At 39.7% G+C, this 121,466-nt stretch overlaps 8 protein-coding genes and 1 long non-coding RNA gene across 11 annotated transcripts in view; 3 read left to right on the forward strand and 6 right to left on the reverse strand.

The window, feature by feature from the left end:
- alkbh3 (alkB homolog 3, alpha-ketoglutarate dependent dioxygenase) overlaps window positions 1–529 on the reverse strand; it is a 7,005-nt gene extending 6,476 nt beyond the window's left edge. For both annotated transcript variants that reach the window (XM_055155986.1, XM_055155987.1), the window contains exon 1: window positions 438–529. The gene's annotated coding sequence lies outside the window, so the exon portion shown is untranslated. The remainder of the gene's footprint in view (window positions 1–437) is intronic.
- A 752-nt stretch (window positions 530–1,281) lies between these two features.
- Window positions 1,282–24,260, reverse strand: hsd17b12a (hydroxysteroid (17-beta) dehydrogenase 12a). The gene is made up of 11 exons (XM_055155788.1): window positions 24,035–24,260; window positions 10,531–10,577; window positions 9,773–9,848; window positions 9,366–9,473; window positions 8,160–8,224; window positions 8,017–8,061; window positions 7,840–7,874; window positions 5,488–5,569; window positions 5,067–5,132; window positions 3,215–3,364; window positions 1,282–2,774 (listed from the first exon to the last, which is right to left on the reverse strand). Exons 1-11 carry the CDS (start codon window positions 24,213–24,215, stop codon window positions 2,631–2,633), a joined length of 999 nt encoding a protein of 332 aa, XP_055011763.1. The 5' UTR covers window positions 24,216–24,260; the 3' UTR covers window positions 1,282–2,630.
- Window positions 24,261–26,551: 2,291 nt separating this feature from the next.
- Window positions 26,552–48,579, reverse strand: LOC129409502 (uncharacterized). Its single transcript, XR_008632441.1, has 3 exons — window positions 48,428–48,579; window positions 32,946–33,069; window positions 26,552–27,542 (listed from the first exon to the last, which is right to left on the reverse strand). It is a non-coding gene; the product is annotated as an uncharacterized LOC129409502 (long non-coding RNA).
- Window positions 48,580–58,857: 10,278 nt separating this feature from the next.
- api5 (apoptosis inhibitor 5) lies at window positions 58,858–70,760 on the reverse strand. The gene is made up of 14 exons (XM_020924947.2): window positions 70,458–70,760; window positions 68,807–68,968; window positions 67,966–68,059; window positions 66,558–66,623; window positions 66,166–66,317; window positions 65,015–65,221; window positions 64,778–64,882; window positions 62,209–62,298; window positions 61,672–61,856; window positions 61,151–61,244; window positions 61,017–61,073; window positions 60,662–60,750; window positions 60,253–60,392; window positions 58,858–59,251 (listed from the first exon to the last, which is right to left on the reverse strand). The coding sequence occupies exons 1-14, from the start codon at window positions 70,527–70,529 to the stop codon at window positions 59,172–59,174; spliced, it is 1,593 nt and encodes a 530-aa protein (XP_020780606.1). The 5' UTR covers window positions 70,530–70,760; the 3' UTR covers window positions 58,858–59,171.
- A 447-nt stretch (window positions 70,761–71,207) lies between these two features.
- Window positions 71,208–81,348, reverse strand: LOC110160321 (sorting and assembly machinery component 50 homolog A-like). Its single transcript, XM_055155421.1, has 15 exons — window positions 81,185–81,348; window positions 78,140–78,250; window positions 77,504–77,605; window positions 76,991–77,078; window positions 76,345–76,451; window positions 75,714–75,844; window positions 75,088–75,175; window positions 74,553–74,681; window positions 74,037–74,108; window positions 73,656–73,742; window positions 73,349–73,419; window positions 73,133–73,200; window positions 72,769–72,915; window positions 71,768–71,909; window positions 71,208–71,375 (listed from the first exon to the last, which is right to left on the reverse strand). The coding sequence occupies exons 1-15, from the start codon at window positions 81,203–81,205 to the stop codon at window positions 71,330–71,332; spliced, it is 1,410 nt and encodes a 469-aa protein (XP_055011396.1). The 5' UTR covers window positions 81,206–81,348; the 3' UTR covers window positions 71,208–71,329.
- An 895-nt stretch (window positions 81,349–82,243) lies between these two features.
- si:dkey-42p14.3 (EF-hand calcium-binding domain-containing protein 10) lies at window positions 82,244–88,341 on the reverse strand. The gene is made up of 5 exons (XM_020924975.2): window positions 88,283–88,341; window positions 86,823–86,929; window positions 86,374–86,538; window positions 85,884–85,974; window positions 82,244–82,301 (listed from the first exon to the last, which is right to left on the reverse strand). The coding sequence occupies exons 1-5, from the start codon at window positions 88,339–88,341 to the stop codon at window positions 82,244–82,246; spliced, it is 480 nt and encodes a 159-aa protein (XP_020780634.2).
- Window positions 88,342–88,695: 354 nt separating this feature from the next.
- tdg.2 (thymine DNA glycosylase, tandem duplicate 2) lies at window positions 88,696–95,082 on the forward strand. The gene is made up of 11 exons (XM_020924983.2): window positions 88,696–88,814; window positions 89,095–89,265; window positions 90,406–90,838; window positions 91,529–91,713; window positions 92,105–92,174; window positions 92,454–92,589; window positions 92,712–92,794; window positions 93,257–93,351; window positions 93,624–93,795; window positions 94,041–94,176; window positions 94,695–95,082. Exons 3-10 carry the CDS (start codon window positions 90,703–90,705, stop codon window positions 94,139–94,141), a joined length of 978 nt encoding a protein of 325 aa, XP_020780642.2. The 5' UTR covers window positions 88,696–88,814; window positions 89,095–89,265; window positions 90,406–90,702; the 3' UTR covers window positions 94,142–94,176; window positions 94,695–95,082.
- Window positions 95,083–95,224: 142 nt separating this feature from the next.
- On the forward strand, window positions 95,225–107,297 carry LOC110160314 (G/T mismatch-specific thymine DNA glycosylase-like). Of its 2 annotated transcripts, XM_020924944.2 has the most exons (11): window positions 95,315–95,580; window positions 97,461–97,527; window positions 98,633–98,832; window positions 99,000–99,313; window positions 100,481–100,550; window positions 100,657–100,792; window positions 103,628–103,710; window positions 103,937–104,031; window positions 104,435–104,606; window positions 104,770–104,919; window positions 105,887–107,297. In XM_020924944.2, the coding sequence occupies exons 2-11, from the start codon at window positions 97,472–97,474 to the stop codon at window positions 106,009–106,011; spliced, it is 1,401 nt and encodes a 466-aa protein (XP_020780603.2). In that variant the 5' UTR covers window positions 95,315–95,580; window positions 97,461–97,471; the 3' UTR covers window positions 106,012–107,297. The 2 variants fall into 2 exon arrangements, with proteins under 2 accessions (XP_020780605.2, XP_020780603.2); XM_020924946.2 differs by lacking the exon at window positions 97,461–97,527 and having other exon boundaries at window positions 95,225–95,580.
- A 3,046-nt stretch (window positions 107,298–110,343) lies between these two features.
- LOC110160305 (creatine kinase U-type, mitochondrial-like) lies at window positions 110,344–118,615 on the forward strand. Its single transcript, XM_020924934.2, has 9 exons — window positions 110,344–110,615; window positions 113,168–113,366; window positions 113,461–113,556; window positions 113,726–113,947; window positions 114,379–114,464; window positions 115,674–115,797; window positions 116,036–116,170; window positions 116,576–116,701; window positions 117,129–118,615. Exons 1-9 carry the CDS (start codon window positions 110,461–110,463, stop codon window positions 117,240–117,242), a joined length of 1,257 nt encoding a protein of 418 aa, XP_020780593.1. The 5' UTR covers window positions 110,344–110,460; the 3' UTR covers window positions 117,243–118,615.
- The last annotated feature ends 2,851 nt before the right edge of the window (window positions 118,616–121,466 follow it).

The following is a 121,466-nucleotide window of genomic DNA, read 5'->3' on the forward strand; positions in this document are numbered from 1 at the left end:
GCATGTCCAAAATCATTCATATATATATATATATATATATATATATATATATATATATATATATATATATATATATATATATATATATATATATATATATGTATGTATATATATAGTTTTGCTGGTTGAATAAAAGTAACCAAGTCAAAATTTGTCAGGGGTATGAATAATTTTGAGTATGTATGTATGTATATATGTATGTATGTATGTATGTATAAAATACACAATAACTAAACTAAAAACGAACTACGTTGTCACCACAAATATAGATTAGTGTAGGTAGTTACCATTTTCCCTGCCAGTAGGACAACCTGCACCGTTTTATTTTGAGAAAAGCTCGTCAAATGTGACATTGACAAAGGAGATTTAAAGTAAAAGACATTTACTTAGTTTACGTGCATTTAAAAAATGAATTTGAGGCTTAAATTTATACTTACATGAAACACGAAAATCAGAACGAGCAGCCCGACGCCATCTTGAAGCTACTCCAAAATAAACCCTACCGGAGGTGCAACAAACAACTGAAGACTAACGGTTCCGACGTATATTTTACCATTTAGCATTTTGAAGTTAAAGATAAACTAAATAGATCTAGAGGTAAATTGTATTATTCTTCTGTTACTTTTTCTGTTAGTTTTACTGCATCAAAATCAAATCAATATTTATCTCTTAAAGGAAATTATTTTAAGAAGTGGTTATCAATCAGAGGTGGTAGAGTAACCAAAAACTTTACTCAGGTAAAAGTAAAGTTGCTTCAGAATAATATTACTCAGGAAAGCAACAAAAAGACATTCTGCAAAACGGTCACTTAAACCCCCACGGTCAGACAATGTAGTTGTTTCCTTCTCATTTACACTGTGAAGTTGTATTTACAGTGATTCATACATGTTTCAACAATCTTTATTCTTGATTACAGATTCAAGACATTGTTCCAATCTACCCCAGTTTTTACCATCACCAGTATGCGTCCACTGTAATGTACACACAGTGTATACCGTGTAGTCATTTTGGTACAAATGAAAAAAAATCTGTAGCTATGCATATAAGGGGCCAGCAGCATGTGCCACTTTGTGATGTTCACGCTGACGTCAGCTCTCATTGGGCACCAGAGTCAATGCATGTCATCTTATTAAATACTTTAAGAATATTGTGATATAAAATGTGCATTTAACAATGATGCACAGGTGTCATAGAATACAACTATATAGCAAACATAAGCACAATAGGTCTGCTTTAACTAAATGATTAAAAAAAAAAAAAAGGCAGATTCATAAACACACACATATTCTGCCCATTTTATTTTTTTATTTACAAAACGTAGAAAATACAAAGTGTGCATTTGAACTTTTCACAGAAGCACCTTTAAAAACACTTTGGTCTGACAATTCATCAGGAATCATCTACTCAATTTAAATTACATTAAATTAAATTGGTATATTCACTCTGCACATTCCCACTCATCGTTTTTGACCATTTATTTTAAAGCAGATTTTGTGACTTTGGTTCTAATAAAAATAAGGCACATTTGGTGAAAAACATCCCAAAAAAATAATTATAATTTTGTATTTTATGTGTTTTAACAGTAGGTAAATTTCACAAACACATTTATTGCTTCACTTTTTGGTTTAAGTATTTTGGTGCATTTTAATAATACATTAACAGTGATATCCCAAAAAAAAGTTGACACATTTTTTTTCGTTCTGTATCTACTGATTTTTTAAACAAAATTTCAAATAAATATTAAAAAACAAACAAAAAAACAAAACAAAACTTCTGAATCCCTCCACCGCAATGCTCCGACAAATTTATTATTTCCAAGATGAAAATGATTCGTTCTCTCAAATCCAAATCAGCGAAATCTACAAAAGTAAATGTCAAACTTTTGCAGAATTTAACACTGTTTAAGATTACCCTTTTGAGATCAGCATTTTAAAAACCATGAGGTCAACAGGAGTGATGATCTGAAATCTGAGAAATTATCAATTCCTCCAAAAAGGAGCACACACTTTATATCACAAACTGGATCAAGGAACATTTAACGTTCAAAATGTGTCATATTTAAGTTAAAAAAATATCAATACAATACAGACATTAGGTGGTCTTTGAGACCATTCAAATTTCTCATTACAGATTTGTCATTCTGTTTGGGTCTAAGGCATGTTGGCAAGTGCACAGATGAGTGAATGACAGGTGCATAGGCTGGTGTGTAGACAAGTGGAGCCATATAAGATGGAGTTTAGGCTTTAGATTTTAATTTTTAAGGTCACTTTTCAACATCTCATAACTGTTTCCTTTTAGATCTTATACACAGTAACAGGTGCACAAACAGGTGAAGATTTCTAAGGAATCATTTAGTTTGCTTGGTCCAGGTAACAGAGGTGACCAGGTAGAGAACTGGTTGTGGGTTCGATTTCTAGTCTGTCTTGAGGCTAGCTCTGTTCTTTTGTCACTAACAGGTGTGGACAGGTGGATAAGTTATGGTTTGTGGTTGTTGGTTTGATTTCTAGTCTGTCTTGAGGCTGGCTCCGTTCCTTCATTCTTAAAAGATGTTAGACAGGAGGAGATGGGTGGAGACAGGTGCAGACAAGTGCAGATAGGTGGATGGGTTGTGGTTTGGAGTTGTTTCATTTCTAGTCGGTCTTGAGACTAACTCCGTTCTGTTTCTGCTCCCTCTGCCTTTTTCTCTGGAGATACCCGGTCCTCTGCAGACGGTTCATCCTCGCACCCAGAAAAATCACAATGGAGCTGGGCACAAGTTTAGTGGTCACCCAGCCCTGAAACAAATGAATGAATAAATGCAACATGAAAGAGGGTGACAAGGAGCTTTACAGAGAGGGGAGTGTATTGTAGTATTTGCCTTGTATAAACAACATGCTTGTTGTTGTTACGGTACATAATAAAGTACAAGTAGAAGGTACTAGTAGACAGGGTGGGGAAATACCCATTGGTCTGGCTCTGCAGTGTGCAGTAGTATTTGGAGTAGCAGTAGTAATATTGTTGTTGCTGTGATTGTATGATGGAAGTAACAGGTGGTCTGACTCTGCAGTATGTGTGTGTATGGTAGTAGTAGCGTTTGCAGTAGCACTGTCACCATTTCCAATTGTACTTGTTGCAGCATTGTTACCATGACACCATGAGAGAAGTACCCATTGGTCTGGCTCTGCAGTATGTGCAGTAGTAGTAATATTTGCAGTATTTGTAGTAGTAGTATTACCATGACAGCATGGGGGAAGTATCCGTTGGTCTGGCTTTGTAGTCCCACTGTAGTGACCTCTGCCTGGACGTAGCGGTCAGGAGTAGGTTTGTCCAGAGTAGGCTTCCTGATGCGTGTCATTTTAGTTGCCACAAAGAATGGAAGCACACTCTACAAAAGAAAAACAAAAAATATTTAATAGATACCCATTTGAGCAGATATCAAATCTGCCAATGTTATGAACACTCAAAACTCCATCCAAAATGCAGAGACAATTTATGCAAAAGATCATTTAAACCTTCATTAAACTGCCGGCCTCATCATTTATTTTTACTAGTCTTATCACAAGTGTAATTCTGACACATTTTGGTCCTTGTTTATATTATGGCTGCTAGGTAATGTACCTCTGTGCATGTCACATCTGCTGCCAGTGCCCAATCAGGAAGTAAAATTTTATCATTTCCTACTCTTTTCTAGTTTTGTCAATTTGGTGAAGTTTTAGTAAAATCTTAAATGTAATTATCTTAACTTGTTTTATTGAGATGAGTTGTCTAACCTGTCATATGCACTTTAAGTATTTCATTTAGACAAGAAGTGCCCAATACACTTCAAGGTTAACAAACTTCTGATATTCTCTTCACGGATGTATAGTGAAAGTTTGTAGAGTGCATAAAACCAGTGAGAATCTGTCGCAGTCTGAACAAAAACACCGTTCTAAAAATAACCTCTTTGTTCTAACTTTAACCTGCAGTTCTGCTCTCAGCCACACGAGGACGCCCCAGACCGTCACATTACAGACTCACTGCAGCTCAGACAGGTGCAGCCTGCGGCTGCTGCTGTGTCATTAGGCAAGACACTTCACCTCTACTTCATGTCTATGTGTGAATGTGTGAGTGGCTGGTTCTCTTATTCAGAATCATGTTTTAAGATAAGTGACAGAAAACAACTTAGACCAATATTTTTTTCCCCATCTTGGCAGTAATGAACCTAATTTTTTTTAAACCTAATTTATATTGTTACAATAGTAAAATTTCAAGTGTAGGCAATAGACTTGACATGCTATCAGATGCAATACTATGGAAACTAGATACTCATTTGAGCAGGTATCGATACTAAAAAAGTCACATTTACAGGACAGCAATTAACTTTCAGCTTTAGAATAATCTTGTGCTGTATTAGAACAAGTATAAGAGGGCATAGACCAGTATATGCCCATAGACCACTGTGGAACCTACATGGACCACTGAGGGATTAGATCAGATATAAGGCCACATGGGAATATAAGAGGAAGTAATACATATTAATGTTGAAAATCACATTCTATCACCCTAAGTATTTTTATTATCATGGTATCAGATACAAAAATATAGACTATAAAGACTAAAAACATTTCATTTTGAAGTAATTCCTGCTTTGTCATAACTTCTCAGCTCTTGCATGTTTGGGGCCCGTGTTATTCAATTAGCTGCTAAATTAGTCAGTGATCATCTCAGTGGATTAATTATGATTAATTGGTTGAGGTCAATCAGCCTTTAAAACTGCACACATTAAAAACAACTTCACCTAAATCAAAAAGGTGCACTGTGTAACTTCTCTGGTGGAGCTGCTTTTCCCTGATTTCACAATATGGAAATAAACTTGGGTCTGACCATTAACATCTCTATTGTCATAACAAAGGAGAAGCAAGCCTGCACTGCTATAAAACACCTGAAATTTAATAAATGAAAGACAGATGTGTTCAATGTCCCACTGTGGAACATTCCATGCAAAAAAAAATAACCTCCATGGAGACAAGCAAGTAGCTTCACCACCTCAGGCGTTACATAGTGCAGCTTTAAGTATTAGTAACATTATATTTGAGTTTTGTTCAAACCTGGATGATGATTCCCTGACGTCTATACTCCTCCTGAAGCCCGCGAGAGAAAAAGTCCACAAACGCCTGACAACACAAAAACACAATTATGAGATTAAATACAAAAGAGTTTAAATGGTTCAAAAGTTTGCATTTTGTGTTGACAATGACACATTTGAGTTTCAGTGTCATGTGCATTATACATCAATTTGTACCCTATAGTCAACTACATGTATGGCTTTGCACCCTTGTCATTTGACTAGAACTAGACCTAAACCAGGATTTGGACCAGGACTAGGAATAAACCAGAACTAAACCAGGACTAGAACAAGAACTGGGACTAAATCAAGACCAAGATTTTGCACTTTATAACTACTATACAATTTAGAAGCTTAGTTCTGTGCATGTATGAGTTGTACAAAAGTTTATGATGGTATGGTACCTTGGTAGCAGAGTAGACGGTGAGGAGAGGTAGTGGGTACATGCCACTGGCCGAGGAGATGTTCAGAATCACTCCTCTGGACCTAAAACACAGAAAATAACACTTAATAATGTAAAAATATAAAATACACGGTTATAAACAGCAGAGGGAACACTTAAAACTTGCATGAAAATAAGTTTAATGTCCCTCTACGAGTCAGATCTGTGAAGAGGCAAACCCATAAATACTTTTGTCTAATAAAACAAATGAAATAAACCTTTGGTCTTATTTTGGGGCTGTAATGTTCCACAGTAGTGCTGTAAACAGGCTAGAACAAAGCCAGAAGTTGCAGGTTTAATTCCCAGCGCAAGAAGGGCCTTTGAGTGGAGTTTGCAGTCTCAGTGAGAATTGGTGGTTTGCAGACTGTAAAATGTGATGATGTCATACTCCCAGATAGAGGCAAAGCCAGTTTTCCCTATTGATCATATTGTACTTTACTATGAAATATCCAGAATATAAATGCATAAATGCTGAACCAGATCATTTCTATTGGTGACCAGACTCACTGTAACAACAAAAATCTGCCTTTGAATAATATTCATTTAGCAGTCCCATCTGTATTAAATATGATTGGCCTATTGATACTTTGCAGCTGATGTCATCAACATTCCCTGGGGATGTGATGCTACCTGTAGGCACTGCTCTGTCTGAAGCTGTTACTCAAGTTACTTTAATCTGAGCTTCATTTACAGACTCTCACCTTTATGTTGAAAATCAAACTCCTAAACAGGACCATGAACACTTGTACTGATCATAGGCTCCTAAAAGTGTCTGAAAAGTGTCTAAATCCAATCTTTTAACTTTTTGGCAGTGTTTGCTAATGTGTGCATTGTGTCCGCCATAGACATACATGAAGAACACCCCCGGCGTGATGCCACTGTGAAGTATCAATAAAATGGGGGTGATGTCATCAGAAACGCTGCAATCTCAAAAAACCCAAACAAAAAAAAACTAAAACTGATAATACCTGCTGTCAATTTGATGAAATGATTAAATTGAAGAAACTGACTCAAATTTGACAGAAACTTTGATTTTTATCCAGATTTTGTGGCATTTCTAGTTTGTGTCTCTGGTCTCTCATCCAGCTCTGGATCGTGATGTTCTAAAAATAGATTTTTTTTTTTTTTGGGGGAAATTCCTCGGTGCTGAGGCTGAGGCCCATCTCCATGGAAACGCCTGCATCACACGGCCCGCCATGTGCAGCCCTCCCATTGGTCCAGACAGTGATGGAGGGGGAGGGGCCACAGCAGGGAGGAGCCAATCAGAGATTAGAACGCACACCAGCATTTTCAGATGGACGTCAGGAACAAAAGAGCCTGGACCAGAGCCTGGTCCAGGACCTGGTCCAGGACCTGGTCCAGGACCTGGTCCAGGACCTGGTCCAGGACCTGGTCCAGGACCTGATCCAGGACCTGATCCAGGACCTGATCCAGGACCTGATCCAGACCTGATCCAGACCTGATCCAGGACCTGATCCAGGACCTGATCCAGGACTGGACCAAGAACTAGTTGTAGGACTAAACCAGGACTGGAACCTGAAGGACTAGTACTAAACCTGGTCTAGTACTAAACCTGGTCTAGGACTAAACCTGGTCTAGGACTAAACCAGGACTAAACAAGGACTAGAAAAGGACCAAGTCTAGGACTAAACCAGGACTAAACGCAATAATAGAATAGAGACCCAAGACTAGAGAGTGAGAAACAAAAAAGTAACTGCTAAATAAAAATATTGCAGTTACTGTCAGATACTTGCAAAGATTCTGACCTTATTCAAGACTACAACCTTCCAGGTCCTTTAGAATTTAGAATAGTCTCCTTCCATTCAAACATTTACCTCAAGAAACAACTCCCCCATTCACAAACACATTCTTAGCACAGACACTGCAGACAAGGGAGAGGAAAGTGTCTTGCTCGGGGACACAAGGTAAGGTGGTAAGGGACACTTTATTGTCCATGTAGGGAGATGTGTCCTCTGCATTTGACCCATCCTTCAGTGTGTCTGGGGTAAACTTGAACTACCCTTGGGCAGGACTAGTGAAGCTGGACCTATTCTGTATGTTTTGGGTTGATAGGGGAAACCTGGGCACCCAGAAGAAATCTACCTAGACACAGGAAGAATATGCAAACTCCACGCAAAGACCCAGGAGTCTAGCTGGGAGGTGAGCAGCCATTGTGTAAAACTGCGGGAGAAGAAATCGAATTAGCAACCTCCCTCAAGTTAACAACTCTACCTCTGTAGCTTGTGACAACTTTGTTGCCTCAAGTTTAAACAACTCAGCATTTAAGTTTCTTTTTAAGAATTGAACTACAGACCTGACGACCATCCGGGGCAAGACCAGGCGCGTCATCTGAAAAACAAAAAAAACAAATTCAAGTTTCAAATCAGGAGTGAGCAGTTTTTGTTTGATTATTTTGACATTGCCAGTATTTCCAGGATAAATTACGTTGAGGAAAAAAAATAAAATAAAATAAATAAATAAAGAGTCTCACCTGACAGACTGAGGTCATGTTCACATTGATCATGTTTGTGATGAACTGGGGGGGGGGTAAATAAATAAATAAAAATTTAAAATCAAATTAGTCTAATTTTTGTTCGTTTCTGACTAATGAACAGATTTTAAAAAGGCACTCACATTATCCAGGTCTGGAATGTGCAGGTAGTACTCGGGATATGGGTACGACACACCCACGTTATTCACTGAGGAACAAAACAAACACTTTATGGTTCACATCACTACATTTAAAAAGGTTCACCAAGTCACATTTCTGGTTGAGGGTGCACCATCGTCTTGCATTTATGTAAACCTTACTGCTTTGCCCAAGAATGACATGACAAGCAGGTGGCGAACTTTTAAATTTGGAATACATTTTAATTCTGGTGAGTTGAAGACAGTAGTGCTTCATAATGTTTACCAAGGCAAGTTTATTTGAGTAGCTTCTAAATAACATTGTACTTTTTGAGACCCCATATGTTTACTCAAGTAATAAATTGTACAGTATATCAGTAGTTTTATATTTGCAGTAGAGAAACAAGAGGCCAGGAGGGGGCAGCAGAGACACAGGACTCCACTTGTTTTTGTCTCTAAACTTTAAACTGATCAGAACATTTTGTACTTTTCACTTTGGACCCAGTCACTGCGAGGGGAGTTTAAGCTCCTCAGAGTGATCCCCTCAGTCTGGATGATTTCATTTGATCAGTTTTCACCTTAAATATGCGCTTTGCTCAAAGACACGTCAGCAGTGACATCAGCACAGTGTACAGATCAGGATTCTATGGTGGAATTTTCTGGTCAAGTTTCAGTCTGCAGATTGGCTGACTTGGTTTATGGTTTAAATCTCTATCCTATCTACATGAAACAAAAACTGGCACAAAGTTCAAAGTCTTCTGTCACTATACATCACTATGACATTTAAAGATGCACTATGTAACTTTTCTAGTAAAGGTCTGTCCTCTACTTGTCCAAATGGTTATGGGATTGCTTTACTTATATCTATGAAGACAAATAGATATCATCAAGTTAAAAGTCAGTTCTATGGAGAGGCAATTCCACATACAGTAAAAATATGTCATTTAGAATTTTAAGTTATTAATTTGATCAGGGCCAAAACACATTAACCTTATAATAAATAAATGTCATGTGTCTGGTTTTAGGAAATATACTGTGAAACATTCCAAGCCATCTCTATGGAAACAAGCAGAAACATGCATAAAAAGGTTCAGCATTTGTAGATCATGTGTTAGATTTTTTTCAAGAACGGTGAATCTTCCAGAGTTATATGGCCTCCATGCTCCACCTAAAAACGATTACATCATTATGACATCATCGTCCTCAACTCACCCAGAACTCCAATCTCCAGTCCTGAAAGTCCTGCCTCGATTTTGGGATAAATGTCTGTTTTTCCAAAGTCCACAGCTATGGTTTTTGTCTCCACTTTGTACTGCTCCTCTGGGGATAAAACACCACACTGTTAGAATAAGACTGCATATGTGTGTGAAATCTGTCTAGGAGCATTCACATCTGAGACTGAAATCTGAACCTGAAACTAAGCCAAGAATGCCTTACATTTCAGAACATGCTTGTTTAAAAAAAAAAAAAAAAAAAAAAAAAAAAAAAAAAAAGTGCCAATCCTGTAGTTTAGACCTCTACACAGCGTAAGATCCCATAGAGACACAGGAAGGGCACCTCAGAACATTGTTGCAGAGGTCTAAACTATAGGTACAGAGGGAGAGGGGCATCTGACTCACCAAGTAACTTGGCGACGTCGTCCAGTTTTTCCTGAGAGCGGCTGATTAGCATCATAGCAAAACCTCGACGCGCCAACTGAGAAAGACAAAAATGAAGTATGAAGTTCACACCAACCCAATAAACTCACATTCTAATCTGGACATCGTTTAAAGCTACACTGAGACTTTTCTGCTGAACTGTCTATCACCTGCTTCTCCATGGTAATGTTACTTTGCATGTAATGTTCCACAATATGGTATTAATCAGAGTTTTATTGCCAGTCAGTGAACAGAATTCAGTTTATTTACAATTTCCATCTCCACCAAGACAAATAGACAAACAGATGACCCCCACCAGGCTAGCTATACGTCAGATCTGTGAAGAGGTGAGCGCACTGACAGCAAGAATGCATGTTATAAGTACTTTTGAGCAGTAAAAATGTGTGCAATTGAATATATACTAGAAAAGTTTAAAGCTATACTATGGAACATTCCAGGCATAGCAATAACATCTCCATGGAGACAAGCTGGTGGTGGACAGTCCAGAAGAAAAGCTACATAGAGACATTCTGACCTGCCCTTTGGCTTAACTTAAAGCTGCTCTAATGTCTGGGTCCATCACATACAAACCGCCACTACTTCAACTTTGAAAGAACAAATATTTCACCTTTAAAAAAAAATTGTGACAGTGTTAAGCAAATTTTGTATTGTCAAAACTATAAAACCCGAGTCTGTAGAATGATGTCGTCTGAAAACAGGTAAATGTAAAAGCTCCTCACCTCTTCAGCGTAGGACTTCCCAATTCCATCCGTCGCCCCAGTAACAACTGAAACACAAGAAGAAAACACAGATCAGAAATTAGTAATTTAATAATCTAAATGTTTGATATTTAAAGTTGAAATATAATGATTTGACTGAGCAAGTACCCACACGTTTCTGTAAACAGGACCTTTTCGTAACCGCACTCAAAAAATGTTACAAAAAAACCTAAAAAACTAGGCTGCATTGGCTTGATGGTAAAGCATTCACTCACAAACCAAGAGGCTGAAGGTTCAATTCCAGCTCTAGACAGTACATTCTGTATTCTATATTAATGTGAAGGTGATGGTCAGAGGGATCAACATTAACATCACTACTAGCTAAAATCTAACTACTATTTTGATTTTCCAATTCATGATTTAAAATGAAGCCAAAATACACATACCTGGAGTTGTTTTGTTTCATTCACAGATGTTTGAGTTATCATTTATTATTAGTCTGTCTACATCTCCAAAGATCAAAATGTTCTGTTCCACCTTGTGATGTCATGAAGTGGTAGTTTAAGTTAACAGCTCCTTTTACTTTTAGTTCAGCAGAGACAGACAACTCTAGAACTAAAATTCATTCAAATGACTATAGTGAAGGTGTATGGAGTTTAAAAACACAGTTGAGCACTTCGTGTATGACATCACAAGGTGGAACAGGGGGTTTTCAGATTGAGAGAAGAATTCAGCCTAAATACACACAATGTGTGTGTTACATGTGTAAATTAAACAAAACAGCTCCAGGTATGTTTATGATGAGGAAACAACATTATAACAGATCAGAAAATAATACAATACTTTGTATAAATCCTGCATCTATAAAAATGCATTCTTTAAAAAAGTATATAGAGGAGAGGAGGAGAAAGATGGAGAGAAGAGGAAGAGGAGCAGAGTGATGAAGAGCTATGACGCGTTCGAGGGAAAGTGGGGCCGAGTTAAAAATAGCTCTGACCAAAAACTGCAGCAGAGACTGACACGAACAGAATACTAAATACGTGATCTACAATATCCATCAACAAAAAGATGTGAACTAAAAACCAAATATTAAAACTAACAAACCACAGGGTTGGCAGTTTTTACACAGAATAAAGACCTCATGGACACACAGGGAGGGCATCTGACACACACACGGAAGAAGGGAGGGCATCTGACACACAAAGAGGAAGGATGGCGCACACACACACACACAGAGGGAGGACATCTAACACATGAGGAAGGAGTCTTGACACACACAGGGAGGAAGGGCATCTGACACACATTTCAGAACACGTTTATAAAAGGTCAGGGTACAGGGTTAGCAGCTTTTACACAGAACAAGACCCCATGGAGACACAGGGAGGGTATCTGAAAACAGGAAGGGCACAGAATAAGACCAGATATTTTCCATAAATAGTTTTTGAAGTGATGACTGCATTATACATGTGATAACTGTGATATTGTGCATTTTAAATACACTTCTCAGACAGCTGGAGTCTCGTACCAGAGAGACTTTCAGAGCAGCTCCTTCGAGGAAGATCCGACCTGCCTGGACCACATTCCAGCACAGGGTTAAGCCAATATAAACATGCTAAGATAACACGCCAACATGCTAGGGACAAAGCATTCCTCACACCTCACATTGGAATTAGTGACGCAGATCATGCCAGAACATACAAACATGCTAACAAAATACTAATACACCGCCATTTTGAACTCTAGTGAACAGGACATGTACACACATACACAGATCCAATGACCTTTCTGTGTGGAGATTGAATATTCTCCCCGAGTCTAGATGGGTTTCCTCTGGGTTCGCCGGTACCAAGAGGTGCTGAATAATGAGTCAAATGCAGGTTTAAGCCAGAAACTTTAAAATTTCTAAAATATTTTGATACTAAGGAATAAACAATAACAGGGGTTTCCAACCTTTATCTTTTCTTATTTTTTTTTCTTCTATGAAATACAAAAATCCTTAGATGGGGAATAGATAGATGCTTATAAAACCATTACCCATTTATCAATGCACCAGCTTAGTTTGTGCTCTTATACTTGTTCTGATACAGCTCAAGATCATTCAGGAAAGGTAAATTTCTGTCCTGTGAACAGGGACAATACAAGTGCACCTTGTGTAATCTAGGGACTTCAAGAACTATTCAAATTAAAGATTACCGTGACAAGAAAAAATGAACATAACACTTGGCGAGGTTGTCAAAAGTATGGAAAAATCAGGTGCTAATCAATACTAAAACTAGTATCAAAACTAGACAGGCCTACTCATTTTAAATGCTAGTATCATGTCAACACTGGGACAAGGAGAGCAAGACGTGAGAATCTGAACATTTTCCAGACAAGTGAAGTGCAGACGTGACTAAACCTCGCGGAGAATCCAGAGTGACACCACTTAAGTGACAAATGTGAAAAATCTTTGAAACAAATGAACCAGAACTGAACCCGTCAAGAGTTCATCAAAAACATACCTGGCTTTTTTTTTTTTTTTTTTTATTATAACAAATGATCAATGATCTGAAGTGAGTGCACGTTAATCCAGAAGTCTTTATACTAAATATCTTGCAGCTGTCATCAACATTCCCTGCTAAGTGAAGGCACTCTTCGGTCAGAAGCTCTAAACTTTAATCTGAGCTTTATTTTAAACATCATCTGACCATAAAGAATTGACTTAGCTGGAAGTACAGGTGAGTTGATTTGTGCTGTCAAGTCTCACACATAAAATTACTCAGAAGCTAGCTAGTGTTATCCAACAGTTTTCCATTTAGTCAGTCTGTGTTGAAAATTAAACACCTAAACAGGACCATAAACACTCATATTCATCACAGGCTCCTGAGTGTTTAAATCTTTTTTTTTTTTTTTTTTTTTTTTTTGGACAATCAAAATTTTAAGACAATCTTAAAATGTATGTATGCATTGTGTAACCATGATAACTGTTGAACATTTCACCATACACACTGTATACTCCATCAGTCTGGTATTCAGTCTATGTGACAATGCATGCGAGACACTAAAAAGTCTGATTTTATCAAACATGTCGTGAGGGCTTTAGGTGCACCTTTGGAATTCAGAGAATCCACTTTGTAGTGTCACAGTACTGTGAACTTTGGCCTAAAACAGCAGATGCACAACAGTTCAGATAACCAATATAAGGACAGCTCTGAGCTATTAAACTGTCAGTTAATATCTCCAAAACTGCCACAAACTTCAGTGCATTCTCTGTCAGCATTCGGGTCATCAAAAGTACCCAAAATCAAATAACATCGATACCAAAACTAGTGTCAGAACTCTGTCCTTGATTTATTTATTTTTTGTTCAAATGAGCACTAAGTCTGATCTTCTGATAAAGCTCTCATAAAAAAAAAAAAAATGTTTGAGAACTTTATCAGAACACATAGTAACAAAGAAAGTACCATTTTGTGTTGAAAATTATACCCATTAAAATTGGTACAATATAGATCCTATTCCTTTCCAAAATAAAGTTTTTCCCCTATACTAAAGTATTTCCCTTCACACAGTCCTAATCTACTTTGACTGTGAAGAGTAAATGTAGATTTTAGATTAGCATCATAATCCCTCTGAGTTTCTTATGAATTAAAAATGTGATTCCTCAGTTTCTATTTTAATCCTGTTCATTCTTCATAAACCTCCACAGCCTCATCCAATCACATGACAGGATTATTCAAACGCTAGCATTCTGGGGTGCGCTGGTGTTATGTAACAAATGCGCCCCTCTGTGTTTAGGTCCAGGTTAAAAATAGAACAGCTCTACTGAGTGCACTCACAACCACACGTTTAGATACACTTATTTATAGAGCCAATGAGATAGTTAGATAGAAGTTAGATTTTTACTATAAAGTTTAAAGATCCATTGTGCTTTTTTCCATGTTATAATCTGACACCCGTGGATCACTGTCTTACAATTTGGACATTTTTAAATCACAATATCAATGCAAAACAACTTAAACACGTCTGCTGACTTTCAAGAGCAAAGAGCCGCATGCAGTGGGCCCCTCCTATGGATAGCTGCACATCATTAGCGAGCAGATTTTTATTCATTTGTACCAAAATGACAATGCAACGCTGCCAAATCCAATGCATATCAATTAAGAAAATAAAATTGGATAATCAAGTAAGTACATCACAGTGGGCATGCACCCGTGGTGGTGAAAATGCAGGTAAAATGGAGCATCAATCTTGAATAGAGAATAATAAAGATTACTCATGAACATGCGTGAATCACTCTACTTCAAAGGGTAAATGGGTAGGTCTGATTTACATGACCTACGTAAAATATACAACATTAAGCTCTTTTTTTCCTGCACCTTTTGAGCTCAATATCAAAGAGGCGATGGCTTAGAAAAATACTCAGATTGGGCTTTCAAAAAATAAATAAATAAAAATAAAAAATCAATCTGACTAAAACTGGTATAAAAACCCTTATTTTCATTTTATTGTATGCATCAATACCTGCTGAAATAAGGCACATTAACAGGACAAACTAGACATTTCCTTAACAGTTTAAATCAGGACGCGTTTTTGTGAGGCTGATACAGCTCAAGATTCTAAAGTCTGGAGCTGTCCGTGGTCCTGAAACTGGCGTAACTGCATCTTGTGTGACAGTGTTTGAAACTATGGACAAACTATAGTAACTAAAATAAGTTAAGGTACTAAAAAAAATGTGGTTATGATGCCAGGTTTATATTTGATAGAAATGGCCACTAAACAGTTAATTCTCAATGGGACGTTCAAACTCATGTCTTTGCAAACTTCACTATATCCGGTACAAGAGTCGACTGTTTCAGTGTTTGGGCTAAAAATACATCAGGTTATTTGTAGATTTTGTTTGATTCTCCGGCGTTCCCTCGCTCTCCTCCTCCTCCACCTCCTCCTCATTCTATAAAAAGCCCTGGATTTCTGAACGGAGATATGAATTATGAATGTTTGTGTAAAAATAGTGTCACGTGAGCACAAAACGTGTCTGAGCCAAACTAAAAACAGAACACTGATATTTTTAGACCCGCTCTAGGAATAGAACCGTCAACCTCACGTGGCTTAGAGGACAAGGCGGAGGAGGAGGTGATGAGGAGCAGAGGAAGGTGAATGAACAAGAATCAAGTTATATTTATGTTACATATTTGAATAAATGTTAAAGAGGGAGTATTATGCACAATGGACTCAAGATGTTTTAACCTCATCAGAAACATGCCTGAAGAGGTTTGAGATGTCATCCATGCATGTTTAAGTCAGTCAGTGATCTCTCTCAGGCTTGTGGGACAAATCTTACAGCTAACTGTAAGGAGGGTTCGAACAGGGCCTATGTCACCCATGCTCCACACGACAACTGGCCATAAATGTACAAAAACATGATACAAAACTGCACTACAGCTTAACAAACCTGATTGTGGCTCCTCTCCCATAATTTCCTCTACAAACAGCCAAATCTCCAATCATTGTGCATAACAACTGTTAACCGAGTAGCCTGTACAAACGTGTTCTGAAATGTGATTCTTGCATTAGTTTGTCAATTCATATTCCAGTCTTTTTTGCCAATTCTTCTATAGACTTTTAAAAATACAAGAGCACTTCTGGAGTACCACCTGATGATGTCACAAGATGGAACAGTGTGAACCAGACTAAACTTGCAGGTTTACTGAAACAGGTGTGAATGAAATAAAACATTTGATCAGCCATCTCTGTTACACATAAGAGGGATACAAGAGGATGGGAGGGCATCTGGATGTTGTTGTTCATAAGTTTTGGGGGATTCCTTTAAACAACGATGATCTGGTCTCTCCCCTCTCCTCATTCCCTCTCGCCCCCTGCTGATGCTCGGTGTGGTTGGCCCATGCCCACTGCTCAGATCTCTGATTGGTAGTTGGCCTTGGTGCAGATGTGCCATGTGAATGAGGATTACCCAGAACCCCCCTGTGCAGCCGCGGCAACACGTGTGAGAGCGCGTGCAGTGCACGCCTCCGCGCTTGGCTCAGAGGAGGGAGGGGCTAGGGGGAGGGGGTGCATACAGCAGGGGGCGCTCTGGGCCTGGGCTCATACACAAACTACCCCGTCTCTCTCTCTCTCTCAATGACAAACTGCAGCAGCGATTCACAAAAGCACTGTTATTTAACAAGGTATTTAAATGTTTTTCACAGACGAGCCATCAGTCGACCACCAGAGGAGGCACAGGAAACATTTTAAAAAGAGGCAAAACTGATGTCAATGTGAATCTTCGGATTTCCTCTGAGAAAAGGTTTGAGACTTTGAAAAATATTGGAGCTGAAAAAGCTGAATTGGTGCATCCTTGATAGCAATATCAATACTTTTACTTCAAGTATTTGCTAATACCTGATATTAAATAGCTCCCAATTACATATTATTACAAAATGAATCCAAGTGTAAATTATTTATCAGGCCATACCAGCTTGTCAAAGCCTGATCCCGTCAGATCTCAGAAGCTACGCAGGCTGGGCCCGGGTAGTACTTGGATGGGAGACCGCTAGGAATTCCAGGTGCCACAGTGGGGCGCCAGTGGCAGTGGTCGTTGTGTCCTTAGGCAAGACACTTCACCCACATTGCCTAGTATGAAAGCAGTGTGTGCATGAGTGATGGTGGTGGTCGGAGGGGCCGATGGCGCAGATTGGCAGCCTCACTTCCATTGGTCTGCCCCAGGGCAGCTGTGGCTACAATAGTAGCTTACCACCACGGGGTATGGAGTGAATAATGCTTTGTAAATACATCTTTGCAATAAACTGTATGTCTATGAAAATGTATAAATAAAAACTTGCTTTATCATGCAAGCAACAGCTTCGTATAAACCCTCAGACATTATGCGACTGTCAGTCTGTAAATAGTCCAAAGAGAACCCATATCTGATCCAATTGTCTACCAGTATCGGTGCATCCCTAGTTCTGGTAAGATCAATATCATTTTAAAAACTATTCAGGAAAGGTACAACTTTGTCACACGATATGATCCTGGTATGAGATATCTTCTTCCAAGGTATCAGTTCAGCCAAAATCAGATTTTGGTCTATAAATTGGTGGAGGCCAATACTGGCCAATGTTGGCCAAAAGCATCAACATCGGTATTGGAACTGAAAAACCTATAAAAATTTACATTACTAGTTTTAGTTTATTGATTAGAAGCATAAGGTTTTTAGTTAACGACGTGAGAGTGCACATTTTAAATCTGTCCAGGGGCATTCACATCAGAGAGCCTGAAATCTGAACTTTAAAATAATCCATGAATCTTGCATTAATGTACCCACTGACAGACAATGGAGGAAAGGGAGAAATCACTATATATATATATTTAGTTACTACACTTTGTTGCTGTTGGGAAGTTTACTTAGTGACACAAATGTTGAAAGTGAAATGTGCAAAACTTAGAGTTCTAGAAGCAGCAAAAAAAGGCTAAATATAACTTCAGCTCCCCCCTCCGAGTCCACATCTCTCCCCTCATCCTCCTCTCCTCTTATATAACCATTTTCTGAATTAAACTGTCAGAGGTTCATTCATTGAACATTATGTAATATTTTGTGCAAAAGGAAGGGAAGGGGCCAGAGGGGGAGGAGCATGATACGTCATTGGTCGCTCACCATGTCAGGTTTAACAGAGGAACTAAAGAGAATATTCAACCAATAAGAAAACCTCCACAATCTCCACTCTGAAGAAACCAAAAGGATCTGAGCCAAATGTGCGCTGCATCCACAAGGTTCAAGCAGGTCTGAGGAAACCCACCCAGGCAAAGAGAGAACATGCAAACTCCACACCTGCAGACCTGATTTTCCGACTTAACTTTTCTCCCATATATTTGTATTCACAGTAAAAAGAATCAAAGTATTACTCACAATGTGCTTATCAAACATGTAGATTTCTGTGACAATGGGATTTCTGCCTGATGCAGTTACCAGTGTTCAGATGAAAGGAGGAAGAGGATGAGGAACAGAGGAGCTGCAGTTCACAGGAGCAGCAGCGGGCGGCGCCCTCACTGAGCTCAGGAGACTGCAGAGTCTTCAGAGAAAAAAACAACAAAAAAAACAACAACCATCTTCTCATACTCCGGAGTACCACCACAACTACACAACCAAACACACAATACAACACAACCCTAAAATAAAATCTGTCCACACAACTGAACTTAGACTCATGTGAAAGAGGTGCTGTTAATCTGTATGTAAATGTCTGTAGATGTGTACATGTAATAATGGTTTAAGTTTGTATGTCTGTGTTCTACAGTGTATGTGTCAGATGCCCTGTATCTGGGGTCTTGGTCTGCTGCTGACCCCGTATGAACATGTTCTGAAATGCATGGGATTCTTGACTTAGTTTAAATTTCAGACTCACAAATCTAATTGCAATCGCAATGTTCAGGTGAGACTGAACAATTTTGGCAGAACATCTGATTTTTCTGGCAAAAAGTATTATACTTTGTATGTATCTAAACTGCAGAGTTAGCAGTTTTGATGCAGAACAAGGCAGGAGATGTTGTTGAATGTGGACGAAATTTGCAATATTTGTGATTTGTTTTGATAAATCATCAGATCGATTTTATTACAATTTATCTTGCAGTGCTTTAGTAGCTCTGTGCTGCACAGACCTGGTTCTTTATCAAATCTGATTAAGTACTAAGCCACAGGTGAGTGAAAAAACCAGATTGGCCAGTTCTTTTGACAAACTGGAATCAGATCAAAGGTCACAGGAATCCAGGAAAAGGGCACTAGGGTCAATGCCATTCCCCAAATACAAGTCATCTGCCGAAATTGTGTCAAGCATGCTAGTTGTTAGACTATTTCATTTTACTCACCAGAAACACTCATTTATAAAATATTCTGTCAGTTGAAACCTTAATTCACCATTAATTTAAGTTAAATGGATTATGCAAAGAAAGTTTCATAGGGTTTATTTTTATAAAAACACTGGTAAAATCCTGTATCAGTGTAGTCACAAAAAATATGCAATACAACACTCAGTTGGCCTCCATGTTTCTCTGGACTAATTTGTTTGCTCGGGCTTTTTAGCAGTTAAGTGTGGGTAAATTTGAGCCCAACATTTGTGTTCAAATAAACCTATTTAAAAACACAATAAAAATAAATAGCATAGTATGTTACGTAGTTTGTGTGTGTATGTGTTGCCGTAATATGTGACAAGTGTTTGTGCAGAACCTATTTTGACTCAAATTTGGCTCCAACTCATACTGGGGAATGACGGTCACCTTCAACACAGGAACTGTGAGGTGAGATTCCAGGTTGAGTCAGAACAATGTTTGCATCTAAATAAATTTTCCACATGATCAGAACACACACTTGTCACTTACTATGGCAAGACATATGGACAAACTAGATATAATCAGTAGCAATGAGTTTTATTCTTTAAATGTTTAAGTTAAATTGAAGCCCAATGTCCATGTAAACCGCACATGTAACAAAAAACAAAACCTGAGCAGACAAAGTGCAGAGAAACTTGGAATGAACATTGAATATTTTATGCATTTTGCCATTATTACAAATGTATTATATAAGTGTCTTTCTAAAAATAAATGTCAATCTTTCTTTGCAAACGTCATTAACTGAATGGTGAACAAAGGCTTGAACTGACAAAATATTTTAAAACTTAAACTCTGGAGTAAAATAATGAAACCAACGTCACACCAACAACTAGCATGACTCCAGTTGGAGAATGAAGAGGCACTATTCCGATGGCTTCAAAAATATGGAAACTTCCTGGTTCTGATCTGTGGTCTGGAGCTCTGATCTGGAGGGTTACTGCACATGGTAAAACCACTATAACTTTTCTGAACAAAGGCCCACCATCTGCTCTTCTGCTTTATCGCCTGGTCAGAAATGTTCCACAGCATGGCACTGAACTTCTACATCTCCATGGAGACCAGCAGGTACAGGTACAAGTCTGATCTATGGAGAGGTGACCCCCACTCACTGTATGAACACATATCTCGCAAGGCATTTTAAGCATTCAAAAACCAAATGCAAGTTATACAAGTTGATATCACACAGCATAAATTGGAACAATGGAAATTAGCTGTGGTTACCTATAAATAGGCAGGATTGTAAAGTTTTTACTTCATTATCTTGTTTTTAACAAAATACTTTCTAGGCAAAGCAATCACACAGCACGGGTGGAAAAGACCTCTTTGCTGTGACATAACAGGTTTAATGACCACTGATTATTCTTTTAAAGGGAGTTTTGTCTCTTCCTGCCAAACTCATAACAGACAGGATTCTGGGGGAGCAGGTTGTTCCAGAGCTTGAGGAGCGCCGCAGCTGTGGAGAGGCGAGGCACAAGTGGCACCATCCGACGTGGAGCCAAAACTGGAAAAACCTGAAAGTCTGAGACCAGTTTACAAGGTACTACCGTTAACAAGGATTTAGTGTGAACTATGCAGAGGGAAACACTTTGTGCCTTTGTGGAGGAAATAAATTTGCTTTTCTCTGAACTAGATTTAGTCAGAGTTTGATTTGCATCTGTATCAGCCTGAGGAGGGAAGGGCATCTGACACACAGGGATATAGGAGGATGGGAAGGCACCTAACACACACTAGGGAGGTGGTTCCTTGAAAGAGCCAGATTTTCCATTTCTCTGGTTGAATCATTCTTAATCCAGAGACACAGGGATACACACAAGTGGATGGGAGGGCATCTGACATTCCAGTTAGTCAGGTTCCTTTGTTTTTGGAACGAAACCAAACAAAAGACTGCACAAACTCATGGATTAGTCAGAGTGGATTGTAGGATAGGATTCTGTGAACAATGGAGAGAGAACAGCAAGAGATGAGAGAATTAGAGAAGGGAGAAGAGAGAAAGGAGAGAAAGATGGATTGAGAGGTGGACTGGAATTTTTTTGGGGTGGGGGCTTCATCGTTTACAAACTTCTCTGGATTAAGAATGACTCAACTAGAGAGATGGAAAATCTGACTGTATAAACCTCCTCCCCCCTGTATCGTTACGTGTCAGATACCTTCTGTAGCCTCCTGTATCCCTGTAATGGTAGACTGAGATGGGGGCAGTCAAATGACGAGTTAATCCGCAAATCTTGTGGTGTGTCAGATGCCCTACCATGTGTTGTGGTGTGGTTGGAGAAATATTGCGGGAGAATGGACCTAGTTACAGATTTTAAAAAAAAATGATAAGGGAAAAAAAAAAATGGATTTGAGAGATTTCTGATGAAAACACCAGAGAATGAATTCTGACTATGCTCCGTCAGAGAGAGGGGCGGTGTGATGTGCAGGGGTGAACGAGGCTGAGACGCATAGACGGCAGTGCGTAATACGCACGCAAACTCCGGATTTGGGTCACGTTTTGGGAGCCTCCATATGAAATGACAGCAGCCGGTCAGGAGCAGGTCTCCAAACGCATGCGTAATGGAAGCATCATACAAGACTTCTGTGCTAAACGCGAGTCAGTCCAAGAGTCAAAAAACATGTTCACTGACAAAACAAAACGGCGCATGCTCATAAAACTGGGGCATCACCTCGTTTTAAAATGCATTCATAAAGTCTTCTCTGAATGAATGAACGAGCACGCACGTTTCAAGCAAAAGTAAATCTTTTCAACAAATTTATTGGCTTTGTTCACATGCACTAAAACCTGATTATAATCAGATGTCTGGACCTGTAAGGTTCTTTTTAAATGACATGCAAACCGCTAAAACTGATGTGAATAATCAGAGGGACAATGATATGAGAAAAAGGATTCTGCGGTTTACGTGTCATTTTCATAATTTTAAAACCCTAAAAATCTGTTAATCAGATTTTGAGTACGTATAACGGCAACAACTGTGTTTGCAGAGGAGATTCAGTTCTATTCTGAAATTCTGAACAGTTGCGCTGAAAACATGTTGCTCTTTAATTCCATCTCAATATTCAATTCATTTCGTTTTAAAACGTAAATCAGTTAGCTACTTCTGCAAACTATGCATTCTCATCCATAGTTTTCACTTTAGTTGGACCAACTAAAATATGGATGTTAATGTTTTTTATCACTTGGAGTTGGATTGTTGGTAAAAGTAACTTGCAAACTTGGCTGTTGTGCGTCTGAAAAGTGCGTCATGGCCACACGTTTGCGCAGAAGTGACTCACATCACAAGCAAAGAAAATACGCACTAGTGGAAAAAACTAACGCCAGAAACACAGAAAAATTAATTTAATAAGCAACGGGTCCAGTAGCTGTGTGCCGCTTGCGTCACTGGTACAGCAAATATGTGACAAAATTACAGAGGTGAAATATTAAAATTGAACCAAAGAATACAGTTACTCAACGCACTTAACCACAATTTTGAGTTAGCTCTACTCTTAATACTTCAAATCTACCTAGAATCCTCATTTAAACGACACTGGGAGACACATCAGGGGAGGATGCTGAAAAGTGCGCACTCAACCCAATGAGCGGTGAGTCACGCTTCCGACGCAGGGCCGAATCTGGGCCGAATCCGGGGTCTCATTTTATACCACTGCGTTTGGATGATTACGAAACGCACTAAAGACGCAGCCATCAGGGCAGTGCGGTCAAAACGACAAAGTGGCGCATTTTGAAAGAAATGAGGTTGAATGAAACAATCACGCCATTTCTGCGCAGTAGGGGGCATTTAGAGAAACTCATCAAATGTAAAATGTTGAATCTGCGCCATAGGATTGGTTACAAATAGAAATGAGAATTCTAAGACATAACAAAGAATATGGATTATTTTGAAGGAACATTTGGTTTATCCCCCCTCACGCACATCTCCTTCCCCCCACACTGATTACAAAACACCAGTCAGACGCACTTACAGCGGCACTGTCTGTGGAAAAACGGTCTATCCAAAGATGGGACAGATTCGAGTTAAATCTCAGTTTTGTTGTAGTATATCAAACATGAGACATGTGGAATGTGGGATGAGTCTTTATGTTCAGCCCAGCGTCTGTTCTGGAGGAGAGGAGAGTCTCAATGAGAGTTACGCAACACTGACCCACTCCCCGCAGCTCCACATCCGCGTGTAGAGCCTCGAAACCCGGTCACAGTCTGCGGCAACCCGGCCTCTCTCTGGTGGACCAGGCTGACCAGCTGATCCTGGACAAACCAACCCGGGACAGAAGCAATGAACCGGGTCACATACAACCTCACATACAACCACACACCCAGGCAAAGTGACCCACCAACACCTGTCCCCTGATGGGGTTTGGAGGCAATAAACCGGAGTAAAAACTCGGTCACCCCCGCTGCATTCACCACCTGGAGCTCACCCACCTGACTACAGAGTGCCTCCTGACTAGAAGCCCCAAAACCGGGAAAACTAGTCCAAAACCTGGTCTAAGCCTGGTCCTTCCCTGACACACTCACAACAGACTAGTGTAGAGACAAACACGACTCAAAACTCGGTCCAAAGCAAGTCCAAAGCCTCCAGTAGGGCCCTCACACCTGCCCTGAGTTACCCCGGGTCTCGTGCCCCTGTCCCCGGGTGTAAGCAGCTTAAACCCCGCTTTGTGTCGGAGATTCACTCACCTGCCCATTTCCCGAGGCGCGGAGACAGCAGGCTCCCGTTGCCCAGGACCCAGATGCGGAACCCGGACAGGAGTCTGTAGAGCAGCCACAGTAGCACGCACGCCACAGTGCACGCGCCCACCCAGAACAGTGGTTCATGTGCCTCATGCAGGGCGTCCCGGAGCGCGTGCGTCCAGCTCATGTCCACAGAGAGCGCGTGCGAGGAGAAAGGCAGAAGGCGCGGGTCCGGAGCACACGGGTTTGGGTCTGGTTCCGCCGCGCTCCGCTTTATAAAGACCAGCCCGGCTCTCTGCGCTGATTGGCTGTGGCTCACATCACTCACGGGCTGCCGGTGGAAGGGGGTGGAACTCAGGGGGAAAGCGGTGCACTGATTGGCCGGGAGCGGAACAGGTTTTGTGGGTTTCGCTGCGGTTACGAAACTCCAGACAAACCGCCCGCTCCACTTTATGAATGAAACCGTGCGCTCATTGGCCAGGAATGTGTGCCCGCCCCCTGCTCGCTCCTGACAGGCCGAAGGAGTTGTCAGTCACTGGCTGATGAGTCACTCTGTGCCGTCACCAGAGACATCACTGCACTGCCCACACCAGAGATAAACCAGGACTAAACTAGGACTAAACCAAGTCTAAACCATGACTAAACCAAAACTGAACCAGGACAAAACCAGGATCAAACCAGGTCTAAAACAGGACTGGACCAGGACTAAACCAGGACTAGGTCTAAATCCTGTGTAAACCAGGACTAACTAACCAGATTTTGTTTAATGAATTTGGAAAGTAATAGCAGCAGTGTTTCAAATGACAGAAAAGCTGTCACCTTAGAACCTGAGGGTTAGCAGTTTGAATCCAGCTTGGGATAGCAATAGTATTGTTGTGTCTGTGGGCAAGACACTTTACCTACCTCTTGTGTGAATGCAGTTTGAAATATAGGTGGTGGTCAGAGAGGCTGATGGCACAAACTGGAAGCTGTGTGTCCCTCAGCAAGTCCAAGGGCAGATATGGCTTCTGCAGTAGGTTACTAGTAGTAGTAGTAATGCTCTTAGTCATAGTACATACTGTAATATTAGTAGTAGTAGTACTCATCAACACCACAGTTTCCAAAGACCATAGATACTTTGCGCTCAGGGGTTTGGATTTACACACGTCTTCTGTGACTGGAGCCCTGTTTGAAAGTGGCAGACGTGGCTGCAGATGTTGCAGGTCCAATCTGCAAATCTGCCAACAAATATCAGCAGAGCTTATGAACCATCGACTGCTCTGGATTCTAACCAATCTGCATCAGTCATGGAAAACCTGTATCAGTCAATCTCTAGTACATTCTGTAATAGTAGAAGTAGTTATAGTATTCAGCAGCAGCATTAGTCATAGTAGAATTATGAGTAGTAAAATTATATATTATAGGTTATAGTAGTAGTAGTAGTACAATGGTATAACCTCTACTAGTAGTACATATGTGTATTTTACAGTACTGTAGGGTTAGCTGTAGTATAGTAGTAGTGTTAGTCATAGTACATATTGTATGACATGATTCAGATTAGATGCTGCGTTAACACATTCCTCAGTGATACGTGTGACTAGCTGTAGAATTCCCTCATTTGAAATGTTGTAATTATCAAATAATGAATCAGATTACACCACTAATGTGAAACTAAACCAAGAAAGTATATAGATTTTATGGAGTAGAATTCTGTAGTTTAGACCTCTACAAACATGTCCTGGAATGTCGCTGTACGCCAATGTGTCAGATACCCTTCCTGTATGTCAGATGCCCTGTCTGTGTCTCCATGGGGTCTTAATGTGTGTAAAAGCTGCTAACCCTTAGTTTAGACTTCTACAAACATGTTCCGAAATGCATTAGATTCTTGGATAAAAGTTTGCAGTTCACATTTCAGTCTCATCGTTATAATATTAATTTCTTTTAAAATCATGCATATATATATATATGTGATCATGTAGCGTCAGTGGCTCAGTGGCAGAGAGTTTGAAGCTTCTGGTAAAATCCATTTACGGACATAAGAATCACTAAACACTAAATTATAACATTCTGTTGTTGTGCCCTTGAGCACACACACACACAGTCTGCTCCAGATGCAAATATGTGGTAATGACAGCTAGGGCATCTAGTGTAAGCCTGTCCTCTCTTGTATCTCTGTTGGGACAAATCATTCAGGTCATCTCGACATCAACTCGGGCCAACTGTGAACAACACTGGAACAAGGACAAATCCAGGACTGAACCATGACTAAACCAGGTCTACACTATAAAATAATCCAGCACTAAACCACAATTGAACCAGGATTAAACCAGGAACAGGTGTAAACCAAGACTAAACCAAGACTAAACCAGGACTAAACCAGGTTTAAACTAAATAAATAAATAAATAAATAAACAAACACACATTTAATTCCAGCATCTTTTTATTTTATTTTATTGTTGAAAATCATCTATTTCACAAAACAAAAGCAACTCAATAAAAGCAATTATTAACACATCAAGTTCATATCAAAAATATAATATCCATGTAACATTTCGATTTGAAAGTATGAAGTCACAGCAGAGGTTAAGGTCATCCAAAATCATAAAGCACCTGAATTAATCCAAGAAATATTGGAAATAATAATATTGCCAAATGTATGATTTACTATTTAAATCCTAAATAAATTAACATGCTTTATGGTTTTAGCCGTTTAGCTGCTCAGCATTTTTCATATTGTTGATTTCCAAAGCCAGAAAACCTCTGAGTAAACATCTCCCTTATTATTAAGGCAAGTTTAAACATAAAAAAAGAACAAACAGAACAAAAGTGCAAAAAACTAAAACTAAAACTATCAATGGAAGGTGATTAACTATGGTTCAGTAAATTGTTTAACATGTGTTACAGAGTGACAGGTGCTATAAAGTGACAGGTGTTAGAGAGTCACAGTTGTTATTGAGCCAATCAGGATCAAGGCTGTTGAAGGTACACGCCCCCTCCTGCTCGCACCACCGCTTTGGCAGAGGACGAATGCTCAGCAACGAGGTTGTCAGTCAACCTGTGGCTAACACTAGTAGGGGCAAACTCAGGAAACAGGCAGCAGATTGGTTTGTTATTAATGTTCATATCTTAATTTAGGGGCAGAATAATTAAATAAAAACACCAGGGTCCTGGAGAATGGGTTACAGGCCTTACAGCTGCAGAGGTTTGACAGTTTATCAAAAGAAAGTGAGCCAATGGAGTCAGAAGCGTGGCCATAGTCACTTCCTATTTGGAAAAGGCATCTGGCATGTTAGCTATGTCCATTTACTTAAACACAGTCTATGGGATGAACACAGTGTTTAGGGTGGTGTCGTCTCAGACGTGATCATCTTAACAAAGTGTACATGGAGAAGAGCAGGGGGGACGGTACATAGTCCTGTGGACATCTGTGACATGCCCTCACTCTGGGCACTCAAGATGTCCATGCGCTGTCTACAGGTGGAGTCAGACAGATGGATTCCTCCCCTCCTACAGAGGTCATATCTCCTAACCTAACCTGAAATCACAAGAGAAAAATTATTTAGTAACAAAATATGAATTTAGACATTTCTGACACAAAACTCACAAAAATGTCCAAACATAACTTTTTCTCACCAAAATCTGAGTTTCACACTATCGATAAGAAAAAAATCTTCTCAATAAATGCACATTCTCACCAACAAACAACAACACTTATCTTTCTATAGATGTAGTATGCATAGATGGAACAATAAGTTTTAGGGGCTCAATATTTACCATTGTACTAGAGGGAAATGTTTGTTTTCTTTCTGTACTATAAGATTTGAGTGTTGAAAAATTAGACTCATTATAGATACAAACTAATTTAAGTGTTTCATTCTGCTGTTTATTTATTGGGTTTATCACATTTTTAACATTTTTATACATTTGAGAGCAGTAGACATGCCTCTTATGGGACAAAATTCCTTTTATTATTAGATAGAACATGCTTAGGGTTTGGTTAAGATTAGGTGAGTAGTGACTATGGTTAAGGTTGGGAGTCAGTCTTAAAGAAATAAATGGAAATCAGTGGAATGTCTCCAACAAGCATGGAAACCCAGCATATGTGAGTGTGTAAATATTTAAAATGTTACTCAAAACCAAAGCTAGATCTTGGACCACCAGTGGACTAGACCTGGACTGGTTTAACTGGACTGATCCTAAACAAAGTCCTGATTGAGTCCTGGTTTAGTCTCGAGATAGTCCTTCAGTCCTGACTCACACTTCTTTTAGTTTGGTGTGTGAGTGTTCAGATGGTCTCAGGGGCTGATGGTGCAGATTGACAGCCTTGCTTCTGTCTGTGTGTGTACCAGGGCATCTGTGGCTACACTAGTAATTTCACAAGCACATAATTAAGACAAAAACCAGAACTAAAAGAGGACTAAAGCAGGAATAAAGCAGGACTAAAGCACGACTAAAGTAAGATGAAACCAGGACTAAATCATCAAGTGTGGAGTAGTTTAGTCTGGGCCCAATCCGGGGTTTAGTCTTTCATATGTTATTTGCTTACTAAATCTTTCTTGAGACAGAAACCAGATCCAGACAACAGCAGAGTCTTGATCTGAGACTAGTCCTCCCACTGTAAACATAGACTGGTTTGGGTGGTCTCTCTCAGGTATAAACCAAACAAGGATCTGGTCTGGTCTAGTCCTAGTTTATCTTAGACTCCCTCAGTAAACAAGGTTGAATACTGGTTTAATCCTGATTCAGTCCTGGTTTAGTTCTGATTTAGTATTGGTTCAGTCCTGGTTCAGTCCTAGTTCAGCCTGGTTAAGTTCTGGTTACATCCTGGTTTAGTTCTGGTTCATTCCTGGTTAAATCCTGATTTAGTCCTGCTTCAGTCCTGGTTTAGTCTTGGGCCCAGTTTCATCAGTATTGCAAAAACACAAAAACTCAAAGTTAACACAAGGTTTGCTGTGCCAACGCCCCTCCACTCAAAAGCAGCTATTGTTTTGAACCTTCTTGCTGGATTCCTCAGTGAGTATTCCACTCCACACTGATGGTCAGTTTGACTGGGCAGTCGTGAAGGCTATGGAAAAATCTTGTACATGTAGTTTAGTTTGTGTATCAGATGCCCTCCCTGTGTCTCCTTGGGGGTCTTATTCTATGTAAAAGCTGTTAACCCTGTAGTTTAGACCTCTACAAACATGTTCTGAAACACATGGGATTCTTGGCTTAGTTTAAAGGCCAAAGTTTATTCTCTCTCTGTTAACAAAGTCTACACATTTTTACCTTTTTAAAAGAAATCCAAATCTAACAGTAATCACAATACTTGTCAGAAAAAGAAAAAAAAAACACTTTGATTTTTTTCTAAAATAATGCAGCTCTATGAGTGACTCTGCACCTTCACCCACCAACATCACACACACACACACCACTAGGGCTGTAGTCGACTAAATAAATTCTTGTTGGACTAAAGACGTGCTGCTGATTGATTAATCAAAAAAAAGGGGTGTGACAAAAGCTCTCAAAACTAATATGTATCTCTGTGTATCTGAACTGTTGTTTTTAATGAAGACATGACATCCATTTTGTTTCTCTGCTGTGTGTGTGTGTGTGTGTGTGTGTGTGTGTATGCTAGTTGTGTTTAAAGCTCATATGACAGGTTTTCATATTTTTCAAATTCTGACTTGGTTTGGTAGAATAGCACCTGTAGAAAAAAAAAAAGAAAAAAAAAAAGTTGGAAAATACATGAAGCAGCTCTAAGTTGTGTAACAGAATCCCTCCACCTACAGTCTGTCATCAACACGGAAAACTCCATCCACAATGCAAAGACAATTAACGCACAAGGAAGGCATTCTTCTGGCAGTTCAAACATTTATTTAACTGAATAAAGGTGTTGTCAGTTATTTGTAAAAGTTTAATCACAACTACTGTGTCATTTAGAAGAGTTTTGACCCTTTACATTATAGTTTTGACCCTTTACATTATAGTTGCTAGATAAGTTATGGAATTACCTCTACATATGTCGCATCTGCTGTCTATGTCCAATGAGGAAGTAAAATGATAAACTTGACCAAAAAAAAAAAAAAAAAAACTGAAAAGACTAGGCAATATTTTTAGTAAAACCATAAATATAATAATGTAAACTATGTTTTAGTGAAATGAGTTTTGTCTGTCATATGCACGAAAAGTAAAAAGTACAGATACAGGGCACAAATGACTCCAGTCAAAGTATTTCACACACAAGATTGAATAATTATTGAATCATTCTTTTAAAAATGTACTTTCAGAGTAAAATAGTACAAATATTTCACACAGGTAAATGCAGAGATTATGAAGAATTCTGCAGATTTTTGATTAATAGAAGCGACTAGATCCATTTCTAGTCCGTTCTTGTGTTTGTACCTCAACTCAAAACCTTTAAGCAGTGTATGCTACTCTCTCCTTCTCAAATACATGTACATGTTCAGTGCAAATCTAAATACAAATAAGTACAAATAAAATCAACTTTGCCAAACATGTAAGGTCATGTATGTATGGTCATGGTGACATTATAACTATTAAAAATCATAATAGTGTGGTGTTGATGATGTTTTTACTGCAATATGAGTATGGAGCTTGAGTCAACCATCAAAATAGCAAAAGTTATTGACAAGATTTTTGTCAACATGCTTCTAGCTGTTTTACTTCACTGATGGTTCTATAGTAGACAATAGTGCTATACAATAGTCCTTTCAGATTACACTCACAACATTTAAAGTGCATATGATAGGTTAGGATACTTTTTCCACTAAAAATAGTTAACATTATATTTAAGATTTTACAAAAACATTTACCTAGTTTAAAAAAAAAAATCTGGTTAAGTTTATATATTTACTTGCTGGTTGAAAGCAGATATGACAAACAGTACGTAGACATAATTCCAGTCCTGTTACCTAACAACCATAATGTAAACAAGGTACAAAATGTGTCTAAATTACACAATAGTTATGATTAGACTTTAAAAATAAATGGCAACAACATTAGTTAGTTAAATGAAGGTTTAAACTGTCAGACAAATGCCTAAAACTGCATAAATTGTCTTTGCATGTTGGTTGGAGTTTTCTGTGTTGGTGACATAGACAGAGGGATTCTGTTTTACAACTCAGAGCTACTTCCTGTATTTATGTATTTTTCCTCTCAACTATTTTTCCACAAACTGCCACTATGATGTAAAACTATATAAACATTTAGTCACAATTAGAAAAATATGAAAAGCTGCCATATGCAGCTTAAGGAATGCTCAAATCAGATTATAATGTCTGCAGATCTTAAACTTTTCAATTTAAAAATTCAGTAGAAAGGAAAGTACCTGTTCTAAATGCAGTGAAATCAAAGTAAAAAGTATCCACTGTAAAATACACTTTCCTAAGATTGTATTTAAAATACTTTTAATACTTTCCACTGTTACTTTCCACTGTTGGACATGAGTCTGACGAGTTCACCTTTAAGCCTGTGCGGGTCTCAGAAAATGTAGAAATAAAACATAAAATCATATTAAATAATAAAAAAATAAATAAATAAAAAAAGGACTAAACCAAGACTATACCAGGACTGAACCAGGATTAACCCAGGACTAAACCAGGACTAAACCAAGACTAAACCAAGGCTGAACCAGGACTAAACCAGTACTACACTCCACAGCTAACCATGGTTTAAACCAGAACAACAATTTTGACAACTACACAGACAAATGCAGCCACAAACTCACATCTGTACAAAAACTAAAGCAAGACTAAACCAGGACTAAACACAGCACCGGAACTACACCACAGAGCTAAACGTGGTTCAAATTAGGACAAAAATTTTGACATTTACATAGACAAATCCAAAAACGAACCAGGACTAAACCAGGACTAACCCAGAACTAAACCAGGTCTAATGGACTATTATCACCATGTTTGCAGCGGTCAGTCCTGACATATTCTTTTCTTTATTTTTTAATACCTCTTCACACGACACACACCTTCCTCACATCATCGTCAGTGTCACTTTTGCCCTAACACACTTCATGTTAGTCAATATAAAGATCTTTATTTTCAGATTATCCTCAGTGTACAAAGCAGGTCTGAACCAGGTCTGAACCAGGACTAAATCAGGACTAAACAGGACTAATGCAGGTTCACATTCAGACAGACGAACTATATAAGCACACAGTTTTAAAACCAGAACTAAAGCAGGACTTCAACAAAACCAGTCCAACAGTAATTTAATTGGTTAATTACAATTTCATTATAGATTATTCTTCATATTTTCTAACATTTTGACATTACTTTTCCTGTATTATACATACATACACACACACGTGTGTGCAGCAACAAAACTAGGACTAAACCAGGACTAAACAAGACCAAACCAGGACTAAACAAGAACCAAACCAGGACTAAACCAGGACTAAACAAGAACCAAACCAGGGCTAAACCAGGACTAAACAAAACCCAAACAAGGACTGAACCAGGACTAAAGAAGAACCAAACCAGGACAGCTTAAACTTACTTTTTCTTTATCACTGTACGTATAGTTGTGTTGCATCAAATCAATTACTAAGGTCTGAACCAGGACCAAGGTAGGACTAAACAGGACCTAAACACGACCAAACCGGGTCTTCCACAGCAGCAGGTTCAAACGAGGACAATCCTGAGCTACACCCATTTCAGAAAGAAACGAGACGCATTCCGAGACAAAAAACAAACTAAATACAAACTAAACAAAACTTAAAAAAAAAAAAAATTACAATTAAGTACAATTCACATACGCCTGATAAGCACGTTTTTGGACCACGTGAATTAAAGGATACATTTAAAAACCCATCCTCTCTCCCTGGCTATCCCCCTCACACACACACACACACACTGTTACACAGACACACACACACACACTTCACTGACAGGCTTTAGTTAATTTTTAGTCCAGTTTTTACCGTTTTTGGTGGGACGAATAGCCGTTTCCACCGTGCGTCTCCCCCGGATCTCCCCTTCTGTTCCCGGGCTGTATCCTCTTCTCCCTCCGTCTCTCACGCATGGTTCCCTGATTCATTTTGTCATCTAAAAACACACACAAAAGCACAGTTGAGCCTCTGATTAAAATATATACATTTATACTTACGTTATACCTCTCATTTAACAACATCTGGACGTAATTCGCAACAAGTAAACTCCGAAATGTCCGTGTGTCTGTCACATCACACACACACTTCACCAACTCTGCGTTACGACCCTAAATGCCAAGGAAAATATGTAAATTACAAAAATAATTTTATAGAGTTTCATATTCGACAAAAAACTGCACTAAATGAATCGGTTTAATGGCATAATTTATTTGGGGGATTTGCGCAAACTTCACACACTCCCAGCACCACTCCACAGCTCCAAACCTTTTAGAGGAAACGCAGCTCTGAACTTTCGGATCATATATTGTATTTTGTATCTTTATCACATTTATTACATTGAGATTGTAGTGTTTGGGTGGAGGACACTTTTGTCAAATGTCAGGACTTAGATGAAAGACGGTGCGTAATTAAGGTTAAATTCCAAGAGACGTAACAACAAAAAACACCGTTACGCAAGCAAATAACATGCTTGAGACTAGGCAAGAACCAAACCAGGACTAAACAAGAACTATACCCAGGACTAAGGACTGCACCAGAACTATACCACACAGCTAAGCAAAACAGGGTCCAAATTAGGACAAAAACTGAGGCGGTCGCACAGACAAATCCAAGGACAAATTCAGTAACAAAAACTAGACCAGGACAAAACCAGAACAAGACCCAAACCAGGGACAAACCAGGTTTAAACTCAAAACCCCAAAACAGGACATCTTAAATTTACGTTTTCTTTATCACTGTACATATATTCTTGTTATATCAAATTCACTTAAACTCAAATAACTCAAATGAAAATGTTTCAGAACGTGTTTTTTTGTTTTTTGTTTTACGCATGTATCAATATATAAATCAACTAAATTCTTCAATTTGGACGTGAAAGAAGAGACAGCTGAGACGCACCAGGTTTAGTGTATAGGAGCAACCTTTTATCCATTAATTTCTATCTCTCAGAAATTCATCTCCGCAACAGTTCAGCATTTATTGGGATGTGTGTTTATGTAAAACTTTTGAAGGACGTTGTACAAGTTACGTTCATGTTCTAGAAACTAGTGGTTTCATAATCTTAGATGGAGCAGGGGTCTATGTAACCCTATGAGAGATTCACTATTTTTTAAAGAAATCTCCAAACGTATGATCCACAAATGCTGAACCTTCTCATTATTTGTTTGAAACTGACTTCGCGAACTTGTCATATTAATCTTACATCTTAAAGCCCTTTCAGCTAACTACTACAATCATGTACTTTCTGACGCTATCGTATCGTATATGAATAAATAGTTTCACTTTAGCTTCTTTATACTGACAGAAGACGTTGAACTTTGTGCCAGTTTTAGTTTCGTGCAAATACGCCCAGTAATTACAGAGATATGAAGCATAAACCAAGTCAACAAATCTGCAATCTGACAGATACACAGTAAATTCCACCACAGTATACTGACCTGTCCCCCAGCTCAGTTTAAACTATAGGGACTCTACAATGTGCTCGTCACGTGAACGCAGCCAGAGTCAGACGGGTACGAGCTGTGACACACGTTTACATGTAGGGTTTTAAAAAGAGCATATTATTCAGATTTTACGAACTTTGCCTCTGATTCTCGTATTTAAACAGACGCACGTGTTACCCAGTTGGATTTTGCACAAATCGATTTCCCCCCATGTTAAACCCATAGTTTTGCCTATAGAAACTCCCGGTGACGAGACTGAAATCCCGGTCCAAACATTGCTCATTGTTGTGATGATTTAATAGTTTTTCAACCTATTTAAGTCGTGATATCCTTTTGTTGTTATAACTATTCCACGTCACGACGCAAACTAAAATATGACCAAATAACTTTTTTGTGCTAATGTTTTCCTTGTCTCAGTGCTTTGGCTCTTTCTGTTTGTCAGTGATGGTGGTTTTGCTTTTAAACTGGTTCCGAAGTTACCCAGGACACTCAAAATGGCGAATTATTCATTTAAATGCATGTGAGAATTAATTTAACTAAAATGTCATATTTTTTGTCCAAAACACATCTGGTACAGTAGTGTTTTGGTTGGAAAACACTGGTTTCGTACATTTATTTGTCGCTGAAGCGCCATTACGCACGAGTCTTTAGTCAAAGAAGCAAAAAAAAAAAAAGATCAAGAACGCGCTTCGGCTAGTGACTCCAAACCTGTTCGAGTCCCAAACACAGTCTATGGTCTCAACTAGTGATGTGACGTTCGTGAACGAGTCGAGTCTTTTAAACGGTTAACGTGAACTACTGGAACCGAATCAAAGTTTTTAAAAGAACCCAATCTTTTCCTTTCAAAATTTGATGTGTTTTTGCACTTTTCAACGCTGAACCAACGCAGGAATCAGCGCAGAAACAGAGTAGGCGACACGAGTGAAAGTTTTGAGCACAAAAACATCTGCCATCATAATAACCGTTTTCACATTATTGTAGTGACAGGATTAGGCTTAACAGACTCTCGACATTTTAAATAAATCTGAGCCTTGGTCATTTCTCTCTGTGATAGTTTGTAGATAAAATAGACTTCTGCCTTATAAGTAAAGAAAAAGATTCTTTTGAACGGCTCTTTGAAGTGAACGGATCCAAAAGATTCGCCAAAACTTGCGCGTTTTTACCATGTTTAGATTCGCGCGAGATTCAGAACAAGCACGAGAATACGTAGGGATTAAACCAGAGATAGAACTTCTTACGTCTTTTCTCACGCCTGGTTTTGTGTCATTCATCTGAACTTGAAATTACATCTTTTTGGGGCGATCACATTTGGTTTGAACGCAGTTTAATCCTCATGGTAGTGATGGTGATTCGGTCTTGGTTTAGTCCTGTTCTAGTTTTTATTTAGTCCTGTTTAGGCCTGATTCAGTCCTGTTCTAGCCCTGTTTTAGTTCTAATTCAGTACTTATTTAGACTTGGCTTGGTCCTGTTCTAGCCCTGGTTTAAACCTGATTAAGTCTATTCCTTTAGTCCTGGTTTAGACCTGATTCAGTCCTGTTGGTTTAGTTCTGGGTTAGTCCTGGTTTAGTCGTGGTTTAGTCCTGATTTAATCCTGGTTTAAACCTGATTCAACCCTGTTCTAGTCCTAGTTCAGTTCTGATTCAGTCCTGGTTTAGTCCTGTTCCAGCCCTAGTTTAGACCTGATTCCACCCTGTTCTATTCTTTAGTCCTGGTTTAGACATGATTTAGTCCTGGTTTATTCCTGCTCAGGTCCAGAAGTAGTTCTGTATTTAGTTTGAGTTTTGATGTGGTGCATCAGACCAGACACACTGAACTTCTCAGATGTTTATTGTCACAGTATTTAAATGTATACACTTGATTTTTATTGTACTCTTTTTTTTTAAATAAATGTTTTGTAGATTATATATATGACCATATAAGGCATAATTGAGTTAAGTTTTGGGACAACATTTTGTGTGAGCTCAGCAGAATCTGGTTGTGTGTTTTTATTATTAAACATTAGAAAGTGTTTTGGTAATTTGATCAAAATAAATAGGGTATTTTAAATGTAGACCTCCTTCAGGACACACATACACGCGCACGCGCACACACACGCACATACGCACACCCCCCCACACACCCCTACAAACACACACACACACACACACACACACACACACACACACACACACACACACACACACACACACACACACACACACACACACACACACACACACACACACACACACACTACACACACACACACACACACACACTCACACACACACTTTTCCTGTTGTAAAGTTGCTAAAGTTTAGTAGTTCAGTGTAGTTTTATGTGTGATTTTTAACATGCCTTTGGATTTAGTTATGTCATAGAAGAGTTAATTGTATTGTGCACTGCAATATTTTATGAGGTTAAAGATCAGATATAAGATAAGATATAAGATTTTGTCATCTGCTGGGTTAAACCTGAGTTTGACTCATCCTTCAGTGTATCTGGTTTAAACCTGGGTGTGACCCATCCTTCCAGGTCTTTGGGCTAAACCTGTTAGGAGCAGTGGACCAAACCTGATTAGATAATGTTTTTAAAGTAACAGTATTTAGGAGAAAATATGCGTACAAAGTTTTTAAGCCCTACCTGAATTTTCCCATGTATCTGAGCCAAATGTTTCTTCCCCCAGTACATATAAGCAGCTCTTGAGGTCAAAATATGTCAGCTGTGTACTGTTTGGATCTAAATATAAAGCGTTGTATTGTTTAGTGATCAAGAAGTGCAGTATTGTAGCTTTACTGTGATTGGCAAAACTCCTCTCTGGTTTCTGAGAGTTGTGAAAAGTGCTTATAAACTCATCGTTGTGAATAATTAGGATACTCAGAATGCATAAGGTAAGCGAGGAATAACTTTGGACCACTGCAAACCATTTAAGAACTATCAAATGATCAAAATGGTCAAATCTGAGGTATTGTTCTGTTTGTAAAATGTGGTCAAAATATCTCCTGTGTTATGTCCATTGAGATTAAGTCTGAAAAATTTTGAATTACAATTTTGAAAATGATCAAAATGTAAAATGTTTTAAACCTGTGAGAGATTTGAAAAGTTAAAATTCTATGGCTTTAAAAAAAAAAAAAAATTATTGAAGAATCATTTTGAGCAATTACAGTTTGGGAGTTAAAAAGTGTTCAAAATGTCTGCCAAAAGAGGAGCACATGTCATCAAAAACACTAAAAACTGAAGTTAAATTTTTTAAAGTGAATTAGAAAATCTGCTGTTTATTTCTGTTTAAAAAAAAATAAATCTTTATTTGTTTTATTTGGAAATTCACTGGTTTCTGGGTTTAGTTTAGGATTTTAACTTTTATTATTTGTTGACTTTAAAATGCCTCAAACATCACACACCACTCTGTGAAAAGACTTTAACGTGTCAATGTCAAGTGAAACTGAAATTCTAAACTTAATATGATAAAAACAAAACAAAGACAATCCGACAAGTTTCCATGAATTTTCTGTGACACACAAACTCACAAACCACATCAGTGATATTTGTGATTTCAAAATTTGAAAAAAAATCTATACAAAAATGTAAACAAACCAGTGTTATCAAAGTTGAATTGAGGTTTAAAATGATTTGTTAAATTCAACTGAACACAATGATGATTTGAATGAAGAGTTTGTTTGAAAATAGTTTTAACAAATATTTAAATTAAAAAAGCTCCTTGGTGTAATGTTTCATGAGTCAAAAATAAAAAACTTTGTCTCTATAAAAACATGAATTGTAGTGAAATGTGCTTTTTTTTTTAAGGTCCCATATTAAGATGTTTTCTGATCTATGCTGTAATGTTTCCTCATCGCAAACAGACCTAGAGTTGTGTTTTGTTTCATTCACACCTGTTTAACACACAGACCTTGCATATTTAGGCAGAGTTCTTCTCTGAAATGGAAACCACTTTGTTCCACCTTGTGTTGTCATGCAGAAGGTAATACAGGAAGTGCTCCACTGTGTTTTTAAACTCCATACACCTTTACTAGAATCATTTGGGTGATTTCAGACCTGGAATTGTGAAACTCTACTGAAGGTAAAAAGAAGCTCAATGTGTACTACATCTGGATTCAAAGTAGAACTAATCTACACTCAAATTTGATTAAATCTAGACTGTTACTCAAAGCGGACCAAATCTGGACTCAAACTGGACTAAATCAGAACTAAAATTGACCAAATCTGGACTCAAAGTGGACTAAATCTGGACTCAGGCACTAGGTGGATTAAATTGGACAAAATCTGGATTCATATATTTAATATATGAGTCTTTTAGCAAGACGTGATTCATTATTTGTGGAAAAATCATTCTAGAGCACTGCGATACTTTATTCTAATATTACATATGTGTGTCTATAATATACATGAGTGAAATGTGAAAGGGGGTAGAAATAAAACAACCTAACCTAAATGTGGACCCAAACTGGACCAAATCTGCACACAGTAAATTTATAAAACTTTATAAAAGCATGTTGACTAATAAGAGGCATAAACCAGGGCTGTGTTCTGATCAGGACCCCAACCAGATCTGAGAAGGGTCCAGTCTCAAACTGATAAACAGAACAGAGCAGAGAGACATGAAAACATAAACAGAGAAACAGTTCTGTATTTTCTTCCTGAACTTGATCATTGTGAAAGAGAGAGGGAGAGAGAGAGAGAGAGAGAAAGAGGGAGGATAGACTGTACAGTCAATTGGAGAGAGGAGCAGAGGGAGTGAGAGACAGGAGGGGAAATGAAGAAAGAGACAGAGAGAGAGGGTGGGGGGTTTATTTTTAGTCCCAGTGACGTCCCACTGAAGCTGCAGACTCCAACAGGAAAAACACCACAATGCTACTATGGGCCCGAGGAGGGTATAAACCAGGAATAAAACTGAACTGGGACTAAAGCAGGACTAAACCTGGACTAAAGTAAGACTAAACTAGGATTAAAGCAGGACTAAACTAGGATTTAACCAAGACTATATAGTAGAATTGCACCAAGTTTAAACTAGAATTGTCTGAATCCTTGGTTTGTAGAGACATAAAATGGAGGCGAGTCGTGAGCGTTCACAGTGACGTCATCACTGCATCAGTGTTTCTGTCGTACGTTTAAATAAAGTTCTAATCAAACTGTGATTTAATGAAGAAAATATTAAGTAAAATTATAAACAATTACACCATTTAAAAATCTCACTGTGTCCAGTACACACAATAGCACAAATTTGGAGAGAACGCTGAAGAACAAAGACCCAACCAAAACTAAACCAGGATTAGACCAGGACTAATCCAGGACAAACCATACAGCAAATTCAGGAGTGTCAATTCAACTCTTACGGTTAACACTTTCACAATATAATATACGCTCCACCCTCCAATTAGTTAATACTACATTTTTTAAGTTGTTGAAGGCTTAACACTGATAAAACTAGTTAACAACATGCAACATGAATTTGACAGTAACTTCTTGATTTTATTTATTTATATTATTTTCTTCTTCTTATTATTATTTTTTACAAAAGCCTAAGACTGATGAAGTATAACATTCAAAATACACTATAAGTGTGAATCAGCAACTACTTATTTTACTCTACAACACTGTCATAGTTAAAATAACTCTTGATTGTGTTTTCTTCACTCACAACCAGGACTAAACTGGATCATTTCAATTTAAACAAAAGCAAAGTTGTTTCTTTGTTTAACCAACACATACACAAAATACTAGAAAATCTGAAATAACAATCGTACATTTTGACAAAGAACTTCCCAATCCAAAGTTTTTGCCTCTGAACGTTTAGAGTTTCAGAGATGATTTTGTGCTGATATCATTTCAAGATTTTTATTTTATTTTTTTGGTTTGGTTTGGGTTTTTTTTTTAGTCAGATTATAGAGTTTTGCGCATTTTTATTGACATTTTTCAAATGTCTTTGCCCTAGAGCCCATGAGTAACTCAAAAATTATGCTTTGTTATGAACATATCTTGAAGTAAAACAAATACAATCTCAGCTCCAGATTACAAAACAAAAGTATCTAACTTTTATTTTAAGATGATGAGCAACTGTTTTCTCAGATCAAATAACACAAACTTGGATTTTTGCAGATTACAATAGCCAATATTTGTTCTTTTTTCCTCGCCTTTAGCTTGCTGTGAAAAGTTTCAGTTTTAGAATAGTATTATAACACAGTGTTTACGTGAGTCTAACGTGACATGGGATTTAATATTAAACGTGAGTTTTGTTCAGTGTGATGTAGGAATGAGCAAACGGAGTCAAGTTTGGTCATTTTTAAAACAGATTTTATTATAAATCCAAAAGTGAAATTTTACAATAAAATGTTGTCAGAACAGAAACAAAAAGCGTTTATTTTAAAATTTCCCTTTCATTTTAGCGGGATTCACACCGTGTCGCCTCTCTTCGTGTTTCCGTGAATGAGCTGCACGGGGGGCTCCCCGTGTTTACGTGGTGCACGTGGCGTGGCGGGGCGTGCACGTGGGGTTGGTCACGAGAAGTGGGTCCAGTCTTTAAAATCTCTTTGTCTCTGACGTTTAAAAAGCCGCAGGTTCGAGGCTCCGTTAAAGTGAATGAAGGAGGTGTACACGTGGAAACACGTGAAACAAAGCTCCCACGTGACCCAAAGTGGCCCGAACGTGAAGAGTAAAAAAGGTTTAAACAGATTCTGAAGAGAAAAACCCGCTGAAAAAAACGTTTGGAGAAATTACATCCGAGGTTGGAGCGGGACGGAGTCAGAGAGGAGCCCGAGAAGAGTGCGTCCTCCGCGGATGCTTTTTGGGGTAAGGGCTTCCCACTTCCATATGCAGCAACAGCAAGCCCAGACCGCAAAAAGACCCGAGGAGAACCGATCCGAGTCGGGCCAGAGCCGATTCAAAGCGGGTCAAACCGAACCAGAAACGAATCGAGTGTCTGCAAGGAGTCCTGGAGACAGTCCGTGCGCTTTGGAAAGAAGGAGGAGAGGGAGCGTGTCCTTGTGCAGAAAGTTTGAGACGGACTGGACTTGGTGTAAACAAAAACACCGTTTAATGGAACAAGAAAGAAACGCTTTCTTCCACTGGCGTTAATGGATAAAATAAATAGTTTTTATCCATGAGCAAAGAAATACATGTGATTAGAACTCTTAAAAAAGCTCTTCGGTTGAATATCGGAGTGTTGCCTTTGAAAAAAGCTAAAGTAAAAAATAAAGGAAAACGTAAAATCGTTTGGAGGAGAACACGAGCGCGGGTCTCTGCCGGAGCACGCGGGGCTTGTGGGTCCCTGTGAGCGCTGTCCGTGGTGCTGAAGCATCCGCGCACTCCGGTTCTCTCCTCCTCACTCTCTCCTCCTCACTTTCTCCTTTCTTCCTTTCCTCCTCTTCTCCTTCTCCGCTGCGTATTAAGTCCTCATTAAAGTCCAGAATTAGGGTCCACAAAGTCCTGCTTCAGATCCGAGTCCCGGTGCCTCGTGCCGGTGGTCCGTGAGGCGCGTGCTCCAGTGCGTCTTCGCGGGAAACAGACGAAGCTCCAAACACAAGGCAATAAATACCGGAGCGAGCGAGCGCGCTGATTGGTCCAGAGAGCTGTGGCGTCACGGGAAAATAATTCAGACCGAGACCTGATGAAGAGGACTGAGTTTAATCCTGGTTTAGACCCGGTTTAATCCTGATTCAGTCCTTTTCAGTTCCTTTTTTGGTTGGATTCCATTTTGTTTTGGTGTAAATTTGCGTTAGACTTGGTTTAGTGTCAGTTTAATCCTTGTTTAGTTCGGGTTCTGCTTTAGACCTTGTAGTTTAATTTGACTTCTGGTTTAATTCTGGTTTCATTTTGGTCTAATCCTGCTCAGTCTTGTTTCCTGGTCCAGTCCTAGTTCAGTCTTTGTTCAGACCTGGTTCAGACCTGGTTCAGACCTGGTTCAGATCTGGTTCAGACCTGGTTCACTCTTATTTTAGTCCTGTCTTAATCCTGGTTTGATCCTGGTTTGATCATGTTTTAGTCCTGCTTTAGTCCTGGTTCTACCCTGATTCAGTTCTGGTATACTGTGGACCTGGTTTAGACCTGGTTCACTCCTGCTTTAGTTTTGGGTGAGTCCTGGTCCAGTACTGTTTAGTCCAGGTTTAATCTTGGTTTAGTTCTGGTTCAGTCCTGGTTTAGCCCTGCTTTAATATTTTAACATGTGTGATGAGAGGGAGTGAAGAGTTCAGATGGTGGGTCTTGTTCACATTGTTTAAACTTAAAAACGCGTGTATTTTATTTTTATAAACTTGAACATATTATTGTATTGTGTGTGTTTAGAACTGTTTATGTGGTCATGTGGAGCTGTAGGGTCACTGCTCTTATCATTTGGGTTCAATTCTGAACGGTGAACTTCAAAGCTTCATGTCAAGTTTCATTTTTAATTTATTTGTTTTGAAAAAAAAAAAAAAAAGTTTAGATGTGAATTCTTTTCTTGTTTTGTTTTGTTTTTGTCTTGTTTTTTTGTGTGTCATTTTTAAACATCAGTTAAGTTCCTGTACAGTCTGAGGTTGAGTCTTTGACTTCACACTCCTCTCTGTCTGGCTGCGCATGAGAGGGCTTTCTGCAATATGTTTAACTTTATGTATTTCCTCAGTTTAAGTTTAGTCCTGGTCCAGTCTTGGTTTAGACTTGGTTTAGTCCAGGTTTAGTCCTGGTTCAGTCCCGGTTTAGTCTTGGTGTGTTTCTATATAAAGTGTAGGGAGTTTTCAGCACCACGGACAGTGGCACTTGTGTTCACAGGTTTTTAATCATAATAATAAAACTTGAGATCAGTCCAAGTTTAATAAAAGTATCATCTTATTTTCTTTTATGTTTTATTTATGTATGATTTTTTATTTTGTCTTCAAATCACTTCAATAAATCCTAAAAGATGTGCATTTAATCCATGGTTCACAAACACAAAACCAGCAGGAACTTTCTATACATTTAAATTATTATTACAAATAAAATAATTTATTTTATTAATAATACACAGCCTATAAAACAGGTTACAGAGATTAAAATACTTCATTACAAACATCACACCACAGCACACACAGATTTCAGAGCCAAAGCTTCATCCTCCATCACTCACAGCAAAAGAGTGCTGTTTGCATGTTCTCCCTGTGTCCTCGATTCCCCTATCAGACTATAACATGCACAAGAATCCTTCAGCTAGATAGGTTGACAATTTTAATGAAATTTGAATAGTGTTACTTGTTACTGTTACTGTAATGTTGAGCAGATGTGACAGACGTAGAGGTAATTCCGTAACTGTTACCTATAACAACTATACTGTAAACAAAGGTCAAAACCTGTGTTGTCACGATACAAAAATTTCAAACTCAATTTTCATAAGGAATAGACTCAATATTCAATAATAAAATAATATATATTTTTTAAAAAGTACTCTTTCTTTAGACAATAGAATGTGATTTTCAACATTAAATTGTAGATCTTTCTTTTATAGAACCATGTGGATATCTGTGTAATTCCTTAGTTGTCCAGGTAGGTTCCATAGTGGTCCATGGGTGTACACTAATCTATGTGCTCTTTTACTTATACTTATACAGCTCAAGATCATTCTAAAACCATTCAGGAAAGGTTCATTTCTATCCTGTGAATGTGACTTTTTTAAGTATCGATACTGATTCAAATTACTACGTAATTTCCATATCTGATTTTTGATACTTTTGACAACCTGAGTCAAAGTATATCTAATTTTCACAAAAGTTATGATTTGATAAATAAAAACATATGACACGCCTTTATCTTTGAAAAGAAATAAATGTTTAAAATGAGGACAGATTCTGTTGGAGTGTAATCTCCCTGTCTGTGATGTCATAGTGTCCATACCAGAGAGGTCACAATGCACACAGCTCTCTTTCACTTTTCTAACGTTCAATTTGTCTTCATGTGTGAGAGTTAGCTTCTTATTTTATTGTATTCAAACAATTCGTGAGATGTGTTTATCTTGGAGTGTTGCAAATAGCCACCAAAGCATGTTATTGTAAATACAAGTCACTTGTAGATCATTATATTATAATTTGGACATTTTAAATTGCAATATTTATTTCAAATAGCTTAATAAAAGAAACCCCTGACTTCTTCCTTAGAAACCTGTGGTGAATGCAAAGCTAACATACATGACCATTCACACAGACAGTGGCTCCCTCTTTTCTGCATCACTCGAGGAAAAACTAAAACAAAAACACAACTCTGCAGACAGTAAATGTCATCACACCAAAGCGTTGCATCCTGTTGGCCTCTCCTATGTATGGTGGGGGGTGTTTTAAAAAAAAAAAAAAAAAAGATAAAAAATGGAATGCTGCTGAATCCTACGCATATCACCAATTCAAAAAATAAAACTGGAGAACGTAGTGTGTACGTCATGTGTACGTCACAGTGGGTGTGTGATTAAAAATTGCTCAAACATGAACTAATCACGCCAAATACAACTTCAGGTGAGTAACTGGCTTTTAAATGAGGTTGCACCTGTAGACCCGATCTAGTCCTGGCTCAGTCCTGCTTTAGTTCTGCTTTAGTCCTGCTTTAGTTCTGCTTTAGTCCTGCTTTAGTCCTGCTTTAGTACTGGCTCACTCCTGGTTCAGATTTGTTTCAGACCTTGTATAGACCTGGTTCAGTTCTGGTTTTGTCTTGGTTTAGCCCTGATTCAGTCCTGCTTTGGTTCTGGTTTAGTCCTGGTTCAGTCCTGGTTTAGTCCTGATTCAGTCCTGCTTTAGTTCTGGTTTAGTTCTGGTTCAGTCCTGGTTTAGCCCTGATTCAGTCCTGCTTTAGTTCTGGTTTAGTCCTGGTTCAGTCCTGGTTCAAATCTGATTCAGACCTGGTCTAGTTCTAGTTTAGTTCTGCCTTAGTTCTGGTTTAGTCCTGGTTCATTCCTGGTTTAGTCTGATAGCAACAATACAAGTCTCTGTTTCACAAACAAAACCTGTACACATTTTCAAACCATACTGGGATCATTCACATGCACCTCAAGCGAGATGCCCTCCCACAGACTGTGTCTGAGCCAAATGCCCTTCCACACAACTGTGTCACAACTCAGAGCTGACACAAACACTGTAATGTCAATGTTTCATATCATCAGATTATGTGGAGTACATGAAACAAAAAACAACAGAAAAAATTTAATCGCACCTGTCTTAAACCTGTCAGAAGCCCTTTACACTTGTCAGTAGCAGTGGTAGCTGTCGTGCATATTTTAGGCTGATGTGGAAGAAGAAAAGACTCAGAGAGAACATGCAAACTAGACAGACAATCTCAGAGGAAACACAGCTGCACTGATCGTCCAACCACAGCCTCACATACTGCTCTGGTTTCACAAAGGCAGGCTCTAAGTGGCTGAAACAGACAGAGAGAGGAGGAGCCATTCATGCACTGCTCCTCTGCTACATGTGTCAGACTTTTACACAAATACAGACAGGACAATCTAAGAACCACAGGGGGCTTCTGGTTTAGACCTGATTTAGAGCTGGTTTAGACCTAGTTTAGATGTGGTTTAGTCCTGGTTTGGACCTGGTTTTGGTTTACTTAAGTGTTGGTGTAGTAATCAGATGTTTTATTTGGAGCCTTCTTGTTTAAAGTGAGCAAGACTAATATAAGCACGAATCAACACTGTGGGCAGCAACCAGAAGAAAATATAGCTCTTGGCACTACATTTAGTCCTGGTTTAGTTTAGGTTCAGTCCCTGGTTTAGTTATGGATTAGCCCTGATTCAGTCCTGATTCAGTCCCAGTTTAGTCCTGATTCAGTACTGGTTCAGTCCTGATTTAGTTTTGATTTAGTCTTGGTTCAGTCCTGGTTCAGTCTTGGTTCAGTCCTGGTTCAGTCCTGGTTCAGTGGTTTAAATATTTGGTTTGTTTCAGTCACGACTCTCTCTCCCTTTCTCTCTATCTCTTTCCTCTTTGCTCCGTGCACGCGCCTTCTGACGCAGCCGGGGGCGCGCTCTCCGTCAGTCACGACTCGCGTGCACTCTCACAGCGGCACATGAACGAGCCCGTCAGTAGTGGGGCCACGTTTTACCAGGTTGCTTTCGATCTACGGCCGTTTCGCGGGATTTCTGAGTCTCACGCACGGACAGTCTCACTCATGCAAGGTCTCACGCACGGACAATCTCACGCACTGGCGATCACGTAAAGACAATAAAAATGCTTTATCTATTCATCTAAGAAACTCGGCAAAACAGCCTAAATTACACCAGGACTAAACCCGGGACAAAACCAGGTCTAAACCCGGACATCACGTGCACACATTCGTCCTTGCTCTTTGGATGTAGTGAGGATTCCGCTTTGGAAAACCCGCTTTAAATGCGCTCTGCTTCACATAAACCGGACCCTCCCTCTGTGCGTAATCGTGAGGCGTAATTTGGCACAAGCTTCTCCAGCACACTCTTATTTCACGTTTCACACATCATTTAAAAACACGTCGTTAATGTTCATACAGTAGAATGTGATATCCCTTTCTCAGACGGTGCACAGTGCTCTGTGTCATTCTCAGGTATTTCAAAGTCAAATCTATCAATACATCATTTCCATCAGTGAAAGAGTCCATTCTCCCGCTATATTTCTGCGACCACACCACAACAGGGACGGCATCTGACACACCGCAGCATCTGCAGATTAACTAGAGACGTTTGACCTCATCTCAGTCTAACACCTGAGGGATATATGAGGATGAGAGGGCATCTGACACTCAGGCAAACAGGAGGATGGAAGGGCATCTGACAGACAGAGATACAGGAGGATGGGAGGGCATCTGACACACAGAGGTTCAGATCTTTGCCTGGTACTTTCTCCTCTTTATCACTCGTGTCCGTGCGTAATCGTGACGCGCTTGGCACAGTCCCTCCCCAAAACGCGCGCTCATTATATTCTACATCTTTGAAATTCATAATTGTCTTTTTAGATCATAATAAGAAAAAATACGACTCTTTTATCCCTGCACGTTTTTATCACCAAACACTGAACACGACGCGTTTCTCAGAGTCGTGCCGTAAAAACTCTCATCATCATGAGACGTTATATCTCAAAATGAAAATCACTGTATTTGAACGAAAACGAACGAAAGGAACACGGTTTTTGCCAGATCTCCCGCTCCGTCCTTTGTGTCTGAGCGTAGAGGAGATCCCAGAGTGGAGCGGCGCAGAGGCGGCACAGGGGCGGCACAGGGGCGGCAGGGACAGGGTCTGGCGCGCGGAATAACGCGGTGATCGTCCGGTTTAGACACATTTTCTGCACGTTTCTACTGAACAAAGGTTCGGTGTTGCGAGCCAAATGAAGTGAGATTAAGGGACGTTTATTGCGCCAGTTTTGTCAAAAGGAACCATAACATGATTGATGGTTGATGTTTTTCTCAAACCCGCTGCACGTGTCATAAACAGCCAAATGACTGAAATGACAAAGCTCATGAGGCGAGACTAAAACTAAAGCCTCCTTGTCACGCGCATGGAGCTCGGATGGCGTGAGATTGGCGCATGTCTCTTTAAATTCTCTCATCTGAGACTCCCGCAAACACATTTCTTTTTATAAAACGCTGTTCCTAAAATAGTCGCGTCTCTCCTCGTCGCCTTGGATGCACTCGTGCCCGTGCCTCCAAATGCGCGTGGCCGTGGCGTTTCCCGCGCTTTGGAGGGGATTCCTCCGCTTCTGCTCCGCTTTAGAAAACACGGGGCTTTTCCGTCTGCGGTGCGCCGCGTTACGAAGCGTTCCGCCCTGAATTTACAGAGTTATGGGAGAAATAGCTCTAGAATCTTGTCCTGGGCGGTTTTGTCTCGGGTTGGACTCGTTCAAAACAACACGTTACAACAATTGCGAAACAACACAGACACTTACGGGACGTGAAAAAAGCAGAGACACTTACGGGACGTGCGTTCTCTTGCGGTCTGGAGGTTCCGTTTGATTTGGGCTGAAGTCAGTCCAAAACCGTCTCGTGTTTGTTCATGTTAGAAGCGTTCTGATTGGCCCAGAGAGTTTCAGGGGACACCGACAGAGCAGAGGAGGGTTTGTGCAGATTCTGTAGTTTACAGGTGTTTTTAATATTCCCTGTTCGGTTTGGACCGGAGCCCCCCCCCCCTTCCCCCCTCCCGCGGTCCCGTCGTGCCCCGCGCTTCATTAACAAATCCCGGCTTTGGCTTTCGCTGCACCCGAGTCATTCAGAACACGGCGCACTGCTGCCGCTGTGTGACCGCCTTCAGCACCACAGCCGCGGACAGCTCCTGCTAAAGACCGAGCTCTCTCCGGAGAACGAAAAAAAAACCCGGAAAAAAACCCAAAAAACAACGGTGTTAAACCGACTCCTGTCCAATCACACGTGTCACAGACGTGTCTCTACGTCATTTACGTCACCGTGACAAAAAGATCCATGTTCAAAGAGTCGCGGAGCTCTGAATAAAGTGTTAAAGAAATTCCCTCATTGACAAATGTATAATTATGGTACAGCCATTTCAGATTAAAAGAGAGAGTCAGAAATCACAAACATCTTTAAATATTTCACACATACAGAAAGTTTGTCCTATGCTTTTACTTTGAAGTCCTGCTTTTATTTTGGTTGAACTTGATCTAAAAAGTCCAATAATAAATAACTCTTGTTTTTTAAACGCTTTTTCGGTTTTAAAAACTGTTTGTACTGTAGGCAGCATCAGGGACCCCCTTAGATCAGGGTCCAGGTCCAGATCAGAGCCTAGTCCGGACTTGTTCTGGACTGGTTTAGTCCGGGTTTAGTTCTGGTTTTGTCCTGGTTCAGACCTGGTTTTTGTGGTACCGTTGCACTTCAGGCTCAGAGAACACTTTGTTCTTTTTGGGTCCAACTTTAGTTCACGTTTCTATGCACCAAAACTTTTCACTCAAATGGATATTTTTTGAGTGAAATTTGAGCATTTTAACTTTTTAATATCAAATAATAATTATGAAAATGTGTAGTGTCCAGGAGTTCAAAGTCCTGCAGATCCGCACGTTTGCGCCAAAACCAGAGAAATGTGCGTGTTTTACGGAAGACTTGTGCAGACTGCGGGGTTTGAACATAGACTGAGACAAAAATATGATATAGGGATATTTTTAAGAGAGATGGGGAAAGAGGGGGGAGGGGGAGAGCAACAGATGAACGAGAATCCTGCAGAAACTAAAGCAGGACTAAACCAGAACTAAACCAGGACTTAAAATGAGACAGTAGCCAAAACACACAAATGATAGTAAACTTGCACTGCAACAGTTAAACCAGGGTTAGGCAAACCCTACCTCGAGAGTCAGTTTGTAAATAAAGACTCAGACCAGGCTAAACCCCAACCCACAATATAAAATGAACTAAACCAGGACTAAAGCAGGACTAAGGGCTAGCCCTGGTTTATCTGGCAGTTAATCAAGACGTAACTCTGTGTCCACAGGGCTGAGTTTAGTCCGGACCGGAGCGGACTGGACTCGGAAAGGATCGAAACTCACCTGGATCTGAGGCTTCGGAGGTTTTTCCCGAACACAAACTGAAGCGAAGCGAACTGAAGCGGAGCGGACTGAAGCGAAGCGGACTGAAGCGCGCTTTTTATACGAGGTCCCCTTCGTCTATTTGTGGAGCGCGATCAAAGCCACGCTGCTATTTTTAGTCCACGGACACGCACACGCACGTACGCACACTCACACATGCACGCGCGCGGCGAGAGAAAGAAGAGCCACAAAGGCAGAAGCGGCAAAGCGGCATCAGAAGCGGCAAAGCGGCATCAGAAGCGGCAAAGCGGCATCAGAAGCGGCAGAGCGGCATCAGAAGCGGCAGAGCGGCAGCAGCAGCGGCAGAGCGGCAGCAGCAGCGGCAGAGCGGCAGCAGCAGCGGCAGAGCGGCGTGGAGCTGACGTGAGCGGTCCCCCTCCTGCGTGTTCGTGTTGCGGGTCCTCTGTGGGACTAAGTCCGGCTCCGACGCTCTGTGGCCCGTGTACAGTCCGCGCCAAGCCCCGTAAGAGCCCTGTAAGAGCCGGAGCGCCGCGCGGAGGAGTTTGGCCGAAGAGAAGCCCCAGAAAATAATAAATAAATAAATAAATAAATGTGTTTTTTTCTCTCTGAGCTGCGTCAGTTACTAGGCGCTGACGTCACAGCCCGAGCGCACTACAGCCAATATGAAGAGCGCGAGGAGAGCCGGAGGAACGCTCCGAGAAGTCCCGGGCTAAAGTGGGCCAAAGCGAGCTAACATTGGGAGAACTCTCGGGCTAAAGCCGGTCAACGCGGGCAAACATGGGGAGAACTCTCGGGCTAAAGTGGGCCAAAGCGAGCTAACATGGGGAGAACTCTTGGGCTTAAGCCGGTCAAAACAAGCCAATATGGGGAGAACTCCCCGGCCAAAGCGTGTCAAAGCAGACTAACATTGGGAGAACACCTGGGCCAAAGCAGATGAAAATCAGGGAAATACCCAAAACACAGACTGTAAAGGGCTGCCGCGTATAGCACTACAACCAGGACTAAACTGGTCTAAAATTGGAAAACGAGGAGCAAAACCAAGTAAATACACTGTCCTATCTCTGTGTGTCAGACGCCCTCCCCGTGTGTCATATGGTTTATGGGCAGACCTCACGTGTGTGTTTGACAGTGGCCCAGAGCAGCACATATGCACAGAACAGGAGACAAACTCATCATGTCACATTTATGCATCATGTGCTCAGGGAGAACAGGTCATTAAAAATACTATTGTATTTCTTTTATTTTATTCATTTAGTCCAGACGTTTTCATTTTAGTTCCATTTTGGTGCCTGGTTCAGTCCTGATTCTGGTTCAGTCTTGGTTTAGCCCTGACTTAGCCCTTGTTTTAAACCTGGTTTGGATCTGCTCTAGACCTGGTTTAGACCTGGTTTAGTCCTGGGTAAGTCCTTTTTAGACCTAGTTTATTCCGGGTTTAGACCTGGTCCTGTTCCGCTGCAGACTGGGGTCTTTTGAGGTGAACACCGTGTGACGGAGGAGACAGTGAGGGAGGGGCCACAGACCACTGCAATACAGGACTAAAACTGGACTAAACCTGCACTAAACTTGGACTAAACCTGAACAAAACCATGACTAAACCAGGACAAAACCTGAGCTAAACTCAGGCTAAACCCAGGCTAAACCCATAATAAGATAATAAAATAGATTAAACCTGGTCTAATCCTGGTTTAAACCAGGACTAAACCAGGACTTAGTCAGGTCTAAACCAGGACTAAGTCAAGTTTAAACCAGCATTAAACCTGGAGTAAACCTGGTCTAATCCTTGTCTTAACCACAACTAATCCTGGACTAAACCTGCTTGTCTCCATGGAGATGTTACTACTTTCTTTGGAAAGTTGCCCAGTATGGCATTAAACTCATCTCCATGGAGACTAGCAAATGACAACACCAGGTCAAGATCTCAGATCTGTGGAGCGAGTGGAGAGGCAAGTCCACTTACAGCATGTGTTTCAGAATAACTTGGTAATGAAAGATAGAGACGTTTAATGCTACCCTGTGGAACATTCCCAGCAAAGCAATAATTCATCCATGGACACTGGTCCATTCAACAGAGAAGTTACATAGTGCACCTTTAACAAACTAAGCCAGGACTGAACCAGGACCAGACCAGGACTAAAACAGGAACTTAGGTGTATCATGACAAGAGCAGGACGAAACTGAACTAAACCAGGACTAGACCACTTTTTACCCCAAAGCTTTGAGAATGGATGTTTTTTCATCTAATTAAAGGAGCACTATGCAGTTTTTCTAGAATAAACTTTAAACGATATACACTATACTATAAATAATATTTCTTTGTGTGGAATGTTACACAGTATGGCATTAAAATTAGCTAACATACATTTACTCCATTGCAGGTGTTTATGTTTTGCTCAAAATGACATTGAAAAACATTCTTACTTGAGGGTCACTTCTCCATAGATCTGACCTGCAACTTCGCCTGGTGGCATCTTGTGCTTGTCTCCATGGAAATTATAATTACAATTTGTAGTTGGACAATAAATGATATTTCCATAAAGACAAGCAGGTAGAGGTTCCTCAGTGCAGCTTTTAAAGAGGCAATATTCAAAATGATCCAAATGAGCATTATCCACAAGAACCAAGACTAAACCAGGACTAAACCAGAGAAGAACCAGGACTAAACCAGGACTAAACTAGGACTAAACCAGAGCTGAACCAGGACTAAACCAGGACTAAACCAGGACTAAACCAGGATAAACCAGGAATGAGCCAGGACTAAATCGGTACTGAACCAGGACTGACCCAGGAGTAAACTAAGCTGAACCAGGATTAAACCAGGACTATATGAGGGTCCTTTGGTATGGAGGGTGGTCATGTGACAAAGGGACAGTTCTATAAATAGCGGTGACATCATTTAAACAGGTCCAGATGGAAAAATAAACCCACTCTCCATCAAAACAGGAAATTAGACCAGACTACTACAAGAAAGAGGGAGAGCGAAGTTGAGAGAGGGAATGAGAGAAGGGAGAGACCAGATTACTACCACAAGAGAAAGACGGGAGGAGAAGGGGAGAGTGAGAGGGAGAGAGAAAGAGAAAAGACGAGCGAGAGGGAAAGAGAAGAAGTCAGATTACTACTACTACGAGAGAGGGAGGAAAGCAAAAGGGGGAGAAGGTAAAGAGAGAGGGAGAGGGGTTAGGAAAGAGAAAGAAAGAGAGGGAGAAGTGAGAGAAAAAAGATAAGTGGGAGTAGAGAAAGAGAGGGAATGAGACAGAGAGAGAAGAAATAATGGAGAGGGGGGAGAGAGGAGGAGGGAGGGGGAGACAAGGGGGTTAGACTATAACAAGAAAGGGGGAGAGACGAAAAGAGAGTAAGAAAGAGAGGGAGTGAGAGAGAAATGGAGAGTTACACAATTAAAAGAAAAGGGGGTTGAAGGATAGAAAGAGGAAAGAAGGGGAGTAAGAGGAAAGGGGGAGAGAGGAGAGAGGAGTTAGACTACTACAAAAGAGAGAGGAAAGAGGAAGAGAAAGGAGGGAGAAAGAGGGAGAGAGTGGAAAAGTGAGGGTAAAAGAGGTGAGAGAAGAGAGAGTAATAGAAAGGAGGGGCAAAAGAGGAGTGACAGAGAAAAAGAAAATAGAGAGAGAGGGACAGGGTGAAAGTAAAGAGAGAGAGAGAAATAGAGGGAGAAGGAGAGACAGAGAGGGAGAAAGAGAGAGAGAGAGCACGAGAGAGAGAGGGAGATAGGAGGAAAGAACAGAGTGGAGAGAGCAAGGGAGAGAGGAGGTAAAGGAGGGAGTGGAAGTGGGAAAGAAGAGATGAGGAGAGAGGAGAGGAGACAAGGAGAGGAGAGGGGAGGAGACAAGGAGAGAGGAGAAAAGACAAGGAGAGGAGAAGAGAGGAGAGGGGAGAAGACAAGGAGAAAGTAGAGGAGAGGAGGAGCGAGAGGAGGGAAGGAGACAAGGAGAGAGGAGAGGAGAGAAGAGAGGAGAGGGGAGGAGAAAAGAGAGGACAGGGGAGGAGACAAGGAGACAGGAAATAAGGAGATAGGAAACAAGGAGAGGAGACTGGGAGAGGAGAGAAAAGCCTCATTCACATATTGGAGTTTGTGAATGAGTGAAAACGTGAATGACACAAATTTATGAATGAACCCCAGCCTCATTCACAAATCTGAGAAACAACAGAATCTACAGAATCTGACCTACAACATCTATGTTTACAACTTTTATTTAACTTACTTTAAAATGCAAAATGTTGGTTTATTCATATTTTTGGTGGTGGTTAAAATTTTGCTACTTTTTATTGCAATAAGATTTGAGCAATATCTGTATCCTTGTTAATTCATTCATAAAAATACAATACAATTATTAAAACAAATATCATAATATTTTTCTTTCCAGTAATTCAACTAAAGCATGTTTCTATTATTGTAACAGAAGCAAATTAAATAGCAGAGGCAGCAGGTAGTAGTAGTAATAGTAGTAGCTGTAGTAGTAGTGGTAGTAGTAGCAGTAGCAGCGTGAGAGCAGTATATAGTAGTTAACAGTAACTAAACCATTAACAGTAGCAGTAGTAGTAGTTTATATGAAATGTCAATAGTGCATAGTAACAGTACTTTACTCAAGTACCATTCCTCAGACAGTACAATGGAGCAGAGTCAGTATTCTGTGTCATTCTCTGGTATTTTCATCATAAATCTCCCAAAATCACATTCACAGGTTTTTCCTAATCATTTTTGTCAGCGACAAGTTTCATTCTCCCGCTCTATTACTTCACAACATGTGGGAGGGCATCTGACACACCTCAACATCTGCAGATTACTGAGAGACCTGCCCCCGTCTCAGTCTAACAGTACAGGGATGCAGTAGGATGGGAGGGTATCTGACAGCTTTAAGGGAGAATGAGAGGGCATCTGACACACAGGGATACATAAGGGTGGGAGGGCATCTGGCACACAGTAGATGTTATTTGTCTTGTGGCTTTTGGGAACACTGTGTCCTCCTCTGCTCCCTCTCTTGCTCCTCTCTTTCTTTCTCTCTTTCGCTCTAAACTCCAGCACAAAAAAAAAAAAAAAAAAAACTTCTGCAAAACTCTGCAGCTGTGAGGTGCCCAGTGAACTGCAGGTGGCGCTCTGACACAGGACGGTGTGCAGATATAAAGATGTAACTTCCTTTAATAAGATTCAGCACCAAAAGAAAAGACATGATCCACGTGACTACACATTTTTCACTGACTCTAAACACTGCTCTAAACCACTAAGGCTGAACCAGGACTAAACCAGGTCGAAACCAAGAGTAAACCAAGACTAAACCAGGCCTAAACCAGGACTGAACCAAGACTAAGCCAAGACTAAACCAAGACTAAACCAAGATTAAACCAGGACCGAACCAGGACTGAACCAGGACTAACCCAAGACTAAACCAGGACTAAACCAAGACTAAATCAGGACTAAACCAACACTAAACCAGGACTAAACCAACACTAAACAAGGACTGTACCAGCGCTAAACCCAGACTGAACCAAGAGTAAATCAGGACTAAACCAGGACTAAACTAAGACTAAACCAGGACTAAACCAAGACTAAACCCGGACAGAACCAGGACTGAATCAGGACTAAACCTCGATTAAAACAGGATTTAACTTGGATTAAAACAGGACTAAACCAAGACTGAACATGGACTAAACCTGGACTGAACCATGACTGAACTTGGACTAAACCAGGACTGAATAAACACTTAACAACTGCTGAACCAGGCCTTAACTAGGACTAAAACAGGACCAAACCTGAACTAAACATAGACTAAAACATGACTAAACCAGAACGAACCAGGACTAAACCAGGTCTGATTTGAGACTAAACTAAGACTAAATCAGGGGTAAATGAGGACTGATTAGAGACTAAACCTGGAATAAACCAGCACTAAATTAGGACTAAACTAGGATTAAAACAGATTTTAACCAGGACTGGACCAAAAATAAACCATGACTAAACCAGGTCCAAATCAAGTCCAAGCAGAACTAAACCACGACTAAAAGAGCACTGAACAAAAAATAAACCAGATATATACTAAGAAAAAACTGAGAAAAAAGAGCAGGGAAACCCCGGGATTATCCGAGATTCAACCAAGACAAACTCTGCTCTAAATATGGTCCGGGTCTAGTTCGGGTCTGGTCCGGGTTTAGTCCGGGTTCGGTCCGGGTCACGTGAGGCTGTGGAGCTGTCGCGTGCACACTCTGGTTGGTGGATATTTTTAGCTCGTGCGCGGCTCTGTTTCTATTCGCTCGTGCGCAGCTTCATCACGGCTCCATCGGGAACCCGCACGGAACGGGAGCGCGCACGGAGCTCAGACCAGAATCAGCCGCGTTCAGGGTTTGGGTTCGGACCGTGGGGTATGGACAGGAAAATGCGGGTAAACTCCGAGTTAGAACCATTATAGCCTATTAATACGGCCATTTTATTATCAGTGTAAAATGGCAGCTGCATTTATTTCCATTTTGATTTAACCCATTCCTGCGCATTATTAGGCACAATTGTAGGTCTAAACATTTTCCAATCAGGCTATACCACAACTAAAGCAGGACTAAAACAGGACTACCAGTTTCATTTAAAGCAGATATTACACTTGACTGTTTCACTCAGAATTTGATTTCAATGCGTTATTCATGTGCATTTGACACAAACCGTAAAGAATTGTATTTAAACTGCGTGATTATCTAAAACTGCAGTAAAGATGGAACAGGTTGTTCGACATAGAGGTGGTAAATAAAAGTTTATATAGTTAATAATTGCTAAAACATCTCATAATAGGACACTATATTGCAGCCAAAAACATCAACAGTGATGGTTTTATACGAGGAAATATGAATAAATATATGAAAACTGGGACATACGACAAAATATGAACATGTGGTCACCCTGAGTTACCCCATGTAGACCCGTGACGTCACTCACTGTTAGACCTATAGACTGTATATATAAACCGAAACCTTCTTAATGTAGTTCATAACATGATAAATACAACCTTGATAATATAATAATAATAAAAAATATTACTACTACTAATAAACCTTTATAGAGTCAGTCCTCAGATCCACCACTGCTTTTAGGGGAATTCCGGTCACGACAGAAACTGGTAGGAACCAGAACTGAAACAGGTCTGGACCAGGACTACAATACTAGTAGGTCTTAACCAGGACTAAAGCAGGACTAAAGCAGGGCTCAACCTGTTCTAAAGCAGATTCGAACTAGGACTGAACCAGGACCGAACCAGGACTAAACTGGGACTTAACTGGGTCTTACTAAACCAGAACTAAATTGGATCTGAGCTGGGTCTGATCCAGGACTGAACCATGTCTAAACCAGGTTTGAACCGTGTCTAAACCAGGACCAGACCAGGTCTGAACCACGGTCTCACTGCACCACCTGCTGGACACACAAGTTAATGCACAGTATTACAGCAGAAATGAGCAATAAACTAAAAAATGTGTTACCTTTTTGCAATAAAGTCTTTACACGAGCTTTATCAATTAGAATGTAGAACGTCCCTCTGGAGCAGAAGCCAGTGTTCTGTATCCATTATGTAGAATCAAAAATATCAAAACTACATATGGGAGATGTATTAAAAGTGAATATAGTAATTGTTGTGGTCACCCTAGAGATATGGAAATTAAAATAGCAAGTATATTGTCTAATTAAAACAATTTAAAAATGATGTCTAGTGTAATCTCGCATAAAATGATATTTCTGCACACTTGTGGCGAATCTCCATTTACATTTTGGGCTGGACTTTTACAGGAACATTTTAGCATATTCTTGAGGCACTGTTAAAATATTAATAATATTAATAAAATAATTATATTTTTGTCAATAACCCAAAACCAGATTAGACAGCATTGATAAAAATCTTCTTTGTTATAGATCTCTTTAATACATGATTTTTGTTGCCGTGTATAAAAAGGCTCACTTTGCATGACAATAATAGCACCTGTATATGTACAAATGTCAACTCTCCTTGATATAATGAAAATTTTTTAATAAAAATATAATGATGTAAATATGAATATTAATGATAATAATTAGCCTTAATAAAACCTTTACAAGAGTCTGTGGTTAGACCAAAGTAGTCCACCGTAGCTTTTAGGGAAATCTTGGTCACAACCAGGTCTGAACCAAAACTGAACATCTACGTAAGGACAGTAGATTCTTATTAGGGACAACTGTACATCTCTATATACTATTTGCTATCCTTATAATAAATCTTTGGGATTGAAAACAAAGTGGCAACTTGTCTGGTTTCTCTCTCAGAGAAAGGGCACACTTAAGAATCCTTTTATGTCCATTTAATATTGAACTTAAAGTGACATAGATACTAATCCAAGACTTCTTCTCCAAACATGCAAATAGTGGAATGTACTAGTATGAGAAATTCAACAACATTTTCCCAGACCAGATACTTGCATCTGACAAGTTAGACTACACATTTCAGTGAAATATAGTAATTATCCTAGTCTTTCCTAGTTTTCTAATTGAGTTCCCGGTTGGACATGGGCAGCAGATGTGACATACAAAGTGAAAATTCCTTAACTGTTAAGTAGCACGACAAAACTTGTATAATAACTAAATAACTAAAACAAACAAACAAAAAAAACACTGCAAAGCTTCCTGTATTTTTGTACGTTTTAAACTTTTTGCCATAAATCGATGTAGAACTATGATAAATACTTACCACAGGTTCTTTCCCACCAAACTAAGTAATTACTAGAAAAATATATTAAGCTGTCAAATGCACTTTAAAGCTGTAAACTCCTTTGATTAAAGGGATTCAAGTGTATTTAGGTTCTTATATTAAAAGTTGTAATGAATAAAATGAGCACTCGGGAGACAGTCGGTACAAGTTTATGATAAAAATCCAATGCGACATAGATTTGTACAAAGTCTCGTCCAATTTGAATTAAAAAAGGTTTAAATAAACTCAAACACAAACAGCATTCATCTTTTCACTACAGCGTCAGAAAAATATCGGCACGAAAATCACCAAAAAGTAAAAAAAAATAAGGGATGACAAGGAGCAGGAGACATATTTAAAACCAGACACGTAAAAGTGGTTAAAAGCATGACAGGAAGTGAGTCCGGGAGGGTTTTATTGTGAAAGCTTCAGTCCATTCTTCCTGTTTGTAGAGTCTTATTGTGAAGGTCAGTACATCCTCCCTCTGCTGCGGTTTCCTCTGTTCCCAAAGCCTCGTCCCCGCCCGCCTCGGAATCCTCCACGCTGCTCTGGAACGCAAACAAATGCATCTCTGTCAACAACATTCTACTAAAAGACCATTTTAAAATCAACAGAAAAATCAAAAGGAATTACTTTGAAATGGGGATGCACAAAAACTGTTTAGTACTTAATATTGTAATATTGTAATAAAGGCTACTATTTGGCATAAGTAATTATAAAACAAAATGTGCATGCCACAAAGATTAAGCCAAGGCTATACAAGAAAAGCATACAATAAAAGCTGCCTTTACATGCATTTGAAAAAAAAAAAAAGCAGGCATCTTAAAATTTAGACTGTTGTTAGACTGTTACGCTGTTTATTTTCTAGCCATACTGATCATTGCATCGGACAAAACTGCGATAACAATATACAGGCGACACATTTAAAGTAGAGATGCACAATATTTTACCTCTATGGGTCATTTACCTGATAACACAACATATTTAGATCATCATGTTACCTTTTATTGTTACCTCCGCCAAGGAGGTTATGTTTTTGCCAGTGTTTGTCTGTTTGTTTGTCTGTTAGCAACATAACTCAAAAAGTTATGGACCGATTTTGATGAAATTTTCAGGATTTGTTGGAAATGTGAAAAGGAAGAAATGATTTCATTTTGGGGGTGATCCGGAAGAAATCCTGGATTCTGGATCACTTTGAAATTTTAGTTAACATTGTGGTAAATGGGGCCAAAAATTTTGTTTCTCAATATCTCGGTTAATTATTGACCAAACCCCATGAAATTTGACTCATGGATGGACAATGGGATACTCTTTCATATTCCAAAGGCTGATCTGGATCTGATCCAGAAGACTGATTTTATCGCAATTTATATAAAAAATGGGGGTAGTCCTTGGCGGAGGTCTGCGCTCTCTGAGTGCTTTTCTAGTTTTGGAAATGCTACATTTGCCGAAAACAATGTATTAACATATTTTTAACAAAGTTAGTTAGTAGTACTAGTAGTGCTATTGTATGTTTGCAATAGTAGTATTAGTAATATACTAGTAGTACCATAGGTGAAGTTCCCGATGGTGCCGCTGTACTTCCCGCTCGGAGGATTGTAGATCTGTCGGGCATCTCGTCTTGGAGCAGGAGGAGCAGACTTCTTCACTGCAGAAGCTCCGGTCTCTTCTGGTGCAGAGCGTTTAGGACTGAAGAAAAACTCAATTTCAGACTCAGCCATATAAGGTCAAAATAAGACAGTTGTGCACTGTCTGCATCTAATTATTGTCAGAATGAGGAAGTGTTGTTCAGTTCAGGATCATTCTAAAGCTATTCTGGAAAGGTTCATTTTTTTAGTATTGATAACTGCTCAAAATCTAATCTCAATGCTAGTTTTAGTATCATTAGCATCTGGTTTTAATACTATCAAAGGCACTTCTAAAAGCATAAATATATAAATAATCAAAGTAGTACTGACGCTGTGGCGGCTGCAGCCTCTGTTTTCTGAACAGGTTTCCACGACAGCGTCACTGAGCTCTTGTACGACGGAGGATTGTGGAACAGGTCCTAAAACAACAGCACATCCATAGATTAGATCTGTACCACCAATGCTTTAAAACTAAACCAGGGACTAAATTTACCTGCACCAAAACCTGGACATTTTGTCTAAATCAAAGACTAATAATTTAAGCCTAAATCCAGATTTAAGTGTAGATATTTAAGTGTAGATAAACCAGACCCAAACCATGACCTCTACATTCCATCTGGACTGAAAAGAGAAATTGTCTACAGGTAAAATAAATACAATTTTACTTTCTATCGCAGTGTTTCACCTTAATAAGGACGTTGATGTTGTTTGTGATTTTCAGCGCGACCACTTTGATTTTATTCTGAAAAACAAACAGATGCATTAGTTTGAATGAAATAAACTCTTTATAAAGTGGATCGAAGCTAAAGTGAGTGATACCTCTTCTGTTTTTAGCGCATCTCCGGTTTTCCCCTGCAGAGCCACTCTCAGCTGACGAATGTAAACCTGCAACCCGCGTGCAAAGTATTGCAGCCTTCAAAATAAAAGCACAAAGACAATATCAAAGTACTGCAGCCTTCAGAATAAAAGTCTGTCTGTGTCACCATGTTTGCTTTGGTTCATTTGGGCCCTTTGCCCTTGGCTCTGCCCACACCACAATGCTGCTCCAATTGGTACACCCGCTGCTTGGTAAATTTAAACTTAAGAGTGGGACTATCTCAAAATGGATTCATAAAGAGTTTCAGACTCAGATATGACAAGAATCCATCTTACTGTGCAAGGTAACATCTACTGCACCAAATATTTGGATATGGTTACATCCCAATAACTTACCATTTACAAAGTACAAGAACCTAAAACGTTCATAATTTTATTTTGTGTCATTTGGGTTCAAGATTAAGCTGTCAGACACTGGACCGTGAGAAGTGTCGTTGTAGTAGCAGTAGTAGCATATTTAATACCTGATTTTAAAGTCCTTGAGCCTCTCCTGGTCCACTTTGTCTAACAGGAAGTCGGGCAGTTTCTTGCCAAGCTGGTGGAAGCTGTAGAGCAGACACTCCACAGAGCTGAACTGTAGTTTGGGTTCATCTGAGCTCGAGTTCTCTCCATCCTCAGACTCCTCAGCAGGGGGCAGAGGCATGAACTCCTGAAACACAAGAAGAGCTAGTTATGAGAGTGACACACACCACATACACAACACTAAGGAATAGACTCAGAACAGAAAAGGTACATTTCTGTCCTGTGAATGGGACTTTTTAGTATAAATACCTGCTCAAATGAGTATCTAGTTTCAATACTAGTATCTAGCATTAGTATTGAATAGTATCTGGTTTGAGACACTACTTTACACTACTTTCCATTCTACATTCTAAAGTGTGCATGTATGTCTTGATAATACATTGCTGAAACCGTCTTCATTTCCCCGAGCTCCCCTCGCAGATGCAAAAGGTGTTTGACCCCAAAATTGTAGTAGATTTTTTTGTTCAGTGACAGTTTACCAGCAATTTGTTGAAGAGTGTGTGCAGGTTGGCCTCCAGTTTCTCCATATCTCCACAGAATGGACTCATCTCTGCCAGAAGCTTCAGCACCTGAGACACAACCATGAGTTATTACTGTATGAAACATAGGGATGAATATGACACAGACTGTATATATAAATGGACATGGCTATGCACTAACCGCAATGTTCCAAATAGGAATGAGCCTTGTCATTTTGCTCTTAAAATGCTCGTATCAACCCGCGCTACATGATGCTGGGTTTATCTCTGCTATTTCACCTGTTAAAAAAATCCTACTCATAATATAGAGCCTGGCTCCAAATACTCCTGTAACCGTTAGCATTGTGAGCTTCATTTGACTGGAACCGGACGTCACACTCGCTTAGTCCACTTCTTTAAAACCCTTGACTTATTACACAAAAAATCCAGTTGTGTTATGCAAGGGTTATTTATCCTTCAAATGACTACAGAAGAGCTTCTTATGAAGACATTAGACATTCTAGGCCAAAATAAGTCAGTAAATAGTCTTATTACATCCAACCAAAGGCTGGCTGTTCCATAACTTTGGCTTAACCAATGTTATGGAACAGATACCCAATCCCACTAAACTTTCAGTATTGGAGGAGATATTCAATATCGGTATCGTATCGGTGCATCCCAAATGAAACAACAGTATCTTAAGAACCTGGGATACAATAAATGTATTCATTGGAGCAGAGACTAAGATACACACAAGCCATTCCTCTATATAAACTTTATATGTGAAAAACCGCAGAAGCTTCAGTACCTGGGACACAAACGTGGTAAAAATGTATTCACAGGGTACTCCTATGTCATTCTCATGAGAAGTACTAGTATATATGAAGAGAAAATGACAGCAGCTTCACCTGTCACCTGTGACACTAACATGAGGCATTACTGTATATGTGAAACCATGTGAAAAAATTCCCAGTTTGAAACTACAAAGTAAGAGAGTAAAAACTGTATTCCCAGGGTACTCAGGAGTCATGAACTATGTATGAACTAGGGCTGGGCAATATAGAGCAAAATATATATCTCGATATACGATATATATATCTCGATATCTGTATAGGAAAAATAACCCCCCAAAACTACTGCAAAAACAAATACGCCAAATTCCACAAGGTCTTATTTAATTGAAGTGGAAGAGGTAGGCAGTTCATGTAGGAACAAAGTGCTTCTGCCACATTTATGATTACAAAAAATCCCTGATTACATAAATAATAATTTTAATGTAAAATAAAAGAAATAGGCCGTTAAAACATATTGGCTTCTTCTCATTCATAAATAAAACAACTCAACTCATCTTTGCATTAACTCTGTTAACCGTACAATAACCATGAGCTCCTTTAGCAGAAGAAACTCGGGAGGTTCCTTATTTTAACAGACCCATGTTCCTCACCAGCGCAAGGAGCTATGAAGTTTCCCACAATCCACTGCACATAGCAAACCCAACATTTCCAAACACTGCTGTACAAATTACACTGCAGCGGATTATTGATTAAAATCTTCTGCATAAATAAAATTTACAATATAAATATAATAAAGTATAACGACTATAGAGGCACATCAGCCCGTTTGATATTATAATGTCTTTAATATAGTTTTGCGCACATGTGTTTACGCGCATGGCTAATTTGCATAAAAAGCGCACTCCTTGTGCCGCTCATGCGGTTCAGCTTCTATCGGACTAAAGGACACGACTCGGTGGAATATGAGGATGTGCTGCTGATGGCCTTGTCTTTAAATGATGGAAAAATTTCATGGTGCTCGTGGGACCAACTTTCGACATTCACGGCGGTAGTGAGGAGTGAATGAGACATAAGCGAGCAAAATCACACCACAGAGAAGGCAAACAAGCGAAGCGGTGAAATCAGAATTGAATATAAGCATTATATCAATATATACGATATGTCAGAATCCATATCAAGTTTAAGAAATATTTTTATATATTTAAAATATCGAGATATTGCCCACCCCTAGTATGAATGGTCAAATGTACAAGAAGTAGACACTAGGATAGGGGTCTTCAACCTTTTTCTTCCGATGAGCTACCCTATACAAAAAAATAATGCCAGAGAGCTACTGTTTTTAGAGGTTGTGGCAAATTGAGTAAATGAGAGTCATAGCAAGCGCTACAGCTTATAAAACAAACCATTATTCATTATTAGCACACAAAGTCAGCCATCAAAATGATACATTTAAAGTGATAATTAATACAAATTTTGTTATTCACCATTAGGCATACAATTCTGAACTGGAACGGGGTAGACATCTACTGGAATCTAAAAGTGTACAGGTCATGTCATTCCTGTATGAACCATATATGAAGGGTAAATGACAGAAGCTTCCAATGAATACATTTGTGGTGCACAAATGTATTCATTGGGTACTCCAATGTACCCTATAAATACATAATAAATTATAGTATAAAAAGGAGAATCTTTTAAAATAAATTAACAGTACACAGTACAGTACTGTACTATGATACAGTTTTTTTTCCAGTCTAAATACATATGAAATGTAAATGAGAGCTTTAAGTACTCACCTCGAGCTGAATGTCAATGCCAGCCACAGGGCTGGTCAGGGCGCTCAGGTTTGGCAGCACGTGTTCACAGAAGTACGTTACGAAGCGAGTTGAGTGAACGTTTTTCTATAACACAAACAACACAGCAACAGAACAATGTCAGCTTTGTTACAGAACAAACAGTAATGTGTGTCTGACAGTCAGGTTCACAAGACTTTAGCTTTTATCACTGGAAGTATTTGCAGTAGTAGTACTCACAGAGAAGAGTGGTAGGGCCTGTCTTGTACACTGCAATAGTCGGTCCACTGTATCTGGGTCAGAGGGGTTCAGGGCCTGCTCTAGAAACGCCTGCTCAACCACCAGCTCTACTAACTGCTGTCGGCCGTTCACAGTCTGAAGAACGCGCAGAGCACTGACCACTCGCATGAGCAGGACAAACTCTTCTCCGGTCACATCCTCCAGAACCTGAACAAGAAACAACACTACTACAGTAAGAACATAGCTGTTTATAAAGTAAAGGAACAGATTTTAAATAAAATGATAAGTCTTGTCGTCATTAGGTACCATTAGCTGATTAGCCATGAGCTTTCGAGCTTTTAATGTTAAATATATTTTTTCAGAAAGTCTGGGGGGTGAGTGGTCCACGATACATATCTTAGTATTCAGACCTATACATGGATATCAATTAAAACCAGGTTTAAACAGTTAAAATGAATTCATGTTGTTTAAAAGAATCAAAATGTATTTCAGTGCAGCCCTGGTGATCCCACATCAGGAGTACAAACTCTTCGCCTGTGTTCCCTTCAAATCCTATGATAGTTGCTATTATACTTGCAGTCACAAATCCAAATGTATAATAAATATGGATCTGCTCCAAATTTGCCTCTATATAACAGCAAGCCTTGGTGACCTTCATTTGGCTGGAGCTCAATGCTACTGGTGACGTCTCGTTCACTTAGTCCAATTCTTAATACAGACTATAGTCCAATCCAAGACAAGTCAGGGCACATCAGAAACTCTTAAACACTCTTTGTGGGAGCAGGTCAAGACTGTTGATACAGTCAATGGATGAAATAGACATGCTGAGGTTTGTTGAAACAACACTAAGAAGACCTTGTACTTGTGTCTGCAATAGTTATGATCTATGACACCCAAGGATTATTAGGTTATGTAATATTCTAAATCTAAAATGACTTGTATAATAATAACTCATAAAAAAACAAGTCAGCTGACTTCCGAGTTGTTGTGCCCAATGAGAGACTATAAGTGATTAAAGATGGCTCAAACATGCACAAATCACTGAAACACAACTTGTGTGAGTAAATGATGAGAGGAAACAACAACTTAACAGCTCTGATGTGTCAATTTTGGAGATAGGTCTGGTTTTACAGTGAAAATGAGCACTTCACCTTCTTGGTCTCAGAGAAGACAAACTCCTCCACCTCTTTCGTCATCACATCCTCTGGAAGAGTCTTCAGTTTGGTCGACAGGAACTTTATTGCTCGCTCACGAACAATGTCTTCTCCCTGAAGGATCTGCGTGAACAGGCCACCTAAAGTGCCTAGGGAGAAAAACCAATCCATTTAAAAACAGTAGGGAGTCTTCACATCTGAGAGAAACTGAAATCTGAACTAACTAACTCAAGAATCCCGTGCTTTGCAGAAGATGTTTGTAGAGGTCTGAACTACAGAGTTAACAGCTTTTACGCTGAATAAGAGCCCATGGAGACACAGAGAGGGCATCTGGCACACACAGACCAGGGAGAGCATCTGATCCACAGGACAAGAGCTTGTATTCTCACCTTTTGCATCGACTTTGAAGATGGAAAGCAGAGCTGCGTTGACCTGGTTAAATTCAGCAGAGTCATCTAAAAAACACCAGAAAAAAAAAACATTTACACAATTGTCATGTTGTAAAGACCACTTAGGTCCTCACCTATCTCTATTAATTCAGTTGGGTGAAATGCTTATTTGTTATCAATATCTATTGTGTATGGTTCTTTCCATGTATGTGGCATTATTATTTTAGCCCATATCTGACCATTTGTTGCGCCCTCTCCGGATGCACAGGGATTTAAGGGGAGAGGGACGTGCCCGCGGAGACGCGCAAAGGGTGTGACGTTACACGCCAACTGGGACCCACGCCGGGAGCTGTCAGGGTCGTGGAGCTACGCCATTTGGAATATTATCACGGTATTCTTGCGGATTATTACGTTTCCATACGGTGGGATTGTACTTTGCCACAGGAGCTGCCGGACTGTGTGTCAAAACCGGAGCGGGGAGGCGTGAGTAAATACTACAGACCCACGTCACGCTGCCGCGCAGCGGAGTGAAAGCTTTGGAAACTTTTTTGGGGACCAGTGAAGCTTGTTGGGGCGGCTGTGGTGAAGGTGGTGGACTTGGGCGGACTGCTCTTCGTTGGTTTATTGCACTGCAATTTGGGATTTGGGTTTTGTGTTGGGGTTCTTGGAAATGGGTGCGCTCAAAGCGGGGGTGGTGGTTAATGTTATTAGTTAATGTAGCCATTCTCGCATGTGTCTGGCAATGCCAATAAAAGCCGGATAGGCCAACAGCACATTATTTTTCGTGTGTCTCTGTTTCACCTCGCTGACATGAATAGATCCTCCCGCGTCCTTAAAATTGCGTTGTAGCTTTTTCGTTTGTCAAGAACAGGTGAATTGTTACAATGTTATCTCATTACAAACATAACTGGAGCTGTATTTTGCTTAATTCACACATGTTTAATACACAAACCCTGCATATTTAAGCTGTGTTCTACTCTCATACAGAAAACACTGTTCCACTTTGTGATCCAATTTTGTCTAAGATAGATTTAATAGTAAATTTACTATGGAGCACGTGACATGCATGATTCGAAGGAAATATAAAATTTAAATGCAAATTTCATTCAAATGCAAATGTTTTTCTAACTCTAACAAAAACTTCCAAAATAAAAATTTTGTCTATTTTTTGGGCATGATGTTACATTTGTTCTCTTGGGTTTGACATATTTAATAAAGACGCCTTCATCTGAGAGATTAACAAAAAGGTTTTAATGTTTGTTAGCCTTCTGTAGGGGCACTATTAAAGTATCTAGGAAATACTGTACTACATTTTAAAGTACATATCCAGTTTAGGGCTTTGAAACTGACCATTAGGTATAATACTGGCAGTGCATAGTTATATATTACAACCATTACATTCCCTAACCTGTCTGTAGGAGCTGTGTTAAGATGTCTGCCACTCTGGGGATGTTTTCTCCTGTAGCGAAGCGCGGCAACTCCTTTATGGCCTGTCTCCGGATCTGGAAACATTGCAGAAAACATTAACAACCAGATATGGAAACTAACTTTACTCACTGCACTTGTACAGTGGAACAGCATACAATGTTAGCATTTAAGCAGAATGCAATCAAGAAAATACGAGATACAAATTTACACACAACAGAAACATTATGTACAAGAGCCAAGTCCATTGTTATACTGTACTTGTTCAAAGTCAAAAAATCTTTTCCATATTGAGCCAATTATTCCAATAATCTGAGTGCATGTTTGCAAAAGTCGATGATTACCTCAAAAATCTTCATTATTTCAAATAATGGGAGAGGATTGGAGACATTTTTTCCAGAAATAATAGTTTTATTCAAGCAGCGAGACATTTTGCCGACATGATTCTTTAATGTCACAATAATTACTATGTCAACAGTTGTTCATTACTCTATGAGGCTCATAATTTATTGTGTAACTTTTCTTTGTACTAGTGGGGAATTTTAAATAAGTTTTGAGACACTGAGCGCAGAGTTAATTATGGCTCATAAATACAAATCAACTACAAAAGTACTTTATTTTAATACTCCACAATTACACATGACATTGTAAGAAAAATTATACTGCTCAACCTAGCAGCACCTGTGCTACCTTCTTCTATCCCCTTTATAGGCTGACAGGTGCCAGCACATAAAGCCCACGGCGTGACATTTTGGCTCCTAGTGTGATATATCGCACTTCAAAATGTGCTATTGTGACAATATAGGAGTGTTCAAGTTTCTCACCGACACATCTTCATCCTCGCACAGGTCGAGCTGAGCGTTGATGGCGGCATCTGAAAGTTCTGGAAACTGACTGAAGAATTTTGGGATGAACTGAGCTGCGAGACGCTTCTCTTTAGGCCCACCCTTCACGCCGTTTAGGATCACCTGGTATGCATCTTTGTGCTGATGGACAGGGGAGGAGGAGGAAAACATGTGATAAAATGTATGGATGATAAAAAAATTTATATTATTAAAAAACATTTGCAATAGTGTTGTCACATTATTAAATAATAAATTTCAAACTTGATTTCGATACCAAAGAATAGATTGGATACAGTGGTATCAGAATTGGTACTAAATAAGTGCTGAGGAAAAAACATACATGATATAAACAAGAATAAAAACTTTCAGATTAAGATGATAATGGAGATGTTATTGCTTTGCCTCCAATGTTCCACAGTATAACATTATTTGATTACAACCGGCTTACAGAGCTCAAGAATGTGATGTCACACAACATAGAAGGTTAAACCAACAAAGATTTTAAGATGCTAAATACTAAGCTTAGTGTTTTCTGTTTTTCTGAGTTTAGAGAGGTGGATTTATTTACCAGCAGTGACCCAGCAGTTTATCAGGCTGTTAGTTTTTTTTTGTTTACTTTTTAAAACATGGTTTTATTTGATATATCTGTATGACAGTTTTGCACTACTGCCACAAATATGTTTTTTAGTTAGTTATTTATTTCAAACCTGCACATACAATTCACATACCATAACAATATAGATGCAGCAAACTTGCATGGTTTGAAGAGGGGATGGATGAAGCAAAGCTTATACATTTCCAATCCCCTCCCACATTTCAAAGAACATTACCTCTACTCAATATGGATCATTTTCACTGAAAAAACATGCACTTTTACTATGTGCAGGATCACCTTTCTACATATCTTACCTGTAGCTTTGTCTGGTAGCACCACTAACTTCGTGGCAATATTAAGATCTTAACTTAATCCCATACTGTGTAGAACATTAAAGGCAAGAGCAAGAACATTTTCATGGACTCAATAGGTAGTGGACCCTAAACTAGAAAAGTTCCAAAATGCACCTTTAAGTATAAAAGTACTTCCGTTATAGCAAGACAACCACTGCTAATCTCACAATAAAGGAAATGACTTTGTTAAATGCATTTTATATCTAAAAAGAAATTATAAGAAGTGCAACTTCCAATCCTAGGGTTGGCAGCTGGCAGTAATATTTGAAAAGAATCATGTAAATGGTAATAGATCATACTTTATGGGTAAAATGCTCCTGCAATGCAAATTCCCTAATGAAAAATAAAGTTATATCTTAGCCTGGGCCTTTGAGTAGATTTACATAAACAAAACAGAGGCGAGTTTCAGAATGAATTTGTAGACTAATAATAGAAAATATATAATATACATAATTTAAAGTAACAATGAGATAAAGAGTCCTGTGATGAATCCTAACCCTGAATGGCCCCGCGGAAGCAGAGGGTCATTCATTGTAGCTGTTAGCAGTTAGCTTAGCACTGTTATGCAACAAACGCAGCCAAAACAAAGCGCCGTTTGGACTTGAATAACTCAGGTTAGAGGGGTTTATCTGCGGATTGGAGCCTTGGGGTATAAGGGGAATACTCTCCGGGCTAAACTGACCTGGCTCAGGTTGTCCTTGGCGTCCGCGAGCACGCCGTAGCTGCGGTACAGATCCTCGATAGTGACCGCCATCTGCGCGCCTCCACACGCGCACAGCCGCACCGATGACCGCCGCAAACCCTCCGAAGCTCGGCCTGTACTGGTCTTTTCCTGCAGAGTCCCGCGGGACCGACAGCGGCGTGTCCGGGAGGAGAGCTCCGTGAAGTGGCGGCGCAGAGACGAGAGAACCCGAAGAAGAGCGAGGAGAGTGGGCACAAACGCAGCGTCCTCCTGCAGAACAGCGTGCTGCTAACAGGCTAAAGCTAAAAGCAGCGATTCTAATGCGTAGGCGCAGCTCAGGGGGCGTCACGTGACTCTGAGTGCGCGAGAGAAGAAGGGGAGTGCCTCCTGCCGTACAGGAGGCGGCTCACTTTGTAGGATCTCTCACCTTTGTAGGACATGGACGAAGAGAAGACTAGAAAGGTAAAACCATACTTCTGAACATTCTGCATAAATGAGTTTTATGCCATACTGAGGAATATTATATAGGTATATTTCCATGGAAACTAACAGGAGGCGGCCCTCCTCCTGAGAAAGTCAGATGCAAGCTTACTTATGTTTGAATTCAAGACACATTTATTTTAGCCTTGTTTTCCCATATGTTCCTAGAGTGACAGAAACATACCTCCTCTCTGAATAGTGCGACATTTCAACACACACACACACGTCAGATTCCCTCCCAGTGCCTCAGAAAAAGAAACTGGAAACAGCTCCAAAGACATGTATTTAATTTAAATAATGAGGCATTTTACACAAATGAACTGACCGACAGATAACTGCTGACATGAATCTTCAAAATAAAACTGCACAGGTCCCTTCAAAATAAAAGTATATCAGAGGAACCGGATGCCCGCTCCAAACTGCACCCCATCACAGATCCTGAAAATAAAATGTTAAAATGTTAAACTAAAAGACATAAAAGTAAAAAAAAAAAATCTATAAATTTACAGTTGCAATAGCAGACACAATAATCAGATTAATATTGAAAACATAAGTTTTACTATAATTTTATAGAGTTATTACTTCCTTCCTCCTGTATCCCTGTGCCTTAGATGCCTTCGCTGTGTTATAGATTTTGTCACATGCTCTTCCTGCTCCTCACTGGTCACCAATTTGGACTCCCAGTGCTTCAGATGCCCACCCTGTGTGTCAGATGCCCTCTTTTCCTGAGCTCTCCCCTGCAGCTCACACCTGTCTCCGCTTTGGACCCCTGTGCCTCAGATGCCCTTCCTGTGTTACAGATTGTGTCAGATGTCCTCTCTGCTCCTCACCTGTCTCCGCTCTGGACTCCCATGGGGATGCAATAGTTGAGTTCGAGTCGTGCAATGTTCCCTAAACGCATCACAATGCCCAGTCCATACGACCAGCGGACGCACTCTGCCAGGCGCTGCAGGTGAGCGCCAGGGCCCTCTCCTGGAACAACACACAATTACACGCTCATACAAGCACATCTCTCTTCACTCCTGTCAAACAAAACTATTTAAAAGTGATTGACATTTATATGAAGAGTGCATTTTTAGATTAATGACCGCCTTGAGTGTTATAATTAGGACTGGGTGATTAAAGGTGCACTATGTAACTTCAGCTGGAATATGACATTACCTTCTTGTCTTTGTGGAGAGAGATTTAATGTCTCTTGGTCAAGTCAGAAAACAGAGGCAACACCGATCACTATAATAATGTTTTTCAATGTATATGAGCAATAAAAGTACCTGTGACTGAAGTCTAATGCCATAGTGTGCAAAATTCCAGACAGCAGTAACATCTGTAGAGAGACGCAGGTGGCGAACCCTACACCAGAAAAGTTACATAGTGCATCTCTAATTTAACTTGAGTCAAATGGAGATTCAGTCATATCTATTTATTTGGTTGAGTGTTTTTAGTGGAGAGGTCTACAGCCAGTCCTGTCCTGTCAGTAAAGCATGTGGTTTAGAGCAGACGCAAGACTGATGGAAGAGTATTTTTTGAAATCCACATTTTAATCAGAAAAACAATTGGTCAAAACAAGCAAAATAAATTACCTGAATATTGTTTTCTATCAATTAAAATGAACAAATAATCTCATAAGTGGTGGTTTTCCATAATATATTGTCATATTGTAGTGAAGGTTTGCAGTTTTGAATCACAGTTGAGGTTACTGATTGCTGAGGTTTGTGTTTCTACTAGAAAAAAATAATGCAGCCAGGACTAAACCAGGACTAAACCAGGACTAAACCAGGACTAAACCAGGACTAAACCTAAACCAGGACCATAACAGGGCTTGTGTTTTTACCATAATCGAGGTTACAGAGGTTTCCGGCGTTGAGGAAGAAATGTGTCCTGAACAGGTCCATGAAGCCACCTCGTCGCCGTGTGAATGGAAGAGGAGAGAAAAGATGGACACCGCCCGCCCAGTATGCCCCGCCCCCCAGGTAATCTCCTACAGGAACACAAGGACATAAATAAGACCTGTACCATGACTAAACTAGGACTAAATCAGGTCTAAACCAAGACTGAACCAGGACTAAACCAGGGCTAAACTGGGACTAAACCAGACTAAGCCAGGACTGAACAATGGCTAAACTAGGGTTAACCCAGGGCTAAGATAGGGCTAAGACGAGAAAACCTGGTCTAAAGCTGTGTCTGCTGTGTCTCACCTTCGCTCTGAGGGCCGAGGCTGTACATACTGAAGCCCCTCACACTAGTGGGACCTCCTAGATAAAACCTAAAAAATAAGAAATGTTACTAACAAAAATCATTTAACAACACATGGAGATTCACTTTTAAGTTTTAATTTGGTATGAAATATGAAAAACCCATAGGACAACCCCACACAAGAATGAATGAAGTTAAATAACGTAAAGTAACTCCACCTGTCTGCAATGCTGGTGGGTGTGTCTCCGATGGGCAGCAACAGACCCCCCCACAGAGACAGGGAGAGAACCTGCAAACAAACATACAACTATATATTTATACACATTTAGACACAATAGATATTGTCTGTATTATTCTTTTTATTGAACTAATTTGACAATACGCTATGTTTTTATAAAAAGTAAGAATAGAATGGAGCACTGGGAAGTAAAGCAATGTCCCTCAAAATAAAAAGCGAACTGAGTTATTCGCTCAGTGAAACATTTTGAGATGAAGTGAATGGGTCTATACCCAGAGAAGCCTCACCGAGTCCCAGAGAAGACTTTTGTTCAGCTGAAGCTCAAAATCTTCCTTCAGGAAACTGGCATCTCCTCCGGTGTAGCCTGCTAGTTCCTGTGCACAGGGGTTAAACATTTTATATTACAACAGGACAATCACAACTTTTACAGACTCATCAGCTCGCAAATAGTCTGTTTTAATATGACAGCAAACCTATAGAAGTCTATATATAATGTCAGACCTGGTGAACACCCAGCAGACATCCAGGTCGTGGTAAGTCCTGGTTCAGTCCTGGTTCAGTCCTGGTTCAGTCCTGGTTCAGTCCTGGTTCAGTCCTGGTTCAGTCCTGGTTCAGTCCTGGTTCAGTCCTGGTTCAGTCCTGGTTCAGTCCTGGTTAATATGCCAGACCTGGTGAATGCGTAGCAGACCTCCGGATCGAGGTAAAATGGTGGAGTTCCGAGAGTCGATGACCATTGAGTGCTGCACAGACACAACATGGACACTGGGTTAAAAACAGTGGACCATATATTACAACATCACAATGAGGCTACTACACTGGAACAAAAAAAACCCTCCAATATGTCACAAAGTAGTACTAACATTAGTAATATTATTCCTAACAGACAGAGAGGAAAGTTCAGAAGCATTATTAACCAGTATTAGCAACAGTAATATTTGCAGTATTTATAATAGTAGCATTATTAATGCTCATTGACAAAGGGCATGGGTAATAGTAGTAGCAGCAATATTTGAAGTAATATTAGTAGTATAATTCCTTGCAGATAGAGAGGACATTGCAGTAGATGTAGCAGTATTTGCAATAGTAGTAGAAGTATTTATAGGATTCGTAGGATCTGTGCAGTAGCAGTGGTAGTAGTATTTGCAGTAATATTTGTAGTAGTAGCAGTAGTATTTGTTCCTCACAGATAATGATGACTTGAGTGAGTGTCCAGTCTCTTCTCTGACGGCGAATGATGCAGTTCGAGCCAAACACGAGAGCTCCCTCCACACTGCCTCATACTTCAGAGACTGACTGGTCCTCCACAATGGGAACTATGACAGAAGTATCACAAAACATACTTTAAATATAAGGCATGGCCCACAGAGGGAACAATAACAGAGATATGTTTTCAAATAACCTCTAAGACTCATGTACACTGGGGACTAAACCAGGACATTGGAGTTAATATAAAAAATGTATGTAGAAAAATGTTTTATCCTAAGTCCATAAGTTTGAATCATGAATGGCTGGTGCTAGAACAAAACTCAAGAAATCCAGGTTAAAAAAACAAAACAAAAAAAAACTGATATATGCCTGCTGCAATAAAACTTTTAAAGTAGTTTTGCTTTTAATATGTGTGGATGAATGCATGTTGTTTTTGCTGTTATTGTAGAATAAGCTACTGCAACAAAATGTTTTCCTAAAAAGTATTAATAAAGTATATCCATCTATACTCACAGTGAGTTCAGCTGAAGCTCCCCGGTCAGTTTCTCTAAGAGAGCTCCAGGGAAACTGCCCCGTCACTTTGTACGCGTTCAACGTGATACTGCAAATACAAATCCACAAATACTTTTATTACTACTATAACAAATAAATATACTACTATTACTAGAACTACTGCAGTACTAACAAACTGAGTACTACAGAAGAGTTTTCAACATGATACTGCTACAATACACAAATACTTTTATTACTACTACTACTGCAGCATTATGACTAATACTACAGAAGAGAATTCAACATGATATTGCTGCAATACAAATACTATTACTACTGCTACTACTATTATATACTTAAGTACTATTAAAGTAGGCCTACTGCAGAGGAGTTTCAACGTGATACTGAAAAACAGCACTTCCTACTTTTACCACTACTGAAGCAGAATAAGCATTTATCTCATTTACAACAGAAATAAATGTATTTTGTATATGTGTGTTTTTTTCAGTTAAACAATTTTGTACCTGCCTCTCTTGCGTCTTACCTGCGTCTTACCTGCGTCTTACCTGCGTCTTACCTGCGTCTTACCTGCCCCTCACCTGCCCCTCACCTGCCCCTCACCTGCCCCTGTTTGACTTGCCTCTCACCTGCGCTCAAAGTTCCCGGGCTGAGGTTTGAAGAGGGACACTCCATATGACGTCTCTTTGGTCCCAAATGAAAACTGCAGAGACATTCTCTCTGCTCGGCCCAGAAGGTTGGGAAGCTTCAGACCCAAGACCTGGAACCAGAAACAACAGAAATGTGATGAAACAAAACAAAAATGTATTGCAAAGATCCATCTAGATTGACTGATCTTGGTTAGAGTTAGTGGTTTTCAGATTCTAGAATGTATTCCCAGATTGGGGCAAGAGTCAGTTTGTCCTATTGCTTACATTGTGCTTTACCATGAAATATCCAAATTCACAAATGTTAAACCTAATAATTTCTGCTGGTGAAGAGACCCAAGAACTCACTGTATTAATACAAATCTGCATTTCAACAATGTTGATTTTAACTGCCTCCATCTGAATGAAATATTACAGAATGCTGTGATGTCATCTGAAGTTGTCCTGAAGTTGAAACTGAGTTGAAGGACAGGTCAGAATTCTATGGTGGAATTTGCTTTTTAACTGTCAAACTGCAGATTTGTTGACTTTGGTTTATGGTTAATGTATCTGTAATTACTGGGCCTATCCACATGAAACAAAAACTGGGAGGTTTAAGAAATCCCACACAGACCATGCTGCCTTCGTTGTTTCCCACGACCGTGTTGTAACTTCCTGTAACCCTCCTCAGCTCCGTCACATGGAACGTCACCTCCAGACCATTCGGAAGAGCACCCTCTCCTAGACACATACAGAACAGTTAGAGTCATATGGCATGATTCTCAGTCCTTCTATAATGAGCATTAAAGAAGATCTATTGTGTTTAGGTCTGCTCTATAGTTATAATCTATGACACCCATGGATAATTATGTTCACAATATTGATCTAAAGCGACTTAATAAAAGTCGCTTCTGTTTTGTTTAAAAGTTCACCGACTGTGGTGCCTAATGAGAGATGACATATGCATAAACGTCATCACAACAAAGTGCAGCATGCTGTCTGCCCCTCCTATAGATAGCTGCACATTACACCACAAGGAGATGATATTTTTTTTTTTTTTTTTTTTTTTTTACCAAAATGGCTTCATGATGCTGCCAAATCCTACACATATCATCAATTGGGAAAATAAAATTGGAGAATGAAGTTAGTACAGAGCAGTGGGTGTGTACTGGTGGCAGTGAAAACAGGAGCTGATTGGCAAAATGGCATCTTGAAAATAAGCAATTAAAGATTGTTCAAACATGCATGAATCAAGTTGAAATCTAGAGGTTGGGACAAACCTCGCGATGTGTCAATGACCACATTGACTTTACGGAAGATTCCCAAACGCAGCAGCTTCTGTCTTGCCTCATGGGACTTCTTCATAACCTGAATATTTAACAAGTAAAAGACTTTAAAATTTGTGGAAAAGTCTCAGCAGATGTTGTGTGTCAGATGCCCTCCCAAATGTTGTAGTAAGGTTTGAGAAATATAGCAAGAATGGACCTTGCCACTGATAGAGATGATCTGATGACTTCTCATTCAGCTGTCTGAATAGTGGTATTACACTGAATAACTTAAAAAGTGCATTTCACTAAAACACAGTTAACATTGTAGAGGGATTCTGTTTTAGAACTCAGCTCTACTTCCTGTATTTTTGTTCTTTTCTTTTATACTTTTTTCCCCACAAACTGTCACAAGTGATGTAAAACTATGATAAATATTTAACACAGGTACTATCCCACTAAACCAATTCAGAATTAGAAAAACAAGAAAACCTGTATGCAGTTTACGCACTTTAAATTTAAACTCACATCAATGAGGTTTCTGGCTCTAAAGACTTCCTTTATCTCATATGTGAGCAGATCTTCTTTGGTCCGACCCAAACCATCTACATGGACCCTCTGCACCACCACCTAAAGGGAAAAAGCAATATAGGTCCTATATTAAGCCAAATTGACTCTTTGGAGCTATGTTATAATGCTGTTACTTCATCAAAAATGTATCTGGAGTTATGTTTTGTTTAATTCACACGTTTGAGTAATGCTGCATTATTAGTCCACATCTCCAAAGCTCAAAATGCTCTTTTCCATCTTGTGATGTCATTTTGTGATGATTTTCAAGTTAACAGCTCCTTTTACTTTTGTTTAGTAGAGACTGGCAAGTCTAGAGCTGAAATTATCCAAATGATTCTAGAAGATGTACAGAGTGGAGCACTTCCTGTATGTACATGACATCACAAAGTGGAACAGAGTATTTTCTATTTGAGAGAGGAACTCAGCCTAAATATGTAGGGTTGGTGTGTTAAACATGTGTGAATGAAATAAAACACAACTCCAGGTATGTTTTTGACAACATTATAACTAAAATCAGAAAATTATGTAAAATAGGCCCTTTAAATAAAGGATGAATAAAGATTATGATAATAAGATGATAAAAGTTTGTCTTACATCTTTGTTCTCGAGCACTTCCTGTTTGGGTTCGGGCTCCACTCCAGGGGCCTCGATGTCATCTGGCTGCACCCCGAGATCAGGCCCCTGCATCGGGAGAGGGTCTAGAGACTGAGGAAGGGGGGTATGGGGGAGACAAGAGATGATAGAGAGGCATTTAAACAACTGAGCAGAGAGACGAGGAGAGACAAGACAAAGAGATTTGATCCCTAGAACGGATGATCTAGAGTCCAGAGATATTTAACCAAGTCCAAAAACTAAGGATGGGAGATATATTGGTGCTGTTTCTTCTACATCTGTATTGGTCGATATTTTGCGCTGCTTTCTCTGTGTGCCCTTTTTGAACAGATTAATGAATAAAAATGAAAATAGAAGAGGGTTATATGGCTGCATGTTACACAAACATGTAACAAATTATTTTAAATTTCAGATAAATACAATTTGTTATATATGTTACAAAAGTGAAAAGCTTATTTGTCATCGTTAGTTTATCTAAAGGTCAAATATCAAATATCAGTATCGACTCAAGAAATCCATAATCACCCAGCACTACCAAAAAGTGTGTAAATAGAAGCGGAGGAGAGAGAATACAACAACCAAACAGTACAAGTCAACCACACTGTTTAACACTATACAGCAGAGATGTAACAATATCGAAATCTCTTAGTATAAAATTATCACAATATGCATCAGTGTATTTTGGAGAGGCTTATATAATTGCAGATAGGACATGTGACAAAGTGGGCCTTTGTCTTATTTTAAACTCACCTTAATTTATGTTAACCATTTTGATTTTGGAAAGACACCTTTTGCTTTGCTTTACCTGGAATTGTTACTCACCTGGGGGAGGTACTTCCTCCTGGGCAGAGTATAAAAGGCAAGCAGGTGTCACTAATTAGGGGGAGACTTCTGTGCAGGTATTTGGTGTTTTGCTTTGAGTTACTTATTTTTTGTCTATTTGTATTTTTGTTGGTTAAACCCAGAAGTCTGTTTTTTTTAAATAAATTTTGTCTGCGTAAGACACCTTTTTTTTTGTGTCATCTGCCTCCTACTTCGACCACTTTGGCCAGCTTCCCCACATTTGGTGGCAGTGGTGGGATCCAGGCCAGTGGGAGGCAGTGAAGAAGCATGCAGAGCAGACAAAACAAGGTTCGTGCTGCTGGAGTAACTGGTCCACCTGTCAGCCAACAGGGGTCAGTCAGCATAGAACCAGTTTTTACAAACTTGGGACAGTTGAGAGGTCTACATCACCTCAAAAGGCAACGGAGGATCCAGGATGTTTCTCACCTCCAAGGGGTGGTACACCGAAGTCGAGTGGAGTTCACAGGGGCGACCCCTGAAGTGAGGATGGCGTCTCGTGTGGAGGTCCACCATGGGAGGATGGAGCTACTTGGGGCTATAAGGACGTTGGAGGAGTCGTGGAGCGTCACGGCTAACGGCTGCCTTGAGTTCAGCGTCTGGCCGCCAGGAGCTGTCATCAGGAGCTTTGGAGTGCTTGGTGCTCAACTGTAGCTGTGTGCAGTTGGAGTGAACGGAGCAACTTTGAAGGAGCTTTGGTCAGTGTTGGAGTTCCCGAAACCCGCTGTGGGTAAGGTACCAGCTCGAAGTGTGGCAGTACCAGTGATGGTCTGCTGGTGAGACTGGGGGCCGTATGGAACTGAACTATTTCGAGAAGAAGGTACTGTCATTGAAGAAGATGCTCTTGATACAAGAGGAGTTTTGGACACTTTGAAGTAGCCTACTGTCTCATTGGGAAAGAGTGTTTAGTATGTTCAAATTATTGTGTTATCTGGATGTAAAATGATGAACTTCCTGTCCCGTGACTCTTTGAGTAACGGTTTTAAGAGGGGGGGTGTGTGACAAAGTGGGCCTTTGTCTTATTTTAAACTCACCTTAATTTATGTTAACCATTTTGATTTTGGAAAGACACCTTTTGCTTTGCTTTACCTGAAATTGTTACTCACCTGGGGGAGGTACTTCCTCCTGGGCGGAGTATAAAAGGCAAGCAGGTGTCACTAATTAGGGGGAGACTTCTGTGCAGGTATTTGGTGTTTTGCTTTGAGTTACTTATTTTTTGTCTATTTGTATTTTTGTTGGTTAAATCCAGAAGTCTGTTTTTTTTAAATAAATTTTGTCTGCGTAAGACACCTTTTTTTTTTTTTTGTGTCATCTGCCTCCTACTTCGACCACTTTGGCCAGCTTCCCCACAGGACACTTTTTTGCTTTTAAAATACCTCGACAAGATTTTGGTGTGAATTATTTCCGTCATAATCCCAAGAATTCAGGTGAAAAAATATTTCTTCATGTTGTCTGCACTGAAATGTGTCATGGGATATGTAGTTCCCTATGTTAATAAGCTGTTGCTACAATAAAACCATGCATTTAAACAAAGGAACTCGTAATGCAATATATTGTGACAGCCCGCGATATTATTGTAAGACTTTTGACGATACGATATTACGATATTTCGGCTATTGTTACATCCCTACTATACAGGAAGATAAAAGTCTGGAGATGAAAGGAGAGATGTAGGAGACAAAAAGGCAGAAAGGAAAGAGGAGAAAAGACGGTGAGAAGAAGACAAAGAGGGAGGAAAGGATGAGGGAGGAGAAAGAAGAGAAAACCGAACTAAAGAGAAAACCGAACTAATGAACAGTAACTCTACATGTTCAAAACAGAAGCTGAGGGTCCAGAAGCTGAGAGTCACAGTCAGAAAGCATTTGATAGTCTTAATAGTCTTCGCCATGATAATATACAAAGTTAAAAACATTTTATTGGGTAAATATTTGTCATTTTAGCAACTCTCAGATAACAGTGTTCAAACAGAGGTCACGTGAACCCGAAGCTTTGCGAGCAAACCAATTAAATGAAAACTGTGTGGAATAAAAAGCAGATGTGTTTATGTACCCTGTTTTGTCCCTCTGCAGACAGTCTATGCTCTACAGCCCCGTCCCGACTCTCTCCTATGTCAGTGCGTATGTCAGTGCGTGTGTCCGTGCGTGTGCGTGACTCAGAGGTCAGTGTGCGCGTGCATGAGAGCCTTACCCGCGCGTGCACAGTGCCCATGTCGCGCTGGAGCTGCACAGATGAACAGAGACAAGTAAAACCCTCCACAAACCCGCACAGACCCGCACAGATCCTCCAGAGTTCCTACAGAGAGCAGCCCAGAGCCGACGGGACACAGGAGGCCGCCATGACACCTCCCCCGCCCAAGCACGCCCTCTGACGCTACTATGACGTCAGCGCGCACGGACCGCAGAAAATATTTTTTAAAAGTCACGGAAAACACTGATAATGGGTCAACTGCACAAAATCAAACACGAGCTTAAATTTAATTATGAGATCTGTTAGACAAATCTGCTTCAGTGAGCCACAACTCCTTCATACTGCCACATCTGCCCTGGGTCAGACTGAGAAGTAATTGCCGTTCTGTTCCACGAGCCTCTAACAACCTTGTGTCTTGCCCATGAATACAACAGATGTAAATTCAAACCACAAACCTTCTGGTTAAAAGTAAGTAAAAGTAGTCCAGTGTTTTCCATCATCTGATTTCCAACTGATAGGCTAATTTATGCTTGTAGTATTTTACCTATATTCAGTGCTTTTTTTTTTTTTATCATTAAGGCAATAAGTGAGGTGTTTAGGTGATTTCAACCAAAAGGTGAGAGTGATTAACTGAAAAAGTGTTGGCTAATACTAGCTAGTTTGTGACTGCAATGTTATTTTAGAGAGACTTGTTTAACAGCACAAATCAGCTCACCTGTAGTACTTCCAGCCAGGTCAGTCCTCTGTGATTAGATTCAATGTTCACTGATTAGATATGTTCAAATAAAGCTTAGATTAAAGTCTAACAAGCCTCAGATAGAGCAGTGCTTGCAGTTAGCGTCATACCCTGAGAATCAGCTGCAAAGTATCCATAAATTTGGAAGAAACCTCAAGTCAGTAAGACTTCCATAAGATTTTGACACATTTTGAATATATTCTCAATGTAAAAAATACAAGGGAACAAACATAAAACATTAAAACATAACATATAACATAAAACATTAAAACATAACTTTATTTACACTCCCACACATGAACAGACCAGAGGTGACAATAACATTATGGAGAAGACTTTGGTTTGAGGTAAGTCTTTGAGCTCCTCTGCAGCCCTTCTATCCTGAAACACAGAGAAGACATTTTACTTTAGAATCACTGAATGTTAAAAAACTGAGGACTACATAGACCATGATCCATTGCTCCCTTTCAGTTCTAAATATGCTGCTTTCATATGCTCTGGGAATTATGGAATTTAATTCCAGAAAAATACCATGGAAATTCTGCTCATACTGAGAACTTGAAAATTATTTTGAGAACCAAGCTGCAAAGAAGAATTAAATTTCTATGAGTGGACATTTATGTCCTTGGGGTCCTAAGTGTGACTTTTTTCTTATTTGATGTTACATAAAAACTAAAAATGCCACAAGCTTCAAATTTTAGTCAAACTTGAAGCTTCCTAGGATACATATGTACCCCATTATACCCTGACTTCTGTTTTCAGGCTGCTCTTACAGTTGTTCGAAGAAGACACATAAATGATAACACAGGTGCACTGTTCATGGAAATGATAAATTTTGAAATTGCCTCATGTTCTAATGTTGATGATGTGTTGAACTCTGTGACTATGAGTGTTTTGAATGTTCTGGATGCCATCGCGCCGATAAAGGTTAAAATGGTTAAAGATAGGCAAAAAGCTCCGTGGAGGAATGAAGACTCAGTCAGAGCACAGAAAAGGGAGTGCCGGAAGGCTGAGCGGAAATGGTGCAAGTCAAACCTCCAGGTTCATTATGAGATTTACAGAGGAAAAATGCATATGTACAACTACACTTTGAGTAAAACAAGAGAGAAGTATTTTTCGGACATTATTGGTAATTGCAGTAACAACTCTCGTGTCCTGTTTGCAACAGTGAACAGATTAACAAACCCTCCAGCTCCACTGCCACTAGAACTAATTTCCACATCTAAATGTAATGAGTTTGCAGTTTTCTTTAATGACAAATTTCAGGGCAGCAAAAATGCCATCAATTCCACAACACAAATAACAAGCATGCAGCCACAGAGACACTTAGAGCTGAGTCACTTTGCACCTGTAACTGACAAAACTGTTTTAGAGATCGTTACCAGTCTGAGTTCATCTACTTGCTGCCTGGACATGTTACCCACTAGATTTCTAAAGTCCGTCCTCAACAGTTTACTTTCACTATTCGCTCACATAGTTAACATGTCACTTCAATCTGGAACATTCCCAAACGCATTGAAAACAGCGGTCATTAAGCCCCTCCTAAAGAAGAGCAGTCTTGACGCCACAGTACTGAACAATTTCCGACCCATCTCAAATCTGCCGTTTTTTGGCAAAGTCCTTGAAAAAGCTGTTTACCAACAGCCTACGAACTTTCTCCAAATGAACAACTCTTTTGATGTTTTCCAGTCAGGTTTTAGAGCCCACCACAGCACTGAGACTGCTCTTTTCAAGGTGACAAATGACATCCGCCTGAACACTGATGCAGGCAAAGTCTCAGTCTTGATCCTGTTAGATCTGAGTGCTGCTTTTGACACTGTCAATCATGGGATCCTCTTACAGAGACTAGAGGACTGGGTGGGCATCTCTGGTTCTGTACTAAACTGGTTCAAGTCCTATCTATCTAGAAGACAGGAAGTATTTTGTTGAAATTGGAAACTGTGTCTCAGATCACATGGCCCTGACCTGTGGGGTGCCTCAGGGGTCAATCCTGGGCCCCCTGTTGTTCAATCTCTACATGCTGCCATTAGGCCAGTTAATAAGCAGCAATAACGTGTCCTACCACAATTATGCAGATGACACTCAGATCGATGTCTCTCTGGCAGCAGGAGACTATGGACCAGTGGACTCACTCTGCCACTGCATCCAACAGATCAGTGCAAAACTACTTTCTCCAGCTAAACTCTGACAAGACTGAAGTCATAGTGTTTGGTCCACAGAAACAAAGGGACAGTGTCAGCAGTCACCTCCAGTGTCTCTCTCTAAAACCTTCAAATCAGGCAAGAAATCTAGGGGTAATAATGAACTCAGACTTGAACTTTAACAGCCACATCAAATCAATAACATCTGCAGCCTTTTACCATCTAAGAAAATCAAAAGTCAAAGGTTTACTGTCTAAAGCAGACTTGGAGAAACTTATCCATGCGTTTGTCTCCAGTAGGTTAGACTACTGTAATGTTCTGCTCACTGGTCTCTCCAAACGAGCTGTGAGACGCTGCAGAACATCCAGAACGCTGCAGCTCGGGTCCTTACTCGAACTAGGAAGTATGAGCACATAAGTCCTGTGCTCAGGTCTCTGCACTGGCTTCCTGTGCCTCAGAGAATAGACTTTAAAGCAGCTCTGCTTGTGTACAAGTCTCTCCATGGCCGAGCACCAAAGTACATCTGTGACATGTTAGTGTCATATGAACCATCTCGCACTCTGAGGACCTCAGGGACCAGCCTCCTGCTGGTGCCCAGAGTCAGGACTAAACAAGGGGATTCAGCATTTCAGGTTCATGCAGCTAAAACCTGGAACAATCTTCCTGAACATGTGAGACAGACTCTTCTGTGACGCTGTTTAAATCCAGACTCAAAACATTTCTGTTTAACTGTGCATATAACTGAAAGGTTTTCATTCCGCACTCTTCTCTCCAATTTATGTCTCTCTTTTTTAATTTTAATCTTCATGATTATTTATGTTTTGATTTGTTTTTATTATGATTTTAATGTATTTCTTATTCTGTAAAGCACTTTAAATTACTTTGTGTACGAATTGTGCTATACAAATAAACTTGCCTTGCCTTGCCTTTTCTGAAAAATATCTGTTTTAGAGGTAATTTTTTCATTACGTGTGAAATCCAGCTTTTCAACCTATCAATTAAGGGGTTAAAATCCTGATTTTAATAAATTTGATATTTTTGATTAGAGTATGGATACTTACAAAAAAAACGAATCTATGATTATTTTACATGTTTTTGTTAGTGGACATTTATAGGGTCCTAACTGTGACTTTTTTTCTTATCTGATGCTACACAAAAACGAAAAATGCTACAGACTTCACATTTTAGACAAAGCTGATTCATAGGACACATAAAAAATGTACCCCATTATAGCCTGGCTTTAATTTTCAATTTCAATTTTCAAATTGATTTTTTTACACACACACACACACACACACACACACACACACACACACACACACACACACACACACACACACACACACACACACACACACACACACACACACACACACACACACACACAAAGTTGCAAAAAATGGCTAAATGGACAAAAATGTCTGCAGGGAAGCCTGAGGGTTAAACTGACTATGTCAGTTGTAATGTAAGACCCTGTGGTCTTACAGTGTATGGGACAGTATGTGCCTAATGTGAAGGCTCAGAACCTTCCGAATTCATTCTCTCTTTGTGACATTTAAAATCAAAATTCATTACATACAGTTCCTTTAATATACTGTATCTGTATCTCTCTTGGAATAACAAAATAAAGGTCAGTTTCCTGGCTCACCTGAATGTAGCTTGTTTAAATTCTATACACATATTTTTAATCAAAATTAAGTGTACTTTATGTTTCCCTTCTTTAAGACCACAAACTACTATTGTAATGCCCACTTCACAGGAAAAGGACCACCATGGCCACAGCATATGACGGCAGTAGGTTGTATCTTATTAAAAGTCTCACGCTTCAGTTTTGAAGGTGTCATGGCTGATCTTATCCTCGTTCACGCCGTCTGGACACTTGTTCACATCCCTCACCCCCAGAGTTTGCAGAGCTGGGGAAATAAATCAATAAATACATATTATACCGAGTTTTTATAATCACAAACATTTATATAATATATCGATATACAATATACAATGTATAGAGGGTTAGTGACAGTGACCGCTATATTCCTCCAACCACAGCAAAATATCTGGGAGGGCATCTGACACTCCACATCATCTGCAGATTAATTAGAGTCAGTTGACCCACCCCCAGCTCAGTCTAATACTACAGGGATATAGGAGGATGGAGGGACATCTGATACACAAGGATATAAAAGGATGTTAGGGCATCTGACGTAGGGATACAAGAGAATGGAAGGGCATCTGACACACAGGGATACAGGAGGATGGGAGGGCCTCTGAGACACAGGTGCAGGGGAGTGGGAGGGCATCTGACATGTCCTCACCATGCTCGTACTGGTTGTATGAAATGGACTTCCGGTTGGCAGGGTCCAGAATTCCAAACACTGTGTCCAGGTCGTCGTTTGTGAATAAACCAGGGCCTCGGTCTCCACTGTCACGGGAACGCTTCAACAATTCCAAATGCTCTAACAGGAACTGCTTCGGCTTCTCTGGACACAACAGAAACAATAAAATATTAAACAAAACATGAACCAAAATATGCACCTAAACATATCAACAAGACAACACTTACATGGCCTGAAGATTTTACAGTATTTATTATTATTATCATTATTATTATTATTATTTATTAGTTACAGAGTTATCAACTTTTTAATCTGAGAGCGAACAAGTGGAAACATGTATTCAAACTGAAAAATCTGAACTGTCTGTTCTAGTTTAGTGACTTAAACGTCCCTAAACATATTTTTTTGTTTGCACTTTAAGCACGTACCCGGTCTGTGGAACAGCACCAGACTGATCAGATTCTCCATCAGCTCCGGGATCTGGTGCTTCCGTAAATATTCCTCCGCTTCTCTCTCTTGTTTCGATGCCATTTTCCTTCGTCTGTTTGGAGCGGTTGCTAGGAGACAGCTAAAGGCTAATGCTAAGAGCTACTATTAGCATAATTGAAATTCATTATTTATTCTACACACAGATATATGTTTACCATTTGGTTTTCACAGATATATTATACTGCAGCACAGACATAAAATGTATTTTAACATGATTTAATTTCCTAATATTACAACAATTGTAATTATTTTTACACTGTACTTTCCTGTGAAATATCCAAAAGGTAAATCCACAAATGTTAAATGTGATCATGTCTATTAGTGACTAGGCCCAGGAATGCAGTATTATAACAAATACTACATTTTAACTATATTTATTTTAGCTGCCATCTATATTATTGTCCTATAGAATGCTGTGTGACATCATTAAACCATAGGCTGTATGTATAACGATACATTATATGCATTAAACTTGGCTTAAAATCTTGCTGTTGTTGTTGCCTGAATCAAGTGTTTCATGAATTAATTTTTTTTTTTTTTTATTTACAAGGAAAAAAACATCTGAACAATTTACAAAATTATGCAGTTTGTCAATATATTTTATTATACAAAAAAAAAAAAAAAAAAAAAAAAAATCACAAAACCAGAACCACTCAGAACTTAAAGCAGTAACCCATGTTATCTCATGATACTGTGGGTAGGTTCTTCAGTCCTCAGCAGCACACATACACTTTCACACAGTACATTGTTTTCATCTCCACACCAGTAGACTCTCCTGATGTTCATATCATGACGCTGGGGGGTTCTTCAGGTACATTTAAATCCATAGAATTTGTTTAGGTTAGCCATGATGCTGGGGGTTCTTCAGGTCCATTTAAATCCATAGAATTTGTTTAGGTTAGCTTGTTATTAGTGATGCCTCTGTCCCGTTCTGTCACAGGCTCCACTATAGTTGTGTGGCATAAAAGTCTTTTTTTAATCCAGTTTATGTTCATTTTTTATCTTCTCCAGAGCAGCTCGGGCTTCCTCTCTCACTTTGTACCCTCTCAGCTCTGTTCTCAGCTCTCCAGGTTTAGGAGGAATGTCTGGAATGCTCTAAAATCAAAACATACAAGATAAAAATGTGGAAGAAAATGAGTGATGTCCCTTTGTTAAGTGATATGAGAAGTTTGTCAAGCCCAATGTAAAATTGCATCATTATTAACCTGCTTGATGGGTTCCTACATTATTTTATGCATCTAACATATTAGTTTTACCATAACGCAATAAGTCAGATACAGGACCTTTAATTAAAACAGAGCTTTAAAACAGAAGCATTTTGGGTTTGTTGTCATTTATTTGTCCCCATGTTTGTTTGAAGTAGTGCAGTGAAAGTCTCACCAGGTCTGGGAGGTAGTACTGATGCACCACCTGAGCTCCAGCAAACATGGACAGAATACTGGCTACAAACATTCTCATGTAGCGAGGCCAGGACACTCCAGCCGGCATCTTTAAACAGAACCAATCAGAACTGACCAGGAGACGGACTGGAGAGAGAGGACAGAGAACAGTTAGAGGGGGTGTTTTACTTATACGGGGTATTAACTGCTAACACATAACATTTAGCTAGATCACCATTTTTCGTTTTATAAAAATACCATTACGATCGCCTAGTCTTTCATTCTATTTGACACATAGCCCGACAAACTCAAGGCGTGTTTTGTTGCTATCGCTTTGTGAGATTTAAAGTTGAAATATTGAGAATAAAAATGTAAAATTCACCTTGTTTATGTCATCTCTGAGGAAGGTGAACTGAACTGCCCCACGCCGCTGTGACGCACGCATGCGCAAGGAGCAGATCCGCCGACGAAGAGTCGATCTTAGAGGTTTTACTCTGAAGAAATCGTAAAACGATAAAGAAATCAAACGGTCTCAAAAAGTACACTTTTATTGTAAGTTTATTCACTATATATTAGTTGTAGTTCCGTATCATTGAATTTTATGTAAATTTGAAACGATTTAATGTTAGAGTTGGAGTGAATGTCATAACAAAACGCTATCTTTGATCACTTTTTATTGAACCGCTTTTTAACCTATGTTTAAACGTAAATTGAGGCTTTATCACTTTGGATTAAATATATATTAGCTATTCTCACATTTCCATTATTTCTTATCACATTTAGCAGTGTTTATTGTACAGAAAAACATTCATTCTCTTGTTCTCTGCTGCAGTCCATCCCCGGGCCACAGGGGGGAGAAAGGCGCTGATGCTGAAACAGGAAGCACAGGTTTTAAATGGCTTTGTTTTCTTCCCTTCCCCCTCAAATCAGCTAAAAGTCATAATAAAATCCTCCAAAACTACGCCAAAATCATCCACTCACAGCTCTGCGCGATGTTTGACAGGTTGGTGTGCCCTGTTCTTCTATTTTTAAGGTTTATCTGAGGTTTACGGACAAAATGTAAATGCATTTTGTCAAATGAAGCAACCGAAATGTTTAAATCGGGCTGTCTTTTCTATAAATGATCTTTCTATAACCTGTCATCTTGTTATTCATATTGGAGAATATTTGTTTGTATAGCAACAATGAACGCGCATGTCTGAATTATTTTATTCAATAACATTTTGTATAAAGTATCACTTATTGTCTCTGCAGATAAAAAGACATCAATTACAGATTAAACATATACTTATTTAATCTTATGTATGATTACGACAGTACTATAAGCGTAAAGTATGACTAGTTTTATCATCTTTGTTCAGAAAGATTTTAGATTAAGGGAACAAATAATGGGGGGCCATCTTCATCATTTGGATTATTTCAGACCTTGAATTGCCAATCTCTACTGAACAAAACATAAAAGGTAGCTGTTAACGTGGAAACTACTGCTACATAAAGGGTGACCAGGCATCCCTATTTACCCAGGACAGTCCCAGTTTTTAGACCTGTGTCCCCTGTCCCAGCAGATTTATTCAAAACCACTGATTTGTCCCAGTTTTATGCAAGAAATGTCCCAGGAATCCATATTTTTTACCAATCTGATCCCCACCAACAGTAAAGGGGCAATATAGCTATTTGTTTAGCTAAAATACAGAAAACCATGTTTGAAAATGACCATAAAGCAAAAAATGACAGAAGTAGAAGTGAGTCAAGAATGGACAATGTTATGCATGCTTTTCACTCTTTTATTAACGCTTACCATCCCAACCCGAGTTTGTCCCAGTTTAGAATTTTGAAAATCTGTTCACCTTTGCTACATAACATCACAAGATGAAACAAAGCATTTTGAGCTTTGAAGATAAACTACTAATAATAAAGGGCTACTCAAATGTGTGAATGGAAAAAAAAACAACTCTAGGTATGTTTTTCAGGGGGTAGCAACATTATAAAATGTCTTAAAGCTCACAGGAGTCAATTTTGTGTATTATAGGACCTTTTGACAGTTTTTATTTCTTTATTTTATGATTGACATTTTATTATGACTTTAAATTCTTACTTTTTTTGTATAATATTGCTTTATTTAAATTGTATTTTATATTTTCAGGGGTTCTTCTCAGTTGCCCCCAGACTCTGGACATGTTCCTCAGTTTCCGTCATCGTCTCACTACAGAGATCCAAACAACCCACACCATGCAGAATTTTACAGAGAAGACACACAATTCTACCAAAACTATCACCAAAACTATCACCAAAACCATCACCAAAACATCTCCCAAAATTACTCCCATAACCAGGGATCACCATACCAACCAAACAGACAAACTCATTCGCAATATTTCCAACAATATTCAAATTCACAGCCTCAGAATGCTCAGAATCTGCACCAAAATGGCGAGTATACATGTATAACAATTACCATCAAGTGCAAAATGGAGAACAGTTTTACATGGACATGCAACAGAGTGAAAGATTTGACCAGCAACACATGAAAGCAGAATATGAAGATTCTACGCCGAAAGGTCCAACTACTGCTCCAGGTGAGAATAGAGAAATTACATTAAAGTGTAGTTGGTTTTGTGGAATAGTACCTGTGGTAAATATTTTTCATAGTTTTATGTCACAAGTAGCATTTTTGTGTGAAAAAGTCAATGGTATATCAGTGGTGGAGCAGTCATTGACCCACAAGTTGGTGGTGGAATTATACTGCTCCCACAGACGAATACTGCCATTGTTTTCTTGGGCAAGACACATACCCTCCCTGCCCCCAGTGTCTATGTCAGTGGGTGAATGGTTCCTTGATGTAAGGTGCTTTGAGTGTCTGAAAGATAGAAAAGCTCTGTATAAATATTATACCACTTACCCAGTTATGTAATTTTTTTTTTTCAGTACCAATACTTGCTTAAATTAATCTAATTTTTATACCAATTGATTAAAATCTGACTTTCCATACTTGTATTAACCCTACTAGTTATAGACACTAAAAAAGGTACTTGATTTTGCATTTTGCATTTTTCATTATTGCAGCTTATAGTTTTAAAGAGTTCATTGTGATTCTATGGCTTTAGGGTCATTGTGCCAGTGCCATAAAGTAGTTTCACTATTATCTTTTATTGTGATATATTTCTTTAGCACTACATGTGCTATATATTGAAGTGCTTTATAGTTTCAGGCATATATTCAAAGTTTGCTCACCCCCAAAGCCTTACATTTGTATGATCTTGTCTCAGTCTCTGCAGAGAAGAAAAAACGTGGTCGCCCAAGTAAAAAAACATCAGATTCTGCTGAGATTTCAGATGAACAGGAAGAGCGGAAGAAGAAGAGAAATCTGAACCGATTCGACGGTTTGTCTGTGGAGGAAGTGATGTCACGCACGCTGCCTGATGTTATCCAGGAGAATCTAGACATTCTTATCGTGAGTTTAAGATGGAAGAAAAGTATAAGACGTGTTACACATAAAGTGGGGCAATGGCCTGGGTTCTGTAGCATCACAACATTCTACAGTCCTACAGGGGAGTCAAGCCTTTGGACCATGTACTGTATATAAGTGGAAATGGCTAACTCGCTAGCTGTTGCATTCCAAATAGAGAATGAACATGGGCACTTTCTATTGAAAAAACATCACCCCTCTTTCTGTAGCTGCTATTGTCAGGCTCATCTTTAAATGTTTGTAAAATGTAAAGATTATTTAAAATGAAAAACATTTGCCAAATTTTCCATTGACATTGACATGCTTTGGACACCTGTTAAGTATCTTTAAGTTATATGTCTTCTGTCTTGTGTTTATAGTGTCTTTTGTGTTTCAGATTGGGATTAACCCTGGATTATTGTCGGCGTATAAAGGACACCATTATCCCAACCCTGGGAACCACTTCTGTGAGGCACTTTAACTTTGGCTCATACTTAAAGACACAGTAGGAAACTTTGAACTTTGAAGGAGGCACATCACCTGCATGATTTGATGGAAATGGAAAGTTAAACCATACTCAAACATTCTCATTGATAATATGAGTTTTTTCTTGCCTTGCTGTGCAAGATTATTGTCAAAAGAACAACAGTGCCATGGAAACAAGCAGGTGGAGGCTCTCCTTCAGGCCTAGTTAGAGTCAGTCAGGTTTTTAAGTCATGGCGTAAACCAGGTCTTTCTCTTTTCAGGGAAGTGTCTGTTCCTGTCCGGACTCTCAGACAAACAGCTGAACTTTCTGGATGACACGAGTCTGCCTCAAAAGCACGGAATTGGATTTACCAACATGGTGGAGCGGACTACCCCAGGGAGCAAGGACTTGAGCAGGTACTGAACCAGGATTAATCGAGGACCTGAGCAGTTACTGAACCGGAACTAAACCAGGACTAAACCAGAACAAAAGCAGGTACTGAACCAGGTCTAAACCAGGACTAAACTTTGATTGACAGTAAGGAGATCAGAGAGGGTGGCAAACTGCTGTTGGAGAAGCTGCAGAAGTACAGACCGCTCATCGCAGCATTCAATGGCAAAGGTAAAGATACACTCTGAAACTTTAAAGAAATAAACTTTAAAAAGCCTGTATTACACTATTTTCTGACAATGTTACAATGTTTTCCTCATAACAGCCATGCCATGGAGTTATGTTTTGTTTCATTTACAAAACATAACTTTAACACACAAATCCTGTATATGTAGGTTCTTAAGTTCTTCTCTCAAATAGAAAACACTCTTTTCCACCTTATGCTGTCATCAATCAATGAATCAAACTTTATAGCACTTTCCATACATTTGAAATGTAGCACAAAGTGCTTCACATGCAACAGAAAAATTACATTAGAATAATTAAAAACAACAGCAACCACACACCCCATTTTTTCATCCACATATATATAACAATTTGGTGATGTGGTGACACAAAATGCTCCACTGTGTTTTTAAACTCCATACACCTTCACTAAAATCATTTGGATAAATTAAATGTTCTGTGTTTCAGGCATATATGAGATTTTCTGTAAAGAGACATTTGGGGTCAAAGCAAAAAATCTAGATTTTGGACTTCAGCCGTACAAGATCCCGCAAACTGAAACGGTAAAAACATCCTCCTGTATCCCTGTGTGTCAGATGCCCTCCCATTCTCCTATATCCTGTAGTGTTTGACTGAGATGGGGGTAGGTCAAATGTGTCTAGTTAATCTGCAGATGTTGCATTGTGTCAGATGCCCTCCCAGATGTTGTGCTGTGGTTGTAGAAATACAGTGGGAGAATGGACCTTGTCATTGATAGAAATGTTCAGGGTAAACAACATTTGTGGATTTGGAAAAAAAAAGAAAAAGTCTGATATATTGTCCGTTATTGTTTCAGGTGTGCTTCCTCATGCCATCCTCAAGTCCACGATGTGCTCAGTTTCCCAGAGCTCAGGATAAAGTTCATTTTTATATTAAACTGAAGGAGCTGAGAGACAGCCTGAAGGGAGCGGTGCAGAATAGAGAGGTGGAGGAGACGTGCTACACCTTTGACCTGCAGATGGCCAAAGGTTTGTCCCTGTGATTAAAGGGCTGTACCTGATTTTTTGCTAAAAACAGATCTATCATGCAAAATGTATTTTTCAGAGCTTTTTAGTGGTTTCCTTCCCATTTACCCTCTAAAATTATATTTAGAGTGATTAATGCCTGTTTGAGTAATCTTTATTCTCCTGTAGTACTGATTCAATGGCAGTAAATCAAATGTGACTCACATTATGCACAGTAATGATATTGTTTGCTCTTGTTTTTGGTGCAGAGGATGCAAAACGCTTGGCGATCAAAGAGGAACAGGAGGATCCAGAATATGAGAGCTGTGCTGGGGTGTCGTCTGAAACCAACACAGAGACAAAACCCTGAGACCGAGAAACAACAGGAACAACAAAAGAACTCAGGTGAAACTTAATAAGAAGTGTACATATGGACACATCACTGGTGATAGACTACTGCAGTGGTCATAGAAAATGAGACAAAGCCTGCACAATTAATTCCAAACTGCATTCAATGAATGGCAAGGTTGGTTCCTCTTGGTTCTCTGTTCTTACCTAGGTGATTTTGACACTGTGATGTGAATGTAGCATTACAGTGGCTTTGTGTGCTTGGGCATCACACTCCCTTCTCCTCCCCCGTCTGTGTAAATGTATGTTTGTGAGTGATTCTATCTCAGGTTGCGCTCATACTTGTACATAGAACACATAGAATAATCATAGAACACTTGTACTTTTTTGCGTATCTGCTCTCATCATCCCAAAAATATCTGCAAGGCCACTGGTTACTCTAGATTCTAAATCATCTGTACTGGCATCAGTCATGAAATAAACCCATATCAGTCGATCACACTATACCGCAGCATTAGTCCTAAATGCTAAATCGTTGTATGATAAGACATTGAGTTTTGTATTTTATTTTACAGGGACTGGTGATGGAAGACAGAAGAGGAAGATCACTTTTCAGCACTGTTTTTAAACCCTTATTTATTTTATAATTTAATGGTGCTATCACATGTGCTACTCCGTCATCTGGGAATCCACACTGTCTCAAAACACATCTCAAAAATGACAATGCAAGAAGGTCCCTGGTTAGACTCCTGGGTCTTTCTGTGTGGAGTACAGGACTATAACAGGACCAGCCCCAGTCTACATTACCTCGGGCCTAAACTAGGAACAAATCAGGACTGAAGCTGAACTCTGTTTAAACTTCCTGCACACACAAAAAAACACCTGTAGCTTTTGTATTTAAAATAATGTTAATGTAATGCTTTTGTATGACTTAATTAAGTAATTAAACATGTCTTGATCAAACCTATGGCGCTTATGGTTATGGTTACGGAAAATACACTTTATTCACAATTTTTACAATTTTTATTGCTATGTGTGCCCAAGATGTCAAATTAAACCAAGAAATTACGTTCAAGTACAATGCTTTTCTATGCATTTAAATGGAGGGCTCTGAGCCAATGAGAATCGAGCTTGTTTAAAAGTCTAGCGATTCAGACCAACTATAAAACAGGGGGGAACTACTTTTATTCGGCTTTTATTTGAATACAGTAGTTATTTTTCTAACTAACTACGCACAGATTTACCCTAAAGTTAATAAATATACAGACTAAACACATTTCTGGAGTGTATATTTGATAATTTTGTGTTTTAAACTGTTTTCACCCCTCCACCACATGGTCCGCTCCGTGTCAGAGTTGAGTCTGTCATGTCTCTTTGTTGTCGCTTTGAGCTGCGGAAATAAATGGAAGATTAAACTCATTTTAGTCGTAAATCCGCTGCGTTTTCGCCCTCCACCTGCAGGTACGGTCCCTTGTTATCTCACCCGTGTTTTTGTGGGTTATTTCTGCAGAACGAAACGCGTTCATTCATCCATGCTAAGTTAGCTCAGCGGCTAGCAGATGGCCAGAGCTCAACTGTGGCTAACACGTAGCAATAACGCTTTAAATAACAGATTTACAAATATTACAGAAACAAAACCATTATATTTCAGAGGTAAGAATTTAATTACTATTTTTATATGATAGAATTTAAATTACACTAATAAGAAGCGAAATGTACACGTTTTAAGCCCTATTAATTGTTAGCATTGTATTAGCCCATAGTTAAAACAATGATTGGGATATTTAAATATGGACTCAGAGCTTTTTAAATGTATTAATATTTAGGTTGTGTTGGGATTTTACTAAAGGTGCATTAGACCAGACGGTTAACGTGCTTTAAAGTTATATAATTTGATTTACTTGAAAATTACTTCATTATAAAAATAACTTCTTCAAAAAATGTATTGTTTATTGTGATCCACGTAACACAAGGCAGGGCCCAAAACTGTAATTTTAACTACAGATTCCACCTTTATTATTGACTGAAGCAGCTAAATGTGTCAACCTGTTAATAAACACTTACTAATACGAATACTAGTTTTTCGTATTCAGCATAACGCATATTTTTTTTTCCTATGTTACTTTCTGTAATATTAGTGTATTTCTGTCCTAGTTTTGTCCAAAGCCTAGACTGGGGGTTCCAAATGCCCATAGTGGAGGTTTTGAGATGGGTATAATAAATTGGGCCCATATTATAGTATTTTCGTATCTCCCTCAAAAGAAAAAACAAAAACATTCTGTTCCACCTTGTGATGCCATGTGGTAATACAGAAAGTGCTTCTCTGTGTTTTTAGTGTTTTTAAACATACATCCTCACTAGAATCATTTGCATCCTTTCAGCCCTGGAATTGTCTGTCTCTGTCAAACAAAAACTACCACGTTATGACATCACAATGTGGAAGAAAGCATTTTAAGATTTAGGGATGCAGACATCCTAATAATCCAGGATTACTCAAACATGTGTGAATGAAACTGCTGGTATGATTTTGAGGAGGTAGCAACACTCTTACATGGCTTAAAGCTCAAACTAGTACAATTTGTGTTACATTATGAGAGAAATTTTCTGTACAAATCATGTATTCTTGACATATTTAAATTTAATAGTTTGTGTCTCACCTGTTTCCAGGAAATTACACATGTTAAAAGTCTGTTTATGCTCCATATTAGCATTGACATTATTAAAATCAACAATAATTTCAATAGTCAACTAGTCACTATTATTCTGAAAATGTGTTGAGTATTCATATTATTTAGATATACAGATTTATATGGGGCAACAGCAGAAAGGAGAAGTGAGTGAATTAGGAGAAGATTTGGCATTTTTTGGTATTTATGTGTAAAAAGGCAAATTAAACTCATGATTTATAAGTTGAATCTATCTTTATATAAAAATACACTGTTTCCTAGTACTGCATTGTTTGTTGTTGTTGTTTTTGCATGAACTGCCGTGCAGGTGTAGTCTTGTGAGTACAGTTTGGGTCAGATACATTGATATACAGTAGTTTTGAGAGCCACGTCCCCTTTTTAGTGGACTAATCGATCAGCAGGCCGTGTCTTTAGTCCACCAAACATTTCATTAGTCAATAAACCTGTTTGTGGGGTTTCTGAAAAGTGTGTGAATTCTTACTCCTTAATTTAATATTTTTGTTTATTATTGTTTATTAACTTTTTTTTCACCTTTGTTCTTAACTGTGGCACATGCCTTCACTTTGGACCAGTTTAACACTAACTCAAAATAACAGAATTTAAACTAAATCATGAATTACAATCTAAAATCTAATGTGAATGTATTTACCAAAGTCTGAGCCGCCATGGAAGACAGGTCTCCAGCCGCGATGCCTGTGTCTCCGGACTACATCCAGCAGTGGTGAGTGGAAATGAACAAAATGCACCAAAATCTACCAAAATTTTTTACCAAAAACTTAACAAACAAAAGTGAAATTTAAATAAATCATAAACATGCCCAGAGTTCAAACTGAAGCATGTGCGACTTTTCATCCTTTCACTGTTTTGTTTTGTTTTGTTAAAGTAAAATTTTAAAAATACTTAAAGCTACAGTGTGTAATTTTCTGGAGTTGGCTCGTCACCTGCATAATTCAATGGAAATGGAAAGTTAAAACCATTCTCTATTCTCATGCTGTGGAATATCATAGACAAACGAACAAGATTTCAGTTGAAATGAGCAGGAGGAGGTTTTTATTTTAACCTTGTTGGTTAACCATTTGTTGGTTAAAAAGTTACATGTGGGGGCTTTAAAATACAACCTTAAGAATAGATCACAATAAAGCTTGCATTTGTGGTTTATTCCAATCAGAGATGCACAGATTCTGGTGTAGTTTCAGGATATCTATTCAGGGTTTGACCAGTCTTTTCATGTATTTATTAAACACGATTTACTGGTCACTGTTGAGTTGCACTGAATTTTTGTTTATTTAGCACACTTGCTACAGAGCCTTGTCACATTAACCTGAAGTTTGACAGTTCAGTATAAAGAAAAAGCATTCATATTTTTAAAGAAAACCTCCACAGTGGTATTGGTTGGTCGACATCATCAGATACTCAGAACCCAAATCTCGATATTGGTGGTTTGTGTAATGTGATGATGTCATACTCCCAGATGGGAGCAGATACAGATTTCTCCATTAATTACGTTGTACTTTACCTTTTGGATATTTCATGGCAAATTTACAAATGTTGAACCTGATCATTTCTGTTAGTGAGTAGACCCAAGAACTCACTGAATTACAACATATATCTACATTTGAACAATATTCATTTTACCTTCTCTCATCTGTATTAAATAATAAAGACTGATAGAATTTTGGGATGTCATCTGAAACACCGCAATTGCAGCAAGAGCAGTCTAAAGTGAAAACATTTCTGCAGCAGTGCATTCAAACTCCAGCTCTGCTTTTGTTTATCTCCATGTTTAAAATGTTTAAAATGTTTTGGTTCTTTCCGTTTTTGGTCAGGATCCATCAAACACAGCAGTTCCACGCTCTGCAGGCTCAATACTCCGGATACCACCAGCACTACACCTACCCCCCAACAGAGGGCACTATTGCCGGTGCTCAGAGCCCCATGGAGCAGATGCAGCCTCCTCCTCTTCCTCCACAGAACCAACAGAACCCACCACCTCAGGACCAGCAGGGACCAGCAGAGCTTGGCAAACGTATGTGTCTGTTATTCATTATGTCTTCTGCTGATGGTTATGTTCAATTCAAAGCAAAATACTGTATCTTTTCAACACCTAAAAGTCCTCCAAATGGGGCCTTTAAACAGGAAATAGAAACCCATAAATAGGTGTTTTTAAAATTCTAACTTTTCTTTTTCCTCCAGCTCCACCGAAGAAGCGCGGCCGCCCGGCTCAGCCCAAAGAGCCCAAAGAGCCCAAACCTCCAAAAGCTCCCAAACCCCCAAAGGCTCCGAAGGCTCCGAAGGCTCCTAAAGATCCAAATGCTCCCAAAGCCAAACCAGGACCCAAACCCAAAAAGGCCAAGCCCACAGAGGAGGCCGGACAAGAGGGGAATCCTGAGGAAGAGAGCCCCAAGAAGGTGAAAAGGAAAGTGGACCGCTTTAAAGGCATGTCCGAAGAGGAGGTGATGAAGAAGACTCTGCCCGACCTGCTCGATTACAACCTGGACTATGTTATTGTGAGTGCAGGGGGCATGGCTGGGAGTGCGGCTTATGTTACACTGTGGGAGAGAGTTCTGTTTTAGAGAGTTCCATATTGATAACATCACAATGAACAAAATAGAGGTGTTTTCTTATTTTATTTGTCAAATGATAATCCCTGTGTACATTAGTGGAGGTTTGGACACATGCTATGGAATTCTCTAGTGTGATGTCATGAATTCTATCCAAGAAGTAAAATCTGAAACCTAAAAAAATTGGCCAAATTGGGAAAAAATTATAAAAAATTTTCATAAAAGCTTAAATCTAATGACCTTTACTGTGTTTTAAAATGAGTAGCCCAACCTGTCATAGTCACTTAAACCACTTTTGAAAGAAATATCCAACAAATGTTCAGTCTACATTATTTGTCAGAGATTGGTTCTGCAAAGTGGTCAGATACATTTTGTGGCTTAAAGTCCTTTGATCTGACCATAATATTGTGCCTAAATGTTTTAATAATGCTCCAACGTTTTGAGGCTATTGTGAAATCTATGTTCCCCTGGTATACTGCTGCCTTTTGGCCATGTCAATCTTTTAAAACTCTATCTAAATTACTTTTGCCTTAGTTAAATAAGGGTCAACTAAAACTGAAATGAGAGTATAATTTCACATTAGTTCATTTGTGCTGTAAGAAAAGACCCAGTATTGTATTCTTAAAGATATTAGGTTTACTTTTTGTATAACATCTAATTTTGATCTTAAAGAGGGGTTATTATGCAACATCAACTTTTTAGAGCTTTCTACTGTGTTGTAAGATTATTCCCATCAAGAACATGTCTGAGGTTTTAGAAGTCACCCATGCATGTTTGAGTAATCTAGCGATCTGAACCCGCCTTGCAGTTGGCTAAGATTTGTCCAATGCTCAGCCCAGAAGCCCACATCACCCATGCCTCACATGACTGTTCTCCATAAATAATCAAAAACATGATTCAAAACTACACATTACAGCTTTACAAGCCTAATATGATGTGCAGTCCTTTCATTGTTGAAACACATGCTGACTTTTGTCTTGGAGTGTCAAAAACGAAGTGAAACTTGTAAAACTTGTTAATATGTTATTTTTATGTCATATTTGTTAATATGTATTGTTGAATTTAGCGACAATACCCTCTTCTTTAAATAAAATGTAAAAATATTTGTTTCAGATCGGCATAAACCCAGGGCTCATGGCTGCTTACATCGGGCGCTGGTTTCCTGGACCTGGAAATCACTTCTGTGAGTTTGAACCATGAGCTTACTCTGTGTAGCATCAGAAGCTAACACATGGCAACACACATATACACTAATCTTCCTTTTATAAATGAGCTTTGTTTTGTTTCAGGGAAGTGTCTGTTCCTGTCGGGCTTCACAGAGGAGCAGCTGAACCACATGCACGACACAGTTCTGCCTCAGAAATACAAGATGGGCTTCACAAATATGGTGGCCAGAGCTACACCAGGCAGCAAAGACCTCAGCAGGTATAACGATCTACTGTACTTGTGTACACACTATAGTCCTAATGACACCATAAAACTGTCAAAGTATAAAAGTAACATATACAGATGCTATATATGATCCTATACTCACTAACAACATGGTGGCCCAGGCCATACGGGGAGGAAGGACCACAGCAGGTTATTATATACTGTATATACTATACGCACATCTGTACATCTATACATCTGTACACACTAACATCAACCCAACACTTATTACCACAAACTAGAACAAACAGGGAACAGTAGACTGGACCTGTTTTACTGAAACTAAACATCACTTTAACCCATTGACGCCAGATGCTGCGCAGCGCAGCACTGAGTCTCCTGTCAGTGTTCCGGATTGTCTGGCGATCAGCGTAACTGGTAAAGGCGGAGCCACATCTGGAAGCATGGGGGGCGTGTCCTCCTCTCGCTTCCATTCACTCCCATAGAGACGCAAAACTGCGGGAGCTGTATTTTCGCGTTAAACCTTCTTTATCATGGCGTATTATTTCCCCATTGAAAAATAATCCAAATGTATCCTGCACATGTTTCCATCAAGACCTGGCGTTTGAAGTAACAAACGTTGCTCTTTACTGCCAGCGCATGAACGCGCTCAACCACTTGATCTGTTCGCTGTTCCAGATGCTCCTATAACAGGTGCGTCTCTCTATGGGAGTGAATGGAAGCGAGAGGAGGGCACGCCCCCCATGCTTCCAGATGTGGCTCTGCCTTTACCAGTTATGCTGATCGCCAGACAATCCGAAGCACCGACAGGAGACTCAGTGCTGCGCTGCGCAGCATCCGGCGTCAATGGGTTAAACTATAACAAACACCACCTGTATGTGACAAACAGGTGCTAAAATTATTCTCTGTTCTCAGTAAAGACAGATGCCAAAGTTAATACAGGGTAGCTGCAAGGTCTTAAAAGTCTTAAAAAGGTCTTAAATTTCACGTTCCTAAATTAAGGCTTTAAAAGTCTTAAATTATGTTGTATTATTTATGTCTTTTTTTTCACAAAGGTCTTAAATTTCATTAGCCTATTTTTTGTTTACTCAACCGGGCTGCAGTGCAATGTTAAATAGAGGGAGGGTAAAAAAACAACAACAAACAACGTGAAATAATGTAGCATGAATGAACGTCTAATTTGGAGTATGCACAAACAATACTTTGTTTTTTGGCATCTGTGGCAATGAGTAAACAATCAGTTTTGTCTACACTACCCAAGACGCAAAACTCTGGTCAGATCAGCTCACATCACAAACGGGTTTACGTCACCTACATCACCACCTAGTGTCACCACCAAGCCACCTGGCATGCACACCCAGTCAAATTCCACATATTTTTGCATCACTGTATACACACAGATTTCCTCCCGAAAACTCTCGTCTAAATGCAGAATAAAAAGTGAAGATTCGACGCCACTTTTGTGTCTTCTGTTCAGACAGTCATCATATAAACTCAGCCTTAGATTCTAGATATAGTACCGGTAATTTAGAGTGACCAAACGTCCATTTTTCCCCGGACATGTCTGTATTTTGCATCCTCTGTCCTAGGCGTCAGTTGTTTTTTTTTAAGTGATGCAAATGTCCGGGTTTTCATTATCGTTCATTGGGGGCATTAAACTGAGCGTCTCTCGTAGCGTCTGTGACTCAGAAGGAGTGAGCAGACACAAACAGCCAGTCAGTCTACAACATGCCGAAGTGCAAATGCGCATTTAACAATGACTTGTACAATAAATTCTCCGTTTTCCATCCAGGTCGGAACAAGTGGGAGGCCTTGTGCACAGGTTGCGAAGAGCGAGCGTACAGTGATCCCTCATTTATTGCGGGGGTTACGTTCTAAAAATAACCCGCGATAGGTGAAATCTGCAAAGTAGTCAACTTTGTATTTTACAATAATTATATCTGTTTTAAGGCTGTAAAACCCCTCAGTACACACTTTATACACTTTTTTCAGACAGGAGAGGTGCAACCCTTTTTGAATTCTTCTAAAAACTTATTGCTGCTGTTGTCCTTATGTTATTTTCCTCCTTTTTATGTAACGAACTGAAGATTAATTTATTCCATAATGGAGCCCTACAGCACAGAGTCCTGCAGACCCGTAGTACAGCACCACACCCGCGCAATACAGCATCATACCCGCCCGTTAACCCAAGATTGTATCAAACTTTTGTGCTGCCTACGCCATGGACTGAACTAAGATTAAACCAGGACTAACCCAGGACTAACCTAGGACTGATTTCAGGAATGAACTAGGACTAAAACAGGACTAAACCAGAACTCAAATAGAACTGAAATGGGACTCACTGTCGGAACGGGCTCGGAGGTGACCGCAGGAGCACAGAGCACAGAGCTCCGCACATCATGGAGGTAAACACGGCAATTGCCCGATCACGCTTTGCAGACAAACTGCTCGGTGTTCTCTCTCATAAGTCCAAGATTAGTACTGGTTTAGACCTGGTTTAGTCCTGACCCACCCCTGTAGAAAAAAAAAAAAAAAAAACATGCAAAATTGACACAAAAAAAAAAAAAAAGGAAAAAAAAAATCTGTGAAAAGGCGAGACTGCGAAAAGTGAACCGCCATATAGCGAGGGACGACTGTAGCTCAATGTCGAGGCCCCACCTCCCCGGGTTTTCACAAATGGAAATATGGTCACCCTACGGTAATTGTTTGATCATTATTAGAATTAGACCTGGTGTTTTTTGCCTGCATAATGGATGCTACATTGGTCTTAATTTTAATAATTAAGTGGTCTTAAAAAGTCTTAAATTTGGCGTAATTAAACCCGGGATACCTTGTAATAATGATAATAAAGTTCTTCTCTGGTTTCAGTAAAGAGTTGCGGGAAGGAGGCAAAATCCTGGTGGAGAAACTGAAGAAGTTTAAGCCTCTGATCGCTGTCTTCAACGGGAAATGTGAGTCTATGCTTTATATACACATACAAATATGCACACACAAATATACTTAAACACTACACAAACATGTACACTTGACCACATGAATAAACACACATACATATACACCTAAGCACAGGCCTCTGATAGCCGTCTGTTACGGGAGTTTGTACTTTATGTGCACTTAGTGTTCACATTCTTCTTACACTTCTTATACTTTTAAGTGAACCCTTCTCTCTGTTCTCAGGTATCTACGAGATGTTTTGTCGGGAACTTTTTGGGAAAAAACCCAAAACTCTGGAGTTTGGACTTCAGCCACACAAAATCCCTGAGTGTGATGTGGTGAGCTGCTCCCCCTCCTGTCTTTATATAAAGCCCCACTGCTGGACAATTCGTCACATTAGAATGAGGTTCAAGTCTCACTGTGGAATATTTCCTCACATTAGTACAGGTTTACAGTGAATGTGGGAGGTTACCCTCCTGGTTTCTCTGGTTATCTTCTGTATATGTATGTTATTCATACTTTGCAGCTGATGTCATCAACAGGACCACAAATGCTTGGTTGTTTTTTAAGTTTACTTTTTTGACAGTGTTTGCTGTGCATTGTGTCACCATAATAACTGCTGAACATTCCACCATAGAGATGCATGTGGAACACCCCCGTGTGATGTCAATACAAAGTATCAATAGTCCTGGTTTCTCTGGCTACCCCCTGCATTTAAGTCTCTCCCCTGTGTGTCTGTAGGCGCTATACCTGATGCCATCCTCCAGTGCGCGCTGTGCCCAGTTCCCCAGGGCACAGGATAAGGTCCATTTCTACATAAAACTGCGTGAGCTCAGGGACAAACTGAAGGGGGAGCTGAAGAGCAGGGATGTGGAGGAAGTGCAGTACTCGTTCAACCTGCAGCTCGCCAAAGGTAAGCCACATCTGAACACTGAACATCTGACAAAGTCATACAAGAATCCAGTGCACTTCAGAACTTGTTTGGAGAGAGTTTAGTCCTGGTTTAGTCCTGGTATAATCCTGGTTTACTTGGCTTGCTTATCTAAGTTTTAAAATATGTTCTATGTGTCTTGCAGAGGACGCTAAGCGAATGGCTATTAAAGAGGAGCAGTATGATCCTGGATACGAGGATGCATATGGAGGAGCCTACACTGAGAGGGGAGGAGAGGGAGGAGGAGAGGAGGGGAAGAGCAACGGACACTGTACCTTTAGCAACAATAATACAGGTAAGGTATGGAGAGAGAGAGGAGGACGTGAGGAGAGGGGGAGGAGCATACAGTCAGTATGTGGTATTCAACTTATTCCGCCCTGTTCGCTTTTGCTTTTAAACCATGCTTTCTTGTGCTGACACTCCAGTTAAACGGGGATCCCATTCATGACAATGACGAATCTGAGAAAAATTTAGCTTTTTTTAGATTAAATGTGACATAAAGTTAGTTCATTTGTGTAAAATATTACATTTTCATGTGCATCAACAAGGCAACACTCCATCGATTCTCTAGGGGCTTTAAAATGGCTTTATAGTCCATATTGAACTTATTTGCTGTCAGATCTGCAGCCCCATACAAAATAATAACAACCCAAATGAGGATGGTGGCGCCCACAGCAACTTCTGGAATAAGTTGAATAGAGGAGGGAGAGTGAATATATGCAGTGTGACTTGTTGCTCACATGAACATTGAACACTTTACACAGGTCATCCTACTTTAAATCAGATTTTAGAGGTGAAACTTTTCTCAAATTCTTCTTCTGAAATGAATTTGATTCCCACTTAACCGGAACTGGCACCACAAAGAAAGCACAGTTTAGAGGTATTTGGAGGCAAAGTGGGACCAAGGAGGGGGGTAGGATCGCCACTGACTAGAATCATTTGGATCATTTCAGCCCTGGAATTGCCAATGTAAAAAGTGGCTGTTAACTTGAAAACTACCACTTCATGACATCACACGGTGAATTTTGAGCTTTGGAAATGTGGACAGACTCAAAAATAAAGGGTTACTGAAACATGTGTGAATGAAACAAAACACAACTCCAGATATGATTTTTGATGAGGAAATAACAGTACAACATGACTTAAAGCTCACAAGAGTCAGTTGTGCGTAATATAGAACCTTAATGATTTGGAATTCTCTTTGTGCGGGTAAAAATACAGCAGAACACAACACCTGGTTAAACTGTGCTTGTTTGTTCCAGAGCCATCGTCTGCCTCATCGTCTCAACCGCCTGCAGCTGTGCTGTCTCCAGATGGACAGTGGATGAACCAGACCTTCACTGACCAGATCCCCCATATCAGTGCACCACCAGGGGGTACTGTGTGACCCCCCCACATCAGTGCTCCAGCCATAGACTGTATATATAAATGGACATACCTAATGCGCAGTGTTCCAAATAGGAAGTGAGCATTGGCATGCGGTAAGGGGCATTATCTTCAATAGCCTTGGTCTGGATTGACTCAGAAAGCCAAATATGGGTCTTGGCTTCAACACAACTAGCCCTATAACAGCCAGCCTCGATGAGCTTCATTTTCCTGGAACCAAACACTTTGGGTGACATCATATTCACTTAGTCCACTTCATTATACGGTCTATGGCTCCAGCAGGGGGTGCTGTGTGACCTGCTGGGAGGCTAATGTGAGGCCATCGCTCACCACCCGAGAGTGCTGCATCAGGACTAAACCTCAGACGCAGGGACAGACCTGGCTCACACTGGACACTGTTACAGACGGCATTTTATTTTTCATCATTATCATTATGCTAACTGATAAAGTCCACAGTGGCTTTATTGCATATTTTATAATACTATGATATAGTAAGCAAGTGTAGGTGATACTGACAAATGAAATCTTCAGAAAACAATCATCTAACTCTGCTAAAATGTGCCTGTAAATGTCCTGATAAAAATGTAGATAAAAGTATTAATATCTACCATCTAACTATTATTATTAACTCTCCAGGAAGAATAGCTGATAGCTAATGGAGGTCTAATTGCTAATGGAGGTAAATTAAATACATCAAATTGCCAAATTTTGTCAAACAACTATTGATCCACAGACTAAATTACTTGGACCCAGTAGCTCACGCATGAATCTAAGAACAAAGAGCTACTTAAATATATAAATATATTGTAGACAAGATATAGTTTACCTCTGACCACAAGATCTAGTTTGTTTTGCCTTCAAACATAAAGTCTATATCAGGACTAATCTAAACCTTTACTTTTGCCTAAACACTCATTTTAATCCTGTTACTCAGAACTGAACACCATTTAAACCTTTAACCACTGAAATCATGGTTTGACCTTATACCTCCACAGCCCTGTCCTCAGTGTGAACCAGGCCATAGTTTCTTTTATTGTTTTTAGCTAAATAATGAATTGTAGTTTTAGTGAATGCAGATGACGTTTCTGCTTATTTTTTATTTTAAACTGTGTATTCTTCACAGTGAAACATTTTATTGTGAATCTACTGCACAGACAGTAGAGATGGTGCTACAAACTCAAGGTTTATGTCTGTTTTTAATAAATAATAATGTAGGAAACTGTTAGAATCATGTTTAAATGTGTTTAAAGTTTATGAACAATGTCACATTAAAATGCTTTTCTACAACTATGAGTCTGTTCTTCATCTGGTCACCTAGTTACAGGATTATTGTGCATGTTTAGGTTGATGAAGGAAAACAGAGGAAACCCACATGATACATTGAGAGCATGCAAACTCCACTCAGACACATACAGAATGAATACTTTGCAGTGACATCACACTGGAGGTGTTCTACATGTATCTATGGTGGAATGTTCAGCAGTTGCCATTGTATACACAATGCACACTTTAGCAAACCCTGCCAAAATACTTTCTGAATTGTTTGAGATCGTCTGAAAGCTCAAGAAAAAAATACAAAATGTATTTATACAGCACATTTTCAATAGCCTGTGATCAATAAGAGCGTTCATAGTCCTGTTTAGGTGTTTACACAAGAAGGTGAGAGTGACGGTTCATGCTAGTGCTAGCTATCTTATGACTAATTTTATGTGTGAGAGACTTGTATAATTATGTTAAGGTTAAAATGTCTGGTCCTACCCAGGTTAGGGATTTATGGAGCAACTTTGCTAATCAGATTCCCAATGATACAAAGTTAACCCGTATAGTTGTAATTTCAGATGCACTGTCCAGATCACAGACTGTTAATATAGTATGATACAGTCTATGGTCCAGACTTTGCCCTGGTCTGATTTTATCTCAAACACTAACGATTCAAACGCCTTTGAAACAGGAGCTCTACCAAACTGCAGATCTGATCATGTGACCTGATATAGGGACAATTATTAACTAAATACAGACTGATAAAATCTGATCATGTGACTCAATATAAAGAGAATTATTAACTAGGTCTGGATCCAAGCCTCCCAATGCAAACTGGGCTTTTATATACCACTCTGATAAGGTTTATACAGAACGTGTACTTTCACTACACCTTTAGAGACTACTACTATAGAAAACGTGTGGTATAATTATGAGCTACTGTACATAGTTATAATTAGAAGTATCACAAGTTTAAAATTGCTTAAAACATCTGAGCACATTTTTTAATAATATACTGAAACACATTACAATGACAGGAGCATAAAATAATACTAAACCAGAACTGGATTGGGTTCTAAACAAGATCCAAACCAGGTCTAAATCAGGTCTTATAGGCCATATTCACACTTGCAGAATAACTACATTAAAACTGGGACTAAACTCTGACATAAACATGTAAATCAGGACTTAAATGGGATCATCAAAATTTACATCAAAATAAAACTGGACTCAAACAAGTATCTAGTTTACTGCTGAATTAGACCTGATCCAGTCCTGGTTTTGGCCTAATTTATTTCTAGTTTAGAGCTGTTTTAGTCCTTATGATTTGTTTCAGAGCTTGTTGTTGAGTCATGGTTTAGAACTAAATTCTGTCCTTGTTCGGTCCTGGTTCAGTTATGGTTCAGATCTGGTTTGGTTCTGGTTTAGTCCTCTTTCTTTTCTTCTTCGTAAATCTGTGTAAATACATTGGACTTTGCTCCGGATTATTCCAGATTATTGTCATTTTCCATAAGAAGCTTTGATCTGAACAACAACAGCAGAGCAGAGCAGGCCTTTCAGACCAAACTGAACTCTCATTATAATTACATAATTCTAGTGAGTCTGTCTGAGCTGCATGTTGGTTTAAAATGTCAAAATAAACTATTTATGCTTTCACCCTACAGAAATACTGTATTTAAAGCGTTGTCCACTGTAACCACAACTGAATGGTTTAGTCTAGTGTTTCTCAAGCTGTGGTACATCTCCTTCAGGTGGTACTTGGAGATCTTCAGTTTGTGGATTTGCCTCATTTATAGTTCATCTGATCAACTGTTCTGTCCTTCTTTGGATAATTTCTGTTTAAACTACAGTGGGAGTTTTGTAGTCCACTTTTAGACCTGATTTACCCTGGATTAGACCTGAAAATGTCCTGCTATAGACCTGGTTTTGTCCTCAGAAATCTTTTCTTTGATGGTACTTGGTCTTTTCTTTGGAGACACTGGTTTTGCTGGGTAGATGGCAAAACTATTCAGACAAAGGGAGAATGTCCAAACACTCAAAAGACCCCACACAATCAGGGAATGGAACCTGGGACTTTGTCGTAATAGAGATGAACACTTCCAGTTTCTGCTTTCTAAAAATGTGATTAACCTCTGAACTTTGACCTAGGCTTGCATTTAAAATAGACTGCAGTTGTTTGGTGTCCTCTGATGACCTTAATGTGAAAGTTAGGCCTGGACTGTGGTTTACAGGCAGGGAGGGGAGGGGGGTACACACAGTCTATGGAGTAATCCTACAGCAGAATAAGGCTTGTTCCATCTCTCATCAGTCCAAAGTCCACAGTTTATGGTTCATCTGAAACATTTCCTGCTCCGATATCTCGCTGTAGTCATGTTTTATAGTCTTCAGATTTACCTTTCACTCTTCTGTCACTGATCTGAACTGAGGCGCACTTCCTCTGAGAGTGCAGCAGCATTTCACAATAAAACAACTCCAGGTGTATGTGTGTGGCCAAGTAAATGAAATCAAGCAGGCCTACACATTTTTAAACTAATTATTTGTGTCTTCCTATGTATGGAAAATAAAGTGCTTACTGTGATTTTTATGTTTTTCAACATTTATTTTTATGTTTTGTTTTTTTTTTTTTACTTGGAAAAAGATAAATGAAATGTGTTTTGGTTATAGGGGAAAAAAAACATTCAATGGAAACCATAAAACTTAAAACAGCTACCTTTGATGAAAGTCTTTTTTTGTATATACTAAAATAAATATAAAAAATAAATTAAATTAAACATTAGAATTGTATTTTGAATTACCAAAAATGTATTATTAATTTGATTCTTAATAAGTAGAATTTCTCACTTTTTTCCCCTTGAACATGAAGTTCAGTATTTCCATAGCGGTTAACTTAAAACAGCTTACTCACCGTTCATAATATCGACTGTATTTCGCTTAAATATTAAGGCAAAGTACACAAATACGTTCGTTTTAGTCTATAAAACTGTGGTACTCGTAAGTTTGGTGCTTTTATTTTGACACTTCCTGTTGAACCGTGTTTTCTCCGTGAACTTGACCGGAGCTTGTGTCTCTCATCCCTGCGGACGGCTGCTCTCCTCCGGCCTGATCCTCGGCTGCACTCCGCTCCTCTCCGACTCTCCTCGACTCTCCCTCCTCTCTCTGTCCGCTCTAGGTACTCTCTCCGTGAGTAAACATGGCCAGCAGCTTTTCCCGGGTCCTGTCCTCCAGGCGGCACCTCGGCCTGCTGTCTCTGGCCGGAGCTGGCTCCGTGACCGCCGCCTTCCTCCTCCATCAGCACCGGGACCGGTCAGTGAACGCCGAGGCCGTGAGGAGGAGGTACCCCGCCAGGTGAGCCTCCAGCACCGGGAGAAAAACATAAGAATGCAAAATAATACAAAAGGCTCTGTTTGAGATGACGTCCCTCACATGTTTACCGTGTGTGTCATCATGGAGTTATTTCCATCTGGATCTATGGGAATGTGGGCAAACTGTTCAACGTTTAAAGCTATTTTTTATTTGTTTGTTCACATATGAATCTCTGTTTGGTAATATTAGTTTAATTGGTTTAATTGCCAGCCTACAAATATATAACATAAATGCTCTTTTAGTTAATCACGCGGGAAAAGCCCACTCCCATGGAATAAACGGCTGAAGTCAGATCTGTAACAGTGGCTTTGTTCACATGCATACTAAAATCGGATTATTGTCTCATTTCTGGACATTTAAGGTGATGTAATTAAATGACAAGCAAAATCAGATGTGAGTAATAAGAAGGACCATGATCAGAAAGAAATCAGATGATTTTGCTGTTTACGTGCCATTTTAATCATCTTAAACTTTCAAAAATGTGTTAATAATCTGATTTTGAGCGCGCGTGTAACAGTGCAGTTACAGATGAGGCGCATTGACTTGAGATGGATTTTGTCTATGTCCGTGTGGAAACGTCGATACTGGTGTAGTCTGTGCTGTGGCGGCCTCTTAGAGCTCTGGTGCCGGTGCTCTTGCCCCTGCCCCCCAGGGCTGAAGCTGAGAAAGGCGCGTGGTTCTAACGGGATTCGCTCCTGCGCTGTGTGAATGAGAGAGACCAACAGCTGCTGCGGTCAAACTGTAGCTGTGAGGGATTTTAAATAGAGACACTCAACTTTGTCAGATAAAGGATTGGCGCTATCATACAGGGCTGATCTGATAAAACTGATTTTCATTCTCTATCTCTATTTCACTTGAACATAGAGATTTATTTAAAGCAAAAATGCTGTTACCTTATTCAAGTTGAGGGTTTGATTGCTATGAGTGTGTTTGTGAGCAGGGCACTTTTGACCGTGACTTGTGGTGTTCAGATGCTGTAGTCGTGGAAAGTCAGACATGTCTCTGCCAGTCTGTCCCAGGGCGACTGTAACACAGGACTATCTCAGCTCCATATTAGACTGAGTAGAACAGAGGACCGACCCGGAGAAAAGGACACTGTAAAGGCTCTGTGTTTGTTTACTATTCACAGTTATTACTTGTGAATATTTTAGGAGTTAAATCTGTGACCTGTGAGCAGAGATAAGAGAAGTGTACGTGTGAATGTGCACGTGCTGGTGTGTCAGTCATTACTTACCTACTTAAGGTTAAGTCAATCTCCAGGAAATGGATGGAAGTCAAAGCAATGTCCTCAACAAGCATGAAAACCCAATGTGACAGTGTGTGTGTGTATGTGTGTGGGGGGTGTGTGTGCGTGTGTGTTTGTGTAAATAAAACAGATTAGTCCTCAGCTCACACATGATCAAAAACAAGGTCCTGGGTTTGATGTAGTGGCGTGAGGACGTCCTGTGTGGAGTTAGCATGTTCTTGTAATGCCTGTGTAGATTTCCTCTGTGTGTTCCATTTATCCATTTACCCTTACCACTGTTTAATTACCCTTAATTACCCTTAACTATTAAAAAAAAAAAAAAAGGTCAAAAAAAATAAATAGACCTCTCTGTGTGTCTGCTGTTTAACCTCCTGAGCCAAAGAGGGACACTCAGTTTAACAGAGCAGGATGTCAGGCTGAAATAAGTTGGGCTTTGTGTTTACGTCTAAATATAGTAGAGTCCATTTGCGCTGTTGAAGGACTGAAAAAACGAAAGGCTTTGATGGTATTGTGCCTCACTGTGCTCAGAAGCATACTGAGAAACGGAGTGTAAGCCTCTGCTCCTGTGACTCTGCAGATCACATGTCTCATATTTACGTTATAGATATGGATCTGTGTGAATGGACAGGGTATCACAGGGTCAGAGGCTCATGGATTAAACCCTGTGTTATGATCATAGACTGTATATAAATGGACATAGCTAACCCACTAGCCGCCTTATTCCAAGTAGGAAGTGAACATGAGAGTGCTTCCGGCTCCATCGACTCTCTGTGACTGCTGCAGAGAGCCTCGTCACTGGTCATAAAATGTTTGTATTAACCTGCTCTGCATGATCCTGGTGTTTTTATTTGACTATTGTGTCCATAAATAGATTCTTATTCCTAATATGAAACTTGGCTCCAAATTCGCTCCTGTAACTGCAAGCCTCAAGAGCTTAATTTGACTGGAGCACTATGGGTGAAGTCACACTCCCTTAGTCAACTTCTTTATACAGTCTATAGTTATGATCTAAACACTCCTGGTTCCAGGGGTTTCTACATGAATATCTATGACAGAATTTTCATACCATGGTGGCTCAATGCACACATTAGCAAGTACTGCCAAAAGCATTTAAGATTATCTGAATACTCACGAGAAAATGCAAAATGGATTTAAACTGCACATTTTCATTAGCCTATGATCAATGATCCTGTTTAGGTGTTTGATTTTCAACAAAAAAGGTGACAGGTCAGCCACTGTAGTTCCAGAGAGTTTATGACTTTCAGTGATCCTATATCTCTCTCAACAGTGCGGAGTACCCCGACCTGCGCAAACACAACAACTGTATGGCCACTCACCTGTCCCCAGCCATCTATGCCAAACTCTGTGACAAGTCCACCCCCAACGGCTACACGCTGGACCAGGCCATCCAGACTGGAGTGGACAACCCTGGGCACCCCTTCATCAAAACTGTGGGCATGGTGGCAGGAGACGAGGAGAGCTACGAGGTACAGTCGAGGGTATAGAGGAGGACAAGAGGCTACAGAGAAGGAAACGGGGGAGAGTGAGGGCATCTGGAGTAACCAGTGTGCTGTGTTCCAGGTGTTTGCAGATCTGCTGGACCCTGTGATCAAAGAGAGACACAATGGATATGACCCCCGAACCATGACCCACCCCACTGACCTGGACTCCAGCAAGGTACTAGTGTTGCTACTACTACTATTATTACTACCACTACTGGTGTTACTCCTATTATTGCTTACTGCTACTACTGCTGTGATACCGATACTGTAAGCACAAAACCCCTCTCCTCTGCTCCTCTGACCCTCTCCTCTGACCTCTTCTCCCTCTCTCTCTCTCTCTGCAGCTGAAGTCGGGCATGTTTGATGAGAAGTATGTGCTGTCGTCTCGTGTGAGGACAGGACGTAGTATTCGTGGGCTCAGTCTGCCTCCTGCGTGTACTCGGGCTGAGCGACGAGAAGTGGAGCGTGTGGTGGTGGAGGCGCTTTCCGGACTAAAGGAAGATCTGGCCGGGAAGTACTACAGTCTGACCCAGATGACCGAGAAGGAGCAGCAACAGCTTATAGATGTGAGAATACAAGTACACAAGTACAGATACACAAGTACAAATCTACAGTCTGAACCAGATAAGTGAGAAGGAGCAGCAACAAGCTGCATTTATTTGTTTAGTCGATTAATCGGTTGATGGAATGTTCCATTCAGGTGTGGTGTTATGAGTGCAGTTTGGGTCAAATACACAGAGATATTGTTTTGAGAGCTTTTACCAGCCCTAGAAATTATTCCACTTGTGCCATAGACAGTTGATCAGTGTGACATCTGGTCAGTGGTTAGAGTAGTCGTCCCCCAACCCAAAGGTTGGAGGATTGAGTCCGGCTCAGACCAAGTTCTGTTGTTGTGTCCTTAGGCAAGACACTTCACCTACATTGCCTAGTATGAATGTGGTGTGTGTGTATGATCAGTGGGAGTTGGTATCTGTGCTAATGAGTCTTCTGCCTCCAGGACCACTTCCTGTTTGACAAACCTGTGTCTCCACTGCTCACCTGTGCGGGTATGGCCCGGGACTGGCCCGACGCCCGCGGCATCTGGTCAGTGCCACACATCCATGAGTCCACATCTGTGCTAACCACACCTGTACTGTTACCTTTAATAACCACACAGAGTATTCAGCTCAACTGGTTGGGCTATTCATTTTGATTAAACATACATATTTAGATTTATTTACACATTTTGGCATTTTTTGCAGTTTGGCAGTGCTTTCAGGTTTCAAATTTTACGTCCTGTTTGGAAATCATGAATTCTTCCAATATAAGAAACCACCGTTAATTTGTTCAGATCACGTTTAAAGTATCAGAAAAATGTATTTCTTTTGTGTGAATTGTGCTGAACTTTCAGACAGAATTCCTGTCATTTTCAACATATTTTTCAGTTTTTCACAAATTGCTTCTTGATTGGTGTTAAACTATGATTTAAATTTACAACAGGTATTATCCCACCAGATAAGGCAAAATGAGACAATCATCAAAACCTGTCATATGCACTTTAAACCCTGATTTAAGAGAACACTTCTTTTTCACACCACAGATCAGTGCCTTAGCCTGTAAATGTATATGAGCCCCCTGTAAATTCACTCAGACACAGGCTTTACCTGTATCTGAGGCTGCCACCAGAAACTGAGATGATCAATAATTCACTCCATTCTCCACTTTCACCATCACAGCCTGCAGCTCTGCACTTTCTCTCTTTCTCTCTCTCCTCTTCCCCCACTGCTCTCTCCCCTACTGCTCTCGTCCTCTCTTCCTCTCTCCTCCCCTCCCTCTCTGCAATTCTCTCTCCTTCTCCTCCTCTCTGTCTGTCCCTTTCTCTCTCATCTTCTCTCTCAGTCCCTCTTTCTCAGTCCCCTTTTCTCTCTCCTCTATCTTTCTCTACCCCCACCCCCCTCTCCCCTCTCTTCTCTGTATACAGTAAATCACTTCAGTCTCTGGCTCATATCGTGTCTTTACCTCAGGAGACCTCCAGTGGATGCTCAGATCATTCTGCCTAATGCATCTGCTCCTCTGTCAGCACGAATACACTCCACACAACATCACCAACAACAGCCAATCATAAATTAGTTTGTTGATGATAAAATTTCCACTGCCAAGCTCATGATTAGAGGGGTGTGCAATCAGGTAGGACTAAACCATGACCAAACCAGGTCTGAACTGGAACTAAACCAGGTCTAAACTGGTCTAAACCATGCCTGAATCAGGTCTAAACCAGGTCTAAACCAGGCCTGTCCTTCTGTTTTGTTCCAGGCACAATAACGAGAAGACATTTCTGATCTGGATCAACGAGGAGGACCACACCAGAGTCATCTCCATGGAGAAGGGAGGCAACATGAAGAGAGTGTTTGACAGGTTCTGTAAAGGGCTCAAAGAGGTACTACTATTACTATTATACTACTACAGCTAGGATCAGTACTATTACTACTTCTGCTACTACTGCTACAGTTATTAATATATTTGTATCCCTTTTGAGCCTTGTTTTAGTCCTGTGTCCTTAGATGGAGCACCTGACCCAGGACAGTGGCTTTAGTCCCTGTTTAATCCCTGTTTAGTCCTGCTTTAGTCCTACCTTAGTCCTGTTTTAGTTGTAACCCTGTGTGTGGCGCCCTCAGGTGGAGCGTCTGATCCAGGAGCGTGGCTGGGAGTTCATGTGGAACGAGAGACTCGGCTACATCCTTACCTGCCCCTCCAACCTGGGCACAGGACTGAGAGCAGGTGTACATGTCAAGCTACCACTTCTCAGTAAGGTAACACTACTACTACTATTACTACTACTACTATTACTACTTCTCCCTCTCCAACCTGGGTGCTACAAGTGCAGAGCAAATACTACAGCTACTCTTGCTACTACAGTTTGTGCCCAGCTGAAGACTGGTACTTTGCCGCAGGCAGTGGAACCGGTTCAATGAATGCCTTACAATGAAGAGTATTAGCTAATTATACCCTGTATGATTCTATATCATGTTTTGTGGGGTTTTTTTGTCACTAGTCTGTAATCTGTGAATACAGTGTACAGCCCCATGTGAGCTGGGCACAAATATGTAAGACACAATAATAATAAAAATCACACACGGGGCACAGGACTGAGAGTTGGCATGCACACGTACTTCTACTAATACTCCCGTGCTGCAGTAACCCTGTGCCTCCTGTAGGATCCACGCTTCAATAAGATCCTGGATAACCTGCGTCTGCAGAAGAGAGGTACAGGGGGCGTTGACACCGCCGCCGTGGGTGGAGTTTTTGACATCTCCAACCTGGACCGCCTCGGCCAGTCTGAGGTAAGAACCAGGGTTAGGCCAGAGACCAGACCAGAGACCAGAACAGTGACCAGACCAAAGACCAGTGTTAGATCTACTCTAGTAAAAACCTGGATTAGACCAAATGCTAGAGACCAGAGTTAGACTTTAGACCAGAGCAAAGAGCAGACCAGAGACCACTGTTAGACTTTAGAACAGTTTAGATCGGATCAGGTAGTCTGAGGTAAGAACCAGGGTTACACTAGAGACCAGGGTTAGACTGACTAGGGCAGTTTGAAGTAAGAACGGATAAGCCTGGAAGGACCAGAAACTAGACCAGAGACCAAGGTTAGACCACCTTGGCCAGTCTAAGGTAAGAATGAGGGCTAGACCAGGTTCAAATCTCAATATAAAACTCTAAACAAAGGCTCACCTGTCTTCTCCTGTCTTCTACCTTATGTGCGTGCAGGTGCAGTTGGTGCAGACCGTGGTGGATGGGGTGAATTATCTGGTGGAGTGTGAGAAGCGTCTGGAGAAAGGTCAAGACATCAAAGTCCCTCCTCCCATCAAGACCTTCAACTAGAGAGCGCCCCCTGCAGTCACACCCCTGTATCTGCGATGTATAACCTACAGTCTATAATCACTATAAACATCAAAAGCCATTTATCAAATCTGACTGTGAAGAGAGGGAAGTCTGTCAAAGTTTATTTCAATGTTTGAAGGAGTTTAGTCGAGTTTTAGAGTTTAAAGCACAGTTTGAAGCACAGAGAAAGGTGCATATTTTATTAAACTAATGCTATTTATTATATTTCAGGTTCATCTTATTCTAAACTTTAAACACGTTTGACCTCTGTTAGAATATTGAATACTTTCATCAAATTTGTAATTTAATTAATTGGCAAAAACAATATCTGTTCTTCCAATATTACCAAACTTTCACAAATTTGTCAACAAAAATATAAAAATATGCACTTCTTTTATCAATTTTACAAATTTTTTAATGGTACAGTTCTTTCATATTGGTGTCTGTAGCAGAATATTAATTGTATCAGTGATTTAGAGCCAGGTTAAAATGTTTAAAATGTGTTAGTATTGGTTTAGTCTTGTTGCTGCTGAATGTGTCCACTCTGAGATGAAGAATGCACTAAAATCCAGGTTTAACCCTAATGCATTGATAATAATATATTATTTGTACATAAATGTGAAATCTCTGGCACTTTTGCATTTTGATTGTTGTGATTCTGATGCATTTAAAGGCATTATTTTTGTTTCTCGAAATAATTTGTATAAATTATAGTTTCAACGTTTTCTTATTTTAGATGATCCTGTCCGTGATTTTACGAATGCCTGAGTAAAGGAGGCACGAAGAGGTGAGGAAAGGAGACAAATAGGCTAGGAAAGACAAGGAGAGGATACAAGGAAAGTAGGCCAGGAGAGTAGACAAGGAGACAAAACTAGAAAGCATGTGAGGAAGCAAAGAAGTGTCTAAGAAAATCCTGTTTGTTTCATCAGTGTGACTTAAATCTTAACTGTTATGTATCTGTATGATATATTTAGTATTCATCTAAAGGAAATATAATAAACAAATATAAAGTGTATTTTTAAAGCCATACTACATTTCCCATAATGCATTTCAGTCTGCAGTGACATTACCATTCCATCCAAATATTTACTATCAAACTAAGCCATGACATGTTTTAGTGTTATATCAGAACTAACCCGGAAAACTAAGACTAAACAGGGTCTAAAGTATGGACTAAACCAGGACTTAAATAGGTCTAGACTAGGGTCTTTTCATTCTAAAACGCTTTTGCTTGAGAATATTTTATGCAATAACCTGACTTCACCAAACCCTGCCCGTTTTACTTGTGTACACCCCGCCCTTCTCCGTTTCCATGGTGATGTGAATGTCTCTGATGAATGTCTCATGTTTTAATAAAGCTCATCTTTAACAATTGCAGATTCACTGTCGTAAATGAGGACTGGACTTACCAGTAGACACATCTTGCCTTTGTGTCCCTGTGCAAGACAATTTGCTCTGTGCTCATTTCAGAGTAGATTCAGAGAGGGAATCTGGGGTAATAATGTATATAGACATCTTGAGTAGTGGTGCTTTTAAGTTGGATGTATGGCTACCTTTGTATAACTGGACAAGATGCTAAGGGAGGGCATCTGGTGTAATAATGTTGAGACGCCTTGTCTGTACATGTTGGAGCATTACACAGTTTACTGCTCCTGCTCATACCAGCAGAATAGATAATAGACTTAGACATACAATTAGACTTGGACAAACTATTGATCCACAAAGAAAATGGCGCAGTCAGTCACACATTACAATATTGATACTTTGCAGTGACGTCAGGTTGGGGGTGTTCTACATACATCTCTGTGATGTTCAGTGGTTGCCATGGAGAGAAAATGCACACATTAGCAAACACAGCCTGATAGGTTTTCCGATAGTATGAAAACTCAAGAAAAAGCAAAAAAGATTTAAACACCTAATTTTCAGGAGCCCATTTCACAAATCAGTGCCCTGTCCTCCAGCTCCTGTCCATCTCTGATAAGTCACCTGGGAATTACCTCAAAACTTTAGCAGGAGGCAGGACCCAGATATTTATGATACAAATAGACAGAATGATGTGTGTGTCAGTGAGGCCTGTACAATCCTCTGACACTTGGGGGTGAGGGAGGGAGTGAGTGACTTGTTTCTTGTGTTTTCTCAACTTTAGCTTTTTTTTTTCTTTCAATTTTGCCCAATTTTTTCCACAAATTTAAAATTATGTCCCCCCATTTTTCTAAAATTTTTTCTATTTTTTTTCTCTTGTCTCTCTTGAGTGAGTGAGATAGGGATGATGATGACACTGTTTGTCCACAGTTTTCCGTAAACAACAAACTCATCATCCTCTGTTCCATGCTCTGCACACGGCTCACGCTTCTGCACAAAGCTCCTCTGTGTCTCTCTGTACCAATGACCAAAACATCACTCTGCTCCTCTGCACTTTCTTTCTCACATTCTTATTACCGCTCTCCTCTCTTTCTCTTCTCTCTCTCTTCTTTGTTTCTCTCTCTTCCTCCTCCTCTCCCCATTTTCTCCTTTCTCTCTTCTCCCTCTCTCCTCTGTCCCTCTGTACCGACCCTCACTCTGCTCTTCTGCAAGTTTCTCACATTCTTACATCCCCTTTCTCTTTCTCTCTCTCTCTTTTCTCTCCTGCACACATGACCAAAGACTGAATACTGACCCTCTCTTTTCTCTCCACTTTGTCACTCACATTCTTCACTCTCCCTCTGTCTCTTCTCTTCTGGCTGTTGCTCTCCCTCGCTCTTATTCCTCTCTCTGTCCTCTCTCTCCTCTGTGTCTTCCACCCTCCCTCTCTTTCCCTCCATCTCCTGTCTGTCCCTCCTGCACCTCTTCCTCTCTCTCTCTTTCCCTTTTCTTTTTCTATCTTTCTCTACTCTTCCTCTTTCTCTCTTCTGTAACTCACTTTTGCTTTCTCTTTCTCCCCTTCCCTCTTCTCTCATCTGCTTCCACCATCTATTTCTTTCCCTCTGTGTACTTTGTCTCTCCATCCCTTTTTCTTTTCATCTCATTCTGCTTCTCAACTCTCTGTCTCTCCCCCTTTCGCCTCTTTATCCTCTCTCTTTCTCCTCTTTCCTCTTTGTTTCTCCCTCCTGACCCCTGTCCCTCTCTCAGAAAACTGTTACATTTTTTTCTCACAGTTATTCACACTTCGTTAGTGAAAAGTGGAGCACTCGCTCTCACACTGCAGTGATTCCATACGACAGCTCCCTCTGCTGGCGATGGGTCATACTTACAACCACTGCGAAACACTGGGAAATTAAAGTTAATTTTCCTGGATATATTATTCACCGAAAAATTAAATAAGAAAATACATTTAAAATAACGGTATACTAATCATTTTTATTTGATAATCCCTGTACAATCAAAGGGCCTTATTTGGAGAAGGAATGTTTGTTTCAGAGTGGAACAAGTATGACATCTCTCTCCTCATTTTTTGCTCCTTTGACCCTCTCCTCTGAGCCTCATCTCTGCTCCTCTCCTCTGCATCCTCTGCATCCCCTAACCCTCTCCTCTGCATCAGTTGAAGTAAGTGGACAGTAGCAGATGCTGAGGTAAAAAACAACAACAAACAAACAAACAAAAAAACATCTGCTGTGAGTAAATCCATGGCTTAAGTGAAACCAAAACACAAGGCTTATTGAACCATCTCTAAATTAAAGGGAGGGTGGAGACACTCAGGGTTAGTTTTAGGACTTATGCAGCCTCCGAGTGTTGAGCTTCATGGAGAACTACAAATCTAAATAATGAAAGAATAAAGCAGAAATAGAATAAAAATGTAAATAAAAATAATTCAGAGAGTACTCAGTTACATTCTCAAGTAATTTTTTTAAATGTACTTTTTAGCAGCATACTTTTACTCTTACTTGAGTAATATTTTTTATTGTAACAAATAAGTAACAAATAAACTGATATGTAACAAATAAACTGATGAACACATTTTCAATTTATATTTTTTATTTTTAAACAAAATCTTATCTGAAGATGTGTGAAAAAAATTAAAATAATAAAAGTCCTCAAGTTACCTACATTTTCTGTCCACAAAAATACTCATTAATCATTTTTCACAAATTGTCCTACATGTGTAGATTAGAAAATAAAACTAAGACAAATGTAACGTTCTTCTGATGGGTTCAAAACGTATCGGTAAATAAATACCCTAGATTTAGTAGCCTATTCTGAGTAAAGTAATTCTTCCAAAGATTTCAAACTGCTTTCGGAATTTTGAGT

Source organism: Boleophthalmus pectinirostris, unplaced genomic scaffold (assembly GCF_026225935.1).
Source record: "Boleophthalmus pectinirostris isolate CB_2022bp ecotype Guang Dong unplaced genomic scaffold, ASM2622593v1 HiC_scaffold_2, whole genome shotgun sequence".
NCBI lineage: Eukaryota > Metazoa > Chordata > Actinopteri > Gobiiformes > Gobiidae > Boleophthalmus > Boleophthalmus pectinirostris.

Bases quoted from the DNA above. Each gene is read 5' to 3' on its own strand.
- hsd17b12a (XM_055155788.1), bottom strand. From the start codon at position 24,215: ATGAGCTGGACGCACGCGCTCCGGGACGCCCTGCATGAGGCACATGAA. The intron at 9,474-9,772 runs GTGAGTCAGATG...TTTTATCCCCAG, and splicing joins CGACGTCGCCAAGTTACTTG to AGGAGCAGTACAAAGTGGAG. The intron at 7,875-8,016 runs GTGAGACTCTTT...TTTGTTTTTCAG, and splicing joins ACATGACCTCAGTCTGTCAG to ATGACGCGCCTGGTCTTGCC.
- api5 (XM_020924947.2), bottom strand. From the start codon at position 70,529: ATGGCGGTCACTATCGAGGATCTGTACCGCAGCTACGGCGTGCTCGCG. The intron at 66,624-67,965 runs GTTAGGGAATGT...GGTGTTTTTTAG, and splicing joins AACACAGCTCCTACAGACAG to ATGACTCTGCTGAATTTAAC. The intron at 60,751-61,016 runs GTGAAACACTGC...CTGTTGTTTTAG, and splicing joins ACATCAACGTCCTTATTAAG to GACCTGTTCCACAATCCTCC.
- LOC110160321 (XM_055155421.1), bottom strand. From the start codon at position 81,205: ATGGGCACTGTGCACGCGCGG. The intron at 75,845-76,344 runs GTCTGTGTGGGA...TTCTGGTTCCAG, and splicing joins GAAACAACGAAGGCAGCATG to GTCTTGGGTCTGAAGCTTCC. The intron at 71,910-72,768 runs GTAAAAACACAA...GTGTTGTTCCAG, and splicing joins CCTCTGTAACCTCGATTATG to GAGAGGGCCCTGGCGCTCAC.
- si:dkey-42p14.3 (XM_020924975.2), bottom strand. From the start codon at position 88,341: ATGAGAATGTTTGTAGCCAGTATTCTGTCCATGTTTGCTGGAGCTCAG. The intron at 86,930-88,282 runs GTACTACCTCCC...AAACAGACGAAG, and splicing joins GGAGCTCAGGTGGTGCATCA to GAAAATGGCATCGAAACAAG. The intron at 86,539-86,822 runs GTACGTGCTTAA...TGTTGTGTCCAG, and splicing joins GGTGCTGTTCCACAGACCGG to AGAAGCCGAAGCAGTTCCTG.
- tdg.2 (XM_020924983.2), top strand. From the start codon at position 90,703: ATGTATAACAATTACCATCAAGTGCAAAATGGAGAACAGTTTTACATG. The intron at 91,714-92,104 runs GTGAGTTTAAGA...TTTGTGTTTCAG, and splicing joins AGAATCTAGACATTCTTATC to ATTGGGATTAACCCTGGATT. The intron at 93,352-93,623 runs GTAAAAACATCC...TTATTGTTTCAG, and splicing joins AGATCCCGCAAACTGAAACG to GTGTGCTTCCTCATGCCATC.
- LOC110160314 (XM_020924944.2), top strand. From the start codon at position 97,472: ATGGAAGACAGGTCTCCAGCCGCGATGCCTGTGTCTCCGGACTACATC. The intron at 104,032-104,434 runs GTGAGCTGCTCC...GTGTGTCTGTAG, and splicing joins AAATCCCTGAGTGTGATGTG to GCGCTATACCTGATGCCATC. The intron at 104,920-105,886 runs GTAAGGTATGGA...TGTTTGTTCCAG, and splicing joins CTTTAGCAACAATAATACAG to AGCCATCGTCTGCCTCATCG.
- LOC110160305 (XM_020924934.2), top strand. From the start codon at position 110,461: ATGGCCAGCAGCTTTTCCCGGGTCCTGTCCTCCAGGCGGCACCTCGGC. The intron at 113,367-113,460 runs GTACAGTCGAGG...GCTGTGTTCCAG, and splicing joins GAGACGAGGAGAGCTACGAG to GTGTTTGCAGATCTGCTGGA. The intron at 113,948-114,378 runs GTGAGAATACAA...TTCTGCCTCCAG, and splicing joins AGCAGCAACAGCTTATAGAT to GACCACTTCCTGTTTGACAA.